Here is a 144,179-nt window from a genome sequence, read left to right as displayed (position 1 = left end):
TGTTACCATGATAAACCAAAGTACCCAGCCCCCAGTGGGTATGAATTGGCTTGAATTAGCACCCTACCAATATAGGGTCGGAACCAGAGGCGCCAGCTTGTGAGGGCGATTGGGGAGCCCCAGCGTCACACATGCGACATCAAGGTATCAGGAGGAGCCAGGAATGGAGCTGAACTTGGTGGCCACATGGCTTCAATGGCAGGCAGCGCCACCTCTGCCTCCTCTTGGTGCTGCCAGGCCCAGACAGAAGGGGGGCCATATGGGCCACTTGGCCCGGGCCCCCGATTCCAAAGGGGGCCTCGCTCAGCATATTCACAATTGCAGGGGATGCACTGGGGCGAACGCGGAGGCGCAAAGGCATAATTCAAGAATTTGCAGAAAAGAAAGCTAGGAAAGCATTTTTAAATGTAAATACTTAAAATAATCCTTTTCCCTATGTATTTTTTAAAAGCACTTCTATATATCTATATATTCCATTTTGTCTTTATATGCAGATATGGTTCAATCCGTGAAATAAAATTATTTGTCAGCATAACTTTTGTGAAAATTATTTATATGCTTACTTATTTATAAGACTTCAGTTATCCCCAGGGTAATAAAAAGAGGGGGAGGCACATTATCTACCTGGCCTGGGCCTCTGCCTGGCTCTGCAAGGCCCTGGGTGCTGCCACTGGCAGCTTTGACCCACCTTCGCCTCTGCTGCAGCAGCAAGAGGAGGAACCAGCACCACGGTCAGCTCCACACTTTGCCTTTGTGCTTTTTTTTAACATCCCCCCAGCCTCTACCCTCAAAATATAAGGTAAAGGGACCCCTGACCATTAGGTCCAGTCGTGACCGACTCTGGGGTTGCGGCGCTCATCTCGCTTTATTGGCCGAGGGAGCCGGCGTACAGCTTCCAGGTCATGTGGCCAGCATGACTAAGCCGCTTCTGGCAACCAGAGCAGCACACGGAAACGCCGTTTACCTTCCCGCTGGAGAGGTACCTATTTATCTACTTGCACTTTGACGTGCTTTTGAACTGCTAGGTTGGCAGGAGCAGGGACTGAGCAATGGGAGCTCACCCCTTCGCAGGGATTCGAACCGCCGACCTTCTGATCGGCAAGTCCTAGGCTCTGTGGTTTAACCCACAGTGCCACCCTCGAAATATGTTGTTGTTGTTGCTTAGTCATTTAGTTGTGTCTGACTCTTCGTGACCCCATGGACCAAAGCACAACAGGCACTCCTGTCTTCCACTGCCTCCCACAGCTTGGTCAAACTCATGTTAGTAGCTTCGAGAACACTACCCAACCATCTCGTCCTCTGTCATCCCCTTCTCCTTGTGCCCTCCATCTTTCCCAACATCAGGGTCTTTTCCAGGGAGTCTTCTCTTCTCATGAGGTGGCCAAAGTATTGGAGTCTCAGCTTCAGGATCGGTCCTTCCAGTGAGCACTCAGGGCTGATTTCCTTCAGAATGGATAGGTTTGATCTTCTTGCAGTCCATGGGACTCTCAAGAGTCTCCTCCAGCACCATAATTCAAAAGCATCAATTCTTCGGCGATCAGCCTTCTTTATGGTCCAGCTCTCACTTCCATACATCACTACTGGGAAAACCATGGCTTTAACTATACGGACCTTTGTTGGCAAGGTGATGTCCCCTCAAAAGGGCTTGGTCCCCAGGAGCTGGCAGCCCTGGTCTCAAGTAGTTTCTGTGCTCAGTTCTGTGCCCTCCCCCTGCTCCAAAACTACCTTTTAAATTCTAAGTCCACACCACAAGGTGATACAAAAAACCTGCTGGCTGCTCACACCCTCCAAGGAAGTCTCCAAGGAAACTTGGTCCACATTTGCATGGGTCCTGTTGAAAAGCTGCTCAGTCGTTCCATGCTGGCAACAGGAGACACATTATAACTTAACAGGATTTAATAGCTGTCGGTTTACAACATGGTTTTTGAGTGATCATTTTGCAAACAGTATGCACCAGATCCAGAACTCCCTGTTTCTCGCATCTTGCCACTTGTTGTTGTTTGAAAAAGAAAAAGAACCACTATTTCACAAGTACATCATACAAGCGCTGGAGGATAAAGAATTTCAGGCTGTGAAAAAGCAACTAGGACATGTTGCCAAGGAAGTGATGGATGTCCATCTCACTGCTTTTAAAGCATATGTTTTAGAGACAGTAAATAATCAGCATATTGGTGACATATGGGGCTGTAATACAAGGAATTTTTCATCTTCCCAGTACGACTATGGGATATATTTTAATTGCTTCCCTTTTGAAGACCAAGGCCAGAAAATCACCAAACATTTTTTTTAAAGGCATCAAGTGCAATATGAGTAACAACCCCACAAGAGACTGTAAGGCATAGAGGAGGCAGAACCTGTTTTACTACAGAAGGCAGATCATGGAATGTAGGATTTAGCTAAACTAGCCACAAATTGAAGAGAAAAAGTGTACATGACCCAGTGAAATAATTGGGCACATTGCTTGTTAGGCACAGGTCAATTCTGTTTCCAGGGCAGCTGCCTACCAGCTCCATTTGGTACGCAGCTGAGACCCTACCTGCCCACTGACTGTCTCGCCGGAGTGGTCCATGCTCTGGTTATCTCGCGCTTGGACTACTGCAATGCGCTCTACGTGGGGCTACCTTTGAAGGTGACTTGGAAACTACAACTAATCCAGAATTTGGCAGCTAGACTGGTGACTGGGAGTGGCCGCTAAGACCATATAACACCAGTCTTGAAAGACCTACATTGGCTCCCAGTATGTTTCCAAGCACAATTCAAGTGTTGGTGCTGACCTTTAAAGCCCTAAACGGCCTCGGCCCAGTATACCAGAAGGAGCATCTCCACCCACATTGTTCAGCCCAGACACTGTGGTCCGTGAATTTCAAAGGATTGTAGAGATTCAGTTCACATACAGTTTCAGAAAGTGCAGATTACCGTATTTTTCGCTCCATAGGACGCACTTTTTCCCCTCCAAAAATGAAGGGGAAATGTGTGTGCGTCCTATGGAGCGAATGCAGGCTTTCGCTGAAGCCTGGAGAGCGAGAGGCATCGGTGCGCACTGACCCCTCTCGCTCTCCAGGCTTCAGGAAGCTATCCGCAAGCCTTGCAAGCCCGGTGGGAGTTCCCGCGGGCTCACAAGGCTTGCAGGCAGCAGCCTGCAGCCCCGGCGAGTGTCCGCAAGCCTTGCGCGCCTGGCAGGAGGTCCCGCCGAGCGCGCGAGGCTTGGGGCAGCAGCCTGTCGCCCGAAGCACGGGGAGCCCTCCGGAGGGCTCCCCGTGCTTCGGGGGAGTGTCTGCAAGCCTTGCGCGCCCGGCAGGAGGTCCCGCCGAGCGCGCGAGGCTTGGGGCAGCAGCCTGTCGCCCGAAGCACGGGGAGCCCTCCGGAGGGCTCCCCGTGCTTCGAGCGAGTGTCTGCAAGCCTTGCGCGCCCGGCAGGAGGTCCCACCGAGCGCGCGAGGCTTTGGGCGGCAGCCTGTCGCCCGAAACACGGGGAGCCCTCCGGAGGGCTCCCCGTGCTTCGGGCAAGTGTCTGCAAGCCTTGCGCGCCCGGCAGGAGGTCCCGCCGAGCGCGCGAGGCTTGGGGCTGCAGCTTGTCGCCCGAAGCACGCGAGGCTTGGGGCGGCAGCCACGGCGGGTGGGGGGGTAATTTTTTTTATTCATTTCCCCCCCCCCCCCAAAAAACGAGGTGGGTCCTATGGGCCGGTGCGTCCTATAGAACGAAAAATACGGTAGATTACTTTGCATTGAACTGTGAACTAAAATAAATTTCTCCCCTACCCCTAACAACAACAGCAACAACAACAATTTATTACTTATACCCTGCCCATCTGGCTGGGCCTCCCCAGCCACTCTGGGTGCCTCCCAACAGAATATTAAAAAACACGATAAAACATGAAACATTAAAATACAGTAATGCCTCAAACATTAAAAGCTTCCCTAAACAGGGTTGCCTTCAGGTCAGTGGCGTAGCGTGGGGGGTGCAGGGGGGCCCGGCCGCACCGGGCGCAACATCTGGGGGGGGCGCGCTCGCACTTGCAGCTCTCTGCCCCTACCTGGCTCACTCACTCTCTCTCACTGCAGTGCTGGCTGTGCGAATCCGATCCGAGCCGCTGGGTCGCCGCCCACTGTGGAGGGGGTGGGTGCCAGGCGTGCGGTGCGGAGAGAGAGCGAGGGACTATCTGGGGGAGGGACAGTGCAGCGGCCGCCCAGCGCAGCACTGAGCACGGGAGAGAACCACACCAGACCAGCCCAGGCAGCAGCAAGAAGAAGCTGGCAGCGGCGGCAGGTTAGGGGTTAGGGGGTGCAAATTACTTGCCTTGCCCCGGGTTAGGGGGCGCAAATTACTTGCCTTGCCCCGGGTGCTGACAACCCACGCTACGCCGCTGCCACAGACTCTATCCCAATTCACTCCCACTCCAACCAACCACCCAACTCCCAACGAACTCCCCCTTCGCTCCTCCCAGAGCTGGTTTTATAGTCCCTCTGACTCCACCTCCCTGGGTTCTGATTGGGTAACCTGTTTAACTATTTCACCTCCAGCACTCTCAAATGTTAACGTCACATAACCCATGCATTCTAAACCCCTGGGTCAATTGCACCAGGCACTGGCCCCTCTCCCTTCTTTTTCCTTTCCTAAAATTTTAGCAAACAATATATTTCTTTATCAAATTGCTTGCAGCGTACCTGGGCACAGCGCAGAATGCCAGGGCTGCCCGAATCTGAAGCCTCCAACCATTGTAATTTGCCCAGAGGCCTTTATGCATATTAATTAGCATATGCAAATCCCATGCAGATCTGTGATATGCCCCTCTGCCTTGAGTTCTTCAAGTACCTTGCAAAATGACTCCACTTGGGAAGATGGTAAAAATCGCCACGGATAATGTGAGCAAATACGCTACACTAGATAGCTCCTTGGAGTTGAAAAAGTGGCAATAAGCAAACCATTATTTACAGTGGTACCTCGGGTTAAGTACTTAATTCGTTCTGGAGGTCCGTTCTTAACCTGAAACTGTTCTTAACCTGAAGCACCACTTTAGCTAATGGGGCCTCCCGCTGCTGCCGGAGCACGATTTCTGTTCTCATCCTGAAGCAAAGTTCTTAACCCGAGGTAATATTTCTGGGTTAGCAGAGTCTGTAACCAGAAGCGTATGTAACCTGAAGCGTATGTAACCCGAGGTACCACTGTATTTGCATGATTCTTTTTTTATGGGGTTTTTACCCCTATATCACCCTTCAACAAAGGTTTTTAGGGTAGCCTGCAAACATAGAATAACATTAAAACACAGATGCTGGTGATGATTACACCCCATCCCATCTGACTGGGTTGCCAGTCTCTCTCTCTCTCTCTCTCTCTCTCTCTCTCTCCCCACATACATTCATACACACTACACACACACACACACACTGATATTCAAGCAAGTCTGAACAATTTAGGGGTGTTCCTAACCCCAGCTGCTGAATGATGGGACTGAATAGAGTATCAGGGCCTCTCTCACAGCCCTCCTGGTCATGGCAGTTGGGGAAGAGGGGAATGAAGAGGTGCAGAATCAGGCCTGGATTAAGTCTGATACTGTCCCCTGACGGCAGCAGAGCCAGCTCAAGATTCAACAGATGCTGGAATGATTCAGTACCTCCCCACCCTAAGAATGTCCTGTTTCAAGGCTTTCCACTGCCTAATAATCGCAGGGATACCACAGACCAGGTTTGTGTGTGGCAGAAGTGGAAGTCTGCACCGAAGGACTGTTAGAGTTGTAGAAAACCTTGTGTAGAAATTAATGAGCCTTCCACCCCAAGAATGAGTTACATACCCCAAGAAAATGTTACAAACAAACAAAGCAACACATTGTACAGTGGTACCTCGCAAGACGAATGCCTCGCAAGACGAAAAACGCGCAAGACGAAAGAGTTTTCCGTTTTTTGAGTCGTTCTGCAAGACGAATTTCCCTATGGGCTTGCTTCGCAAGACGAAACGTCTTGCGAGTTCTTGCGAGTTTGTTTCCTTTTTCTTAAAGCCGCTAAGCCGTTAATAGCCGCTAAGCCGCTAAGCCGCTAATAGCCGCTAAGCCGCTAAGCCGCTAATAGCCGTGCTTCGCAAGACGAAGAAACCGCAAGACGAAGAGACTCGCGGAACGGATTAATTTCATCTTGCGAGGCACCACTGTACTCAAGTAGCAAGCAATGCAATTCAGTCCTTTATTACAGTTCAGGAACTTCTCTCTTTGATTCCAGACAGAGACTTCATCATGCTGGAAGCTTCTTCATCCAACACAGTGAGCTGATGGTCTGTTGGCTTCCCACCATAGAGTGAGATGCTGAGCTTCTTAGAGTTCAACTTCCTAATGACAAGGGATTTGCTTAGGTTCCCAGCAATGAGTCATCAAGTAGTCAAAACCCTCTGAAATGGAAAAACACCAGCCTTCCGCTTTCACCTAGAGTGAAACCTCTCACCTAATACACACTTCTCTGCTTTGGAAATGGAAACCTTGACTTAAGTTTAAATATAAATGCATACAAACATTACATTTTATGCATATTAAACTTACTACTTTAAGAAGGACTAGCACCGGGGTCATTCCGCAGGTGGAGGCTGCAGAGGCCAGCAGCACTGGGCAGAGATATACTGTCACTCAATACAGTCTGCCACCCCCCACCCATTCAAAGGCACAAAGTGTATTTGGATTGCTCCGTTAATACAGGTTTTTAAACTTGGAGGGGGCAGGTGGTTATAGTCTTTGCCCAGCACTCTAGAGACAACTTTATAGTCATCACAATTCATCCTCCTGAGATGCTGAAAGCAACCTGATTATGTAATGAGCACTTTTTTCAAGCTGATCGCTCTGCCATTTGGAAAGCTGCGGTTTTGCCGCTTTGTAACGGCCACTTGATGACCAGGTGGCCTAATACAATTTTGAGAGGTTAAATTGTATAGCAAAGGAACTGGAGCTGTTATTGGAAAATCTTTATATTTGTAGTTTGTGCATAAGAAAAAAAGTCAGCGTGAAAAATGGACCAAGTTTGGAAAGCCATTGCAACCGCTGTTTATTGTGGGCAAAAGGTGATTGGGAAAGTCTAGCATTCCCAGTGATGCATCCTTCAAAAACATTCTCCATCTGGCAGTGGAGCTATAGTGTTCTCTACTGTGAACCAGGGTTAAAAGGAGATTTAAAATAAAAAGCTCATTTGAAGCACCTTAAAGTTATATCTAAGCCACAAGCACACACTTTTTTTGGTTCTGTGTACATTTTGTGGCTGGGTCAAACTGGGGTCCCAGTTACATTTCCCCCTAGGTAGATTATGGACACCCATAATCTACACCTTATGTGGGTTCACCGAAGTAATTATTGAAACTAATGGGAAAGATGGGGGGATGGAACTGGTTCATTCCCTTGCAATTCAAGAGATGATAAAGACTCATATACAATGGTACCTCAGAAGTTGAACAGAATCCGTTCCGGAAGTCCATTGGACTTCCAAAATGTTCGGAAACCAAGGTACAGCTTCCGATTGGCTGCAGAAAGCTCCTGCAGCCAATCAAAAGCCGCGTTGGATGTTCGGGTTCCAAAGAACGTTCACAAACTGGAACACTCACTTCCTGGTGCTCGGGAGCCAAAACGTTCGACTCGCAAGGCGTTCGGGATTCAAGGTACCTCCCTCTTCCTCTCTTGGCTCAGGCGAGGTAACTATGAACTTGATTCCAAAATGCTAGGAAACTTAGTTTTGAAACATCAAAACTCTTCTGTCTGTCTGCTCAGCAACTTAGGGCTGCCATACGTCCGGGATTTCAAAGGTGGAATTAATGCCTAGGGGGAATTTCTGAAAGGTGGCACTTTTTCCTGGATCTTTTTTATTGGATCTTTTCTCCAGGATCTCAACAATTTTGGGGGTTTCCTTTAAAAAGCTCAACAACTTTCGGGGTGTCCTGGTTTCTACTTTTTGAAATATGGCAACCCTACACTAACTCAGCGCTCGGGGAGGGGCTCTACCCACTGACATCTGCCACAAAGCTCCCGCTTTCTTAATGACTAATCACCTTGCCTTTGTTAAGTCAACAACTCATTATCAGGATGGCAGAAGGTGCCCGGTTCAATCTCTAGGTAAGGATGGAAATGTTCCCTTTCTGAAGTCCAGGAGAGCAATGTCGACAGCCTTGGACAGAGATGGAATGATACCTTGGCTTGGTGTAAGGCGGCTTATTCCTTTAGAAGGTCCTTGCCACCCCCCAAGGAACATAGGAAGCTGCCTTAAACTGGTCCGTCCAGCTCAGTATTGTTTTTCTAGACTGGCAGTGACCCCAGGATTTCAGGCAGTGTTCTCTCCCATATCTACCTCTACCTCTCTTTCAAATCAGAACCAGTGAAAGCAGTGAAGGTCCTGTGTGAGTACCTGGAGGCGGTTGGAGGATGGATGGCGGCCAACAGATTGAGGTTGAATCCTGACAAGACAGAAGTACTGTTTTGGGGGGACAGGAGGCGGGCAGGTGTGGAGGACTCCCTGGTCCCGAATGGGGTAACTGTGCCCCTGAAGGACCAGGTGCGCAGCCTGGGAATCATTTTGGGCTCACAGATGTCCATGGAGGCACAGGTCAATTCTGTGTCCAGGGCAGCTGTTTATCAGCTCCATCTGGTACGCAGCTGAGACCCTATCTACCCGCGGACTGTCTTGCCAGAGTGGTGCATGCTCTGGTTATCTCCCGCTTGGACTACTCCAATGCGCTCTATGTGGGGCTACCTTTGAAGGTGACCCAGCAACTACAACTAATCCAGAATGCGGCAGTTAGACTGGTGACTGGGAGCGGCCACCGAGACCACATAACACCGGTCTTGAAGGACCTACATTGGCTCCCAGTACTTTTCCAAGCACAATTCAAAGTGTTGGTGCTGACCTTTAAAGCCCTAAACGGCCTCGGCCCAGTATACCTGAAGGAGCGTCTCCACCCCCATCGTTCTACCCAGACACTGAGGTCCAGCGCCGAGGGCCTTCTGGCGGTTCCCTCACTGCAAGAAGCCAAGTTACAGGGAACCAGGCAGAGGGCCTTCTTGGTAGTGGCGCCCTCCCTGTGGAATGCCCTCCCACCAGATGTCAAAGAGAACAACAACTACCAGACTTTTAGAAGACATCTGAAGGCAGCCCTGTTTAGGGAAGCTTTTAATGTTTGAGGCATTACTGTATTTTAATATTGTGTTGGAAGCCGCCGAGAGTGGCTGGGGAAACCCAGCCAGATGGGCGGGGTATAAATAAATTATTATTATTATTATTATTATTATTATCTACCAGGAGATACTGGAGACTGCACACGGGGCCTTCTGCATGCAAGGCAAATGCCCAGCCATTTCCGCTCTTTCCCTGTCACCTGGCTTCAGGTGGTGGTGGTGGGACCTGGAAAAGAATATTGGTTGATGCGTGTAGCATGTGGGCAGGTTAGTGTTGTGGAAGCTGGTCCCTTATTTCTCTCCCACTGCAGCTGGCGGGTGTTTATTTGTTTGTTTGCTTCTGTTTTTGCACATGGCAGAAGGGAGAGAACTCTCTGCTAAAGAGTTTCGCGATGTGAAAACCACACAGCCCGTAAATCTGTTCGGGAACTCGTCCGTGTGGGAAATGCCGCGACTTCAGACTAATCAAATGGTCCTGGCAGCAGTAGCTGCTCCCCAAGACCTTATAGCTCAGCCGAGGACGGCAAACTGCTAATCAGAGAATTGTTAAGAAGTGCGACACAGCCTGAACGCGCACAGCCGTGCTCCCAAAACTCTGAAGTAAAGACCCTCTCTGATTTAAATGCACTCTGTCTCTGTCACCTTGCCTGCTAAATGCTTTCTATCGATCTCTGGTGTGTGCTCACTTCCTCCTCCCCCCAGCTCTCCCCCCCCCACTCCTTTCATTCAAGCCATTTATTTTATAGGTGTAAAGTGTGGTTTAAAGCAAAAGGCTGCAGCGCAACCATTTACAAGACCAATTCCTCCCTACACCACATCCTTCTCTGTTGCCAAGCCCGAAAGGATCAGAGAGCGGAGAGGCCTTGTGTGGCAGAGTCTGAAATCTCGTACGTTCACAAGTATCCCACATTTCTGTGATCATGGGAATTGTTTTGGTGACGACTGGTGCCCTGCCTGAGAGCTCTCAGGGGAATGGAGCCATCTCCCAAGGGAGTAATTGTGGAAAAACAAAGGGGAAGGCCTGTTGTTGCAGGTTGTGTGGTGTGTCTGCATCTGCTACTGCTACCTCACCCAGACATTTGGAGGAAGAGAGCAGAACTAGCCCCGCTGTAAATCGGGGAGGGCTGTGTGGAGAGAGTCTCTTCCTTTAAATTCCTAGGAGTTTATCTCAGTCAAGACCTTACTTGGAAAATAAATAGAACCCAGGTGGTTAAGAAAGCCCAACAGAGACTCCATCTCCTCAGAGTATTGCGAAAGAATGATGTCAATCAACATTTGATGATCTCCTTCTACCGGTCCACAATAGAAAGTGTCCTTTCATACTGCATCATGGTGTGGTACGCTGGTTTGACATCAACTGATAGGAAGTGCCTACAGAGGGTGGTGAATACAGCACAAGATATTATGGGCTGTCCCGTGAATCCGCTGGATGAAATAGCGGAAGAACGTTGCCTCAGGAGAGTGAGGAAAATTCTCAGGGATGATTCACACCCTGGCCGGCACTTTCTTGATCTCCTGCCCTCAGGCAGAAGATATAGAAGCATAATTAGTCGCACCAACAGGGTAAAGAACAGCTTCTATCTGTGGGCTGTTAGGCTGCTGAATGAAAAGATAACAACAGGGCAACTGACTTTCGGGTTTGGTGGGTGTGCGTCAGTAAACGAGGGGAATTAAGACTAAGAGAGCTGAGTGGAGGGTGCTTGTGTAATCTCACTGTATGCAAGTTGTACAAGTGACAATAAAGTATTTCAATTTTATGATATCAGACAAGACCTAGAGCGAGTGGGCTGGGTAGCCAAAATGGTTCCCTCCAGATGTTGGAATACCCTCCTCTCATCCTATCAACCTCTGTGGTGTGGTGGTTAGAATGTCAGACTAGGATCTGGGAGACATGGGTTCAAATCCCGACTCAGCAATGAGGCTCCCTGGGTGACCTTGGGCCAGTCATTGCCCCTCAGCCTAACCTGCCTCAGAGGGCATTAAATGAGGAAGGGAAGAACCGCGTATGCCACCTTTTGCTCCTTGGAGAGAAGGATGAACTATAAATGCAAGAAATAAATAAGTAAATAATGTTGCATGGGGCTAAAGTCCTGTAGTATCTGGAAGGTACCCACATTCTTCTCCAAGACCAAAATCCACATCCATGAGGAAAGCAAGATCTTGATGCAGCCTAAAGACTACAAAACCCACAATGCAGTACAGTTCAGAGTACAATACATACATGCAAGGCATGAGACTAAAACCAACAAGCCAGCAAACCACACCATGATGCATTATGTCTGCGAGACAAAGGTGCTTGCAGGAAAAAATCTGCAGTCTTCATTTATATATATTTTAATTAATGTCAATAATGAGGGTCTATTCAGGAAATTCCACAACCTTGCAACCTTGTCGCCACCACAGAGAAGTCTCTCTGCCCCATGTCCCGGCCAACTGGACCTCCATCACTTTGGAGCAAGGCTTCTGAAAACAAATGTATTGGATATGGAAAGACCGTATGTGTGTGTGTGTGTGTGTGTGTGTGTGTGTGGTCTTTTAGAACCTGGTTTTAAAATTATTTAGAGTAAGATTTGTCAGGAAATATATCAGATATCCACGATATTTTCTGCTAAACGGGGATGACTGGAGCCATTGTTTATTACTTTCCAAACTTTGACCAAAACTTCAAATCCACCTTGCACAGCATATTAGCCCCTCTAGAGTTATATCCAGCCGCAAATTGGTTTGAATAATTGCTTTTGCTTCTCTTCTCTTTGGGCAGTGTGACCTTCACTCCTGTTTGCTGCGTTAAAACCCACCTTTATTGCATTAATTATCAGGGGCTGAGTTTGCTTCGCATTCCGAGGCAACCCTCAAAGCCACTTTCTTCCCAGAGACATTTGATGAGCAGGTTCAAGGGGCACTCAGTTATACAGGGCCATTTGAATTCTCCCTGACAGCTCCCAACTTGCTCGACATATTTATTGCTCCTGCTCTTTTTCTTCGCAGACCTCAGGTCTGGTATGGAGGGTTTTGTGTTTTGTTTTTTACTTAAATTCAACTCATTTTTTAAATTTTTATTTGCATACAGATACAGTGGTACCTCGAGTTTGGAACACCTCAGGTTACAAACGCTTCAGGTTACAAACTCCGCTAACCTGGAAGAGTTACCTCGAGTTGAGAACTTTGCCCCAGGATGAGAACGGAAATTGTGTGCCGGCGGCGCAGCGGCAGCAAGAGGCCCCATTAGCAAAAGCACGCCTCTAGTTAAGAACGGTTTCAGGTTAAGAACGGACCTCCGGAACGAATTAAGTTCGTAACTAGAGGTACCACTCTACTGCAAAAATGAATGCAAATCTGCAGACTCTTCTTCAACTACGCGATGTGGTCACCCTAGGCGTTTGGTTAAAAGGAGAGGTGCAAATTAGATGAGCTGGCCTTCAAATGCAAACTGAATTGATTTTTGGCCCCATCCCTGCTCTAGAGGCCCACGCAGTCCTGATTTTAGATATGTGCTTTCCCCATGCTCAGCATCTACTTGGGAACTGATCTGCAAGGGTAGATGATGGGTGAAAGTGCATTCCTAGCAACGGAGCAACATTTCTAGAAGGGGAGAATGGCCATCCACCTGTAAGGTAAAAAGGTAAAGAACCCCTGGATGGTCCAGTCAAAGGCAACTATGGGGTTGAGGCGCTCATCTCACTTTCAGGCCAAGGGAGCTGGCGTTTGTCCACAGACCGCTTTCTGGGTCATGTGGCCAGCAGGACTAAACCGCTTCTGGCTCAACAGGACACCGTGACGGAAACCAGAGTGCATGGAAATGTCATTTACCTTCCCGCCACACTGGTACCTATTTATCTACTTGCACTCGTATGCTTTCAAGCTGCTAGGTTGGCAGGAACTGGGACAGAGCAATGGGAGCTTACCCTGTCGTGGGGATTCGATCCGTGACTTTCTGATCGGCAAGCCCAAGAGGCTCAGTGGTTTAGACCACAGCGCCACCTGAATCCCCATCCACCTGTAACACACACCATTACTGTGCAAAATGTACAATATGCCGGGCAGTATTTTCCCTTTTCTGGTTTGATCATTAAAACATTGTCCTGCCAGGTAGTGCAAGGATCCAACCCTCTCTGCTAGTGTTCCAGGGGAGGAACTGAGATTGGAGGTGGGAAGGGCACAGAAGGGGCAAAATACAGTGCTAGAAAAGGGGAGCTTTGTCCCACCTTTTAATTTTCTGGAATAGTAATCATAATAATGGCATATCAACTTGGTAACAGCACTCGCATCTAAACATTAGCCATGTTGATTTTGATGGGGCTGGCTTTCGCATGCTAAGGACTGCGAGTTTTTTTAAGTTCCAATACAGAATACGGTGGCAAGTTGGGAGTTATTGGTTTGCGGAGGGTGGGGGGAGCTGTTCTTGTTTTTATTATGTATTTTGTGTTTTTATCTCATTTATTAATTTACCAGATACATTAGATTTGATATACTGCCCATCATCAAAAGATCTCACGGCGATTCTCAAGGTAAAAAGACGAGATAGAAGCACAAATAAATAAAAAACTAATTGCGTTTTTATGTTGTGAACCGCCCTGGGATCTGCGGGTGAAGGGTGATATACAAATTTAATAAATAATGAAATAATAATTCATTCAATCAAACAGCAATGGGGATGTTGACAGGTAGGGGGCTATAGTTGCCCCCCTCTGTCTGATGTCACCTGTGTCAGGTCTCCTGTAGCTCCGCCTGTATCTTTGGCCCCGCCCAGATTCCTTGAGACTCCACCTCCTCCACACACGGGTCCATTTAATTCAAACTTATGATCCAAAAGTCAGTATCTCTGCTTAAAATTTACCTTATTCTTTGATTCCCGTCGTCCTTTAACTCTGCGGTGTCTCATAGTCTCCCTCTTTAAGAGTTTAAGATGGTAATCCACTCTGCTGGAACACACCTGGAATTTCACGATTAAGCATCTTTAGATCCTGATGTTCCATGTGCGAAGCACCAGTGTCAATAAGTATAGCTTTTCACAGGGTTGCGCTAAAAACATTAATGGCTAGGAGCTTAAAAAGCTTTAAATTACCGGCCGTGGATCACCTCCATGAGGGCTCTTTATAAAATGTGATAATTGTGGAACATTCATTGATATGTTAAGTGCCAAGGAAAGGTAATTACTGTATATGGTACATTGCAATATGAAGTAAATATATGATTTTCTCCCCCCTTAGCCACCTAGCAAAGAGTGCAGTGCAATTACAGCGCTGAGTAGTCTGCGGGGATGCATAATTACTCTGCGGTGTGATTCATCTACAAATCCATGCTCAGCTTTCCTTTTTTGTGCTGCCGAGGAACTACAAGCTGTGAAAAATGCATCATTCATGGCTACGGTGGCCGAGCGGGGACATCAGGGCCAGTCTTTGGATTTGGGGGCCTGTAGACAGAATCTTAAAAAGCAGAGACATCACCTTGCCAACAAAGGTCCGTATAGTTAAAGCTATGGTTTTCCCAGCAGTGAGGTATGGAAGTGAGAGCTGGACCATAAAGAAGGCTGATTGTTGAAGAATTGATGCTTTTGAATTATGGTGCTGGAGGAGACTCTTGAGAGTCCCATGGACTGCAAGAAGATCAAACCTATCCATTCTGAAGGAAATCAGCCCTGAGTGCTCACTAGAAGGACAGATCGTGAAGCTGAGGCTCCAATACTTTGGCCACCTCATGAGAAGAGAAGACTCCCTGGAAAAGACCCTGATGTTGGGGAAGATGGAGGGCACAAGGAGAAGGAGACGACAGAGGACGAGATGGTTGGACAGTTTTCTCGAAGCTACCAGCATGAGTTTGACCAAACTGCGGGAGGCAGTGGAAGGCAGAAGTGCCTGGTATGCTCTGGTCCATGGGGTCACGAAGAGTCGGACACGACTAATCGACTAAACAACAACAAAGTAGAGATAAAGCCATTTTTATGGACGTGAGGCTGGTTTTTTCCCCTTCAGTCATACTTTGACAAGTTCGGGGAAGAAACTCGTTGCTGTGGATTGGGGCTCAGCCAATCAGGTACTTGGGTCTATGTGTCTCGGGGCTGGACCCAAACATTTTGTTGCCTGTGGTGAAGGACTTGATGGCAGCTCCGACCCCAATTCCATGTCCAGACTCCAAAGGGGTTGACGGTTGAACCTTACTGGAATGCTGGCAATGGGTCAACATCTTCTACCATACCCAAGGGCAGCGGACTACATTAGGAAGTGTAGAGCAATAACGTTTGTGGAAAAACCAGAACCCGGAGAATATTTAAGGATTATATAAGATCATATTGTACCAACCACACCATATTAGCAGAACTTGAGTGATACTTGTAAACACAACAAATACCATTTGTGGAGTAGACGGGAACAAAATAAAACTGTGCGGGGAAAACGACGACTATAAATAGTACAATGAGAATGATTGGAAGACTCATTTTGTCAGAAGTCTTTTTTATTTAAGTGTTTATTTAAGTATTAATTAGGCAGATTAAGGTTTTTTATGCACGCAAGTCTGCTTTTTCTTCTTTCTTTTTTCTGCATTTTCTTCAATTTTCTTTTTGTAGTGTGAGATTGTAAATTCTTTGTAAATTCTTTGTATATGTGTGTAATTTAAATTAATAAAGATTATTTAAAAAAAAACAAAAAACAAAAAAACCAGAAGCCTTTTTGTTAGGTATTCTAGGACAAGAAATGCCTATGAAAAATTGAACATTATTCATGTATGCTACTACGGCAGCAAGAATTTTAATAGCACAAAATTGGAAGACTGGAGAAATACCATCTGAAGAACAAGAAAAATGGATGAACTATGCATAACTGGCAAAATTAACGGATAAACTGCGTGAAAAGGACAATGGTGACTTTGGAAAAGAATGGGAACCCTTTACAGCATACTTGCAGAAACAACAACAAAAATGGGCTCGTTGGCAGGATTTAAATAAACATTTACAACTTCATTTACAGAGGACAAGAAATATAATTAGTGATAACAGAACATTATGTATAAACAGCAGAATGTAACATTTGGTGTAACAAACCAGAAATGAAAGTTGGGGGAAGTCAACAGGGAGGGGGGAAACTAGAAAATGGATGCTAAATGATGATATTGAATAATTGTTATGAGAAAAGAAAATCAATAAAAATTATTGGGGGGGGGGAAAGGAAGTGTAGAGCAAGCTAGCATAAGGGACTCAGGAGGGGTAGTGGTGGAAGGACTCTGTCACCCTTGCTGCCTAAGGTAGCTGCTTCACTCTGCCTAATGGTAGAGCCAACCGTGCATCTTGAGGTTGGTACAGAGGGAAGCAGGAGCGCATGACACTGGAGAGTTCACCTGTTCTCCAGTCCCACTGAAATGAAGGACCATTGAACATCAGCTTCACGTCCAAAAGGTCAAGGGTTCAATCCCCGGCATCTCCAGGCCGGACTGGGAGAGATCTTCGTCTGAAACCCTGGAGAGCTTCTGCCGTTCAGTGCAGAAGGCATTGCTAGGCTAGGCAGCCCAACGATTTGACGCAATATAAGGCAGCCTGCCATGTTCTCAGGTGGGGCTGGGCTGCGGCTGAGCCTGGTAGATTGTGGCTGGGGAGAAGAATGAGGAATGTGCGGATCAGTCACAGTGCTTTGCACTTCACGATCAATCAAAGGGGAACTCAATGTCCAGGCTGACCTTGTAAAAGTTGATATACCAAGTGGAATAAACATGTCACTTCACCTGAAAAATAGCACCGCGAAGACAGATTGAAAACCCAGCGCTTCCCCCCAGATTCCTATTTTACTGTGCAAAGTTAAGAGTGGGACACCTGATATTGCCACATGTAAAGGGAGACATTAAAAAAAAAAAAAATTAGTAAAAGATGTGCTAAATTAATAATGTGTCACATATATATTTGCTGCAGAGTTGCTGAAACTTCAATAATAATAATAATAATAATAATAATAATAATAATAATAATAAATTTATTATGTATACCCCACCCACCTGGCTGGGTTTCCCCAGCCACTCTGGATGGCTCCCAACAGAATATTAAAAACACAATAAAACAACAGACATTAAAAACTTCCCTAAACAGGGCCACCTTCAGAGGTCTTCTAAAAGTTATGTAATTATTTATTTCCTTGACATCTGAAGGGAGGGCGTTCCACAGGGCGGGAGCCACCACTGAGAAAGCCCTCCGCCTGGTTCCCTGTAACCTCACTTCTCGCAGGGAGGGAACCGCCAGAAGGCCCTCGGAGCTGGACCTCAGTGTCGGGGCTGAACGATGGGGGTGGAGACACTCCTTCAGGTATACATTATCACACCAGTCCTTACAAGGATCCTGCAAGGGAAACCAATCTTGGCATTGATCTGTTACATTCCTTTTAAACCCACCTTTCCTTCACAGCGTTCAAGGAACATGCCCCCAGTTTTCCCCTCACAGCAGTGCTGTGTTGTGGTTCAGCCGACAGATGGCACCTCGCGGAGATCACCCAGGAAGCTTCTACACTAAGATGAGGTCTGAACCTAGATCTTCCCAGTCCAAGTCCAATATACTCCCTAAACTCGCTGCTACATACCCTGAAAGTGTCCCGGAAAAATGGGACATCCCGTTTTCCCACGCAGGAGCACGGCGGCCATTTTGGGTGCCATGATCTCGTGCGATTTTGCACTGAGATCTCGCCCTGAAAAAAAGTGTGTCTTTGGGGTCTTCCATGAACTCACACAGGTCACGTGACTTGCATGGGCACAGAAACATTGGGAATTCAATAGGTTGGAGAGTATTCTGCTGTTGTCAACACCACCACCCCCGTAATGCACATGAGAGCTAGGAGATCAGAGGCAGTATGCCTGAGAGCAGCGGCTGTTTGAAATAATAAGCAGGAAAGTACTACTGAGCTCAAGTCTTGCCTGTGGGCTTTACATCAGGGCATCTACTTGGTCACTGTGATGCTGGACTAGATAGGCCTTAAAGTCTCCCCCAATAGGTCTCACCTCATGTTCTTTGATAGCAGCTTGCCTTATGAGTTCAGGACAGGAACAAAATATATATATATATATATATATATATATATATATATATATATATAAATAATTTTAAACATCTAAGTTCCAACAATCATTTAACATAACTTTTTATCTTATACAATATTTTAGTCTTCTGTCAACAACTTCTGAAGATTTTCCGTTCTTTACCACTTGTTCTGCATTTCTTAATTTCTCTAATACTTTTAATTGTCCCTCCTTAACTAATAATTCTTTTCAAAGTCTTCTTTGCAATATTTCAAACTTCTTGCAGACCTACTAGCTTTATCTGTTTATCACAACTGCTTTTCAAATGATTCAAATATTTGCTCCAGTCCTCTAAGAATCTCTGATCCCGCAGGTTTTGAATCCTTCCTGTTAATTTATCTAATTCTGCATAGTCCATTAATAGGAAAAGTATAATTTTTAGTGGTCTATGATCCATCTCTTATTTATCTGTTTGTTGCTTTTATCTCTTTTTTATCACTTTTTTCTCCAAGGAAAATCCCCCTCGTCATTTAATTCCCCACAATAACTCAGTGAGGTGGGCTAGGCTGAGGTAAAGTGACTGGTCCAAGGTCAAGTGAGCTTCATGGGTGAGCGGGGATTTGAACCCTGGTCTCCCAGATCTTGCAGTCCCGACACTCAAACCACTACACCACACTGTCTCCGGCTCAGCCTTCTCCGACCTGGGCCCCTTCAGATGCTTAGGACTGCCTCTCCTTCCGAAACATCTGGAGGGAGCCATGTTGAGCAAGGCTGTCTTAGCCAGCAAACTGCAGTGCTGCTTATATTGAGTTGATGGGAGCAAGAACTACAAAGCCTTGAAGTGATAGAATAAGCTATTCCCATAAAGCACGGCCGAGTTCCTTATAAAATCTTTATATGGGCATAAATTGATTATGAGTAAATGATCATTTTTTAGGCCGGCAGTTCTTCTTCTCAAAGTGACTTTCTCCACGCTCTGTTTCGTAGGCTGGGACGTGAGGTAGGCAGCCGCCATGCAGCCATGTCATGGCGCCACCAGCCATGAGCTGGGAAAGTCATTTCAGGGGACTGGCTGTACTGTAGCTTTAAAAGGCACCATGTTCTCCGACGCTCATACACCACTAAGGGCAAAGGGTCACAGAACCCAGTACTCCAGTGTTAGGTTCCTCTAGTAGAGCGAAGCCTTTTGCATGTCAAGGGGTTGTATTCCCTTTGGGGCCACCTGCTCAGTGTGAATGGGGCTGACGCCAAAATTGGGTGGGGCTTGAGCTGGCAGCAGTGTGAACTGAAGGAGCGTCTCCACCCCAATTGTTCTGCCCGGACACTGAGGTCCAGCTCCGAGGGCCTTCTGGTGGTTCCCTCACTGCGAGATTACAGGGAACCAGGCAGAGGGCCTTTTCGGTAGTGGCACCCGTCCTGTGGAAAGCCCTCCCATCATCAGATGTCAAGGAAACAAACAACTATTTGATTTTTAGAAGACATCTGTAGGCAGCCCTGTTTAAGGAAGTTTTTAATGCTCAATGTTTCTTCTTCTTCTTCTTCTTCTTCTTCTTCTTCTTCTTCTTCTTCTTCTTCTTCTTCTTCTTCTGTTACGAAGCCTAATGGAAGCCAAACGGTGGAAGGGCACCAGCAGCGGAAGGCCTCAGTAGGGAAAGCGCGCCTCGATTTAAGAATGCTTTGGTTTAAGAATGGACTTCCAGAACGAATTATTTTCGTAAACCGAGGTACCACTGTAATATCATCATCATCATCATCATCATCATCATTATTATTATTATTAAACTCTTTTCGTTGCAAGCAAAGACTACGGAAAACATGCTTCTCCTTTCTTATATATACAAGAACCATGGCAATCCTTTCACTTGTCTTTAAGCCACATTGGTATCTAATACTCTCGCAATCCCTCTGCAGCCCGTGGATAATACGTCTCCCTGCGAAACGCTGGTAGATTTAAAAAGAAGTTGAAAAAGAACAGCCACCATTTTCCGAGAAGAGGACCTATTAGGAAAACAAAATCCTCTTGAATGACAGAGCTGCATCTGGCTTTTGAGTGGGTACCAGTTTTCCAGTGGAGTTGATGCCTTTCAGGTTTAATCCATCTGTCAGGGCTGATGGGCGACTCTTAAAGGAAAACAGTGCGCCAAGCAGTGGGTGAAAAGAGAATGAAGGGTGTTAGCGTGATATGTTACCTGCGCGTTGACAGCTAATGTATCTTTCTTTGCATCGCTGCACCTTCGTCCTCTTTTGTTGCCTGATAAAAAACAGAATCATTATGGACATTCCCAGAGACAGCTTGGTAAACATAGACAATATATTAAGTTCTAAGCTCCATCTGACAGGACCTTAGCTCAGGAAAAATACAGTACAATCACCAGATCTGGCCCTGCAAGATACAGTCCACTCTTCCACCAAAACATGTACCTAAGAACACTGTCAAAAGAACAGATGGACTGCGTGTTCTGGATCTGAATAGGTAGTTGGAGAAACCCTACATTAAAAAAAAATAAAAAATAAAGATTGGCTCAGCCAAGGAGTCCCCCTGGATAATATTGAGAGTCTGCTCCTTCTAGTCCCATCAAAGCAAGTCTGAAGAAGTGTGTATCTGAAGAAGTGTGCATGCACACGAAAGCGCATACCAATGACTAACTTAGTTGATCTCTAAGGTGCTACTGGAAGGAGTTATTTATATTATTTTTTGTTTTGTTTTGTTTTGTTTTGACTACGGCAGACCAACACAGCTACCTTCCTGTAACCAAAGCAAGTCTGCCCACTTTGTGGTCCACTGGGCCCAAGGCAGACCATCCATCAGCAACGTATCATGAATTTTCAAGGCTTTGGCGACTCCTTGGTTGCAGCCCCAGAGAGAAAAATGGGAGGATTATTAAGCATTTGGAGGTGGGTCTCCATAAAATGTTGTTGACCGGTCAGAAATTGCACAGGCCTGGCTTATTGCGCTTCCCTTCGGGCCTATTTTATCACTTTGCTAGGATATTTAAAAAGACAACAGCAGCAGCAGCAGCAGCAGCAGCAGCAACAACAACAACACAGATCCCTCATTACCAATCTCCAAACATAAAACCTTGAGAAGAGCCTTGCTGTATCATTCTGCATGCAAAGAGAGTGTTGTGATGCTCATCACACTTGCGGGCTTCCCATAGCATCTGGTTGTCCCCTGTGAGAACAGAATGCTGGACTAGAGGAGACATTGGCCGGATCCAGCATGCTGTTCTTACGGTCTTCCTCCAAAGAACCATCCAGTCCAGCATTCTGCTTACCTCAATGACCCATGAGAAGCCCATGGGATGCCCACACACCCTATCTGCTCTTGGAGGTAACTGGAGGCACTGAACCTGGAGGTAATATATAGCTACAATGACTTTGGACACCCTTAGCCACCACAAATTTGCCTAATGTCCTTGGTCAACTGGTGTCCCAGTTATGCCCCTTCTTTGCCTTTGGGGCACTCTTTCTTTCACCAAAGAGGAGTTTAGGGAAGACCTGGGATGCAGAAGAATATTGATTGATTGGTTGATTGGTTGATTGGTTGATTGGTTGATTGGTTGATTGATTGATTGATTGATTGATTGATTGACTGACTGACTATTGATTTATTAAATTTATATCCCACCCTTACTCCCAAGTTCTTGGCTCATTATGTAACACTGTGAGTGGTCAGCAGTCTGAAGGTGTGAATGATTAAGATTTAGCATGGTGATTGTTGAATGAAAGATTTAATTGTTTTTTCTGTAATACTGAACGGATTCGCATTACGATGTATTTTGTTATAATAGCTGTATTTTGATGTTCTGTCTTGATGTATATGATTTAGTCTTGTGCCTCTTTGTTCTTTCGCTTGTGTAAAATGTCTAGAGATATTTATTGCTGTTGAATTGTTACCTACAATGTGGGATTATTATTATTGGCCTGTGTTTTAGGTTTTTTTTAAAAAAGCTTAATTTCGCTATAAACAGAATGGCCAACTATCTTGCAGAGAACATGTGAATTACTTGCTTGTTCTGGAAAAGCTCAGCTATTGCATTGTTTTGTATTTGATCAAAAGTTTTGTCTCTTGGAGATTCAATATTATTGGGTTTTGAATGAGAAATTCATGTTGTATTTCTTACACTGATTCCTGTGTTAAAAAAAGAGAGCTTCCTGTTGAAACATGAAATGATACATTAAATAAATACATAAAGCAACACTCTAGGCAACACTGCTTTCTTCTTTGTTGTTACTTGCTGTTGGGGCCCCTTGATAGATTACAAAACTTAGACCAGTGACCTGCTTTTATCTCCATAGCCATTTGCAATTAGAGTTTTGCGCATGGAAAATATGGAAAGAAGCAAAACAAAGGACGATTCTTCATTGATCAGCATAAACACAGCGTACTCAATATGCAAAATCCATATGAAATATAAATTGTAGCTGCAGGCACAAAGTTCAGCACAGCCTCAATAAAATGCAGACTTAACACAATATGGTTGGCGGTGGGAGGGGTGCAGGACTGCAATAGGAACCATTAAGTAGACATAGCAAGGTTGAGGCCATTTTGTCACTCCAATAGAATTAAACAAGGGAAGGCTGCAGTTCCTTGTTAGACCTTCGGCCACAAAGCAGATGTTTTCATTCCCCAAAGACTCTAACCTGAAACCTGGGGAGCCACTGCCAGGCAGCGTACATACCCTCCAACATTTATCCGATGAAAATTGGGATGTCCCATTCCATAATGATAAATTTACTACCCCAAACTTCTTACTCGGTTGCCCCAGCCACTCTGGACAGCTTCCAACATATATAAAACATAATAAAACATTAAGCATTAAGAAAACTTCTCTTTGCAGGATTGCTTTTCTGACGGCTCGGGGGTTGGATAACTCCATACCCCCCAACATTTCTCCACTGAAAATAGGGACATCCTAAGGAAAAGTGGGACATTCTAGGATCAGAAAAAGGGACAGGAAATCCAGGAGTGTCCCTGGAGAATAGGGGCTCTTGGGAGGGACTGAGTGTAGACAGTATTAAAGTAAATGTATCCTGGGTTTCCCGTGCGCCTATACAGTGGTACCTCAGGTTAAGTACTTAATTCGTTCTGGAGGTCCATTCTTAACCTGAAACTGTTCTTAACCTGAAGCACCACTTTAGTTAATGAAGCCTCCTGTTGCCACCGCGCCACCGGAGCACGATTTCTGTTCTCATCCTGAAGCAAAGTTCTTAACCTGAAGCACTATTTCTGGGTCAGTGGAGTCTGTAACCTGAAGCGTATGTGACCTGAAGTGTATGTAACCCGAGGTACCACTGTAAAGTGGTTTTCAACTCAAGAACTTTGGCTGAAGCTGGCTGTGGAACAGGCTAGTTCCATTTTGCACCAAGAGAGGTTGGGTGACTCAAGTCACACTCTCTGCACCAGGACCTTCATCTGCCATCAGAGATCCATGGAATTTTAGCTCTCCATTGATGTCCCAACAAGCAGGACTTGAGCATAAGAGCTCTTTCCTGTGGTTCCCAAAAACTGGTCTTCAGAAGCATCCCTGCCTCCAGCTATGGAGCCAGATCATAGCCTTATGGCTAGTAGTCGTTATGATGTGTGTATGTATGTATTTAGATTTTCTATCAGCTTCAACTCTGTATGTATGCAGGTAGCGAGTAAGGCCTTCCCATGCGCTTCTTGAGGGTGAATATTGATCAATATACTTTCCTTGCCCTTTTGCAGTAGTCTTCATCTGGGCTCAGCAAAATGGAAAAGATTAATCCATCACTCTTCTCTCCCCTCCTTTCCTCCCTTGTCCCCTATTCGCTCCTCTGTATCAGTTTGCTCTATTGATTTCTTCCCCTTCCCAGCTCCAGTGGTTGTGGACCAACAAAGCTACAAGCACATCAGGCACATCACAGTCAAATTTACCAAACCATACACACACAAACACACACACACACACACACACACACACACATCTCTTGGCAGATCTCATGGTGTTGACTGGAAAAATGACTTTAACAGGATATTACAGCGCTCTCGCAATATTTTCAGTGTGCAGCAACATTATAGTTGGTGTTAAACTTTATTACCAGGCCTGTGATAAAATTAGTTCAATATTGGTTGCTTTTATAATGTGCTTTTACAATTGCAACAGGGGATAATGTGATAGTAAAATAAAATAATAAAAAGGTCAGGACTTGGAGGCAGGAACAGAGAGCCGCGTGAAGGAAAGGTACGAGAGGAAGTAACCTTTTGCTCCCCCCCCCCCCGAAGGACTGCTGCAATGTTTCGACATGCTGGTGAAATCAAATTATTGAAAATAACCATGCAATCCTACACATGCAAATCTCATTGAGTTGCATGGAACCCGCGCCTCAGAAGATGCTGGTATGAAATTCAGCAACAGAGGACAAAATTCCTGTATGTACAGAAATATGCATGGAAGATTGTGATACAGAGCCAAAGAAAAGTTATCCCTGCCAGAATCCATCACTTCTTCTTTCCAATCTGCCACCTTAATTGAAAGACAATCTCATATTAATATCTCTACTGCAATTCATGACTTCAGATCAGGGATGGGGAATGAGATGTTGCTTGTCACCCATCAGCCCTAAGCAGCCCAGCCACTGGTCAGGGATTTTGGAAGACGGAGGCCAGCAACATCTAGAGCACTGGTTCCCAAACTTGGGTCTCCAGCTGCTTTGGACTACAGTTCCCATCATCCCTGACCACTGGTCCTGCTAGCAAGGCATGGTGGGAGTTATAGTCCAAAAAACAAATGGTGACCCAAGTTTGGGAAACATTGATCTAGAGGGTCACCAGCTCCCCATCCCTGCTTTACACCAGCCTCTTCTAACTTTGGGCCCCCAGGTGTTATTGGACTGCTATTCCTATCAGCCCCAGCCAGCATGGCCCACTGGTCAAGGATGATGGGAATCGTAATCCAACAACACCAAGGTTTGGAAAGGTGCTGTGGATGATGATAAAGCCATGTCTTCTATCATTCCCCTCCCCACCCTCCTCCAACGGTGCACTGGCCACTTAGCTTTGTCCATGAAGTACAGTCCCTCAAGGAGAAGGATACAAATGGAAGGAAGGAAGAAGACACTCCAAACAAGTCATGAGAAGAAGAACAGGGCAAAAGATGAGGACCAGAAGCTCCAGAAGGCAGATCTAGAGTGGGAAGAAAATCTAATTGTGTTCAGTAGAGCCCACAAAGCTATCTAGGCGTGTTTTGCAGCTAGGCATGTTTGTTCAGAAATAAGTCTTAGTGTAGCCAGTAGAACTTGGATTGCAGCCTTAGAGCAGTAGTGGGAAAGCTCTAGCTCTCCACATGAGGCTGGACTACAACTCCCATCATGCCTGACTATGCTAGCTGGGGCTGATGGGATCTGGAGTCCAACAAAAACATCTGACAGGTCACAAGTTTCCCATCGTTACCTTAAAGCATAAACCAGCCTGGATGGATGGATGGCGGTTGTGAAAGGTCCTACTGAACATAAAATGCTTAAGGATGTGCAGCGAGATCCTACACTCCTATAACTCAATGGTAGAGCCCTACTGAGTTCAATGGCACCTGCTCCCCAATTAAATGTGTGTATATGATTGCAGCACTCAGAGCTCAAAGCAGTCATTTGTGACTGATGGTCTTGAGCCATTGAAGCGTTTTCCTTTTGTGACTGGCATAACCATGATGTGTAGGAGGAGGTTTTGGCTGGGGGTGGTGTGTGCGCGACTGGAGGAAACAACAGGAAAACCACATTTAGTAGCTCAGCTGCTCTGTTGCAAGGACACAGGACAGCTCTGCTGTAGCTAGTTCTGTCCTGTCCTGCTGTGTTACATCACATCAGGTGGTCTTTGTCAGCCGCAGTAGCTGATCAAAGGACAAGTAATTGGCTCTAACCCTGTGGTTAACATTTAAAGGAGAAAGCACACATTTCCCCCCTTTTTCTAGAAGGCCTTTTGAGGCCACAGAGACTTGGGAGAGGGACAGGAAAAGCAGGAGGAGCCTGCAAGGAAGAAGAGCTGATCCATGCAAAAAGAATTACCTGTTTATTGTCAATAGTAACCAGGTTTTCCAACGTAAAATAAAAAAGTTGTTAATGCTGAAGATCAGGTTGTGTGTCTTCTGTGGTCAGGAAGGATACAGAAACAGGGAGCCCCTTGCACCACAAACTCACACATGATATACCACAAGATAGCTAGCATTTTGCAAGTATATCTGTTCTCGGTTGTCGCTCTTCTCGTTGCAGATCAGAGTCTGAGGCTGCATTCGGACAGAACTTTCTTCCGATTTTTCTTACCTGATAATTCCTGCATTTTGCGTGATCATTCGCACAACATAAAAGCCACCTCTGGAAATCTAGCAGAAGTTTAGTGCTCATTTCCATGTTAATTGTTTCCGGGGGGGAGGGGGGGAATGGTTTGCAACCCTGCTTACTCAGTAAATAGCGTGAGCTCTGCATTGTAATTTCATGTGACAAAATTTGAGGCAGAATCCCACTGCACCGCTCAGAGATTAGGATGACACACAACACTAGTAATGGTAATTTTCCTTCCACTTCTTCCGTCTTTGCACGCATGCACACAAACGCACGCACACAAATGGAGGGGCGTGCGCATGCACACAAACGCACGCACACAAATGGAGGGGCTGCTTACGGCTTCATCAACATTTCGTGATTAAGAAAGTGACAGAATTCTGCCTTGTTTAATAAGAATATTCCTCCAGTGATTCCTGTTGGCTTAGCCAATTTTGCCCATCTGTAACTGACTCCTCCTCTGCTCTCATAGAATATTCCTGGCAGGGATGAACCCCTTCGACTTTTGATTTTACAAAAGGATTTAAAACAAATAAAGGAAGGGAAACTCAGGGCTGATGCAATTAGAGGGCTCGGGAGGAGCAAGGCAAATGTCATCACACCGGAGCACAATCTGCTCCCCAAAAAAACAGCAGAAGACATCAAAGCTGCAAGAACGTCAGATCAAATAAATCCCCATTTGGAAGCTTCACTTGAAGGGTTGAAGATGCAATCAATTGTCACTCAAATCTCTCAGATTAATCAAAGGTGCACCCTCCTTATAAACACACTTCTGATTCTATATCATCTATCTATCTATCATCTATCTATCTATCTATCTATCTATCTATCTATCTATCTATCATCTATCTATCTATCTATCTATCTATCATCTATCATCATCTACTGTATCTATCGATCTAGTAGTACCACGGATAGCTCAGTTGGCTACAGTGTGGAACTGATAAAGCCAAGGCATAGCTGTCAACCTTCCCATTTTTTGCGGGAAATTCCGTTATTCCAGCGCCATTTCCCGCTGCTTCCCGCTGCTATCCCGGATCGTTAGATATCCCGTAGACTGTCCCCGGGACAGGTGAGGCTGCTGATCCCTTATTTTCAAATCTGAAAGTTGACAGCTATGAGCCAAGGCTGCAGGTCCAATCCCCGTATGGGGCAGCTGCATATTCCTGCATTGCAGGGAGTTGAACTAGATGATTCTCAAAGTCCCTTCCAAGTCTACAGTTATATGAGTCTATGATTCTATATCTGCAGAGAAAGGGGACGTACCAATTGCTGTATTCCGATCTTTTATTACTGTCTGTGGTCAACCTATACTCCTAATATGTGGGTCCCATGGGGCCCCATGAACAGAAGATCCAGCACCACAAACACACACTGTGTTAAAATTTGTTGTTGTTGTTTAGTTGTGTCCGACTCTTTGTGACCCCATGGACCAGACCACGCCAGGCACTCCTGTCTTCCACTGCCTCCCGCAGCTTGGTCAAACTCATGCTGGTAGCTTTGAGAACACTGTCCAATCATGTGTTAAAATACATTTCATTTATTCTTTCATTTAGAAAAAAATACTTAATCACAAAACTCTAAGCAGAGTGCACAGCGCAATTACTGGTAAAAGACAGCTAAAATCCACAAAACTCTTTAAAAAGCAAGTATATCATCATCATTAAAACACAGATAAAATCGATGGAACTTTTATCTATGCTTAATTAAATTATATATAAATGATAAAAATTGTGCTACCCACAAGATGGCGCGATGGCCACCTACTCGGCTGGCTTTAAAAGAGGATTAGACAAATTTATAGCAGAGAGGGCTATCAATGGCGACTAGCCAGAATGCCTTTGTTTGATCCCTACTTTTGAAGGTAGTATGCTTCTGAATGATGGGGGTCGCAAGTGGGGAGAAGGCTGCTGCACTCAGATCCTGCTTGTGAGCTTTCCTTGAGGGCATCTGGTTGGCCACAGTGAGGACAAGATGTGGGGCTAGGTGGGTCATTCGCCTGTTCCAGCAGGGTTCTTCTCATGTCCTCATGCTGAGTTTTCAGCAGGCGTCTAAACGCGGGTGGCACTGTGGGTTAAACCACAAAGCCTAGGACTTGCCGATCAGAAGGTCGGCGGTTCGAATCCCCGCGACGGGGTGGGCTCCCGTTGCTCGGTCCCTGCTCCTGCCAACCTAGCAGTTCGAAAGCACGTCAAAGTGCAAGTAGATAAATAGGTACCACTCCGGTGGGAAGGTAAACGGCATTTCCACGCACTGCTCTGGTTTGCCAGAAGCTGCTTAGTCATGCTGGCCACATGACCCGGAAGCTGTATGCCGGCTCCCTCGGCCAATAAAGAGAGATGAGCGCCGCAACCCCAGAGTCGGCCACGATTGGACCTAATGGTCAGGGGTCCCTTTACCTTTAAACCAATATAGTGAGGGCGGCTGCTTAATATCAATAGGCAGGGAGTTCCAAAGCACACCTGCTGCCACACTAAAATATCAGCTCCTTGCAATTGTTTCCTATTATATTCACCTCAAGGGGGAATTGATGTTTTGCAGGATGTGAGCCTGTGATGTTATGGGGTGGTAATCTGCTTAAAACATCCGCTCCATATCTCCACCTCCTCATCCTCTGTCCATTCATACACAATGAAGGATGTGATGTCGTCATGCCTTCTCCCTGCTTCACTTCATTGGCTGCTGCTTGAATTGCTGGCAAAATGATGCTCTGGGTCAGAATAAAGCCTGATTCACTTCTTCACAGTTCAGACATCCCTACCATCACAAAGGAATCAGATATTCTGAGCCACGCACAAAGGATTTCCAGGGGCACATGGGAATTCTCCGAGAGTTTTCTTTTTAAAGCACTGCCGGGTAATTTTATGCCTCTCCATCACTCTCGCTGCCAATAATCTATTTCCTCCCATAAAGGTTATATAAATCCAGCAGGCCCTTCATTTCGTGAGATACTCCTGTTTATGCAAGCTGTCTGGGAAACTCTCTCACATCGGCCCCAAATTGAACAAGTGCTTTGATAGCAAGAAATCTGCCCGGCTGAAAATAATCTGCCGCTTTTTGTTAATACAGACTCAATCTGCTGAATCATATCGTTGGTGTCAGCTGCTTCCGAATTGGCGAGACCTCCTGGGGTCACCCCAATTTGAATTTAGAACACTTTGGCATTGCTCTGCCTCTCAGGGCCAGGTCTACGAAAAGGTGCAGGGAGAGAGAATCCTTGAAGCCAGCTTTTCTGGGGGAAAGGTTCTTACGGGGTGAAATTCTGCATCCTGTGCAGCATGTATCATGTCACCCAAGGTCTAGGAGGGAAGCCTACAGTTTTGTGAAGGTTAAATGGGTTGTGCACACATAGTGACATTTTGCACAAAATGCAAAAAAGGTCAGAGCTCCTCCCGATGTCCTGTTTATTGCATCCAGCTTTGCTTGCACAAAGCTTACACAGAGGTTAGATTATGCCTGTTCTCTACAGATTTGCTTGTGTGTTGGTTATACATCTTTATAACCTTCTTCGTTCATCAAACACTTTTCAGCCGATTTCCTCATCATTTTCCCAACTGCAAAAAGTCCTTTTTTCAAAAGTGTGCTTCTTGTGCTTCAATCTACTTTAATTGTGCATACCTCGATTTACGGTATGTGCTTGGAATTCTCCTGCAAAAATCATGATGATCTGCAGGCAGGCTTAGACAATAGGAGAGAAACAGTCCTTCCAGGAGAAGACAAGGGGCAGGGGAGTCATTTTTTTAAACCAATGCCCAGCCTTGCAACTGTTGAATGTGAGCAGTGATCTTTTATCAAAGCTCGCTTGCTTAAAGGCCTTGACGACTGGTGGCAGCAAGCTGTTGAGTTGGGAAAGAGCTGAAATGAGTGAGCATGTATTTGGCCTGAAGAGAACAATGGCATGCAGCTGGAAAAGGATAAGGAAGCTTGAGTTTCTGTGGTTTCCTGGGAAGGAGGAGCTGTAGCAAGTGGGAATGTTGGCTGCTGGGTGTCATGGTCCGTGCGGAGGCAGAGGAGTTTGGGGAGGCACCAGCCAGGGAAGCCCCTAAGAACCCCCAGGGGAAGAAGGCTCAGGGCCAGGGGATTGGTGGTGGGATGACGATGAGTGGGCAGAGAGAGAAGGAGCAGACTGAGAGGAGGAGGTGTCAGCAGAAGAGGAGATGGGGTTTAGTGAACAGGAAGAGGCTGCGGCAGAGAGCAGTTCAGAGTCTTGAGTCTGAAGCAGAGGCTGGAAGGGAGAGTGGCCAAAATGCAAAGTAGAAACTGGCTGCTGAAGAATCCAGGGAGTCTCTCCATCCTGCTGTGACCAGCTCCTCTTCCTACCTGGTCTCCTAGAACACGCAGAGAAATGAAACGGGGATTACAGAGGGTGGTTGTGCGTAGACACAGCCTGAGACCGTGTGGGAAAGACCCTGAAAAGGAGGAGTCCTAGTGAGCCCTGGGAAGGTGGAGATCTTCAGTCCTGACAACTGCTTCATCAGGGCAAGACTTCCTAGCAAGAGTTGCTGACACCACCAGGCCTGAGCTGTGGTTGTTTCCTTGCATAAAGAGTTAACTTCACTGGCCTTGGGTGAGTTATTGCTTTGTTGATGACCTATGCCTGGCTCCAGCCCTGACAGTGGGGGAAGGAGCTGCATCAACTGATAAGGCCAACACTGCCTGCCTGGATGCTGGCCTGCTCCCCTGAAGTTCAGGTCATGTATTTGTACATAAGCAGATATGGAAGCATCCTAAGTTTGCAGCTGTTTCTTTTGCAAGGACACTGTGTTATGAGATTCAATGCCAGGCTGCATCAACTGAAGTGTCCAGCTCAAGAGAAGGAAAAATACCGCTCTATTTTGCCTTGGTCAGACCACACCTGGAATACTGTGTCCAGTTCTGGGCACCACAATTTAAGAATGATATTGACAAGCTGGAGCTTCCACAGAGGAAGGCGACCAAAATAATCAAGGGTCTGGAAACCAAGCTTTGCCATGAATGAGTTAGGTATGTGTAGCCTAGAGAAGAGAAGACCAAGAGGTGATATGATAGTCCTCTTCAAATATCTGAAGGGCTGTTATGTGGAACATGGAGCAAGCTTGTTTTCTTCTGCTCCAGAGAGTAGGACCAGAACCAGTGGAGTGATGCTTCAAGAAGGGAGTTTCCAAGTTAGAGCCATTTGACTTGGAATGGACTCCCTCAGAAGCTGGTGGACTCTCCGCTATTGGAGATTTTAAAGCAGAGGTTGGATGGACACCTGCCAGGGATTCTTTATTTAAAATTCCTGCATTGCAGGGAATTTGACTTAATGGCCCTCAGTCACCTACAATTCTGTGGTTCTATGGTGCCAGAAGAACACAAAACATGCTAATAATAATAATAATAATACCCCACCCATCTGGCTGGGTTTCCCCAGCCACTCTGGGCGGCTTCCAACCGAATATTAAAAAACATTACAGTGTCAGACATTAAAAACTTCCCTAAACAGGGCCACCTTCAGTTGTCTTTTAAAAGTAAAATATTTGTTTATTGTCTTGACATCTGCTGGGAGGGCGTTCCACAGGGCAGGCGCCACTACCGAGAAGGCCCTCTACCTGGTTACCTGTAACCTCACTTCTCGCAGCGAGAGAACCGCCAGAAGGCCCTCGGCGCTGGACCTCAGTGTCCGGGCTGGATGATGGGGGTGGAGACGCTCCTTCAGATACACAGGACCGAGGCCGTTTAGGGCTTTAAAGGTCACCACCAACACTTTGAATTGTGCTCAGAAACGTACTGGGAGCCAATGAAGATCTTTCAGGACTGATGTTATATGGTGTTGGCGGCCACTCCCAGTCACCAATCTAGCTGCTGCATTCTGGATTAGTTGTAGTTGCTGAGTCACCTTCAAAGGTAGCCCCACGTAGAGCGCATTGCAGTAGTACAAGCGGGAGATAACTAGAGCATGCACCACTACATTAAAGGGTTGCCGACAGCTTACAGAGTCGATCTCCAGCTCGTAACATTAAGTTCCCAATTTCCTAGCACCTGGAATCTGGTGTGAATTTTGGGCTGGCATGAAATCATCCTCTCCCAGAGTCTTTCAACATCCACCCTCCTTTTTGTCAATAGGACGCTCAAGGATGTTGCCCGGTTAAACAGCTATAAAGACGTGGCTCTGAAGAGCCTTGTGTATCATGTCACCCCGCCTAGAGCGGCTTCTCCTTCTGCCTGCTTGGAGCCCTGTGCCCCGTAATGAAGGATGATACAGTAAAGCTACAAAACAGGTAGTAAAAGATCATCATTATGGCTCTGAGAGGGACCATCATAAGGCTTAAGCACTAAAATAATTAGTATTGATCTGCTCCAATAAATTAGAGCTGAGAGGGTTCAACGGACTGAGCTTGCCTAGAGGGCCCTGTGCTCAAAATAGCTGCTTGCTGTTTCCATTTCAGCTACTAAGGACCGTTTGCAATCAGCAAAGAGTGCTCCAAGAAAAGGGAGAGGCTGGAGAGGCCTCCTTTCCCACCAGTGACTTGGAGAATGATCAATTTACTAGGTACTTTCCGATAATCCCCAGAGAGAACAGGTCACTTTGCCTCTCTGTTATGTACTGAGTTGAATAGGATCCAAACTGCAGCAGTCTGATTGGTCCTAGAACAATAGGATCCAAAATGCAGCAGTCTGATTGGTCCTAGAACAATAGGATTCAGAATGCAGCAGTCTGATTGGTCCTAGAACAATGCAGCAGTATGATTGGTCGGCAGGAGCCACCCAATCCAGCTCCAGATAGAAGTGAATCCACAACCTGATTGGCCTACAGGAGAATTCCGGAATTAGCCAATCACGTGCAGCCCATTGTGTAAATAATGTATATAAAGCAGATACTTTGAGGGGACTTTCATTCCCTCCTCACCACTATGAGCTGAATAAAGAGCATGAAATCCACTCTCGATTCTGAGTATATTTCACTCTCCCTCTGTGAATACACACTTGTGGAACCACAGATAAAATCGGATAGAGAACTGTAAGGGAGTTTGCAGGCCCCAGGAATAATAGTTTTTGAACTTTTCAAATTTTCACAAGCAAGTTTCTGGGCCTCATGTTTGAGGAAATAACAGCAGACAGTTTATGTCTGAATTCTGGAGTGAAAGGCTAGGGTGGGGTTTTTTTTATGAAATCCAGAAGTCTTAACCTCGACTCCATCCAACTGGAGACATCCCCATGCTTTAAAAAGAAAAAGAAAAAAGCTAAGGGAGCCATTACAAAAGGTAAGGTGAACATATAAATCGGATCATTTCATAGAGTCATAAAATACAATATTGTATCTGCAATGTAGAGTTGGAAGGCACACGAGGGTCATTTAGTCCAGCCCCCTGCAATGCAGGAATCTTTTGCCCAACGGTGAAAAATAATGTGATGTTTCTCTCTCTGTAGACTTCATAGAGTCTATGTGACTGGTTCTGAGATATATTTCCCACGAAAGATAACAAGAATACTAATGTGGTGGGCTGGGTATCCCTTGGGATGATCTAGCCCTACCATTATATAGTTGTGAGACTGGGGTCTAGAAAAGAGGAGGACAGCTGAAATGGTCAAACCAGTTTCTTTAGTTATGTAAACAGCAGATCTGTCATATCCCCTTTGTTATGTAAGCTAAGGGCAATATGTTGCTATGGAAACTAAATACCTGCAGACTCATCTGGAAGTGAGAGGCAGAATGGCAAAAGAAAGCCATATCTTTCTTTCCCCTTCCTTGGCTGTAGGCAATACCATTCAGGTGTCTTCTGTGTGAGAAACGGAGCAATTGACTGGCAGGCTTGGCTTGACTGATGGCTCATCCATACTGTCATTTAATGTGGATAGGAAGCTTCCTGCACCACCACTGATTCTCCTTTGTCAATGCAAAATTCTGGCATCCAGGAGCTTCCCCAGGGTTCATGTTTCCTTTGGGAAATGAGGGACAGCAGAGACTGTGGTGTCTTTATGCTGTATGGTTTATTTACACAGGTATACAGCCCTCGGGGGACGTGGGTGGTGCTGTGGATTAAACCACAGAGCCTAGGACTTGCCGATCAGAAGGTTGGCAGTTCGAATCCCTGCGACGGAGTGAGCTCCCGTTGTTCGGGCCCTGCTCCTGCCAACCTAGCAGTTTGAAAGCACAGCAAAGTGCAAGTAGATAAATAGGTGGATAAATCTGGTGGGAAGGTAAACGGTGTTTCCGTGCGCTGCTCTGGTGCGCCAGAAGTGGCTTAGTCATGCTGGCCACATGACCCAGAAGCTGTATGCTGGCTCCTTCGGCCAATAAAGCGAGATGAGCGCCGCAACCCCAGAGTCGGCCACGACTGGACCTAATGGTCAGGGGTCCCTTTACCTTTATACAACCTGAGACTACCATGGAGGGGCTTCCAGCATTAAACCCCAAGAGGGTTCGTCTCCTTCCTGGGTGGCCACCAAGTCAAACTGTCAGCCCCCATTGTGCTCTGTCCTTCCTTATTCTCCAGTTTGTCACTGATTACCAACAGAAACATCAGGGGAAACTGTAATCCTAAAACTTCTACTACTGCTGGCCTTTGTTTCTGTTAACTAACAAAGAGCTCAGGCTTCACCCATCTGGCAGCCGGAAATGTGGGTTTTTTTGCCTTGCTGATGAGCCTTGTTCTGTGTTAATGATCTGCCTCTCTGGTGTTTCCCTGAGCAGGGGAAAATGGGCTTGGCCTGTATTTTAGCACTTTGCTAAATCCAGCGTCTGTCAGCCCATCTCAGTACTCCAAGCACTGATGAAATTCTAACATTTACTAAATCCAGGAATTATGGGTGTCTTGCACCCATAATCTCTGGCACCCAAACTCATAATAGTATGTTCTCCTCTAATCTAAACCACTGCTTTCCAGCACTTTATCGTCTCTCATACTGAGGATACTCTGAAAAGGAAGAGGGTGTGAATAAATCTGGACTGAGGGAAGGGAAAATGTTGGGAAGCCAGTGAATGTCATATGACCAACAGAGAATTAATGGAGCTGCAAGAAGCTTACTATTGGCGTTAAACAACAGTATGGACAAGCCCAGAGAGAGAGAGAAAGAGAGAGAGAGAGAGGTTGAGCTTTAGAGTCTGGAAGCTAGCAACATTTTTAAAAAAATCATTTTTATTGATTTTCCAATAAAAAACATCCAATCAACATATCCAATCATAAGCCAATTAAAACAAAAAACTAAAATAAAAAAGACCAAATTATAATCCAAATTGTAATTGTTGATTTTTCGGGGCTCCCCACAGTCTGGACCTCTGAAGCATATCACCAAATCTCAGTCCTGACTCTCCTCATTGTTTCCATATTTTCCACACCCCGATTTTAACGCTTTGAAGTTCTCCGTCCCTGGCTCTACGATTCTCAATCATGTAAGAAATCAAATATCCTTTCGTCTGTCGAATACAGCTTTATTTGTGTATGTATATTTTTCCAACTGTCTATTTGCCAGCTCAGCTTCCCCCGACTCCATTCCAATCCGGGTTGTTGTCCAAATCTGTTGTCTGAAGTTTAATGGCGCAGCAACTCCCAAGCCGTTAATCCTTCCCATCTGGGCTGGAAGCTAGCAACATTTTGAGGACCAGCTATAGCTATGACACCCGAGAAATCTGATGGACGCACAATTTGCATAGCGTTGTGTTGGAAAGGAAAATCCACATGGATTTTACAGGAAGGATCCATGACAAATGGCAAATGACTTCAAAGGGCTTTCCTTCAAAATCAGAATCACGGATTTGTCCCTTTGAGTAACGCTTTCCATGTGGATTATCCTACACAGGAATAATTCCTGCAACATTCTTGTGAAGGGGAAATTTAATTGGATGATTGGCATCACTTTGTAAAGATTGCCATACCCAGAGATCGAGTGGGCTACCTTTTTAGAATCACAGAATTGTAGAGACGGAAGGGACCCCAAGGCTCAGGAATCTCAACTAAAGCATCCATAACAGATGGCCATCCAACCGCTGCTTAGAAACCTCCAAGGAAGGGGAGTCCACAACCTCCCGAGGGAGACGGTTCCATTGTCAAACTGAAACTGCAGTCCTATACAGTGGTACCTCGGGTTAAGAACTTAATTCGTTCTGGAGGTCTGTTCTTAACCTGAAACTGTTCTTAACCTGAAGCACCACTTTAGCTAATGGGGCCTCCTGCTGCTGCCGCGCCGCCGGAGCACGATTTCTGTTCTCAACCTGAAGCAAAGTTCTTAACCCGAGGTACTATTTCTGGGTTAGCGGAGTCTGTAACCTGAAGCCTATGTAACCTGAAGCGTATGTAACCCGAGGTACCACTGTACATGTTCAGGGTATAGGATTGCAGCCTTGGGGCTTCTTTTTTCTTCTCTGTTTGCACAACTCATAATCTCAGGCCATTCCCTATAATACAAACTCCTAACTTTTGTTCTCCATAGGAAAAGAACTTTAATGTAGGGTTGGGAGGAGTGAAAGAGAGAAGGAAGAGCGTGAGTTTGGATTGAAACTCCAGTCGCCTTGTCAACCCCCCCTCTTCTTCCTTCCCCAAGAAATATCAGAATGTAATTTCTCACACATGTTTCCAGACCAGAGATGAAGGTTTTCTTGAAGGTGAGCGGAAAATTGGATCCTAATGTTGTATCAATCAAGCATCTTCAAGGATCGTTACAGCATTTGTTATTTTCCTTAAGTTGTTTTCTGCAGCCTAAATCCATTACAAATGTCCCCAAACACGGAAATGGAATGACACATTGTAGCACAAATGCAGAGTAATAGCCACCCCAGTGTAATAATGAGATAGCACTTAAAATTTGCAAAGGGCTTTGGCATATATAACCACTATGCAGTCTTCTTTACTGTGTTTGCTTCAACAACTGCCTTGTGTTTGCAGGGGAGATCATAATTATTCCCATTTCACAGATGGGGAACTGAGGGTGAAAAGGAGAGGGTGCCATGAAGAAAACCTATAAAAGGAAATGTAATTTTCTTGGGAAGCTATTATCCCAGACTTATTTAATTAAAGCTGCAATCCTATATTCTGGTAGTAAGCACCATTTAACTCGGTGGGACTTACTCCTGAGTAGACATATATAGGATTGCACTGTAATTTAGTTTTTAAAATGTACAGTCTGCTTCCTTGCCAGTATGCAGGGTTCTTAAAGTGGCACACATAAAGTTAAGATACATAATAAAACCTATATAAAAGCAACTTAAAACCAAACTACCATCAGAAGTTTCCAGCTCACAAACTCCCTGCAACAAAAGGGTGCAACGCCTCGTCCTCCCAAGGTCCTGATTAAGCGGAATAGTTTTACTCAGCCTCAAGAAAACGAAAAGCCTTGTTAGTGCATAAATTCAAAAGAGTGTTATCTATCTGGGGCAAGTCGAGGATGTACAGATAAGTTGTGCTTCCAGGTGGCTGGAGGAGCATATTTTTAAAAATGGCTGTGTGGCGAACATGTGCAAGCTGATTCTTTCGACATCTGCAGCATATCAATCTTCCTAATGTACGTCAAAGATGGCATTTAGAGTCCAAGAAGGTAAAAATCCCGAGAGAATCGCTCCTGGGCCTCAAGAGTAAATTAGTTCTGGGGTTTGTGGTGATCACACACAGGGCCCCCAGACGTTTGACGGTCTATTGACCCTGTGCCACCACCCCGCTTCTCACGGGGACACACAGAGTCCAGTCAGTTGTTAACATAAACAAATAACCAAGTTTATTTTTAAATGCAGGAACAAGCTTATGGTTTCAGTTATTTTTTCTCTTGTCAGTTTCTTTCTTAGTTCCTAACAACTCCAAACTGATTATTCCAACTATCTATCTGATTCCACCTAACAATTCCTCTCAGTCTCTCACAATACAACTCTACCAACCCACACCTAAACCTCCCTCTTCCTTCTTCAACTCCCAAACCTCACTCCAACTCAGTTGGACTTTCAAAACCTCCCACTCTAACATTTATTCCCCCCTTGCATTCTCACTGGCCAATCACACCACACCCATTTTAACCCTTTCCTTATGACCCATCCTAGGAGGCAAACACCACAGGGTTGTACTACTGTCTCCCCTGACCCAGAGTGATCTTAAGAGAACGAAATCAAAGGAGAAAGTCCTGTAGTAATGGGTGACTTTGAGTATCCTGAACTGTGCAACACTTGGAATGGCAGAGTTGGGCTTCATCTTCAATGGTGCCCACGGTGAATGGTGTTGAACTGACTGGCAACAGTGGCCATAAATCCCACCTTATTTTATTTTTGTTATAAGTGCTTTTAATAGAACCATAGAACTGTAAAGTTGCAAGGGGCCATAAGGATCATGTAGTCGAACCCTCTGCAATGCAGGAATCTTCTGCCCAAAATGGGGCTCAAACCCACAACCCTGAGATTAAGAGTCTCGTGCTCTACTGACTGAGCTATACTGTACAGTCATACCTTGGAAGTCGAACGGAATCCGTTCCGAAAGTCGGTTCGACTTCCAAAACATTCAGAAACCAAAGCGCAGCTTCTGATTGGCTACAGGAAGCTCCTGCAGCCAATCGGAAGCCACGGAAGCCACGTTGGACGTTCGGCTTCCAAAAATAGTTCGCAAACTGGAACTACTTCTGGGTTTGTGGTATTCGGGAGCCAAAACGTTCAGGAACTAAGCTGTTCAAAAACCAAGGTACGACTCTATTACATTTTTAATGCTTCGACCCACCCTGGAACCTTACAGTGAATGGCAGGAAATAATAAATTAATAAAATTCAATCGTTTTACAAACCGTCTGCAGTCTGGTTGATTCCTCCCTTCCCCTCTGCTCACATATTCCTCTCTCGTTCTCTTTCACACTCACACTTTCTCTCCTCACTCACACAGGCATTACTTGAGAACTTTGTGAAGGCCTTGGGGGTAACTCCTTGGCCCCACGGTGTGTGTGTGTGTGTGTGTGTATGTCATGGCCTACAGTCTGGGAACCACTGTGATGGCGGAAATGCTTTGAAGAGGCTGAAACACCGCACAAATGCTGCTGTTATTGATTTTATGTATTTTTACCCAAAAAATTATTCCTGAGCAGCAATATGAATCGAGAGCGGAAGCAACATGAGAGAGGGTGTTCTCGATACAGGCACCTGGCTTGACTAACTCTCCCCCCATCAGCCCCCAATACAGTTGGCACCACGTCTTATAAGCTTACGGCACTAGTTGAAACCAGCTTATTCACCCAGACTTTGGACTGACACTGTGTAGCTGCTGCCCTCTATAAACAGCTGTTTGACTGTGTATGTCTGTTTTCTTTACTCTTTTGTTGTTTACTAGTTGATTTTATAGTGTTTAACTGGTATTGCACTCTGCTTTGGGGTTATTCTATAAAAAAGGACGATCACCCTGCAGTTCCAAAGGCACTTATATACAAAATCTCCTTCCTTGGAGGTTTTTAAGCAGAGGTTGGGTGGCCATCTGTCATGGATGCTTCAATTGAGATTCCTGCATTGCAGGGGGTTGGAATGGATGACTTTCGGTGTCTCTTCCAACTCTACAATTCTATGATTCTGTAAGTCAAACCGTTGATCCATCTAGCTTGGTATTACCAACACTGACTGGTTTCAGACTGGGGACTTTCCAAACCCTACCAGGAGATGCTAAGGACTGCTCTGCCATTCAACTACAGCCCTTCCCAGCTTCAGAAAAAAATTAGGCTGGCACATACTTGGACTACTGCAATGCGCTCTATGTGGGGCTACCTTTGAAGGTGACCCGGAAACTACAACTAATCCAGAATGCGGCAGCTAGACTGGTGACAGGGGGCGGCCGCCAAGCCACATAACACCGGTCTTGAAAGATCTATATTGGCTCCCAGTACGTTTCCGAGCACAATTCAAAGTGTTGGTGTTGACCTTTAAAGCCCTAAACGGCCTCGGTCCAGTATACCTGAAGGAGCATCTCCACCCCCATCGTTCTGCCCGGACACTGAGATCCAGCGCCGAGGGCCTTCTGACGGTTCCCTCATTGTGGGAAGCAAAGCTACAGGGAACTAGGCAGAGGGCCTTTCCAGTAGTGGCGCCCACCCTGTGAAACGCCCTCCCATCAGATGTCAAAGAGATAAACAACTACCTGACCTTTAGAAGACATCTGAAGGCAGCCCTGTTCAGGGAAGTTTTTAATGTGTGACATTTTAATGTATTTTTTAATCTTTGTTGAAAGCCACCCAGCCAGATGGGCAGAGTACAAATAATAAATTATTATTATTATTATTATTATTATTATTATTATTACTACTACTACTACTAGAGAGAACAGTGGGATCTCAGTTGTTGGATTTCCTTCCATCGAGCTTCCTGATCACATTCTGGTTTTAGATGGGCACTAGACCTGGAGGCACCAGGTGGCATGGTTGGACATCTGCTTGCAGCCACGCAATGACACCTGACAGCTGATCCTCCACTTCCCTAGCTGTGCTGCTGGTTCTGCTGGTTCTGACTGTGTCCCCGTTGCTGCTTCCACCTTCTATTCTCCTTCCCACCCTGGTAAGCACCTAAGAGCATAAGAAGAGGCTGCTGGATCAGACCAATGACCCATCTACTCATACATCCTGTTCTCATATGCCTATGTTCAGCCTGCAAGCAGGGTCCAAGCACCAGAGCCCTCTCCTCTTCTGCAGTTTCCAGTGACTGGTATTCACCAAGGTATCTCCAACAATCTGCCTGTTACAGGATAGAGGAATAGGGAAGACAGGAGACAGGAGCCAAGACTGCCTACTGCGGTCTGCTGTAAGGTGTAGGGAGAGACATCTCCCACACACAAATGGGCATTGAAAACTTTTTTAAAAAAATCCCAGGTGACGTTTTATTATTTATGTTCACTGTTTCAGATTGTCCTCTTCTGGTTCTGCACTCTTGTTTGTGTCGTTCCACTTTGTTCTTTCCGTTTTGAATTGTGTTCTATTGCTCTTGCATTCTGGGTTGCTTCGAGCGTGCATTCTTTGGAAAAGCAGGGTATAAATAATATTTTTTTAAAAAAAACACACACACAAGAGATTCCCTACTTTCTCCAGAGAGGACCCTGTGGCTTTGTGACAGCTCCCTTCGACCATTGAAACCCAAGCAATCCATCAGTGCAAGATACCAGCCCTGCTGGTCAGGAGAGAGCGGGGGAGGACAAAGGCAGGCTTGCCCCTCCCTGCAACCTTTGTCCATATCAGATTTGCGTAATTGACACAGTCGTCAACAAGGTTTATATTCTGACAACATCCCCTGTTCTTGACATGTTTGCGCCACGGATGTTGGAGATGGAGAACGCAAACAATTTCGGCGGTGACGACTTCTTAAAATAGCCCTCGAGTGTGAATTTCTGTCACTAGCCGGGAACCCCGCTGACAGCAGCCTGCGTCGCCTGGCATGCATTATTCAGAAGCCCAAGGAGCCCATTGTTCCCCATGTTTGGGAATTAATCAGTATGAAAATTGCCTGTCACCCAAATAACATGTTTGCTCAGTCCGTCAAAACAGGCGGCGTGGAAAAGGCAGTTGGGCGTCGTTCTCCCTCCACCTCGCCTTTTGCAGAGTTTTTTTTAAAACAAAAACAAACAACGCTCTTCTCGGCAAAGCCTTACAGGGACCTTTCTTGCCTTAAGTAGAATAAAGAAACACGGTCTTAATCATCATCATCATCATCATCTCCAAGTGGAATTTTGCAATTTGCTAGAGGGAGAGGTGTTTTGGAGGGAGGCGGGGTTGCAAACCCAGTGCCTGGGGTTAGGAATCAATCACCCTGAAACATATAGTATTATCGTGACAGACTTAAATAGATCTGTTGAAGACCTAAGCACTTCCCCAGTGAGAGCAGAAGGTCCTTGACTTCATAATTTTGTTTCCAGGCAAGTCCAGCCCTGCCCCACCATTTTGTTTTCTCAGCCTTGGGCCTAAAGCGCCGTCCTTAAGCTATGCCTGTTGCTTAGGCAGCTTTTCTTTCCCTTCTGCCCTTTGCCCTTCTGACCTCCCCGGCATGCTTGAGCTCCCTGTTGCCAAGGTGAAAGTATTTGAACATCTGTCCTTGCCTCTTCTTTTTTTCCCTCCCCTCTCCACTCTGCTGTATTAGATTAAGGAGGCCCCTTGCGCTACCAAGGCCTGCCTCGAAAGGCCGCCCTCGCTGATAAGCTGATTGCATTAAGTCCGGAGCGAAAAGCCGGGCCCAGCAAGAGAGAGAAGCAGCGGCAAAAAAAGAAAGAAATGAAAAGCATTATTTGCAAAGAGGAAGGGGCTTCCAACGTTCTGGTTCACTTCAGTCAATGTATACAGAGAACTAGCCGGGATAAATAAGTCCTCTCTTTCTTTCTTTCTCTCTCACCCTCCCACAAAGGGAGAATTAAAGATACACGTTGTTGTCATTGCAGTTACATCCGCACCAGGCCTTTAAAGCAGCTTTATGCCACTTTAACAGTCTCAGAGAATTCTGGGAACTGTAGCTTGTTCAGCGTACTGGGAACTGTAGGGCTGTGAGGACAGCACCCTGGGGGAAGCAATAAAGTGGTACCAGAGTCCTCACCCCTCCCAAGCATTCTGGGAACTGTAGTTTGTTAAGGGTGCCGATAGGTGTTAGCATACTCCTAATTCTCGTAGAGTGCCAAAGTTCGCTGGAAAAGATGGACTGTTAAGCTGTTCTGGAAATTGTAGCTCTGTGAGGAGAGCAGGCATCCCAGCATCCTTTACAGTTCCCCAGGTGCTTTAGGGGAAGCCACGACTGTCAATGGTGGCATAATAGTGTTGTTGTTTTTTAATGTATTTTTATTAAAGATTTTCTTAGTTTACAAAAGTATGTGCAATGTCTCTCTCTCTCTTTAGCCTAATAGTGTTTTCAGTGTAAGGTGTGTATGTGGCTGGTTCTCAAGGCTTTCAAAGGCCCTTTGTGGGTCAAAATTATGCTTGGAAACAAATCTCTGATTTGTGCTTTGAAATAAATGGACGGCCCATGCAATTGGTACAAAAGGGGTATCATGAGCCCTATTATATCCCACCCCCTGTAAGAAGCTTGGCTGCAGCCTTTTGAACCGATTGCAGCTTCCAAGCAGTCTTCGAAGGCAGCTCCAAGCAGAGCGTCTTCTGGGAAACAATGCCATGTATCGCTTTTTAGATAGCGTTATGTGTTACTTCACTTGCTTCAAAATGTGGCAAGCCTTCTCTGCTGCTTTTGGCGGGGGGGGGGGCGGATCTGCTGACTGGGGCCATAGACGTCTGCCTGCCTCAAAGTCCTACCTTGACAACACCTGCATTTCCTTGGGGGGGGGGTGTAGTATATTAAGTGGCTACTTTATCACTGAGTAAAACAGGTCCCTGGATCAGTAGCAGGATTTGGGCTTTAAAATTCCAGCGGCACCCTGTGCAACGCCAAAATTCAGCACCTGCACCTACCTATCACCTTCCGTTGTTTATCATTGTTGTGGCGCCCATTGAGGCAATCCACCAGTGCCTGGATCTTTTCCCCAGCAGGGAGGAAAGCCTCTTGAGATACCGTAGGTGCTTTTGAGAAGAAAAATGGCCTGCAGGGAGAAGTTACCGTATTTTTCGCTCCATAGGATGCACTTTTCCCCTCCAAAAATTAAAGGGAAATGTGTGTGCATCCTATGGAGCGAATGCAGGCTCCTTGGCTTCAGCGATAGCAACACGAAGCCTCCGAAGCGCAAAGGGAGCACTCCCTCCACACTCCAGAGGCTTCGCTTTGCTTTCGCTGAAGCCTGGAGAGTGAGAGGGGTCGCACCGACCCCTCTCGCTCTCCAGGCTTCAGGGATAGCCGCCTGAGTCTTGCTCTCCTGGCTTCAGCAAAAGGAACCCAAAGCCTGTGTAGTGCAGTGGGAACTCACGCTGCGCTCCGAAGGCAGCAGGTCGGGGAGCAGCAGGAAGGCTGCACGCAGCCTTCGTGCAGCCTTCGCGCTGCTCCCCGGGTCTGGTGGTGAGAGAAGCTCGGCTTTCCCTACCGCCAGCCCCACAAGCGAAAGGAACCCGAGGCTATATGCAGAGCGAGAGGGGTCGGTGCGCACTGACCCCTCTCGCTCTCCAGATCGCCGCCTGAAGCCTCCGGAGCACGGGAGCTCCCGCTGCTCTCTGGAGGCTTTGGGTTCCTTTTGCTGAAGGGTAGGTGCCCCTTCAGCTAAGGCACAGCACCCCTTCAGCTAAGCGGGAGGAGAAATGAAAGGGGCTCCGTTTCTCCTGCCGCTTCGCTGAAGGGGCGCTGAGCAGAGAGGGGGAGGATTTTTTTTTCTTGTTCTCTCCCTCTAAAACAAGGTGCGTCCTATGGTCCAGTGCATCCTATAGAGCAAAAAATAAGGTAAATATCCCTCCCCAGCCCTGTGCACCTGCCATGCCAGAATGAAGCCTTCGGTACACACTTTTCAAATGAATACAGAATGCCACTGTGGGAAATTTGCAGGGGACTCCACATACCACACAATGCAATCCGGCCTTAAGGACCCCCTGAAATCAGGGGTACTTAAGTATGTGCAACAGGACTGGATTGGTTAGTTTGTTGTTTGTTATGTAAATTCCTATGCCTCTTTTCCATACACATATGCTCTGAGTGGCTCACAACAGAGAAACAAAAAAAAATTGCGAATCAATACATCCTTACAGTAACGGATCAAATGCAAGGAAATCATTTCGGAGCGCAACAAGCCATCCAGCAAACAATTAAGCTGGATTATATGACCGTTATGACACTTAAAGCCATCCATCCATCAAAGCAATCAAACAATCAGTCAAACCATATCAATTAATAATACAAGTGCAATCACTTATCAAGAGTAGCTGGTGTTTCCTGAGAGGCAGAGGGGAGGGGCAAGGCATTTGATGGTGGAGCCAAGCCAATGCAGCACTGCAACACACTGCGCAAGGTCAAGCTCTCCATACCCTCTGCAGCCTTAGGGCAAAGATGTAGAATTTGTGGTAGCTTTCCATGGTGTCCTACATTAGGCCAGGCTAGTCAGAAAGTGAGGAGGAATCAAAGAACCTTTTAATGAGAGTGAAAGAGGAGAGCACAAAATATGGTCTGAAGCTCAACATCAAAAAAACAAAGATCATGGCCACTGGTCCCATCACCTCCTGGCAAATAGAAGGGGAAGAAATGGAGGCAGTGAGAGATTTTACTTTCGTAGGCTCCATGATCACTGCAGATGGTGACAGCAGCCACAAAATTAAAAGATGCCTGCTTCTTGGGAGAAAATAATAATAATAATAATAATAATAATAATAATAATAATAATTTATTATTTATACCCCGCCCATCTGGCTGGGCCTCCCCAGCCACTCTGGGCGGCTTCCATAGAAACCAAAAATACACTAAAATATCACACGTTAAAAACTTCCCTGAACAGGGCTGCCTTAAGATGTCTTCTGAATGTCAGGTAGTTGTTTATCGCTTTGACACCTGCTGGAAGGGCGTTCCACAGGGAGGGCGCCACTGCCGAGAAGGCCCTTTGCCTGGTTCCCTGTAGCTTTGCTTCTCGCAGTGAGGGAACCGCCAGAAGGCCCTCGGCGCTGGACCTCAGCGTCCGGGCAGAACGATGGGGGTGGAGACGCTCCTTCAGGTATACTGGACCGAGGCCATTTAGGGCTTTAAAGGTCAACACCAGCACTTTGAATTGTGCTCGGAAACGTACTGGGAGCCAATGTAGGTCTTTCAAGACCAGTGTTATATGGTCTCGGCGGCCACCCCCAGTCACCAGTCTAGCTGCCGCATTCTGGATTAGTTGTAGTTTCCGGGTCGCCTTCAAAGGTAGCCCCACGTAGAGCGCATTGCAGTAGTCCAAGCGGGAGATAACCAGAGCATGCACCACTCTTGCAAGACAGTCTGCAGGCAGGTAGGGTCTCAGCCTGCGTACCAGATGGAGCTGGTAGACAGCTGCCCTGGACACAGAATTGACCTGTGCCTCCATGGACAGCTGTGAGTCCAAAATGACTCCCAGGCTGCGCACCTGGTCCTTCAGGGGCACAGTTACTCCATTCAGGACCAGGGAATCCTCCACACCTGCCCGCCTCCTGTCCCCCAAAAACAGTACTTCTCTCTTGTCAGGATTCAACCTCAATTTGTTAGCCGCCATCCATCCTCCAACCGCCTCCAGGCACTCACACAGGACCTTCACCGCCTTCACTGGTTCTGAGTTAAAAGAGAGGTAGAGCTGGGTATCATCCGCATACTGATGAACGCCCAGCCCAAACCTCCTGATGATCTCTCCCAGCGGCTGCATGTAAATGTTGAAAAGCATGGGGGAGAGGACAGAACCCTGAGGCACCGCACAAGTGAGAGCCCAGGGGTCTGAACACTCATCCCCCACCACCACTTTCTGAACACGGCCCAGGAGGAAGGAGCGGAACCACTGTATGACAGTGCTCCCAGCTCCCAGCCCCTCAAGACGGTCCAGAAGGATGTTATGGTCGATGGTATCAAACACCGCTGAGAGATCCAGCAGAACTAGGAAACAGCTCTCACCTTTGTCCCTAGCCCGCCGGAGATCATCAACCAGTGCGACCAAGGCAGTTTCAGTCCCATGATGAGGCCTGAATCCCGACTGGAAGGGATCCAAATGGTCCGCTTCTTCCAGGCGTGCCTGGAGTTGTTCAGCAACCACTCGCTCAATCACCTTGCCCAATAATGGAAGATTTGAGACTGGGCGATAGTTGGCCATCGTAGCCACATCTAAAGATGGTTTTTTAAGAAGCGGTTTAATAACCGCCTCTTTCAGCGGGTCTGGGAAGGCTCCCTCACGGAGGGAAGCATTCACCACCCCACGAAGCCCATTGCCCAGTCCTTCCCGGCTAGTTTTTATAAGCCAGGATGGGCAAGGATCCAGGAGACAGGTGGTTGGTTTCACTCATCCAAGCAGCCTGTCCACATCCTCGGAGGTAACAGATTGGAATTGATCCCACTCAACTTGACTAGACAAAACTCTAGCACTCTCCCGCCCCGGCCCTGCTCCCACGGTGGAATCTACTTCTTCCCGAATCTGAGCGATTTTATCTGCAAAAAGCTTTGCAAAATCATTGCAGGAGAACATGTGGCCCGTACTGGGCCCCGATGTTGCAGGTGGTTCCGCTAAATTGTGAACCACCTGAAAAAGTCTCCTGCTGCTGTTTTCTGCAGATGCAATAGAGGCGGTGAAGAAATTCTTCTTCGCCGTCGCTATCGCCACTTGGTAGGCTCGACGTTGCGCTCTAACCTGTGTCCGGTCAGATTCGGAATGTGTTATCCGCCACCGGCGCTCTAGCCGTCTCAACGATTGTTTCATTGCCCTCAGATCCATGGAAAACCACGGGGCTGTCCGGGCTCCATGCAATCGGAGAGGGCGCTTCGGAGCCAAACAGTCAATAGCCCTGGTTAACTCCACATTCCAGCGGGCCACCAGCTGAAAGGCCATCAACATGGGATAAAGCATCCCCTACCACTCTCTGGAAACCATTTGGATCCATTAAGTGGCGGGGGCGGACCATCCGAATTGGTCCCACCTCCCTGCAGAGGGGATGGGTCGCAGAGAAGTCCAGTTGCACCAGGAAGTGATCTGACCATGGCACTTCTTTCGTTTCGCTTTTACTTAGTGTCAGATCACCAACATCCATAGAGGTAAACACCAGGTCCAAGGCATGTCCGCGGCTATGGGTTGGGCCAGACATATTCAGGGACAGCCCCATGGAGGCCATGCTTTCCACGAAGTCCCGAGCGGCCCCTTGTAAGGTCGTGTCGGCATGGATGTTAAAATCCCCTAGGACGACCAAACTAGGTGTCTCCAGGAGAACATCCGCCACGACCTGAAGCAGCTCAGGCAGGGAATCCTTGGTGCAGCGGGGAGGTCGGTATACCAAAAGGAATCCTGTACTGCCCCTATTGCCCAACTTCCAGAACATGCACTCGGAAAACTGGGTCTTCCCAATAGGACACCTGGTGCAAACTAATGACTTCCTGAAAATAACTGCAACCCCCCTCCCCGCCCACATGACCTGGGTTGCTGTGCATAAGAGAAACCTGGTGGACAAGCAGCGGCAAGGACAGGCCCATCTGCTTCATCCAACCAAGTCTCTGTTACACATGCCAGGTCAAGTCCTCCATCCATGATCAAGTCATGGATGGCAGTGGTCTTATGAATCATTGACCTGGCATTGCACAGCAGAACCTTCAGGTCATGTGGGTATCCCTTGCTGATTCTAGTATCCATCCGGTCAGGACCAGACCTGGAGGCAATGACAAACCTAGACAGCATCTTAAAAATCAGAGACATCACCTTGCCAACAAAGGTCCGTATAGTTAAAGCTATGGTTTTCCCAGTAGTGATGTATGGAAGTGAAAGCTGGACCATAAAGAAGGCTGATCACCAAAGAATTGATGCTTTTGAATTATGGTGCTGGAGGAGACTCTTGAGAATCCCATGGACTGCAAGAAGATCAAACCAATCCATTCTGAAGGAAATCAGCCCTGAGTGCTCACTGGAAGGACAGATCCTGAAGCTGAGGCTCCAATATTCTGGCCACCTCATGAGAAGAGAAGACTTCCTGGAAAAGACCCTGATGTTGGGAAAGATGGAGGACACAAGGAGAAGGGGACGACAGAGGACGAGATGGCTGGATAGTGTTCGCGAAGCTACCAGCATGAGTTTGACCAAACTGCGGGAGGCAGTGGAAGACGGGAGTGCCTGGCGTGCTCTGGTCCATGGGGTCACGAAGAGTCAGACATGACTAAACAACAACAACAACAGTCATGTGACTGCCAACTACTGCCATCCTGGTGTGAAGAACTAAGCATGCAAATCTTATGTGATATGAACATACAGGTGTGAGTTGGGGTACCTCTAACTCTCAAGTTTTGATATTTGGGTTACTGTATCTCCCCAGCTAATTCTGAATCAGTTTGTCACTTGCAAAGTTCACAGCCTATGTTCCCTTTGGGTTCCTGTGCCTGTCTTTAATTAGCCAGTGTAACTTCAGAAGCAATTAACCGGAATAGTAAAAGAAATTTCTCCTTATGCATGTACAGCTGCTGGTTTTCTTGGCTTCCTCGCTACTGCTAGTAATAATTAATAAAGCAGCCTTAGCAATACCTCTCAAGTACTTCACACCTTCAGAAGGCTAAGCAAACTCGGACTCATTAATTGTTTCTGCAGGGCACTGGGAACTGATTGTTTTCAAAGGGAAGCTGGATGGATAAGGGACAGAATAAATGTTTAAGTTACTTTCCCCATTGTCCAAAGGGCATCCCCCGTGCCAAGCGGAACCTGTGGGAATGCACTTGGGGAGGGGGGGAAATATTACACTGTGACCCCATGGGATAAGCCATCAACCGAGGAAAGAATGTTAGTTGATTAACCACAAACCTTTCAATTAGTTAATCATTATTCAATGAAAATAAATTTATGTATTACAGAAGCGACCTGCTAGGTTCCGAGCCCCATGCAGCTGATCAGGCTGCCTAATAAAACTGGTGCCCAGGTAGTCATCATGGAGCCCATATGCTCAATCAGGTATTTCAAGTTTAAATAATATGGACGTTAACACATTATGCACAGATTTCCATGCGAAATCCAACAAAGAGATTTGATATTATGTGAAGAATATCTTATACAGTGGTGCCCCGCAAGACGAATGCCTCGCAAGACGGAAAACCCGCTAGACGAAAGGGTTTTCCGTTTTTGAGTTGCTTCGCAGGACGAATTTCCCTATGGGCTTGCTTCGCAAGACGAAAATGTCTTGCGAGTCTTGAGATTTTTTTTCGCTCCCCCCCCTTTTTCTAAGCCGCTAAGCCGCTAATAGCCTTTTAGCAGCTAAGCCGCTAAGCCGCTAAGCCTTTACGAGTGGCTAAACCGCTAATAGCGCTAATCCGCTAAGCCGCTAATAGGGTTGCTTCGCAAGACGAAAAAACCGCTAGACGAAGACACTCGCGGAACGGATTAATTTCGTCTTGCGAGGCACCACTGTATCTTGAAACTGGTAGCATATCTTGATTCAGGATGGTTGGGTCACCACTAGGTGCCAGATAAGTTTTTCTTTGGCTGGATTCAACACATGGGCTGCCAGTTGAAAACCCTCACCCCCAAATGCCAATCAACCAAACATATTAAAGCAGGGATCGGAACCAGTGTCCCTCCAGATCTCATTGGACTACAACTCCCATCATCCCTTACCATTGACCATACTGGCTGGGGCTGATGGTAGTTGGAGTCCAACAACATTCGAAAGGCCACAATTTCCCCCTCTCCCTGTGTACTAAAGCTTACAACCCTCAGGATCCCCCCCTCCCTTTCTTATTTTAATGTTGAGGGGAAAGGATAGGGTAGTAATTCTAATTCAGTTCATGTTTAAAGACGAATCTACCAAATCTTCATTTTCAGAAATAGTGTCATCTGAAGCACAGCTCTCCTTCAAAACTCACACTTATCCAAATATTGCAATGTAGTTCTCCAATCAAAGTTTTTCAAAAACTCATATTTTAGGGTGTAGCTAGGTGATCTTGTGTCCCTGACAGAACTGTCCAGATGGCGCCTCCTAGCGACAGACAAATTAGCTATTCTTTCTGCCCCTCCTCTGACCCCCCCCATTCAATTCACCCTCTATTAAAAACCTTTATTAAAAGACGTAGTTATGGACATATTTTTAGCATATTTTGCACCCCTCCTGCCTGCACCCCGGCGAAGGCCCACCTCGCCGCCCGCTAGCTACAACCCTGTTTTAGGGGGAAGTGTGCAGAAAAAAGAATGCGAATGGTGAAAATTATCATACAAAAATTCGTTTTACATGGACCTTTATCAGAAGAGATTCACGCTAGAACACCAATGAAGTTTCAGAATGATTTCTTTTTAATCCCAAATTGCTGTAGCAATGTTGAGCACGGAATTTTGGATTGGAAAAATGAGAGATTGAGAGGCCAGAAATGGGAAGACCTAGCTGCACGCCATCTCAAAACATCTAAAGGGTGGAGATAAATAAACAACTGCACAAGAAATACCTAGGGGTTCACTTGACATCTAAAAATTTGAACTTGTATAAAGACAATTATGAAAAGTGTTGGTCAGAAATTAAAAAAGATCTAGAAATATGGTCAAATTTGAAATTGTCAATGTTAGGCCGAATTGCAGTTATTAAGATGAATGTATTGCCTAGAATGTTATTTTTGTTTCAAACTTTGCAGATTCTTGACAAGATGGACTGTTTCAAGAGGTGGCAGAAAGACATTGCGAAATTTGTCTGGCAGGGCAAAAAGCCCAGAATAAAATTTAAAGTACTTATAGATGCAAAAGAAAGAGGGGGATTTGCCCTGCCGGACTTAAAACTGTATTATGAAGCAGCAGCGTTTTGCTGGCTGAAAGAGTGGATGCTCCTCGAGAACACAGATATCTTGGATTTAGAAGGTTTCAATAATACATGTGGTTGGCATGCATATCTATGGTATGATAAAATTAAAGTGCATAGGGCCTTTAAAAATCACATTGTCAGAAAAGCGTTATTTAATGTTTGGATAAGATATAAAGACTTGTTGGAAAACAAAACCCCTAGATGGTTGTCACCCTTGGAGGCTAAGGCATTGAAGAAACTCAATATGGAGGCCGAATGGCCAAAGTATTGGGAAATCTTGGAACAAGATGGAGACAAATTGAAATTACAGAGTCATGAGAAATTGAAACCTAAAGTACGAGACTGGCTCCATTATTATCAAATAATGGAGGTCTACAAACAAGATAGGAAAATTGGCTTCCAGGTGGAGAAATCAAAATTAGAAACTGAATTGTTAGAACCCAATACCAAGAATTTATCAAGAATGTATAATTTGCTGCTGAAATGGAATACACAAGATGAAACAGTTAAATCGGCTATGATTAAGTGGGCACAGGACATTGGTCATAACATTATGTTTGCTGACTGGGAATGGTTGTGGAACACCGGTATAAAATTTACGGCATGTAATGCCTTAAAGGAAAATATTATGAAAATGATCTATAGGTGGTACATGACCCCAGTCAAGCTAGCAAAAATTTATCATTTGCCTGATAATAAGTGTTGGAAGTGTAAAGAAACTGAAGGTACTTTCTATCACCTTTGGTGGACGTGCCCGAAGATTAAGGCTTTCTGGGAAATGATATATAATGAAATGAAAAAGGTACTTAAATGTACATTCCCGAAGAAACCAGAAGCCTTTCTCTTGGGCATTGTCGGCCAATTGGTGTCAAAGAAAGATAGAATTTTTTTTATGTATGCTACGACAGCAGCAAGAATACTCATCGCAAAGTATTGGAAGACACAAGACCTACCCACTCTGGAAGAATGGCAGATGAAAGTGATGGACTATATGACACTGGCTGAGATGACTGGCAGAATCCGCGACCAGGGGAAGGAGACGGCGGAAGAAGAATGGAAGAAATTTAAAATCTATCTTAAGGACTATTATAAACTTGATGAATGTTAGAATGTCGAGGTTTTGAGAAAGAAAGGGTTACAGCGATATAAGATTAGACTGAAGGAAAGATTAAGAAGACATATGTTTGACAGAACTATTTAGAAGTTGCTGGAAAATTTTGGACATTGGGATGCAGAAAGGGGAGGTATGGGGGAGTCCGAGAAAGAAGGTTTATGAAAAAAAAAGGTCATGAAACTATACGTGTTTGTATGTCTTTTTATATGTTTGTATTGTTTTAAAAATTTTTGTTAAACCAATAAAAATTTATATATATATAAAAAATAAAATAAAATAAACAACTGCACAAAGTACAGACGAGCAAAGATGAGTTGCTCTGGCACTTGGCCGTGCATTTGTTCCAAGAAAATTGGGGTAGTTTTAGGAACAAAGGAAGCTGCCTTAAACTGAGTCAGAAGTAATAATAATAATAATAATTTATTATTTATACCCCGCCCATCTGGCTGAGTCTCCCCAGCCACTCTAGGGGCTTCCAATCAAGTGTTAAAAACAATACAGCATTAAACATTAAAAACTTCCCTAAACAGGGCTGCCTTCAGATGTCTTTTAAAGAGAAGATAGCTGCTTATTTCCTTCACATCTGAAGGGAGGGCATTCCACAGGGCGGGCGCCACTACTGAGAAGGCCCTCTGCCCGGTTCCCTGTAACTTGGCTTCTCGCAGTGAGGGAACCGCCAGAAGGCCCTCGGCGCTGGAGCTCAGTGTCCGGGCTGAACGATGGGGGTGGAGACGCTCCTTCAGGTATACTGGACCAAAGCCATTTAGGGCTTTAAAGGTCAGCACCAACATTTTGAATTGTGCTCGGAAACGTACTGGGAGCCAATGCAGATCTCTCAGGACCGGTGTTATGTGGTCCCGGCGGCCACTCCCAGTCACCAGTCTAGCTGCTACATTCTGGATTAATTCCAGTTTCCGGGTCACCTTCAAAGGTAGCCCCACGTAGAGCGCATTGCAGTAGTCCAAGCGGGAGATAACCAGAGCATGCACCACTCTGGCGAGACAGTCTGCAGGCAGGTAGGGTCTTAGCCTGCGTACCAGATGGAGCTGGTAGACAGCCGCCCTGGACACAGAATTAACCTGCGCCTCCATGGACAGCTGTGAGTCCAAAATGACTCCTAGGCTGCGCACCTGGTCCTTCAGGGGCACAGTTACCCCATTCAGGACCAGGGAGTCCCCCACACCCGCCCGCCCCCTGTCCCCCCAAAATGGCCCTCGTAGTTCAATACTGTTTGCACAAACTGGCAGAGGCTATTTGGGGTTTCAGGCAGAAGGTTTTCCACACCCCCACCTGGAAATGTCGAGGATCGAACCCAGAACCTTCTGCATGCAAAGCAGCAGCTCTGTCCCCGAGCCACAGCCCTTTCCTCCCGCTGTCCAGTAGAGAGGCAGCCAGACCCGTGGCCATGCTCAAATCCTCCTGGGCTCTGACAGCTTCATTGGCGACGGCAAGCCAGTGTCGGCTCAGTTCAGGGCTTCACAATAATAACCGTTTCACTTCAGTTTATGAGATGTGGCTATCACTCTGGCTGAGGTCACCCCGAGAAAAATGAGTTTGGTCACTACTGCTCAGAAAAGCCCAACACAAATCATTTATCTTTTGCTTTAAGAGAGGTCTCCCGGGTCCCCATGTTACAGCCCAAATCACCCTGCGGAACGTGGCGGGGGCTTCGCTTCATAAAACGACCCCCCCCCTTCGCCAGCTACCCCTGTACTAAAAGTCAGCGACTTCCCGGGACCGCGAGGGCAACTGACAAACTAGCACTCTGGTTTATTAATACCTGTGGCCTTGGCTGTAAAGAAAGGCAGCTGAGTTCTGATCTGATCGCTCCCAGAAATCGTACAAAGGGCAAAACCCAATATTACAAGATATGCTTTCAAAAGAGCTTATTATCCTTGAATGAGGAGTAGGAGGGGAAATGAATTCTAAGCTCTTTATCCCCGCGTTGCTAGATTATGTGCTTCTGGCTGTGGTCCCAACGTAGCTCGTAGGCATCAGAATGACTCCTGAGGCCATGCGCTATCTGAGAGATGGTGGGCGGGGGGGGGGAAGGCCATTTGACACTTAATAGATTTGGTGAAATTTCCCTCGAGGATAATTTTTGTGTTTATTTTGGCCACATCAAGCAGCACCATCAACATACCCACCAACGTCTCTCAGATGAAAATAGGGACATTTTTCATCCCCTAACTGACCCTCCTCAACCCCCCGTTTTTGTCCCCACCCCCTGCAGAACATTTCTTATCAGAAGAAGGGCAAGTGCCACCCCCACACCAAGGGGACACAGAACGCACACCCTCCATTGTCCTGAGAAAACCCTTTAATCCCGATTATTTTATTTTATTTCATTCTTTGGTAGGTCTACAGAAAGAAAAACAGACAGCAATAAATAAATATTAGAAAGGGGTAAGATTAGATGAGGATGCACAAAACATTTAATAATAATAATAATAATAATAATAATAATAATAATAATAATAATAATATAAACAACAACAACTCCTTGATCCCGCTCCCCATTTCTTCCTGCCCAGGGCAGCCCTGCCCTCTGCCTGCCCCTCAAAAAAACGCACAGAAAAGCTCAAAATACACGTTGATCTACCCACACATAGTTGTTATCTCTGAGAAACGTAGAAAATAACAGGATATATTTATCCAAAAGTCTTCAAACTTACACAACCCTTTAAAAATTAGTTGATGAAGGTGAATACATTGAAACAGAGCCCTGTCCTAGTTTCTGATCCATAATTGACTTCTGACTTCTGCTAAATGATTGAAACAAATTATTGTGTTATACATATCTTTATGAGTCTGAGTTTGTAATCTCTGTTAGAGTTTGTAATCTCTATTTCAGTTTGTAATCTTTATCAGAATACATACTTTTGAATGAATCAGTTTTTGTTAAAATTGACTATTGATTTGTGAGTAGGGACCACTCCCACTATTGAAACTTACATTGGCCTGAGTTCTTGGTGTGCTTTTTTCTTCGTATATTTAATAACAAGAACTCCAATTTATTCAATGCCCCTCAGAGCCGACACGGCACAAGGGGCTGGGCCTTGGCGGTGGCATCTCCTTGCCCGCTTTCCAGCAGCTGCTACAGGCGGCCCAAGGTAGGAGGCCAGCAGCAGTGGCCATTGAAAGGCCATGGGGAAGCAAGGAGAAGCTCTCATGCAGCAGCCGCCGCTTGGGACAAGCACTGGCCCATCCTCCCCCCCCCCCGGGTGGAGTGGCGATGCCCATCAACTTGGCAGGGGCCCGGCTCCCTCAATATTTTATTGGGGTGACCGAAGGGACTTCAGCCCCTGAGAATCAGCTTGTGTGCTCCTCCCTGAGCTTGGCAGCGGTGGCCCTGGCAGGGGAAATGGGGACATTCTGGGGTCAAAGCAGAATCTAGGATGACTTTTGCAATTCTGGGGCTGTGTTATAAGAATTTTAAGGTCTTAGATATTAATAAATGTTCATAAATCTACCAAGCAAACACGTACAGAAATATATAAATCACATGTCTGAAACCCCACAGAAAAAAGTCCTGAACAAATTGACCTCAAATATTTCTCTGCAAGGTCAAAGTGGGAAACCTCCCCATTGTCTCTCACAAATCCTGTCTTAAGGGCACATTTAAGATACGAATAGGGTGTGAGCCTGTGACCTGGCTCAGGAACTAAGTATTTATCATTACAAAAGACTGGTCAGGCTCCCCAGGGTATCCAATCAAGTAAGCATTAACAGATAACCTGGCAGATAGGAGGTAAACAACACACTCAGATTTGTGCTGTAGACCGCCCTTTCTGTGATGTAGGTATGATGTTTCTGGGGGTGGTCTTGGACTCCAAGGCGGGCAATTTAAAATGTCTATATGAGGGCGAACACACCTTTGCTCTGGGTTCCTCCTCCTTTCCTGCGTGTGAGTGGGGACCCTGTTGCAACAGATCGATAAAGATCAGGCTTACTAGCTGCTTTGCTTCTCAATATTCTCTGGTTGGCCTCTGTTATTTTCTCTTACCGATAGGTAACCTACATAAGGACTCTATATGGGCTCTTGGGTACCCCATAAGAAAGAAAAGGGCGGATTTTTGTTTACAACAGGCTGTCCCTGGAAAATTGGGGTGCTTGGAGGGTATGCATCAAGTAAACTCTCTGCCTTGCTCCATTATTTTGCTTGACTGTAGTCTACTCTGAATGGGTGGCGCTGTGGGTTAAACCACAGAGCCTAGGACTTGCTGATCAGAAGGTCGACGGTTCGAATCCCCATGACGGGGTGAGCTCCCATTGCTCAGTCCCAGCTCCTGCCAACCTAGCAGTTCGAAAGCACGTCAAAGTGCAAGTAGATAAATAGGGACCGCTCCGGCGGGAAGGTAAACGGTGTTTCTATGCGCTGCTCTAGTTCACCAGAAGCGGCTTAGTCATGCTGGCCACATGACCCGGAAACTGTACGCCGGCTCCCTCGGCCAATAAAGCGAGATGAGCGCCGCAACCCCAGAGTCGGTCACGACTGGATCTAATGGTCAGGGGTCCCTTTACCTTTAGTCTACTCTGAAGGCAGCTTTAGCTACTGCAGCCCAGTGCCATGGCTGGGAAAACTGTGACCTACTCAGGCTGCTCTCCAGATGCTAACTGGGCAACTCCAAGGCTCCTGCATGCCTCCTATCTTAGCATTCTTCATCTTTCACGGAATCATAGAGATGCCGCATTGGAAGGGACCACAACATGGGGTCATGTAGCTCAATGCCCCGCAATTCAATAATCCTTTTGCTCAAACAAATGGGGCTCGAACCCACAGCCCAGAGATTAAGAGTCACATTCTTGGATCCCTTCCAATCAGGGTTCAGGCCTCATCATGGGACTGAAACTGCCTTGGTCGCACTGGTTGATGATCTCCGGCGGGCTAGGGACAAAGGTGAGAGTTGTTTCCTAGTTCTGCTGGATCTCTCAGCGGCCTTTGATACCATCGACCATAACATCCTTCTGGACCGTCTAGAGGGGCTGGGAGCTGGGGGCACTGTTATACAGTGGTTTCGCTCCTTCCTCCTGGGCCATGTTCAGAAAGTGGTGGTGGGGGATGAGTGTTCAGACCCCTGGGCCCTCACTTGTGGGGTGCCTCAGGGTTCCGTCCTCTCCCCCATGCTTTTTAACATCTATATGAAGCCGCTGGGAGAGATCATCAGGAGGTTTGGGCTGGGCTTTCATCAGTATGCGGATGATACCCAGCTCTACCTCTCTTTCAAATCAGAACCAGTGAAGGCGGTGAAGGTCCTGTGTGAGTGCCTGGAGGCGGTTGGAGGATGGATGGCGGCTAATGGATTGAAGTTGAATCCTGACAAGACAGAAGTACTGTTTTGGGGGGACAGGCGGCGGGCGGGTGTGGAGGACTCCCTGGTCCTGAATAGGGTAACTGTGCCCCTGAAGGACCAGGTGCGTAGCCTGGGAGTCATTTTGGACTCACAGCTGTCCATGGAGGCGCAGGTTAATTCTGTGTCCAGGGCGGCTGTCTACCAACTCCACCTGGTACGCAGGCTGAGACCCTACCTGCCCGCGGACTGTCTCGCCAGAGTGGTGCATGCTCTAGTTATCTCCCGCTTGGACTACTGCAATGGGCTCTACGTGGGGCTACCTTTGAAGGTGACTCGGAAACTACAGCTAATCCAGAATGCGTCAGCTAGACTGGTGCCTGGGGGCGGCCGCTGAGACCACATAACACCTGTCTTGAAAGACCTACATTGGCTCCCAGTACGTTTCCGAGCACAATTCAAAGTGCTGGTGTTGACCTTTAAAGCCCTAAACGGCCTCGGCCCAGTATACCTGAAGGAGCGTCTCCACCCCCATCGTTCTGCCCGGACGCTGAGGTCCAGTGCCGAGGGCCTTCTGGCGGTTCCCTCATTGCGAGAAGCCAAGTTACAGGGAACCAGGCAGAGGGCCTTCTCGGTAGTGGCGCCCGCCCTGTGGAACGCCCTCCCATCAGATGTCAAAACGATAAACAACTACCTGACATTCAGAAGACATCTGAAGGCAGCCCTGTTCAGGGAAGTTTTTAATGTATGATATTTTAGTGTTTTTTGGTTTCTATGGAAGCCGCCCAGAGTGGCTGGGGAAACCCAGCCAGATGGGCGGGGTACAAATAATAAATTATTATTATTATTATTATTATTATTCTTTACCGACTGAGCTATCTCATCAGTTTAAATCGTACAAACAATCCCCCAATGGTCCTTCCTGTTTATTCAATTATTCCATGCCCCACACCCCTGCTGCCCTTTCTCCCAAAGGAACCCAGGGTGGCAGACACATCAACAATAATAATTTTAAAAATTAAAAGCATCCTAGAAGTAGTTAAGGATGTTCTCTCAACCAGTCACCTCAGGGTTTCCAGGAACAGTGTATTTCAGCTGAGTATTGTTGCTAAAGGAAAGGCCAATATATTGATGATACTCGGGGGGGGAGGTGAGGAAACTCTGTCCCTCCAAATGTTGCAGCCCTACAACATCCACCATCCCTTAAGTAACAGTTGAGGTGAGTGGGTTTCTCATTCCCGCCCTCAGTGAAGCTTCTTGCCTGCTTTTTGCTGGTAGAGTCAACTCGAAAACTCTTTCCCATCGTGGAGAATTCATTTGAGAATGTGCGGAAGATATCTGGTGAATTATTGTATTTTAGTGTTTTGTTGGAAGCTGCCCAGAGTGGCTGGGGAAACCCAGCCAGATGGGCGGGTATAAATAATAAATTATTATTATTATTATTATTATTTCCAGACTTCTGATCCAGTATGTGTATGCCAGGACCCTGGCAGAGACACATGCCCGACCGGCATGTTCTCTCCCTCCTGATCGATCATTTGGGAGCTTCATAAGCTTTCTTCTGCCCAAACATCACAGCGACTGATGCCAACCGACACCAGCACACCTAGGGATCTGCAGAGTTTGCGCATCATGCTCAACAGACCTCAGCAACTCAGCATTTTGGCTAATCTACTTTATTTACATATAAACACACACAGAGCACTTCAACATGACTCCCTCTCTCTCTAGCATCAGACAGCAAAGAGCGAAAGAACAAAGGACAATAGTCCCACTTCACGGAACACAGTAACACAAACATTCTATCTCTATCACTTCTCACTTTGTGGAGTCAAAACATATACCGTCATGTGATAGACAAAAATCCCATGACTGCAATCACGGAGCAGGAATTCTAACAGTATGACCCTAAGGGGAAATCGGGAAGCCCTACTGGTCTCCAGATCATTCTGCGGCACCTGAGAGCATAATTTTGCTCTGACTGTGGCGTGTGTGGAATCGTAGGAAGTAAATCCTTTCTCCTCCCCCTCCCTGCCATCCTTATTCCTCTTATTCATGCCTTTATAAATAATGCTTCTGATGTTGATATCCACCTCACACAACCAAACACAATAAAACAATTGTTTAGATTGCTCCTGAAATGAAGGAATTCAGACACATCCTTGAATAGGCACTTTGATCACACGTCACCTCCAGTAAACGTGAAGTGGGGGCGGGGGAGAGCTAAATAATTAAAACCCTTTATTTCAATGCCGATCTCTTCTCAGGATCTCGGCAGCAGCAGGGCCATCAGCTCCCCTGCGGATACGTGACTGATGGGTGGAGGGCTAAGGAAGGAGCTTCATCTCTATTTGCATACAGCTAATTAACCAGGCAATCTCCACTCAAGACATGATACCTTTTTAGCCCCGATGGATCCTTGCTGGTGGTGAAAATCACACCGGCTGTCTGCAACAGGCCGATGGATCGGTTCAGCATATTGGAAGCAACACGATTTGGGCCCGATTCAGGCAAAGGTAGCAATGTTAACGCCCATTGCATTTAGCACCTGTGCTAGATGGAGAGAGAGATTGCTAGAGCTCTGATGGCAGGAAAGGGTTCTTCTATCAAGGCCTCAATCTGGACTGCTGTCCCCCATCAGTGGCAGAGCGTCGGGGTGGCCATAGGGGAGGCTGCCCCAGGTGCAAAATTTTTCGGGTCACAAAACTGCAACACCCGGTGCTGCCTCAATGCAGCTGTGTACTTTCATTGCTGGGCTCCCTTGAAAATGACTTCTCATTGTGAACCAGGAAGTGACCTCTCCAGACAATGGAACAACTCTTCTTTTCTTATCTCTGTGGCTGCAATCTGCTGGGTGACGCGGATGTAGGGTTGCCATATTTCAAAGAGTACCCCAAAACTATTGAGCTTTTTTTTGGAAAACCCACAAGTAGTTCAACTTTTCTTAGACAAACACCAAACATCTTAGATTTTTCAATTGACTTGCTTAAGATCCAGGACAAAGTGCCACCTTTCAGGAAGTCCTCCCAAATGTCAATTCCACCTTTGAAATCCCCGTAATGTCTGGACGTATGGCAGCCCTATTCAGATGCCATTAGGCAGTTGAATGAGCATGCATGTTGTTGTTGTTTAGTCGTTTAGTCGTGTCCGACTCTTCGTGACCCCATGGACCAGAGCACGCCAGGCACTTCTGTCTTCCACTGCCTCCCGCAGTTTGGTCAAACTCATGCTGGTAGCTTCGCGAACACTGTCCAACCATCTCATCCTCTGTCGTCTCCTCCTTGTGCCCTCCATCTTTCCCAACATCAGGGTCTATTCCAGGGAGTCTTCTCTTGTCATGAGGTGGCCAAAGTATTGGAGCCTCAGCTTCAGGATCTATCCTTCCAGTGAGCACTCAGGGCTGATTTCCTTCAGAATGGAGGGGTTTGATCTTCTTGCAGTCCATGGGACTCTCAAGAGTCTCCTCCAGCACCATAATTAAAAAGCATCAATTCGTCAGCAATCAGCCTTCTTTATGGTCCAGCTCTCACTTCCATGAGAAGTGAGTCCGGCATGCATACTCTGTTCATTTCCCTCCCACCCACCATCCGGCTGCTGGCATCCCATGCTACGCCACTGTCCCCCATCACTATTAGTTGCTAATGATACAAATATCACTATATACATATTCGATCAGGACCATGCCAGAGGCAAAAGCTAAAGCCCTCTGCCCTTTGCGACGGCTTTGCATTTGAAAAGAATTCATGCAATTGTAAAATGCACAAATAATGTTACTTCTAGTTTTGACCTAAACTTTTCCCTGCTTCTGCTTCCATCTGTGAGATGCGCTTCAGATCCTCCTGGGGTTCTGGACTGTGGGCTCATGTCTACAAATCTCCCTCCTGAAGATTTCATGGCATCCCTTACTCAAGGGTCCAGATTTTTCCTTTCCCCCGGATTTTGAAATATACTTATTTATTCTGCCAGCTCGTGACAACCAACAAGTAATGATGTCCAGAGGGCATTAACCTAGCACTTTGCATGTTTGTTTATTATATTTTATGGTTGTGTCAAGTCGGGGGAGGAACACACACTTATTTCTTCAGTTTGCTTTTCAGCACCGTCTGATTAAGCACAGTTGTGAGATGACAAATCACAGCAGGAGAAGAGATGTCACACTTCCCTCTAATGGCAACGAGACTAAAAATAATTGCTCTTAAGGTAAGCAGCTTCCACAACCTGCACAATGGCATCATTTGCCCAGTCCCAAAAAATGCTTCTCTCTCATCCCCCATTCTGATTTTTAGCAGGGTAAAATGGAGAAGCAAATAAATGGAGCCGGTTGGTCATGACGCCCAACCATGACACTTTATTTTCATGGAGAGCAGAAGTGGACACCCTTATGTTCAGGGGCTGGATGTGGCCCTCCAGACCTCTATCCGGCCCTTGGAATTTTCTTTAGGACACACATTCTTGCAAGGTCTGGTGGGCAGTTGGTGGTAGGTGAAAGCTTCATGCAATGTCTGCGACTCTTTAAACATTTTTTTCATAATCAAGGTGACCTAGCTGGTGAGGCAGGGCAGGAAGGAGTGCCCTGGGGTTCTTAAACTTATCAGCTGGGGGGGTGGGGACCAGGACCCGTGGGTCGTGGGCCAGTCTTGACCTGCCAGGAGGTCCAAGTTGGCCTGCGAGGCTGTTTTCCCTAAACCATGCCCAATTGTCCATCAGCTGATACCACGGACTGAAAAAACACCACGGGGCTCTTTGCACAAGCACTTTCAAACAGCCCCATGCTGCGCTTTGAAGTCCTGACAGTCAGGGCTTCAAAGCACAACATCACCTGATTTCCCCATGACATCAGGGGATTGGCAGGTGAGTTCAGCTGGTGGGGTTTGTAGTCTAAAAACATCCAGAGGGTACCAGGTTGGTCAAGGCTGTTATGGAAGAAGGTCACTGATTTTATTTTATTTATTTATTTTTAAAAAAAACACACCTTGAGAATGTTTCTCCTTGCATTTTGGCATCAGGGTGTGTGTGTGTGTGTCTGTGTGTGAGCGAATTAAAAATACCAGAGGAAACTGCCACATCCAATTTGAAGTAAAAGAACTCTTTGGGGTGCGTAATGTAATTTTGCTGGGATCAAATTCAATCTCGTCATTTCTGATGCAGTAATGGATCAGCAAATAGGACTCAAAAGAGCCCAGCCATGGCCAAGTAATGTCTGTAGATGACTGCATGTGCCGCTGTCAGATGCTTATAAACAGGGGGCAGAGGAAATTGGTTTCTGAATATTTCAAAAGAGGTCACACGGGCTGGAGCTTCCAGACCTTCAAACGTTGTGCCTGCTTTTTGTTTTGTTTTGTTTTTTGCCTTCCTCATTATCCAATCCACAATCAGCTCATGATCCAGCCAAAGTTAAGCACTTGTAAGCTTCATTCATTTCAGTGAGGGACTTAAGTCACAGTTTAAGAAAACGCCTCCCATTCAATTCCAATGTGGTCTGAAAGATCTTTGAATTTGTGGCTCCTTTTGTTGTTGTTTTAAAACAAGTAAGCATAATCCAGAAAGAGTTGCACACCCGCCACATTTCAGATGGATTGGACAAAAGTCCTAGTCTTAGAGGCACTTAAAATGGCACCACATCCTTGTCAACTTCTCATTGCTTTCCTCGGAGACACGTTTGCACTTCTTCTGCCTGTAACTTCTCTGTTTTCCTGCAGAAATGTTTCAGCAGCCAACACTGCCTCCAAAAAGACCAGACTTGTCACATTTCGGAAAGGTCAAAAGGTTTTGTTTCATGGGCAGTTTTAGAAGGTGCATAGACACAGCCTGACTGCTATTCAAAACTTAACAGAATTACAGAGTGGCACAGCAGACACAAAAGCAACTGGGGTGCCAGTGTTGTGCAGCAGAACTGAGAAGAAGATTTGGCTGCCAGCCAGCCAGAGTTAAGCAGCAGCAGCAGCAGCAGCAGAGAAACTGATCTGGTTTTGCACACAATAAGACAGCAAAGGGGGCCTGCAGGAAAGGAGAATACTTGCAGAGAATCCCTCCCCGTGTTCACCATTGAAATTGAAATACTTTATTGTCACTTGTACAACTTGTATACAGTGAGATTACACGAGCACCCCCCACTCAGCTCTCTTAGTCTTAATTCCCCTCGTTTACTGACGCACACCCACCAAACCTGAAAGTCAGTTGCCCTGTTGTTATCTTTTCATTCAGCAGCCTAACAGCCCACGGAAAGAAGCTGTTCTTTACCCTGTTGGTGCGACTAATCAGGCTTCTATATCTTCTGCCTGAGGGCAGGAGATCAAGAAAGTGCTGGCCAGGGTGTGAATCATCCCTGAGAATTTTCCTCACTCTCCTGAGGCAACGTTCTTCCGCTATTTCATCCAGCAGATTCACGGGAAGGCCCATAATATCTTGTGCTGTATTCACCACCCTCTGTAGGCACTTCCTTTCAGTTGATGTCAAACCAGCGTACCACACCGTGATGCAGTATGAAAGGACACTTTCTATTGTGGACTGGTGGAAGGAGATCATCAAATATTGATTGACATAGTTCCTTTGCAATACTCTGAGGAGATGGAGTCTCTGTTGGGCTTTCTTAACCACCTGGCTTCTATTTATTTTCCAAGTAAGGTCTTCACTGAGATAAACTCCTAGGAATTTAAAGGAAGAGACTTTGGTCAGCTGAAGACCTACTGGATCATCAGACCTTGCTGATGTTTCGCTGCAGAAGGAACAATCAATCCAATCTGTAAATCCCTGGGCATCCTTGTAACTTTTTTATGATCTGTACAAGTTGTTCCAGGGCTTCGATTCTAGCAAGCAAGTTCCAGAGTTTCAAATTTGAAGTACCGTACATTTGTAATTCATTGGTTTGGATCCCCACTTGTTTGTACAGGTAACACTAATGAAGCGAATGGGCTTGATTTTGCTCCACTGGTTTGCTCTTTTAAAATAATGAAGATTCACCACCATCACCCCAAGATATTGCCCGCTATTTTTCTCCCATCCAACACTAGTAGCCAATATTGTCAATTTTATCTTGTGCCGATGTTCCTACATAGGGTACACAGGCAGAGGCCAAAACCTTCACTAGCATAAATTGCTTGTGTCAGTGCGGCCCTTAATTTACATCAGGTAAGGATCTTCCTCCATAGTCGTCTTCTTTAAAAAGAAGAGCTGATAGATAGCATACGAACAAACTCCTTGCTGGATAAGAGGTGCTTCTGTGGGAATTAGTTGAAGCTGAGATGGCCTCTCTGTGTGTTAGCATAGCATCTACATGGTGATATTTATGATATTTGAACAGGGAAATTTCTCGCCTCTGAAATACTTGGCAGCCCAATTTACATGCTTTATTGCCCAAAAGGGCCATTTATTAAGACTGAAACAGCACCTATACATTTTAAAAAGGGACTCAAAATGGAGAAAGATTGTCAGATTGCAAATCAGAAAGGCGTTTTTCATCTTTCCCTCTCCCCCAATATCCCACCCTCCCTTGCACTTCTCTGCCGTTTGGGAGGCTGGGGGGGGGGGATTAATTTGCATCGCAAACTTCAAATATCATTTATACTACATCGCTTCCTAGTTTCTCTTCCCGGGTTCTATGACCCTGGTTCATCATATTGCCATCACTTCCTTATTTACGGGATGGAAATGACAAGAGTTGTCAAAAGTAAAGATGATGATAAATTCTCTGCGGTGCTCCTCAGGCTCTGTGGGGGTTATTGTGATGGGAACCAGAGAACCGCAGAGGAATGAGTGCCGAGTCGCAGGTATGGTGGGATGCTGCCGGCCTGGTGTTGCTGCCGGCCTCTGAAACCAGGAGAGCTGCCTGGTATCTGGCAGGCTGCAATACCTGGCTGGAGGCTGTGTTTGGATTGATGGATCCAATGTTAGGGACTAGGAATATGCCTTACACTGCAATCAATATGAAAAGGGGACTTTTTTTAACCACTACATACTCAAATGCTCAGCATTTAGAAAAATGGTGTGCACGGGTCCTGGAGGTTCTGCTGAATATGATTAGAAGGGACCGGTTGGTTAAAGGCATACAGGTCGGAGCCAAACAGTTCAAACTGAGAGCATTTGCAGATGACTTAGTATTGACGTTACAGGAGCCAGAATCTAGTACTAAAAGGGTTTTAGAATTAATTCAAGAATTTGGTCAAGTGGCAGGATTTAAACTGAACAAGCTAAAAACTAAGGTTTTAGAGAAAAATTTAACACCGATTGAAAGAAAGAGGTTTCAGAATGAGACAGGCCTGACTGTGGTTAAGAAAGTGAAATACCTGGGGATTAATATGACAGCCAAAAATGGGAACTTATTTAAAGATAATTATGAAAAATGTTGGACGGAAGTGAAAAAAGATTTAGAAATCTGGTCAAATTTGAAGCTTTCACTGTTGGGTCGTATTGCTGTGATAAAAATGAATGTATTGCCTAGAATGTTGTTTTTGTTTCAGACATTGCAAATTGTGGACAAGATGGACTGTTTCAAGAAGTGGCAGAGAGATATTTCTAGATTTGTCTGGCAGGGCAAGAAGCCCAGAATAAAATTTAAGATATTAATTGATGCAAAGGAAAGAGGTGGATTTGCCCTGCCAGACTTTAAACTTTATTATGAATCAGCAGCTTTTTGCTGGTTGAAAGAATGGCTACTTCTTGAAAATACAGACATTTTGGATTTAGAAGGTTTTAACAATGTATTTGGATGGCATGCATATTTGTGGTATGATAAGGTCAAAGCACATAAAGCATTTAAAAATCATATTGTCAGGAAAGCACTGGTTAATGTTTGGATAAGATACAAGGATTTATTGGAAAATAAAACCCCAAGGTGGTTGTCACCGATGGAAGCGAAAGCTCTGAAAAGGCTCAATATGGAGGCCAAATGGCCGAAATATTGGGAAATTTTGGAACAAGAAGGAGACAAATTGAAATTGCAGAGTTTCGAGAAACTAAAAAACAAAGTGAGAGATTGGCTTCAGTATTATCAGATAATGGAGGCATATAATTTGGATAAGAAAATTGGCTTTCAGGTGGAAAAATCAAAACTAGAAACAGAATTGTTAGAACCCAAAACTAAGAATTTGTCAAGAATGTATAACTTGCTGCTGAAATGGAATACTCAGGATGAAACGGTGAAATCTGCTATGATTAAATGGGCACAAGATGTTGGACATAATATTATGTTTGCTGACTGGGAACAGTTATGGACCACAGGTATGAAGTTTACGGCATGTAATGCCCTAAGAGAGAATATTATGAAAATGATATACAGGTGGTACATGACCCCAGTCAAGCTTGCAAAAATCTATCATTTGCCCGATAATAAATGCTGGAAATGTAAAGAAACTGAAGGTACATTCTTTCACCTTTGGTGGACGTGCCCAAGGATTAAGGCTTTCTGGGAAATGATATATAATGAACTGAAAAAGGTATTTAAATATACCTTCTTGAAGAAACCAGAGGCCTTTCTTCTGGGCATTGTCGGCCAATTGGTGCCAAAGAAGGACAGAACTTTTTTTATGTATGCTACAACAGCAGCAAGAATACTCATTGCAAAGTATTGGAAGACACAAGATCTACCCACTTTGGAAGAATGGCAGATGAAGGTGATGGACTATATGGAATTGGCAGAAATGACTGGCAGAATCCGAGACCAGGGAGAAGAGTCGGTGGAAGAAGATTGGAAGAAATTTAAAGACTATTTACAGAAATATTGTAAAATTAATGAATGATAGAATGATGTTGGATAGTAATTAAGCGGTTTCTAGCTGTAATGCTCTAAGAGAATATGAAAAAAAGGGTTATAAATGGGTTAAAATCTAATGGTAAGGATTTGCTGAACCAATAAATTGAAGTGGAATACAAAAAAGGGAGGTACGAGGAGGTCCGGGAAACAAGCTAAAGGAAAATAAGTAATAGAAAATATGTGTGTTTTTAACTGTTTTTATTTTGTATTTTTCTCTTTTCTTTTTTATTTTTATTGTAATATTTCAAAAAACCTTAATAAATATCTTATAAAAAAAGAAAAATGGTGTGCACGTTCTGTGGCATGTAAATGGAATGTCACGGAAAACACAACTAAAGTAATTCCAAAAGAAGGTATTGGAGCACTCCAAATCATTTGCCTGTATATGTGCATGGAAAATAGTACAGTGGTACCTCGGGGACGGATTTCGTTCACATCCCAAACGGAATGCAAGACGCGACGGCGCGTCTGCGCATGCGCGGGTTGCATTTCGCCGCTTCCGCGCATGTGCGTGACATCATTTTGAGCATCCGCGCATGCGCGAGCAGCAAAACCCAGAAGTAACGTGCTCCATTACTTCCGGGTTGCCATGGAGCACAACTCAAACGCGCTCAACCCAAAGCACATTCAACTCGAGCTATGACTGTATATCCCACTGAAAAGCAACATACAGAGACCTGCAATGATCTCAAATTATAATTATTGTATAATTGATTGTTGGCATCTGTCTGTCTCGAGAGACAATGGAGTGCGCCTCTGGGGGTAAAGTCAACCTCCTGAGTTAGCAGCATCGAAGTGACCGCCCCGAGGTGCAAACCTGGGCAGTGTGTATGGAGGTCCTGGGCTGCACAGAAAACAAGCCCCGCCCCCCCCCCCGGCTTCACTGATGTGGTCCAAAGAAAAACAGAGCAAGACGTTTGGCCCCAGCTTGGCTGCAGGAGTGCCAGAAGGAGGTGTGCAAGATGCCATCCAACCATCTTAGGGACTCCATTCCGGATTTGTGTGGGATTTACTTCTTAGCCCTTTCTTTCCCGGAATATATCTCGCAAGGCGGCAGAGGTTTAGGAGTTTTCCTTCTAGATGGACTAGCTTCCCAGGTGGATGAGCCCCATCTGCCCCACACTTCCTTCTTGAGCATGTGCAGAAACCGCCTTCTTGACTGTTGGACCCACTCTTGGTCTTGTGCCCTCAATCCTCCGGGGCCTGTCTTCGCATGCAGGGGAAGTCCCTAACTCACTGAGGGTTTTTGAGACCCATCAGCTGCCCTTCCCTAATTTAGCCAGCCAGTGGAAACTGTTCCCAGAGTGTGGTTGCTGTCACATACTGGCAACTTCAAGGAGCCACAGGTGAGAGCTGAGTGCAGGGTGGGGACCAAACTGGGATGCGTGTCTTCCCGGACACGTTCCTGGCAAATCACGTGACCCACACTTTTGGGGGGCGAGAGCACAGCACGAGATCATGGCATCCAAAATGGCCACCGAGATCTTGTGCCAGAAAACAGGATGTCCTGTTTTTTCCAGGGCACTTGGCAGGTATGGTATTATGTGGAGAATATACAGTCATACTTCATGTTACGTTTGCTTCATGATACGTTTTTTCAGGTTGCGTCCAGCGGTGACCCAGAAGTACCAGAAAGGGTTACTTCCGGGTTTTGCTGCTTGCGCATGGACAGAAGCGCCAAATCTCGCCGTGTACCTGCGCGAATACAGCGCTTCAGGTTGTGGGCTTTTCATGTTGTGAACAGGCCTCTGGAACGGATCCCGTTCGCAACCAGAGGTACCACTGTACTCTAAACTGTGGTAAACTGTTCCTCCTACTCATTCTATGGAGTGGGGCCCAGAACTACTGCCCCAAAGTCTCGAGTCTCGACCTGGCAATGCCACTGCTTCCACAAAATGGCTGATGAAATGCAAAGGCACTGCGGTCATAATATATATATATATATATATATATATATATACACACACACACACACACACACACACACACACACACACCCCACATACACACACACAGTGGTACTTCGGATTACAGACGCTTCAGGTTACAGACTCTGCTAACCCAGAAACAGTACCTCGGGTTAAGAACTTTGCTTCAGGGTGAGAACAGAAATTGTGCTCTGGCAGCACAGCGGCAGCAGGAGGCCCCATTAGCTAAAGTGGTGCTTCAGGTTAAGAACAGTTTCAGGTTAAGAACGGACCTCCAGAACGAATTAAGTTCTTAACCCGAGGTACCACTGTATAAAGCACTTAACAACTTGGGACTAGCCTTCCTGCAAGGTCATAGACTCACAGAATCATAGAACTGTAGAGTTGGAAGGGATCTTGAAGGTCATCTAGTCCAACCCCTTGCCATCCCTGGCTGGGCTTGAACATCTCACCCCACATACTGTATGTCTGCACAACCGCTTCACTCTGTGAAACGGGCACTGTTACAGGTGCCACATAGCACTCGTTCCGCATTGGTAAGAAGTCAAACTTTCAGTGTGGCAGCATCCGCACTTTGGAACTCCCTGCCAATTGACACCAGGCAGGTGCCTTCGCTGTACTTTTTTCAGTACCTGCTGAAAGCATTTCTGTTTAGACAAACCTATCCAGGCATGAAAAATGTTGCCATGTGCTTTAATCTGTTTTTAGCTTACTGCTGATTTTAATGAATTTCTGCATGTTTTAAAACAGCTGTTTTTTATCCTTTTTTGTGGATAATTTTATTGCTTTATTCTTTTTGTAAACCTGTTTGAGGGTTTCATTTTCAAGCAGGATATAAATCTTACGAAATAAATAAATAAGCACTTTGCCTGCTTTGTGTTTATTTTATTTTTATTTTGTTTGTTTGTTTGTTTAAGGAGCATAAATGTTGCAAACCAAGAGCTCCCCAAACCCATTACCAGTCTCTAGTGCCAGTCAGCTAGCAGGTGCCTTCACTAAATGAACTGAAGGTGCATCATTTTGTACAGGGTGAGTCTTTTAAAAGAGGCTCCGTGGAACATGTATACTCTGTATCCACGGAGCCTCTTTTAAAGAACTCACCTTGTACTTCCTGATGGTGTACAGCTTAGCCTCTGTTTTACAGCCAAATGGACCAGGACTCATCACCAAGGTCATGTGGCTTTTGCCAAAATCGCAGTGACAAACCTGACATCCCGTTAATACTACATGCATAAAATAATAATGGTAACAGTATTTTTTTAATATAAAAACAGAGGCAGGAAATTGAGGTTTCATGAGCAAAACTGCATCCTTATTGCCGAATTACAGACCTTTAGACATTAAGCTTTATAACTGAACTGCAGTGGGAAACCAAAGCCACGAAGCAGCAGAAACCTAAGCAGGAACACATTACTTATTCCATTAATGTTTGTATCCTTAATAGAAACAGGTTCATTACATGGCAAGGAGCAAAGTTTGCATTAAATAGAAACATCATTTGGTGTTTTATTGATTAAAAGGAGATTAGATTTCCACCATGTTCGTTACCAAATAGGATGCCCCGGAGGAAATGTATATTTAGATCGCAAGGTGGAAGGTTTTTCTTATGGTATAATGGAAAGAAAATGTATCTCATAATGATGGTTTATATCACACAAGGGAGCCAATAAGTAAAAGCTTTGCTCTTATTCTGACCACCAAAATAAAAATGCAAAAGTCGTCGCCTGTATTAATGGACCGGCAGAAGCAAATCTTTCCTGCTTACAGAGCCCATGTTGAAAACAGGCTGCATCAAAGCTTTCCTTTTGACCTAGAAAGACCATTCAAAAATTGTCCCCGTGGATGAACCTGCTAAGCTGGATGGAGGCGGGAAAGAGACTTGTACAGGCAAATGTTTATATGTAGGAGAGAGTATGAGAGCATTCTATGATTGCACTCAACAACATTTCCTGAGCAACTTAGCTTTCTTTTCTTTTAAAAAAAAAAACACCCTCTAAAGTTTCTAGTCCTTAAGACAGTATGGATGAGACAACAGAGGTACTGTGGCTTGGGCTCAGATCTGGAGCACTGCGGAATAGGTTCAGCACAGGTGCCCATGCCAAAAGTGACAAGGAAATAGGGGGAGCTGGTCTGGCAACAAGTTTGGGGGGCTTTGAGGAAATGCCCTGTGCCATTGCCCATTCCCAGTGGGTTTATCGGGCAGCAGCTTGGAAGAAGAAGCACTCCAGTGAGCAACAGGCAGCATGCAGTGGGAATCTTGGAGCAAACATTTCAACTGCAAAACCGAAACACCATCTTCCCGTTTTTTCTCGTGAGAGGACGGTGGCCATTTTGAGCTGCTATTTCCCCCGAAAAAGTGCTTTTTTGGGGGGCACTGCACTCAAAAGTGTGTATTTGGGGGCAACACATGAAAAAGCACTATTTTCCGGGGTGGGGTGGGGGAATTAAAGCGCAAAATCACGGCAACCAAAATGGCCGCCATCCTCTCACAAGAAAAAGGAAGGATGCCCCATTTTTTCTGGGACACTCACAGGACATGCACACATTGGGTGGTAGTCTACTAAGTGTTACTCAGAGTAAGTCTATTGAAATGAATGATCATGGCTAAGTCAGGTCTGTTCATTATTATGAGTGAGTAAAGCTTGAGTAATGCCAATTGCCCTCAACATAGTTTTGCTCTGGAGTGTTGTGAGGCAACCGGAGAATTGCATTCTGCCTCCAGGTTTGAGGTTCCGTATCTTCCTCTTGGAACATGCATGTGCTTTCCAGATGTTTCTGGAGTCTCCAGCCAGCATGACCAATGCATAGCTATCAACTTACAGATTTGAAAATAAGGGACCAGCAGCCTTGAAAATAAGGGACCAGCAGCCAAAATAAAGGACCTGCAGCCTCACCTGTTCCAGGCACTCCAGTCTTCCTGTCCTCCTGCAGTCTGGTCAAACTCATGCTGGTAGCTTCGAGAACACTGTCCAGCCAACTTTGTAACCAGAGGTTCAACTGAATAGTATCTGAATCACATGCACCACAAGGCCTATGCAGCCTCAACTTAAGATGGCTCCCCGGCCTGGCTTTGCACTGCAAAGTTTGCAGCAGCACGTGCAACAAAATGGCGTCCAGCATTCAAAACCCTCCTCAGCTTGCATTAACTAGCCACACACAAGGCATGCAAGCTCCACCCCCCAGTCATTCTTAGACTTCTTATTGGGTGAGCAACACAGGCAAGCAACACAGTTGGAGCCTCCCTCCTTCCTGGCCGGCAGGGAGGGAACGAGAGGAGCTGCTTCCTTTGAAATTTAAGGGACATCATTTAAGGGACATTTAAGGGACATCCATCAATAAGGGACAGCAGCGGGACATGGCGCTGGAATAAGGGACTGTCCCTTCAAATAAGGGACACTTGACAGCTATGGACCAATGGTCAGGTATAATGGAGGTCATAATCCAACAATATCTGAAGGCGCCATACCAGCTATTTCTGTCCTTTCTACCCTGCCTGACAACCATATTCGCCTCCTTGTAAATATGGCACAGACCAGCAGGAGGAGATGAACCTTCTCCTGCCTCTCTGGAGACATTTGATTTTTAAAGTTCTCATTCAGACAACTGTGCCCACGCACAAACACAGAACCCCCTAACCTATTTGCAGCCAGAGCTATACAGCTCACTCAGAGCCTCGTTGCTCTCCCCCACTGCCTGCAACTTTCTGTTAAAACCCCTCCGGCCGGCGTTTGGAAGAAGGAAAACCCATCTAATGATAGCAGTTATTCCAGCAATGTTAATGATTTTTAGAAAGATGAATTAAGCAGCGGAGGGGGGAAAAAAGTGGTGCTAGTCTATTATCGCCTCGTGCCTCACTCTATTAAAAAGAGCTGAGCTGTTCATCCATTTATGAGCCCTTGACAGCAAGGCATATATTTCCAAAGGGTGGGGGCAGGGGCTGATTTTGTTCAAAAAATGTTTAGGCCAAGCTTTTTCAGAAGGAAGGCCCTGGACTTGACTGAAGTTCTGAGCTGAGGGATTTCAGGGCTTCCTTCCCTCCAAGCGAGAGGTTGCATAGCAGATGTTCGGCCAGTTTGAAGGCAGGCTCTAAGGGTCACTTAGCACATTGTGCTTTTTTAAGGATGTGTGTCTACAAATGTTACTGGCAAAAGTATCATATAGGGCTAGGTTTTTCTGAAAATCTCAATGATGTGATTTGCCAGGAGTCGTGTGTTGTTGTTTTTTAATTCCTCTTTAATCTTGAGAGAAGCGAGTTACCCTTTTTCTTTTTTTAACCAATCCTGCTATAAATACAAACAATTCTCACTTGCCACATGGAACATTAGACACATCATTACATGTATGACATGCATACACGATGCACGTTTCCTTTGAACCAGCATGCAAGCAGATGCATGCTGTTGTTGTTGTTGTTTAGTCATGTCCGACTCTCCGTGATCCCATGGACCAGAGCATGCCAGGCACTCCTGTCTTCCACTGCCTCCCGCAGTTTGGTCAAACTCATGCTGGTAGCTTCGAGAACACTGTCCAACCATCTCGTCCTCTGTTGTCCCCTTCTCCTTGTGCCCTCCATCTTTCCCATCATCAGGGTCTTTTCCAGGGAGTCTTCTCACAAGGTGGCCAAAGTATTGGAGTCTCAGCTTCAGGATCTGTCCTTCCAGTGAGCACTCAGGGCTGATTTCCTTCAGAATGGATAGATTTGATCTTCTTGCAGTCCATGGGACTCTCAAGAGTCTCCTCCAGCACCATAATTCAAAAGCATCAATTCTTCGTCGATCAGCCTTATTTATGGTCCAGCTCTCACTTCCATACATCACTACTAGGAAAACCATAGCTTTAACTATACAGACCTTTGTTGGCAAGGTGATGTCTCTGCTTTTTAAGATGCTGTCTAGGTTTGTCGCTACTCTGGTACATAAAAAGTATGCATTTATATTAAACAATGCAAGAGAAATACAGTACCTCAAGTGACTCGACACTTTATTCATACACCGCCCATCTGACTGGGTTGGCCCAGCCACCTTGAGCAGCTTCCAGCAAGCTATAAAACCACAGTAAAACATCAGACATTAAAAGCTTCCCTAAACAGGGCTGCCTTCAGATGTCTTCTAAAAGTCAGGTAGTTGTTTATTTCCTTGACATCTGATGGGAGGGCGTTCCACAGGGACAGCCACCACCAAGAAGGCCCTCTGCCTGGTTCCCTGTAACCTCACTTCTTGCAATGAGGGAACCACCAGAAGGCCCTCGGAGCTGGACCTCAGTGTCCAGGCTGGACAATGGGGATGGAGATGCTCCTTCAGGTACATAGGACCAAAGCTGTTTAAGGCTTTAAAGGTCAGCACCAATGCTTTGAATTATGCTCGGAAACATACTGGGAGCCAATGTAGATCCTTTAGGACCAACGTTATGTGGTCCTGGTGTCTGCTCCCAGTCACCAGTCTAGCTGCCACATTCTGGATTAGTTGTAGTTTCTGAGTCACCTTCAAAGGTAGCCCCACATAGAGCACATTGCAGTAATCCAAGCGGGAGATAACCAGAGCATGTACCACTCTGGCAAGACAGTGTGCAAGCAGCTGGGTCTCAGCCGGTGTACCAGATGGAGCTGGTAGACAGCTGCCCTGGACATAGAATTGACCTGCACCTACATGGGCAGCTGTGAATAATAATAATAATAATAATAATAATAATAATAATAATTTATTATTTATACCCCGCCCATCTGACTGGGTTTCCCCAGCCACTCTGGGCAGCTTCCAACAAAATATTAAAATACAGTGGTCTGTTAAACCTTAAAAGCTTCCCTAAACAGGGCTGCCTTCAGATGTCTTCTAAATGTCAGGTAGTTGTTTATCTCTTTGACATCTGGTGGGAGGGCATTTCACAGGGCGGGTGCCACTACCGAGAAGGCCCTCTGCCTGGTTCCCTGCACCTTTGCTTCTTGCAGTGAGGGAAGTGCCAGAAGGCTCTTAGAGCTGGACCTCAGTGTCAAGGCTGAACGATGGGGGTGGAGACGCTTCTTCTGGTATACTGGGCCAAGGCTGCACACTTGGTCCTTTAGGGGCACAGTTACCCCTATATAGCACCTCATGGGGCTCGACTCTTCTATGTGCTGTTATATGCATAATATATGTATTTTTTTCATATAATTTTGCACAGCATTAGCTAAGTAAACCCTGCGATGCATGAGCAGCCTGAATATAAGTGGCGCTTGATAAAAGAGGTGGCCCAATGGTGGATTGCCTCCTTTGCTGGTGGGTCTTTAGGATGCTAAGAAATACATTTTATTTTCAGAAAGCCCTGTGAGTTTGTTTTAATGTTATTAAGGGTTTTTGTTTTTGTTTTAGTGGTTTGATTTGGTTTTAATGGTGTGGCTTCTCGACGCTTGCAAGCATTAGTCACCTCCGGACTCTGCTGGGCAGAAAGAGAGGGATGATAATAAATGGAAATAAGTTCATAAATAAGTAAAATGGACGTCCTGTGAGCAGCTGCCACCTGGGTGACATTGTCATTGTTACAAGCCATGTCGCCGTGATGTATGCCATAACAGCCTGGGCAATAATGGCAAGGCGCAAAGAGCAGCGTGTGTTTGTGATTTTGGCTGCTTACACACCACACATTTAAAGGGCATTTAAAGCGCACGGGGCTCCCCTCAAAGAATATTGGGAACTGCAGTTTGTTTGGGAACTGTAGCTCTGGGAAGGGCAAACCACAGTCCACAGGATCCTTAGGCGAATTCAATGTGCTTTAAGTGCACACTCAGCCTTTGTGCGTGTCGCAAGCTGTAAATAAATGGCTTTTTGCGCCTCCTTCTCTGAGTGGATCTCTCAGGTTCATTTCCCCCCTCTTTCTTTTCTTTCTATCTTTCTTTTTTTTTATATAAAAAAGGGAACAATCAGAAGGCAACTAGCCAGAAAATAACCAGACCTTTAAGTGTCTCAGTGCCCAATTTACCATGCACTCCTCTTACAATCTCCCTCTCATTTGTGACATTGTCTCAGCATGACCGCCTCCCTGAAAGCCGTCCATCTTATTCAAATATTGCTGTTTTCATCTCTCCCGGCTCCGCCTGGCTAGTCTTCCCTGGCTACCTCTGAAGCACCTGTCGTAGCACTCTGTACGATCCCAGCAATCACGGCGCCATTGGAAAGCGTTGGACGGCTGCATCCGTGTTTGCTTACACTGCATTCCAAATGGGCACATTTCAGTCAGGTTCCAACATGGGTGTAATGTGTATGGGTTGCTCGTGTGTAAGTTGCCGCCTCTCCAGGCTTTGTTGCCTTGCTAAACCTTTCAGTCTGGGCAGCCCTTCACTTCGTGGCTGCCTCAGTCGCTAGCAGCATCCGTCAGTGGGCGTTTCTTAAATCTTTTCCAACATAAAAGTTGTTTGACACCCAGTCTCCTCCTACTCTCTCTGCGCGGAAGTCTTCTGCGCAGGGTGGGCGTGGGTAGCGGGGGACCCGTGCTCTCCCCGCTGGTGTCCGGTGAAGAGTCCTGGAGCCCTCTCACCGATTCCCCCATCAGCCCCTCTTTATCCCTGGTGTTGCGCTGATTTGCTTCCCCATCTGCGGAGCTGCCTCTCTCCCTGCTGGGCCCTTCTCCAGCATCATTTGAGAGCCTTCCCTCCGCTTCTAGCTCCGATGTCAGTTCCCTGACAACGGGCTATAGAGATATTGAATATGCAAACCCCCCCCCCTCTCTCTCTGTGTGTGTGGTGCCTGCCATATCCCCGGGATAATTTGTATCCACAAAGAACTTCTCACCGTGGTGAGAACTAGTCTCTCAAAAAAAATTGCACTCACCCTGCTCAGTGTTAGAAAACGGATTGCCTTTTTTGCAGAGAGGGAATGCTTCCCCCATCTCCCACCCCCAGCTATGCCTGCCTAGGTCAGTAATGGGGCGTGACAAGAGATTAGAACAGGGATGGCCAACGCGGTGCCCCTCCAAATGGTGTGGGATATTTACAATGCAGTCAAACCAACGCTGCATGTTTGCTAGATAGGCACGAGATAGGAGCTGAAGCTCACGGTTTTTTCCTGTAAGTTTGCTAGAGAGAACTCTGTGAAAGACACTGCCACTGTGCCCTGACAGGGGGAGGGCATATCTATAGCTATAGCTATAGCTATAGCTATAGCTATAGCTATAGCTATAGCTATAGCTATAGCTATAGCCAGTGCTTTTTTTCTAAAACAATGTTTAGGGGTACTCTCATTTTCCTACTCATATTGAAATATTGCCCCTCAATGAGGCCAAACTTAGATTCACAAAATGTTTAGGGGTATGTGTACCCCTGCGTCCCCCCCAGAAAAAAAGCACTATTTATATCTAGGGGGACGTGGGTGGCGCTGTGGGTTAAACCACACAGCTTAGGACTTGCTGATCAGAAGGTCGGCAGTTTGAATCCCTGCGACGGGGTGAGCTCCCGTTGCTCGGTCCCTGCTCCTGCCAACCTAGCAGTTTGAAAGCACGTCAAAGTGCAAGTAGATAAATAGGTACCACTCTGGCGGGAAGGTAAACAGCATTTCCGTGCGCTGCTCTGGTTCGCCAGAAGCGGCTTAGTCATGCTGGCTACATGACCCGGAAGCTGTATGCCGGCTCCCTCGGCCAATAAAGCGAGATGAGCGCCGCAACCCCAAAGTCGGCCACGACTGGACCTAATGGTCAGGGGTCCCTTTACCTTTATATCTATATCTATATCTATATCTATATCTATATCTATATCATCTATATCTATATCTATATCTATATCTATATCTATATCTATGTCATCTATATCTATATCTATATATCTATATTTATATATACAGTCATACCTCGGAAGTCGAACGGAATCCGTTCCGGAAGTCCATTTGCCTTCCAAAACGTTCAGAAACCAAAGCGCGGCTTCTGATTGGCTTCAGGAAGCTCCTGCAACCAAATGGATTTTGTCAGAATCTCCTTTCTTGCCATGTGAATCCACTGGTTCTGGTCCTAAACTCTGGAGTTTGGTCCATCTTCCATGGGACAGCCCTTCAGATAGTTGAAGATGGCCATCATCTCACCACATCTCAGCCACCTCTTCTCCAGGCTATCTACATAGCAGTGTGAATATTTAAAATTGAGCCAGGTTTGTGTGTAGATCAAAGAGAATACTGGTTCCACAAATAAAACCAGTAGCGGGAAGCGACTTATGTCCAAGTATCAAATGGATCATCAGCAGGAGCATTGCTGCTCATTCTCCGAGTTGGAAAGACTCATTTGACAACAAGAAACAGAGTCTTTGGTACCATTGGCCCAGTATTGTAGAAGAGAATGTGCATATAGAGATCCAGTAAGAGCTGGCATAAAAAAGGATGAACAGGTTAAATCTGTAATGATACACTGGGCAAGGGATTTGGGGCACAATATTCAACTTTCAGACTGGGAAAGGTTATGGAAAACTGATGTGAAATTCTCGGCATGTTGTACGCTGAAAGAAAATTATATGAAAATGATGTACCAGTGGTATTTGACTCCTAGTAAGTTAGCAAAAATGCATAAGACAAGCACAAATATCTGTTGGAAATGTAAAGAAAAAGAAGGCACTTTTTACCATATGTGGTGGATGTGTAAGGTAACAAAAGCATTCTGGGAAATGATATATAATGAATTAGAAAAAAAGTTTAAAATAGCTTTTATAAAAAAATAAGAAGAAAAAGCTTTTTTATTAGGAATTGTAGGTACCGAGATCCCCAAGGAACAACAAAGACTTTTCATGTACACAAAGGCAGCTGAATGGATGCTACTAGCCCAGAGATGGAAAGAAGACAAATTCCTACCAGAGAAGAATGGCAAAATAAGCTGATGGACTATGCTGAAATGGCAAAACTGACCGGGAAGCTCAGGAACCAAGAAGACCAAAACTTCAATAATGAATGGGGGGAAATTATGATTTACTTGAGAGACCACTGTAAGCAGATGAAAACATTAGCAGGACTGCAATAACACTTGTAATGTAGAAGATAAAAAGGAGAGGCATAAAATTTGGATAATGAAATAATATGCAATTGAAAAGGTTTATAATAGGTTTATAATGGAGGTGAAGGTGGGAAGTCAAGAGATTCAGAGAAATCTCTAAATATGAAAGTGTATTTTGTAACCCTATACTTGTAAAATCAAATCAAAATTATTTTAAAAAGAGAGAGAAAGAGATCCAGTAAGTGCCTTCTGTTCCAACTTTTAAACAGCAGCAGAAAATGTTTTTATTCTGTCAGGCCCATGCAGGCAGTTAAGGATACATCTTTCCACAATGCTTAGCTGATTTCTAACTTTATAATATGGTTTTTATCATATGGCTGCACATACTATTGTGAACCACTCTGATATTTTTAAATGAGAATATATAGAATATATATATAGCCTGATAAATATGCCTGCAAACTCCAGACTCTTCTAGCCAGTACATTGTTAAAAAAACCAAGCAGAGAACTGCTTTAAAAACAATCTTAATGTTTCAGTTCTTTCTTTTTTTTTAACTATACAGAAAAAGTTGAGTCTGATTGAACTCACCAGTAGCGATATGCTTAATAATGTGCTTAACGTCCTATTGATTTTGATGGGATTTAAGTGCACTTCATTTTCTCTAGAATCATCCCTCCCTAGCTCATATGTAGGGAATAATTCCAAAAAAGTAAGAAAGAAACCAACCTACAGGAAATGGTTTCAGAATTTTTGTTGGAACCATGAATGTTTATTGTCAACTTCTGGAAGTGTGAAAAAGCGCCTCCAGCTTAGGATCAGACATTAAAAGTATGGGAGATTGTTAAACTGCCTGAGTTAATTAGTTTTTTTTATATTAAAAAAAATAGTAAGACTGATGAATAATAAGCTAGAGAATTTGAAGAGAAATGGAAAAGATTTATTGAATCTCGGGGATGACAAGAAATTAAAACAAGCTTTATTGGGTTATGTCTTGATTTGCGTTGACATGTTGAATACACACACACACACACACAGAGACTTAAAATGATTCTTTAAAACAAATTAATTCTGCCTTTGCTGGAAAGCCCATTGGAAAATTAAAACTATATTTTTGCTGGCTAGAGGGTATGGGATTCTGGGAAAGAATTGCAGAGAAAAATGAGGTTAATAAAACTGTTGAATGATATGCGATCGTATGAAGAGCCAAAAGCAGGGCTTCTGGCTCCAAAGACATTTCAGCACCTGAGACCGACCCCAAAATGGCACCTCCCTTTCCTCCAGGGAAGAAAGGATGAGAGAAGATCAGTAACTAGAGGGGAAGAAAGATTGACGTTGGGACCTGCTATCCCTGTCGCCTGAGGCAGTCACCTCACCTTGCCTCATGAGTGAGCTGGCCCTGAGTAAAAATAGACATTGGAAACTGCTGCTGCTGCTGCTCTGGATTCCGCTGCCTGAGGCAGTAGCCTCACCTTGCCTCATGGGTGGGCCGGTCCTTGCCATAAGGACATAAGAAGATCAGGCCAATGGGCCATCTCACCTAGCATCCTGTTTTCACCACGGCCAACCAGATGCCTGCAGGTAGCTTGCATCTAAAACCTGAGGACAACAGCACCCTACCCTCCAGCTGTTTCCATCACCTATACCTCCAGCTGTTTTTGGACTACAATGCCCATCATCCCTGACCACTGGGGCTGCTAGCTAGGGATGATGGGTGTTGTAGTCCAAAAGCAGCTGGAGATCCAAATTTGGGAAACCCTGACTTAACATAGATAGTAGGCAGAAACTAGCCAGGACAAAACATGTTTGGGAGACTGTGGCGATCACACAGGGTCCCCAGACGTTTGATGGTCTATTGACCCTGTGCCACCACTGTGATTGCTTTCTTCGCTGCCACCAACCCGTTTCTCACGGGTACACGCGGAGTCCAGACAGTTGTTAACATTAACAAATAATCAAGTTTATTTATAGGCATGAACAAGCTTATGGTTTCAGTTAATTTTCCTTGGCAGTTTCTTAATCTTAGTTCCTTAACTGTCCTATACGTTCCTAACAACTTCAAACTGATTATTCCAACTATCTATCTGACTCCACCTAACAATTCTTCTCACTCCCTCACCACACAACTCGACCAACTCACAGACTATTCTCACTCTTCCTTCTCCAACTCCCAACTCTCAACTAACTTCCACACAGCTCCGACTCTCACTCTAACTCCTCCTATCAGTTTCTCTCTGGCCAATCACATCACACTCATTTAACCCTTTCCTTATGACCCACCTAGGAGGCAAACGCCACAGAGACCTTAACCTCCCGCATGTATTACTCAGTTGAAATGAGTCCATGCATTAAAAGAGGCAGTGAATCTCTACCCCACAATGTCATGTGGTGTCTCTGCCTCTGATGTTCACACATTAGATAAGGATTTTGGAGCCAAGGGAAACCTATGTTTGTGTAGCAGGGATGGAGAACCTATGGCCTTCTACATGTGGATGGACTCCAACTCCCATCACCCCTGGATGGGGCTGATGGGAGTTGGAGTCCAAGACAACATACCTGATACATAGGCTTCCTTGGCTCATATTTCCACACTTAGCATGTGGATGCTAGGGGTGGAGCTAGGGAAGCCAAATGACATCAGGTCAGGGCTGGCCTTGTGGTTCTCCTCCCCCTTTCCATGCATGGAACCCCTTCGTACAAATCACATGTGTGCATTCATGTGGCCTGTTTGGCCAGGAAGCAACACACTTTGAACCTTTTTGAAATCATACCGTAAGTGGGCAACAGTCTACATTATGTATGAAATATCTGGTCCCCTAAACAGTGTTATGAGCTTGCAAGGCATGTGTGGGAGTATGCTGTAAGCAAGATCCTTCTAACCCCTGGATCCAGCAAGTGTTAAAAAATGAGCCAGGCTAGCTTCCTCTGTTGAGATGATCATCTGAGTGATGGGCCATTAAGAGAACAAAGGAGATGTAGCTCTGTGCTAGATGACAAATGGGTGGGGCCCCTCCCTCAACTCAGAGATAGTTAGAAGGACAAAGCCTGGGTTTAGAGTTGAGAGTGCAGTGGTGTGACCTAGAAGCAAAATAAGCAGAGAGAGCTAGAGCTATTCCAGATCTCTGCTTGAATCCAAGGCTGTTGCTATGGGAGAAAGAAAACCCTTGTGGGGTGTTAATGCTATGAACCCTTCCATCACAGACTTAGGTTGTATATATGTGTAAATAAACCATATATCATAAAGACACTACAGTCTCCACCATGCCTCATTTTGAAAAGGAAGCACAAACTCTGGGTAAAACCCTTGGAATTTTGCACTGTTTAGAGATTGGAGTGGCGTGCGACAATACATTATCTATATTAAGCCACTGAAAGCTGATTACAGCTCTAGCAGCATTTCTAATAGCAGTGGTTTGTTTGCTCTGAAAGGTAAAGGTAAAGGTAAAGGGACCCCTGACCATTAGATCCAGTCGTGACTGACTCTGGGGTTGCGGCGCTCATCTCGCTTTATTGGCTGAGGGAGCCGGCATACAGCTTCCGGGTCATGTGGCCAGCATGACTAAGCCGCTTCTGGCGAACCAGAGCAGCGTACGGAAACGCCGTTTACCTTCCCACCAGAGCGGTACCTATTTATCTACTTGCACTTTGACGTGCTTTCGAACTGCTAGGTTGGCAGGAGCAGAGACCGAGCAACGGGAGCTCACCCTGTCATGGGGATTCGAGCAGCCGACCTTCTGATTGGCAAGTCCTAGGCTCTGTGGTTTAACCCACAGCGCCACCCGCGTACAGGCATATTAATCCAGTACTCCAGCACTCACCTCTCCAGATTTTTTAAAGACAAAAACAACACCATTCTAATGCTAGCTTGCAGTATGCAGAGAGCTCATTAGGACAAGGCAAGTCTTGGAAGCAAATGGTAAACACAACTGCTTTCCAGGAAATGCCACTGTTATGCAAGGGTTTCCTAAGGATACATCTTAACTCCAGGAGATTCCTTGTATTTTCAGCATGGCAGAAGCCAGAATAGCATTAACACACACACAGGTGTTGGTTCGATAATTCAGCTGTCGCCCTGCGGGGTGTATTTGGAACATGAATTTAGTGCTGCTGCCGGATCAATTAGTTGACAGGAGCGCAGTGTCATCTGCTGAAACACGTGGGAGTAGATACTGACAGGGGAAGAAGAAAAGCTTGGGACGTGCTTGTTTTGTTAGGAAACACGGAGGCTTGTTATAATTTCGCCTCTTAAAGTACCCAGCCTAGAATCGAAAGCTCCAAACTTCTATGTGCATATCGTGTTGTAAACAAAATCTGCCCTTCTTCCCTTATGGGGTATCCAAGAGCCCATATAGAGTCCTTAAGTGGGTTCCCTATTGGTAGGAGAAAATAACAGAGGCCAACCAGAGAATATTGAGAAGCAAAGCAGCTAGTAAGCCTGATCTTTATTAAAGCTGCTGCAACAGGGTGCTCCCCTCACACGCAGAAAAGGAGGAGGACCCAAAACAAAGGTGTGCCTGCCCTTACATATACATTTTAAATTCCCTGCCCTGGAGCTCAAGACCACCCCCCACAAACATCATACCTACATCACAGAAAAGGCGGTCTACAACAGAAATTTGAAGGTTGTTTTTTTCCCTGTCTGCCAGGTTATCTAATAATGCCTTATCTGATTGCCTTTCCTGGTAGTCTGCCCATTCCTTTGAGATGGTGATTACCCAATTCCTGAGACAATGGGAAGGTTCCCTCACCCCTCCCTCCTTGCAGAGAAAACATTTGGTCAATTTGGGAGTCAAAATGGTTTCAGGTCAGTCTTTCTGTGCGAATCGTGACCCACGCAGGAGCAGGCGCACGGACGCAGGTTGCATTAGCTTCAGGATGCGAACAGGGCTCCGGAACAGATCCCAATCGCATCCAGAGGTACCACTGTACTCACACTGGCTCTTGGAGAGATGCCGTTCAAGAAATATTTTGTGCTGGTTTCGCCTCACGAAACAGTCTGAAAAGGGGAGACTGCCAGCCCAATAGTCAGCCGACTGGGGAACTGTGATAGGTTTCATCATTTCCCTGCTTCTCCTGAAGCCCAACACCCCCTGAAATGCCAATGGGGTGAGGTGGTTTCGCTCTCTCGCTTGTCTCTGGGCACCATTCAAATTCAGACTGAACTGTTGAAGTTATGGGAGGTTATGCTTGCCCGACACATAACACCTAACTTGGCCCTGGGCCTCCGCTGGAGGGTGCCAACAAATGAGTTTACGCTGGAGAAAGAAACAAGCAAAAAGAAAAAGAAAAAAAGCCAAATTGCTGACTTTGACAGTGATAGCAACACAACACACAACACCAGCTTTCACTTCCAAAGTCATATTTTCCCTTTCGTCTCTATTGATCAGTACAGGAAAGAGTGACAGAAAACCGTGGAGTAAGATTGTTTTATTAGATATTAAATCAGGCTCCTCATGAGCTTGATTGTAAGTTCAGCACCTGTGACAGACTCCTCTTTCGAAGGATGTCAAAGGGTTTTTATTGCATTACAGCACAGCTATCAGCACAATCGTATGGTGTTATCCTGCTCATGTGAGGTTAGCAGAGTGTCTCCCCTGAGCTCAGGAGCAGGAAGGACTCTTACCAAGAATGCAACAGTAGACGATACCTCTCTCTCTCTCAAGGATACCAGTATTTTACATTATTTTAATTACTGGTAATGTTTATTGATTATATATTTTTCCTGCTGTTTTATTGCACCTGTTTTACAGATTACTCTATGGCTTTTATTGCAGCGTCTTGTTCTCATTTTTTATTATATGTTATGCTTCACGTGCTTAAAATAAATCATCCAGAGACTCCTTATCTAACAAGGTACTAATCAATTGAATTATTCCTACTATTATTACCACCACTACTATTTTAGGTGTCAGATGAGGTTGCTGCTCTCTCAAAGACTGTGCGGACTCAACTCCTGAGATCTCCTCCCTAACTTGGCTTTTCTGATGTGATTCCTGCTGCTCCGATTTGGACAAAACCTCAACTCTTCCATTATCTGCTGCATACATTCAGTTTTCAAATGGATCAAAGCCACACTCTGCGCAAGGAGCGCCCTAACAGCGGGAGCAGTGCAGTGACTCTGCGAAATTAAGACCCAGGCTCCTGGCCAGGTCTCCTACCATCCAACAATCCACAATCACTTTAGATGGGGAAGAGGAAATATCCCAGCCACTTCCCTCTGCAAAGACACCCCTTTCCTTTTATATAAGCAAATAATATGGCAAAGATCCAGCCTTCTGGGGTTTTTTTTCTCCTCCTTGATTTTCAAGAATCCTCTAGCCTTCAATCAAATAGATAATGCAACTCAGGGCTTTGAACACTAAGTCGTTGTTGCATTGTTACTGCTGTTATTGTTCTACCACTTACAGCCAAAATAGGCTTCTAAGAGTTTTACAAGTTTTTTTTTTAAAAAAATCCACACGAATTAAAATATAAACATCCATAATTAAAATACAGAATAAAGCAGTCTCATTAAAACCTTTTGTTGTTGTTGTTGTTTAGTCATTTAGTCATGTCCGACTCTTTGTGACCCCACGGACCAGAGCATTCCAGGCACTCCTGTCTTCCACTGCCTCCCGCAGCTTGGTCAAACTCATTCTGGTAGCTTCGAGAACACTGTCCAACCATCTCGTCCTCTGTCGTCCCCTTCTCCTTGTGCCCTCCATCTTTCCCTGCATCAGGGTCTTTGCCAGGGAATCTTCTCTTCTCATGAGGTGGCCAAAGTACTGGAGTCTCAGCTTCAGGATCTGTCCTTCCAGTGAGCACTCAGGGCTGATTTCCTTCAGAATGGGTAGGTTTGATCTTCTATAATTAAAATATACAGTGGTACCTTGGGTTAAGAACTTAATTCGTTCTGGAGGTCCGTTCTTAACCTGAAACTGTTCTTAACCTGAGGTACCACTTTAGCTAATGGGGCCTCCCGCTGCCGCCGCACCACAGGAGCACGATTTCTGTTCTCATCCTGAAGCAAAGTTCTTATCCAAGGTACTATTTCTGGGTTAGCGGAGTCTGTAACCTGAAGTGTCTGTAACCCGAGGTACCACTGTACAATAAAACAATCCCATTAAAATGCAGAAATTAAAACATTTGGCTCAGGTTGAGAGATCAAGGGAATGCCTGTGGCAACAGGGGCATCTTCAGAAGCCATTGTTTTGCAGAAGATAAGGCTGGAGAAGAAGAAAATGTCTCATCTTCCAATTTGGTGGTGAATATGAATGAACTCTATAGACTTCTCCAGCTTGCAGCTAAGGATGTAAGAGAATTCTAGTGGAGAAGGAAGCAGAAATTGCTGCCTGTGTTCATCTGTAGTCAGGAACAGAAATCTTTTTATGCTGTTGCTGTTACAAGAATCTGTATTTTATTATGTGTTCCGTATTATAATGGTAATTATATACTTGTTTTGATTTCTGTTGTATAGCTATTATGTTATATGGTACATTTGTGTTGTATGTTGTAAACTGCCCTGACTTCTGATGGAAAGCAATATATCAAAAACCAAAATTGGTATTCATTCAAATTGTCCTTTGAAAAAAATAAAAGGACACAAACTAAATGTAATTAGTGATAGGGGGTTAGATTATTTTGACATTTCTGAAATCATAGAATTGTAGAATTGGAAGAGACCTATCTATTCCCACCCCCTACAATGCAGGAATTCAACTACATTTTCATACAAATGAAATGAAAACAAGTAATGTAAGTTATATATGTAGCTACATAAGCTACATGTAAAAGGTAAAGGTAAAGGTCCCCTGACCGTTAGGTCCAGTCACGGACGACTCTGGGGTTGCGGTGCTCATCTTGCTTTACTGGCCAAGGGAGCTGGCATACAGCTTCTGGGTCATGTGGCCAGCATGACTAAGCCGCTTCTGGCGAACTAGAACAGCGCACAGAAACTCCATTTACCTTCCCGCCGGAGCAGTACCTATTTATCTACTTGCACTTGACGTGCTTTTGAACTGCTAGGTTGGCAGGAGCTGGGACCGAATAACCGGGAGCTCACCCCGTCACGGGGATTCAAACTGCTGACCTTCTGATCGGCAAGCCCTAGGCTCTGTGGTTTAGACAACAGCACCACCCATGTCCCTTAAGCTACATATACTATATTCAACAGCAGACAGCCAGATGAATAACATAGTATTTGGTGGAAACTGAACTGCAGTGGAACGGAAACAAGGCTGATCGTGATGAATACAGGTCGGAACAGAAATTGCTTCTTATATCCCTGCTTGCAACCTGGCAACCCTTCCTGATGCCCACCCACGGCAAGGAGAGAAGCGAGGCTCCTGCAAGGATTATAAGCAGCCAATGCAATTATCACACACACAGGCTTCAGCTACCGCTGCCAGCTGCCTCATGCCCTTCCTTAACGACAGAGTCAACGAAGTGCTGAGGCTCTGATCATAGCCCTGGCATCTTGCCACCCCTCCCTCCACAGATAGCACAAGGTTTTCCATTGAGAAAAACTGAGCACAGGTGCAACGCTTTCTCAGACTGGTGTGTTCCTTGCGAGAGAAGTAGGACATGCAAGTTGCTCATCGCTTCCAGTAATAAAAACCTACTGTTCAAACACTACTGCAAGTTCACCATTTGTGGCTCATTAGACGCATATCCAAAAGGATTCTTTATAGACCTTCCCTCTCACCTGCTATAGGTTTGTACTCGAAAGCTGGGACCCACAGCAAGAACTACTGGACCAATTAATTGTGTTTTTCTTTCCCCTTTTCTTATTCTGGTCCTCTCTCCACACTTTCCTCCCCAAAGCCAACTTGCCTAGAAATGTAAGTAAGAATTCAATTAACTTTCCTCAGCTAGATGTTCTGTTAAGGGAGCATTAATCTGTGTACATCGTGGTATTGCTGGTTCGAGAACTCCTAAGAGTCCTGAATAAAAGTGCCTGGCAGAACATTATGAGGGTTCTGTCAAAACAGGTAGCCTACTTTGGTCCAGGGTTCACCAGGGCTTCTTGGGGTGGGGAATTAAAATCATTTCAGGGCCTAGGTACCACTAGGTTCTCATCCATCTCTTGCATTGCATTGGTAAATTCCCCCTTTTTCCCAAGAGAGCCCAGATCGATGTAAATATAGAATAAAACAACAAAACATCCCATAAATCAGAGGATGCCAACTTGGTGTGAACCTTGGATGAAACCTCTGAGCTCACCATCATCACTTACTGCCCCTCCGTGGTGAGGATGATCACCTTTTCTCCTCACTTGAAAAGTACATAAAGGTGAAGGAAGAAGTTGAAAGAGTAACAGTCTTAGTCACTTCATCTTTTAGCTCTATGTGCTTTTAATGGCTAAGATGAATTCTGCTGGATTCAACTTTTACCCATATCACTTGGAAAAGTGAAGTGTGTTATCTGTCTCTGTCTGTTTGGGGGCAATCTGGGGAACTGTGGAGCGAAGTGACCAAGGAACATCCAGAGAACACTCAAAACCTCAAGTGTACCAATAATCCTAAAAACGTTGGTGGTCCCAGGCATAAATAAAACAATGGATTACCAAAATATAGCTCTAAAATATTATTTCTTTATCAGTTTCCAGCAAGTCTCAAGGCAATGCGCAACATGCAATAAAAACAACTTAAAGACAATATGGAAAACAGCAATTTTTTAAAAATAACACCCCACCCCAACACACACAAAATCAGAGCCCTTAAAACACAAAAAGCTACCTGCAGCTGCTAGGTATTAAAACAGCCTAACTCAATTTGTAAAAGACTGTGTAAATGGAAATATATTCAGCTGAAATCTAAATATAAAAAGAGGGGAAATTCTAAAGTCATGGTGCCACCACAGAGAAGGCCCGGTTGCATGCTGCCACACTATGAATTCTCATGAGGACCGCAAGCAGATTCCTTTCTCCCTGTATTTTAAGGATTTGATTCACTGGTAGTGACAGACCAACTCTGCGTTACAAAGATGCCTGCAGACGGGATGTGAAGGCTGACAGCATTAACTGTGTCGTGTGGGAATCCCTTACAGACGACTGCAGCACCTGGGGACAGACGGTCAGGTTGTGCATCCACAGCAGTGACCAGAGAAGGACTGACCACTGGGAGGAATGCAGAAGAAATGTCATGGTGCATCTGCAGCAGCACAACAACTGGATGCCTTCGTCTGCCCCGACTGCCCCATATTGGTCTGTACAGCCACAGCGGGTGCTGTAATTCTCCAATGGTTTGAATTCACCCTGGAAGCACACTCTTCCATTGTCTCCTGGGACAGATGGATATCAACAGCGATACCTTTAACAGAACCCAGTCACCACAGCCAGAAGCCATTGGTAGTTTTATCCTCCAAATTCCCTTGAAAGCCATCCAAGTTGATGGCCGTCACTAATTCTTATTGAAATTATTATTATTATTATTATTATTATTATTATTATTATTTATACCCCGCCCATCTGGCTGGGTTTCCCCAGCCACTCTGGGCGGCTTCCAACAAAATACAGTGGTACCTCAGGTTAAGTACTTAATTCGTTCCGGAGGTCTGCTCTTAACCTGAAACTGTTCTTAACCTGAAGCACCACTTTAGCTAATGGGGACTCCTGCTACCACTGCGCCGCCAGAGCACGATTTCTGTTCTCATCCTGTTCTCATCCTGAAGCAAAGTTCTTAACCCGAGGTAATATTTCTGGGTTAGCGGAGTCTGTAACCTGAAGCGTATGTAACCCGAGGTACCACTATATTAAAATACAGTGGTCTCTTAAACATTAAAAGCTTCCCTAAACAGGGCTGCCTTCAGATGTCTTCTAAAAGTCTGGTGGTTGTTCTTCTCTTTGACATCTGGTGGGAGGGCGTTCCACAGGGCAGGTGCCACTACCGAGAAGGCCCTCTGCCTGGTTCCCTGTAACTTGGCTTCTCGCAGTGAGGGAACCGCCAGAAGGCCCTTGGTGCTGGACCTCAGTGTCTGGGCAGAATGATGGGGGTGGAGACGCTCCTTCAGGTATACTGGGCCGAGGCCGTTTAGGGCTTTAAAGGTCAGCACCAACACTTGGAATTGTGCTCAGAAACGTACTGGGAGCCAATACAGATCTTTCAAGACCGTGTTATGTGGTCTTGGTGGCAGGTCAGTGGTAGATCGTGTCATTTGCATGCAGAAAGGACCAAAGTCTTTCCCTCACATGGTCTGGCTCAAGATAAGACTCAAAATAAGGCCATGACTCTTGATATGTTTGATCTTGTCCCTTGCTCAGCCGCCCCATGGGCTCAGCCCTGAAACCTTCTTGATTTCTTAAGGAGAATGAAAGGATTCGTTCATTTTGCAAACCAACCCCCATCTTCGGATATTTACATACAACAAAGCAATGACAGAGTATTTTGATGTGAATGATTAAAATCCTGGGCTTGACTAGACACTAATTGCTATTGATTGCATAATGATATTGTGGGATGGTAGCGCTGGCTTTATATTGACAGTCAAAAGCAATTGACTGAAAACTCATTATACCATTTCTAGCTTTTTACCAGTTAAAGCCCTCGAATTCAGAAGGGAGGGGGAGAGGAGAATCACCCTCTGCAACAGTAATTATTTCGGCAAAATGCCATTATACGTAACGGTGTTTATTCCTGCTTCACACAAATGCTGCAAATTGCCTACTCCACCTCTCATCTTGGCACTCTCAGGTTCTGGCAAGTGGGGCACCGTCATGTTGATATTGTCTTAGTCTTGGCGCTAAAAGATTGCCTCACCCCTCATATGACTCCCTTGTTACAACAGCGCCACTGGCTCCCAGTCTGGGCAAAATTCAAGGTGCTGGTTATGACCTATCAAGCCCTATACTGCTTTGGGCTCAGGCTTTATTCTCCCATACAAACCCACCCGGGGCTCTTCTGGGTAGCCCTTCACCTGGTTCCACCATTCTCACAGGCACGCTTCACGGATATGCAGGAGAGGGGCTTCTCGGTGGCTGCCGCTAGACTTTGGAACGGGGAGTGGCTCCCTCCCAGTTGCCCTTATGCCGGCAGGTGAAGACTGTTTTATTCGGCACTTGAAAACGTTGGCAGCATTAAGACAATTTCAATAGTGTAAAGAAGTTTTGATGAATGTAATAATAAACTGAATGGTTTAGTTTATGTAAAATATGCAGGGATTTATGTTATGCAAAATGAACCATGGAATGAGAAGAAGGGAAGTCTTTGCTATTTTAAGGTAGTTTAAATGAATATTCTAAATGGTAAAACAGTGTATATATATATATATATATATATATATATATATATATATGTCAGGGAACTGCCATCGGAAGGAAGGGAAGTGAAAGGGCTCACACAGGTTGGGAGAGACTCAGCAGCTGAAGAGGGAACCAGTAGGGGGAGAGGAGCTGAGCTGAGGGAAAGGGAGCTGGAGGGATGGCTCAGAGACACTTCCAGCGAAAACAGTGGGGAGGTTTCAGGACCTCCTGTAGGGACACCCACTCCTCGCCGGAAACTGTCACGCAGAGAGTCCAGAAGACGTGTTTCCGTTAAGGAGCTTTTATGTTGGAAGCGATTCCGAAAGCAACCACTGTCGGAATCTGCCAGCGACTGACGGAGCCATGTTTAAGGGGCTCCGTTACAGACAGAGGTTTGCAAACTTAACCAAACTCTGAGGGACTAGGATTTTACACACAAGCAGCTCATCGTCCCATCACAGCATTCCGACAGTCTCCGTGAGCAGCTTGTGCAGGAGAAGGCATCATGAGCAACCCAGCCGGAACCGGAGAAGCAGGAGCTGGAGCGGGTCCAAGCCTGGAAGAAAGGTACCGGGTGTTGGAGGTCCAGCTAGCGCTGCAGACGGCGAGGCTTGAGGAGAGGAGGGCTCAGGATGCAGACAAAAAGGGGAAAGACACCCAGCTCGTCAGAAAGGTACCAGGATTGGTGCAGAAGTTTGGGGGGGAGCCCAAAGACTATCATGGCTTTCGGACAGAGATGCAATATGCCCTCAATCTGCAGTTTGATGAATTCCCTGACGAGGAATCACGAGTGGCTTTCGTGATTGGGCATCTTGAAAAGGGGGCGAGAGACTGGGTTAGACCCCTGATGGCAGCGAATAGTGACGTCCTAAAGGACACGATGAAGTTCTTTCGCGCCATGGATCTGATGTTTTCCAGCGATATTGAACAGGGAGTGGTCCGCAGACAGTTAATGGCTTGCAAACAGGGGAGCCGATCTGTCCGTGAGTACTGGACTGAGTTCACCATGTTGATCCATAAATTGGGGTGGGATCTATCGGCGGAACCCATTCAAATGCTCTTTGAAGAAGGGCTTTCTTCGGCTGTGAAAGACGAACTTTCCCGGGCGCCCAGGGCGGAGTCTATGGACCAGCTGACCAAATCAGCGCTGACCATAGGAGCGCGCCAGGAGGCGAGAGCATTGGAGAGGCGGGAAGGGAAGGGGAAACGTTGGAAGGAGTTCCGCATTCCAGACATTCCAGAGCCAACTTTCCCGCCGGCAGAGCCGATGGAAATCAGAACAGCGCGCGCGCGCGCAGTTTCAAAGCCCAGTGAAGGGGGAAAGAAGGAGGGAAAAGGCGCCCGGAAATGCTATCTCTGCCAACAGCCAGGTCACTTTGCCAGAGTCTGCCCCCAGAGGAAGGAATGGCAAGGGATGGTAGGAGCTGTGGAGGGAAGAGAGGAAGAAATACCGAAGCAAGTAAAAGCCAACGCCTGGCTGCCACCGTCGGGGCACAGCAGCCAGGCCAAAGAGCAGTGAAAGTGCCCACGCCAGAACCTCCTAAACCCGCCCTAGTGATAGAAGTGGCGCTAGAGCTGCCAAACGGACACCCTCTAAAGATAAAGGCGCTGTTGGACTCAGGCAGCTCCTGCAATTTCATGAGCAAAGAGTTTGCAGCTGAACACCAGATACAGACGATCCCTTTAAGCAACCCCCTGCAGGTGACCACGATCGATGGCAGGGAGCTGTTGGGAGGAGAAGTCAGCTTGCAGACCGTCCCAATGATAATGAAGGTGGCAAGGCACACCGAACTGATAGCGTTTAATGTGGCCACCTTGGGAGGAGCTCCCATTATATTGGGGATGAGCTGGCTAGCGTTACATGATCCGCTGGTGGGCTGGCATCAGAGAGTGGTTTCTTTTGGTTCAGCACATTGCTTAGAACACTGCAAAGAGGGAAAGGGTTTGGCAGGGGCCCAAGCCACCCTAGCAGGGACTGAAGTAACGGAGAACGTGAAGGTACCACGACAATACGCAGATCTCCGCGACGTCTTCAGCGAAAGGGAAGCTGACCAACTACCCCCGCATAGACCCTTTGACTGTCAAATCAATTTACTCCCTGGGGCACAGCTCCCTGTAGGCAAGCTGTACGCCATGTCAGACAGAGAGATGCAGGAGCTAAGAGAGTTCATTGACAAGAACCTGAAGAGAGGGTTCATCAGAGAGTCCAGGGCGGTGGGGGGCAGCCCAGTGTTTTTTGTGGATAAAAAAAACACGAACAAGCCGAGGCTTGTGTGTGACTTCAGGGCCTTAAATGCAGTGTCAGAACCAGTGGCTTTCCCTATGCCCAGGATTGACGACATTTTGACAAGGGTCAGGAAGGGAAAGATTTTTACTAAACTGGACCTTAGGGGGGCGTACAACCTGATACGAATAAGGAAGGGGGATGAATGGAAAACCACCATGTTCACCCCTTTGGGGGCATTTGAATATTTAGTTATGCCCTTCGGCCTACAAGGAGGCTCCGCGTGCTTTCAATCGTTTATGAACCACGTCCTGGGGCCTTTGCTTTACAAGAATTGTGTGGCCTTCTTAGACGACGTGTTGGTGTATTCTGAGAATGAGGAGCAGCATGTGAGAGACGTCAGAGAAGTGTTGAGCAGGCTGCAAGCCAACCAGCTGTGGGTGAAACTGGAGAAGTGTCAGTTTCATACCAAGGAGGTGGAATTCCTGGGGTATCGCCTGTCAGACAAGGGATTGGCCATGGATCCCGGCAAGGTCCAGGCGGTGCTGGAATGGAAAACACCCAAAACAAGGAAGGATGTGCAGAGGTTCCTAGGATTTGGGAACTTCTATCGTAAGTTCATCCGGAACTTTGCCCACCTGACGGCGCCCATTACGGACTGTCTCAGCAGTAAGAAGAAGTTCGTTTGGACTGAGGAGGCGGAGCGAGCATTTGAGGAACTAAAAAGGGCCTTCGCCTCGGAACAACAACTCCTGCATGTGGATTTACAAAAACCGATGAGAGTGGAAACTGACGCATCAGACAGAGCGATTGGGGCGGTGCTTCTGCAGCCAGGGAAGGAGGAGTCAGAGTGGAGACCGTGTGCCTTTTTTTCGCGAAAGCTGAACAAATCCGAGAGGAACTACACGGTGTATGACCGAGAACTACTAGCCATTCATGAGGCGTTCCGGAGATGGAGGCACCTGCTAATTGGCGCACAACATAAGGTGCAAGTGTGCACTGACCACAAGAACCTAGAGTATTGGAGGACGGCACGAGTGCTCAACCAACGGCAAGTGAGATGGGCCCAGGAGTTCTCCAAATTTAACTTTGAGATTTGTTACGTGCCAGGCCCAGAGAACATTAGGGCGGACGCTCTCTCACGCAAACCTGAATATTTGGAGGGGGAGGGAGCACCCGAAGAGAGACATGTCATTCCCGAGGACCGCTGGGTGTGTGGGGCGGCATTGGTGGGACAAAGAGAACTGGTAGAGGAAACAGAGAATGATGAATACGCCCAGAATAAGCTCAGAGGTCTTAGGGGTGAGGGAGAGGAACCAGGGGGTTTCGAGGAAAGAAATGGAGCTTTGTATTACAAAGGGGCACTGTATATCCCTGAAGGAGACTTAAGGGGGAGGGTACTCAAGCAGTTGCACGACAGCCCCACGGCGGGGCATTTTGGACAACACAAAACCATGTGGTTGGTCACCAGGGAATTTTGGTGGCCTAAGGTGAGGGAAGATGTACGGGAGTATGTAAGAGGGTGTGAGCAATGCCAGCGAGCCAAAGGGGAGAGGCGGGCACCGGCGGGGCTATTAGAACCCTTACCAACCCCAGAACGACCTTGGGAGGCAGTGTCGATAGATTTTATGACTGATCTGCCGAAGTCCAAGGGGAAAACAGCCATCATGGTGGTGGTAGACCTACTAACAAAGATGTGCCACTTTGTAGCCTGCTCGCATGCAGTCACGGCGGAAGAGACAGCGAAGTTATTTGTAGAACACATTTTTAGGTTGCACGGGGTGCCATTGAGGGTGGTCTCAGACCGAGGAAAACAATTTACTTCCAGGTTCTGGAGGAAGCTCATGAGCTTACTGCAGGTGGAGGTCAACTTTTCGACTGCCCGGCACCCTGAAACCAACGGGCAGGCGGAAAGAGCAAACGGGGTCCTCCAGCAATACCTGAGGTGTTATGTCAATGACAGAGAGAATGACTGGGTAGAAAAGTTGGCGCTGGCGGAATTTGCCTACAACAATGCCGAGAATGTGTCCACAGGGATGAGCCCCTTCTTGGCTAATTATGGGTGTCATCCCAGGGCTTTCCCAGGGGGAGAAGGGGAGAGATGGGGTGTCCCGGCAGCCGAGCATTTTGTAGAAGAAATGGAAGCAATCCATCGTCAGCTCCAACTCAACTTAGAAAGGGCGAAGGAAGAATACAAGAGGCAGGCAGACAAGAACCGAAGGGAAGGTGAAACCATAAGGGTGGGAGATAGGGTGTGGCTGTCAACCCAAGGGTTGCCGTTCAAAGGAGGTTGTAAGAAATTAAGACCCAGGAGATTGGGTCCCTTTGAGGTCATTCAACAGGTCAACCCAGTGGCTTTCAGGCTCCGGTTACCCAACCACATGAAACTGCACCCAGTATTTCACAGGTCGTTACTGTCACCGTATGAGGGGGGACGAGAAGGGATGGCCACTCGGGGACCGGTCATAGAAGAAAGGGAATGCAGCAGCCATGTGGCAGAAATCCTCGACGCCAGGTGGAAGGGGGATCAGGTGGAGTATTTGGTAGCGTGGGAAGGAGAACCGGAGTCAGAAAACACTTGGGTAATGGCAGAAGATATCAATGACGAGGTATTGATAGAAACGTTCCATCAAAGGTTCCCAAGGAAACCTCAGCCTGTGGAGAGGTTCCGGAGGGAATACTTTGGGACCACCGATGAGGAGGAGGAGTTGGAAGGATTCTCGGAATCGGAAGGGGAAGGGGAGATGGACTCTGAGGAGGAGGAGTACTTCGAGACCAGGAACCGCAACAGGTGGAGAGAAGTGTTCGGGACATCGGAAGATGAAGGAAGTTCATTCCGGGGTTTTGCCTCCTCACCGCCCGTAGAGGAGGGGGCGAGAGGGGATGAAGGGGGCCCTGGAGGGGAGGTGGATGTCAGGGAACTGCCATCGGAAGGAAGGGAAGTGAAAGGGCTCACACAGGTTGGGAGAGACTCAGCAGCTGAAGAGGGAACCAGTAGGGGGAGAGGAGCTGAGCTGAGGGAAAGGGAGCTGGAGGGATGGCTCAGAGACACTTCCAGCGAAAACAGTGGGGAGGTTTCAGGACCTCCTGTAGGGACACCCACTCCTCGCCGGAAACTGTCACGCAGAGAGTCCAGAAGACGTGTTTCCGTTAAGGAGCTTTTATGTTGGAAGCGATTCCGAAAGCAACCACTGTCGGAATCTGCCAGCGACTGACGGAGCCATGTTTAAGGGGCTCCGTTACAGACAGAGGTTTGCAAACTTAACCAAACTCTGAGGGACTAGGATTTTACACACAAGCAGCTCATCGTCCCATCACAATATATATATATATATATGGACTGTTTTATTTGGACAGGCTTTGGAGGACTGTTTTTTAAGGAAAGGGTTTGAAAGAGTGCTGTGCTGTTTTTATTATTTATATTGTAGTTGAATCATAGATAACAGATCTGTTTTCATATTGTTTTAATTCTATGACAGTTTAATTATTCTTTAACTATTATCTTTTATATGTTTTTAGCCTTCTGCGTATTATCTGTGTTGTTTTAAATTGTGTAAGCCGCCTTGAGTCCTGGTCTGGAAAAGGAAGGGATAGGGATAGAGATAGGGACAGAGAGGAGGAGAAGAAGAAGAAGAAGAAGAAGAAGAAGAAGAAGAAGAAGAAGAAGAAGAAGAAGAATTCCACTTGTGCTCTTCAGGAAAAGAGTCCTTCTGCAGATACCATCTCAACAGGAGGCCCTGGTGTAGGAATGAGGCCTTCCATGTGGTGGCACCTACACTTTGGAACTTCTGTTACACACCAGACTGGTGCTGTCTCCATTGTTCTTTGCAGCCCCTTTTGAAGACCTACCTTTTGATGGAGGGTGATCAGGCACATCTAGATGGAAGCACCTGATCAAAATAGCTCAGGAGAAGCATGAACAAGTCCGTTGCTAGTCAGCAAATCTCTTGACAGATTTTATCTGCCACTAAACTGGGCATGTGGGAGGGTGAACCTGTGAGGAACACACAGTGTTGGCCAAAGCTTAGATGCTGTTTTGCAGTGGTAAAAAATGGCTTAAGCCATGCGCCACCAACCTACTGCCACTGAAACAGCAAACCATAATATCTAGAGCGCCACTAGAAGGTCCTTAAGGTTATTATGACGCACTGTGTGCATAGAGCTAAGCTTGACTGATATGTCTTCCAGTCGTATTTCAGCCACAACCCTATTTCATAAAAATCAGTAGGACTTTGCTGCTGCTTTCAGTGTGTCGTCACTTGTACCCAACCAGAACCTCACTAATTGAGTACTTCAGTCTAGACACACAAACACATTTTATTATAATCTCACCATATAACCTTCTGTGCCCACAGAGAAATTAACAAGCCAAGCCAGACCTGGAAACTTTTTCTTTGCTGGAGAATCCAAACACAATATTTTTAAAAGTAGATTTTCACAGACTGTTTTCTCACTGTTGTAGATCTGAGCTATGCCATGTCTTTCAGATTTTCATATCCGTTTAGTACGTTTCCCTCTGTTTTCATTGTTAAATTCTTGTGGATAGTAAGCAATGTCTGAAGCCCTTTGGCAGGACCTTTGCGTGAAAAAGGGGCTAACCTCTCATCCTATTAGATGTTACAACTGCTTCTCTTTTGATGTGTTGAAAATCCTTCCCTTTTATCTCTTGGCGGCTTTAAATATTCATTTGAATTGGCGTGATGGTGCTTGCAACTGCTGCAGCCTAGTGGTGCTACCTGAATGGAATGGGGGGGGGGCTGTACCAGAACAGCTCCCACCATGAGCCATTACAAAATAATTAGCGAAAGCTCTGAGGTTCATAAATCCTGATTCAGAATACAAACCTGTAATCCCAAGCGAAAATCATCTCCCAGGATTCCACCCAGTTTTGACCGTAATCCCAGAAGCCTGTTAGTTAACAGGGTGCCTAACGATCACACACATTTTGTAACAAAATGCAAGGACGGTAGATGCTCTTACTATAATAGGGAGGGTGATTTGGATTGTGCGTGGGATTTATTGCTCTAGATGCAGAGACGGTTTCTTATGTCGCTCTGCCTTGTGTGAAGCAAAAAAATAGGCACTTCACCTGTTATGTATTCAGTGGTCTGTGTTTGCCTGAGCTTTGAGTCTGGATTAAGGATTCTGAGCTCCTGTGTTCTGATTCGATACATGTTATCCAATCACAGAACATTTCAAGATTTGGGCCTCTGCCATTGGCCCTTGAACTCTGAGTCATGATTTGCAGCTTGTAAGTTTAGACAGCCAATCATGTGGGGAGTGGGAGTGGCCCAGGCCTTCAGAAATGTATATAAGCAGTTGCATTGCCCCTGTTGTCCAGTTCTGTTAGTTCAATAAAGGTTCTTGCTGTTATCACTGTGTTTTGCCTCGTGAGACCCCACCTACACTTCATCACCCATCTTCCCTACTGGATAGCTCAGTCAGAGCGTGGTGCTGATCACATCAAGGTTGCAGGTTCAATCCCTGTATGGGTCAGTTGCATATTCCTGCATTTCAGGGGGTTGGACTATATAGCCTTCAGGGTTACCTTCCAGTTCTACAAATCTATGATTCTATGTCCACCCATCTCCTTGGATCCATGCATTTCCCTACAAACGCTCTCCCGGGGTGGGAATTTGCTTTGCTTGTGAATTCTAGCAGGCTCTTTTGAAATGCTTCCATTGGACCGGACAACAGTTGATTTAGCACGGAGCTGCAGTCTTTCCATGTACAGTATACAAAACCTAACAAGCTATGCATCTATCTCTGTCCAGGGACACATACAAACTAAACCCACTGGAGACAGGGCGAGCTAATTCAGCACTCTTTTGCTGAGCTCCAGTAATCCACATTTTTCAGCAGGGTGTGTGTGTGTGTGTGACCAGAGGCGTCTCAAGGTGGGTGCGGTCTGCCCCGGGTGTCACCTTCGAGGGGGGTGACAAAATGCTGTGCAGCAGTCAACGTCTGTGAGAGACGCTGTGGCTTTGGCGCACACAGGCTTCCCGCTTTCGCCTCAGCTGTTGGGCGGGTGGAAGACTCCTTGTCCAAGGCACGCAAGATCCCTAAAAACTCTGGCTCTGCAAAAATAATAATAATAAAGTCAAACCATTTTTGCAGGCAAAAAAATAAATAAATGTGGGAGGGTAACAAGAACTTCTTCGCACTGGGTACCACCTGACCTTGCTATGCCACTGTGTGTGACCTCACCTGTTTCCCAGGCAGAGCAGGGTCACATCTTGGTGACGTGGGAGTGTTTCTGTTTCCACATGCAGTTGCTGCTGCCATGGACCTCTTCAAAGAGGCACTCGTCATACTTGACAGTGTCTGGAGAGACATAGAGCAAGGAACATTGTTGCTGCCCAACATGTTTCGTTCATAGATCAATGGCTACTAGCAGGGCCGTCTTACCCATAGGCGCTAGGGGTGCAGGACACCCGGGTGCCGGGCTCTCAGGGGCGCCAGGCCAAGAGTCCGGGACCCAAGAATTGAGTCCGGGGAAGAGCCCACCCGTCGGTTGCAGCGCTGTGATGGGCTCTTCTGCTGCAGGCGGCTCTGCACCGTGAGTTTGGGGGTGACCGAGCCAGCAAGACACTGAGGCAGCCAGGCGGATCTTTGCACCCCAGCGCCGCATATGCTTAAGACAGCCCTGACTACTAGCCAAGACAACTATGTGGGGAGGAGAGTGGGGAGGAGAAGCACTACTTTGAGCTCCTTGGAGGTGGTGGTGATAATGATGATGATCAGGAGATGAAGAGGATAGCTAAAGCTGCTCATCACCCATTGCAATGGGCGGGGGGGACCCACACAACTAAAGGCATAGAGGATCTTACCCAGAATGAGCACAAACCTACAGCAAGCCCTGACCCCAGCCTCCCTTCAATCTCCTAAACAATATGAGCAGGGACTATTGTTATTATTATTAAACATGCTGTGCCCATGTTTAGGAATCTGTGCTTCAACCCTCTACTTGAGCACCAAGCAAATGAATTTCCTCAGCCTTTATCCCCCTCCCTGCAGGACTTTTCTCTCAGGCTGCCAACTTCTGCCTTTTTGTCATTTTGTATAGCTTCCTTTATAGGCGACGGATGACTCATCTGCTGACGTCATTCCACGTGCGCACAAAGCCTGCTCCCGCCTTGCCATCGCTCACCTCGCTTTCCCTTCGCTCCCTTGCAGGGTCTCTCCGGGGCCGATACTGTGGGAAACTCAGCGACCTCTGTCAACAACCAGCTCCAAGGTTTTGAGTCGGCACTTTGCTGAGATCCACGTTCTCTGCCCGGCGGAATCCCAGTGTGTGGATTTTGGCACCAGCCTTGCCGCATGGCAAGAGCACAATGAATTTCTCAGCAAAATGCTTCGGTGACAGGATATCATTTATCCCCACCCATGAATGGGCATTAATTCCGCGGAGATAATAGATTGCAGTTAGTCATTGTGAGGGGCTTCCTTTGTTGGTGCTTTGAACTCTGCCGCCCATTCACTGGCCTTTCTCCTTTGTGTCCCTGAGAGCTCTGGGCTTGCAAACTCTGGAGACTCCAGCCAGCCGTCCCCAGGCTGGGGCCTTCCAGGTATTTTGAACAACAGCTCCCATCATCCCTCACCGTCAGCCAAATGCGGGAGAAGGGATGGAGAGCAATCATAAAATGGATCGAGTAAGGTGCAGTGAGAGAAAGGCGAAACCAATAAAATAGTTTTTCGCTTTTTTTGCCTTTCCATCAGGACCTGCCCACTTTGCCCCCCCCCCGAAGGTTGGCCTGATGTGAATCCTGCCACCCAGCTGAAAAAGGTTCTCCACCTCAGCATGTGCCAGATAGCCCAGTTGGTAGAGCAAAAAGCCCTTAATATCAGGGTTGTGGGTTCAAGCCCCATGTTGGGTGAAAGATTCCTGCATTGCAGGGGGTTGGACTAGATGACCCACATTGTGGTGTTTGCCCTCCTATGTGTGTGACATCATACTGGGTTCATACGGAAAGGGTTAACTAATTGTAAAATGACTAACCAATGGGAACCCAGGGGCAGAGTTAACTGTGTACAGTGGTACCTCAGGTTACATACGTTTCAGGTTACAGACTCCGCTAACCCAGAAATAATGCTTCAGGTTAAGAGCTTTGCTTCAGGATGAGAACAGAAATTGTGCTCCGGCGGCACGGCAGCAGCAGGAAGCCCCATTAGCTAAAGTGGTGCATCAGGTTAAGAACAGTTTCAGGTTAAGAACGGACCTCCGGAACGAATTACTTAACCTGAAGTACCACTGTATAAGGTTTAAGCACAGAGGTTTTTTAGAGAGAGTTGTTGAGAAGACAGTCCGGAGTTAGGAGAGACAGAGAAGATAAGTCTGTGGGTTGGGCTAGTCTGGTGCAAGAGAGTGAGAGAATTTGTTAAGAGGAGTCAGTCAAACAGTTGAGATAATCAGTCAGAAGGTATTAGGAAGGTATAGGCTGGTAAAGAAACTAAAGTTAAGATACTGACAGGAATATTATCTGAGAAACCATAAACTTGTTAATGTTTGTAAAATAAACTTGGTTTTTTTGGTTCACTTTTAACAACTGTCTGGACTTGGTGTTTTACCAGAGAGTAACGGGTCGGTGGAAGCAGAGAAGCGAGCACAGTGGTGGCACAGGGATCAAGATCAACAGACCGTTAAACGTCGGGGGACCCTGTGTGATCGCCACACTTGTGGTCCCTTCCAATGCTACAATTCCATGATTAACAGCTTGGTGAAGCAGGTATTCTTCACGCAGGCCACAAGCCAGGCCAAGCATTCACTCACTTCTCACCTGGGGCTCCTAGAGGATGTCAGAATGTGACAGCAGCCACACCCCAGGAACAGCTTATGATTGGCCAGCTAAACCAGGGGAGGGTAGCCGATGGGACTCAAACCCTCTGTGAGTTAGGGACTTCCCCTCTATGCGAAGACAGGCTTCAGCGGATTGAGCGGACAAGACCAATAGTGGGTCCAACGGTCAAGAAGGCAGTTACTGGGTGTATTGTAGAGGGAAGCGAGAGGCAGATGAGGCAGGTAAAGGTAAAGGTAGCCCATATAGGGATAAGAAAACTCTGGTCCTAAATCTTCTGGAGAAAAAAAGGCTACACAAATCCAAAGCATTGTCCCTAAGACAGTTGGATGGCACCTTGTTCTCCTCCTTCCAGCAGTTCCTGCAGCCAAGCTGGTACCAAATGTCTTGCTCTGCTTTCCTTTGGACTACATCAGAGAGGCTGAGAGAGGGGTCTTGTCGTCTGGGCAGCCCAGGACCTCCATACACACTGCCCAGGTTTGCACCCCATGGAGATCACGTCGGTGCTGCTGACGCAGCGGTTTGACTTCATCCCTGGAGGCACACTCCATTGTCTCTTGAGACAGGTGGACATCAACAACTGTTTCTATACAGTGGTACCTCAGGTTACATATGCTTCAGGTTACACACTCCACTAACCCAGAAATAGTGCTTCAGGTTAAGAATTTGCTTCAGGATAAGAACAGAAATCGGGCTCCAGCAGCGCAGCAGCAGCAGGAGGCCCCATTAGCTAAAGTGGTGCTTCAGGTTAAGAACAGTTTCAGGTTAAGAACGGACCTCCAGAACGAATTAAGTACTTAACCCGAGGTACCACTGTATGTTGCTGAACTAGAACATCCATTATTTCTAACCTCTGGCCAGGCCAGCTGTGACCGATGGGAGAGGGAGGTCAGCAAAATCTAAAGGACAATTGTGAGGTCTAATCCTTTTTCAAAGGCACCAGGATACCTTGTGGCAATGAACTGTGTCCTTTGTAGTGTGCTATGTGAACATTGTCCTCATGATCGATGGATGTTGTAGGAAGACAAGATGAAACTTGGGTACATTCCCAAAGCAAGCACCAGTCTTGAATGAATGAACTTAGGTTGACTTCTTCAGCCACCCTGTTGCCCTTATTGATGTGCCAGAAGAGTAAATTGGTGTGTGAGAGAGAGAAGGAAGAGGGTGTCTTCACAGCTGCTGAGAGCAGGCTATACCCTCTTCCTGATCTTAAGGAGCAATTGAAATATGAAAGGTAGTGGAACATGATTTAGTTCATGCTGTACTCTTGACTCACTTATTTTAATTCAAACATTGTCCTTTTTTATCTGCCGGGATGCTGGGCAGTTTTTGCCTCTGCACATGAGTCTGAGAATGTTCTGAACAGTTCCCATTGAGTTCATGAAACAGTGTACCTTGACCTGTTCTTAATGCATTGTTGACCACATCTACGGACTGCGATTGTTATGTTCTTTCAAGTCATGCAATATCAATCATTAGTACCATGTGTTCCCTTTCCCAACCCTTATGATTAATGCCCTTGCATTGTATTCATGTTAACCAATCAGCAACAAGCACATATGTGGAAAGGTTGTCATATTCAATAAAAGAGACTCCTCGGGGGCTTGCTCGAGAGATGCCTCTCACATGACACCTGCTACTCGTCTGTCGTTATTTCATTCCAGCATCTTCCAACATCTCGGTATATCTTTGTTGATAAAATATCTCTTAGGAATTACAGAGGGGAGCATAGATGTCTCAGTTCATAGGTAAGATGCAATAAAATTAACGGGGAAAGGGAGAAAGCATTCGTCAAGAAAGCCTCGCTTATACAATTATTCTTTCCAATGTGGGGGGCCACTCTCTTTAAAAAAGGAAAAAGAAATTAAATTAACATAAAGTGTTGTTGACTGAGCAAAGTGAGGCTTCTGGTTTCACATTGTTGCCAAATGGCCGTTTGGCAATCTCTACTTGTTTGCAACCTGATCTCTCTCTTGATCGTGGGCAAATTTTTTTTGCAAACATCTAGGGCGTAATGCCCCATTGCAAGTTCAACCCTCATGTCAGCTACCACCCCCACTTTCAAGGGAAAAAGGGAAATGTATGATGTATTGAGTCACCTGTCCTGAAAACTTCACACAGGCTACCAGTTCATTGCCAGGTCCAGTTCAGGGTGCTAGTTGTGGCTGTTTAGTCGTTTAGTCGAGTCCGACTCGTCATGACCCCCTGGACCAGAGCACGCCAGGCACTCCTGTCTTCCACTGCCTCCCGTAGTTTGAGAAGAGGAGGTTAAGGGGTGATATGATAGCCATGTTCAAATATATAAAAGGATGTCACATAGAGGAGGGAGAAAGGTTGTTTTCTGCTGCTCCAGAGAAGCGGACACGGAGCAATGGATCCAAACTACAAGAAAGAAGATTCCACCTAAACATTAGGAAGAACTTCCTGACAGTAAGAGCTGTTCGACAGTGGAATTTGTTGCCAAGGAGTGTGGTGGAGTCTCCTTCTTTGGAGGTCTTTAAGCAGAGGCTTGACAACCATATGTCAGGAGTGCTCTGATGGTGTTTCCTGCTTGGCAGGGGGTTGGACTCGATGGCCCTTGTGGTCTCTTCCAACTCTATGATTCTATGATTCTATGATTCAATGGTCAGACTCATGTTTGTAGCTTCAAGAACACTGTCCAACCATCTCGTCCTCTGTCGTCCCCTTCTCCTTGTGCCCTCCATCTTTCCCATCATCAGGGTCTTTTCCAGGGAGTCTTCTCTTCTCATGAGGTGGCCAAAGTATTGGAGCCTCAGCTTCAGGATCTGTCCTTCCAGTGAGCACTCAGGGCTGATTTCCTTAAGATGGATAGGTTTGATCTTCTTGCAGTCCATGGGACTCTCAAGAGTCTCCTCCAGACCATAATTCAAAAGCATCAATTCTTTGGCGATCAGCCTTCTTTATGGTCCAGCTCTCACTTCCATACATCACTACTGGGAAAACCATAACTTTAACTATACGGACCTTTGTTGGCAAGGTGATGTCTCTGCTTTTTAAGATGCTGTCTAGGTTTGTCATTGCTTTTCTCCCAAGAAGCAGGCGTCTTTTAATTTCGTGACTGCTAGTGCCAGTGTACAAAGCCCTAGATGGCTTGGACCCCAAGTACCTAAAATAACACCTGTCAGAATGGCTCGTCGGGGGAGGTGAAGATCTGACCCATAGGCTGGAAAAAGGCTCTCCATCCTTGTACTAGGGCTTCTGTCACAGTGAGTGAAGAAGCCCTTGCAATGACAGAGGAGCTCCATATTCAAAACCCTGCAAAGAGAACATATAGCCGAAAGCGATAAGGAGTGATTATATACAGTAACCTTTAGGTGCTATTATTTTGTATTATTTGTTTCCTTCTTTCCTGACACAACAAATGATGACACAAACTGGCGGGAGTCCAGAAATTAAACTGAAGGTTGAAAGTACTTGCATTGCTCACTTTAATTTATTTTTTTCTCCCTTCCTCCTTGCAAGGAACAGCATGCTCCTCGTAATTTTGATGCATGCTACGCCGTCGTTGCATTATGAACATTTTAACTCTCTAAATTTTTTGCCTCTCTTTAAGAACACACACTCACAAACACTAAATAAACCATAAAAAAATGTAAAATCTTAGTGGAAACCTATAAAAAGTTAATTGCTTCCCCAAAGCAATTGTTGGATCTTCCATGCTATCATGTAAACAAACGCTGAAAAGTTTTCTCCTAGTCTGCTTGAGGCAGGGAAAGAGCAGAGAGCTGGAACGTACAGGTTTTTACATAAGTCTTTCAGGATGTGCCTTCCTCTTTCTTCTCAGCACCCTCAGCAGAACGCCATATTTCATAGAAGGGACCCCGGGAACATCTAGTCCAACCCCCTGCAATGCAGGAATCTTTCGCCAAACTTGGGGCTCGAACCCACGACCCTAAGATTAAGGGTCTCATGCTCTGCTAGCTGAGCTATCCCTTGTTCAGCTTCAAGCATGTGTTCCTAGTCCTCAATTTTATAGCAGCAGGCTCCATCTTCAGAGAGCTGTTCCTTCCTTTTGTGTGATAGAAGAAGAAATGCAATAAAATGTCTTGTTGATGTTGGTATGCTTGCTTATACCTCTAATTTTCTTTTTTAATAAATGTTTATTGGAAATTTTATTTACAACATAACGTAAATCCCCCAACCCCCCCAATACGGACATCCACCCTTATTAAACGTGAACATAACATATGATAAGCATAACATACAACAATACAAACAACCAAATAAAAGACTTCCTTTACCCTGTATCTGGCCTCCTTATTTACTTCTTATAAGCTGTTTCCTTTATGAGTAATTATTAAGATTTATCTAAATATAACTTAAATACAGTGGTACCTCGGGTTACATACGCTTCAGGTTACATACGCTTCAGGTTACAGACTCTGCTAACCCAGAAATAGTGCTTCAGGTTAAGAACTTTGCTTCAGGATGAGAACAGAAATCATGCTCTGGCGGCGCGGCGGCAGCAGGAGGCCCCATTAGCTAAAGTGGTGCTTCAGGTTAAGAACAGTTTCAGGTTAAGAACAGACCTCCGGAACGAATTAAGTACTTAACCCGAGGTACCACTGTATCCACAAAGTCTCCTGCAGACATTAATCAAAACAAGTCCAGGTATGTATTTTAGGGCACTGTTTTGTGACATATTCTCTGCATTTTCCCCATGCTTTTTGAATCTCTTATCTGGTGTGATCTCTAATTGCCTCTGTTAATCTAGCCAATTCAATATACTCTAACCGTTTGTCTTTTTTTTTTTTTTTTTTTTTAAATAATATTTATTAAGATTTTCAAAAAAAAAGAAAATACAGAAAGCAAGAATTAAAATACGTTCATAGCCTTATTTTCATATATCCACTTTCTGGGACTCCCCCCTTCCCCCACCCCTACCATATTCCTTTTTCATATTGTTGGCTCCACAAGCTCTCAGTTCTAATTAAAAACTTAATTTGTTTAAACCATTATTCGAATTTAAAATTTCTACACTCCACATCAATACCCTAAATAAAACACAAAAAATTTCTTTCCCAGGGCCCACCCCATTTTCATTCCACAATTTCCCTTTTTTTAATAATAAAAACACCCCACATAATAAAAGTATCAGAAATAAGAAATAAAGAGTATAATAGATGAGACAAAGCCAGTTCACAAAAAGAAGTTAACAAGCCTTTGGATTTTAGTTCTCCCCCCCTGTCCCCGGTTTAATTTCCCCCTGACCACCAAACCATGTTATCCGCCTGGGATTCTTACAATCCATAAATCACCTATTTCCCCCAACTCCTTGCTGGTTTTTTCTTTTTTTTTTTTTTCCCTTTCATAATCATTTTTAGAACACTTAACTTCAGATCTTTAATAAAGCTCCCCCCATTGTTCTTTCCAAATTGTAGTCCAGTTTCCTCTTGTTCCGCTGCTGAAACGTTCTAATTCAGAAGCTTAGTAAGTCTGCAGGGTTTATTATTATTCAGGAACAAAAACTTGCGTTCAGTCCCTTCCTTTCTTCAATAGAAAATTCTATTGTCTCCTTTAGCTGAACACCCTGTAGACAAAATATTATTTCCGTTTCGCAGCTTTCCCAGAAGATAACCAGTCCTGTAAAATTCCAATGGTGTTTTTTTCACTTACGACCATCTTTGTAATGTCCCGAAGCTCCTCTAGGGGGATTGTTGTAACTTTGTCTTCTCTAGTCCAAAAGTCCGATTGTTATCCATGTTTTCGCCATTTTGTATCCAAGTTTTAACAAGTTGTAGCAAATTGTAACAAATTTAGCCAGCAAAGTTCTCATAATAAAATCCTCTCTGCTTTCCGACTTTGACAGCTACTTTGACAGCTGTCAAAATCTCCGACTCTTTTCACCAGGCTCTCTCTTCAATCACCCCGGTTCCCAGGGGGGGGGGGTTACGTTTCTTCTCCCTCAGTTCATCCTCCAGCACAGTTCTTATAATTCCCCATCGTGGAATTCTTAATTTTTATCAGCAATACAAATCTTTTTGGACCTTGGTTGCCCCGTCCTTGTCTTGAAAGGTTTACAATAGGGGGGGGACTGACTCCCTTTTTGGATCCCCCCCCGCTCGTATCCAATTCAAAAAGAAATTCTTTTTTTCCTCCTTTTAAACCCAGTTTCCAAATTACTCACGGGTTGTTGTCTAAAAGTCCGAATTTTCAATAGAAGAAGTCAGCGCTCTCCGCCGGATGGCATGCGGCTGCGCTCGGCAGGGATAGCAGAGGACTCAAAGCACCACGCTTCTCCCCGGCACCCGATCCTTAGCCTTTAAAAAGGCTCCTTCACGAGTCGGGAGGGCGCTAGCGGTGCCAGCCGAGTCTCCATGTCCACGACCCTCGTGGCCGTGGTTTTTAAGGGTCCCCGCATCGCCGGTGCGGTAGGACCCAGCCCCTGCCGAGCAGGCTCCCTCCGGAGCTCGGAGGGAGTCCGCCATTCGGCGATGGCGCCAACCCGGAAGTACTCTAACCGTTTGTCTTGCCATTCCTTTTTTGTTGGCACACCTCTAATTTTCAAGCGTATGAACATATGCTTAGTGCAGGTCATATGCACAGCCTCCATATTTACTGGTAGAATTTCAGGTACTCTGTGTGTGTGTGTGTGTGAGAGAGAGAGAGAGAGAGAGAGAGAGAGAGAACCCTTTCATTTTAAAAGATTTGCTTAAAAGGCTTCTCATATCATGATTCGCTAGATGGGCCTCTCCTACTGATTGCATGAAATCCTTTCGCTTTTTGATTTTCTAATCACTCCCTTTTCCAGTTTCCTAGAGTAAGTCCATATTTCGTTTTTATGCATAGCTTGTTTCTCCACCATCATGCCACACACACACACTGTTTAATCATGTCCAGGTCCGATGTCTCCACTTGGGGCTCGAATTCAACCCTCTGTCTTGCTCATAGTGAAAATGGGGGGAGCAAAACAAAACTGGAGCTTTTGTGTGTGTGCTTACACACATTTCACGTATCGACTTGCATTATGAAATTATTCATTTTTCTGTCGAGTTGATTGAGTTGGCCACATTGGGCATCACCTAAAACTGCCCTCGGTATTGGCAGGCTGGGACGCGCTGAGCTCCTGGTGTCAATACTCATTCTTCTCAAAGCGGGCTCCTCTGTTCGCCTCCCAAACCCTCGCGGCTTAAGAGGTCGGATGAATATGCTAATGCACCATCACCTGTAGGTCAAATCAATTAGGCAGGAAAGGCCAAACAGCATTTTGTGTGTTGGGTGTGTGTGTGAGGGTACATTTTATTAATACCCTCAGAAGTATTGAAAGAAGAGACACCATGATGGATGGAAATAATTGGAAGGGGGGGAGGATACACACAGAGAGATATCCTTCAAGTATCTTGGCACTATAAGAGACAAAGTTATTGGCAAAAGAAAAGGTGGGGGTTGGCATTGTTAGCGTCAATTTGAAAGAAGAGACAGAGTCATTTTACAGCTCTGTGTAGTACGTTGTGGCACAGTAATTTAAAGGCACTGCTGCCCTTCCACTTGGATTCCTGCAAAGGCGGTGCCAAATTAGCACTGGAATGAAACCCCCCCCCAAAAAAAATGGGGGTAGCAGGAATGGAAGTTTTCTGGGTGTCAGGGACCGTACTAAGGAGGGCTGCACTGAGGAGGAATGGTGGGAGACTCCCCCTGCTCCTGATCGGGATCCTGAATCTTCCCAAAACAGGGAAGTAGTATAGATTTGGAACAGCGGTTTGCAGAGGGACGTAGTTCAGAAGGCAGAAGCTGGGAAGTACTGGATGGGGAACAGCTAGGAGGAGGAGAATTGGGAGAGAGAGAGTTAAGAGAGATCTGCATTGGCTCACAGTAAGTTTCCGAGCACAATTCAAAGTGTTGGTGCTGACCTTTAAAGCCCTAAATGGCCTCGGTGCTGTATACCTGAAGGAGCGTCTCCACCCCCATCATTCAGCCCGGACACTGAGGTCCAGCGCTGAGGGCCTTCTGGCGGTTCCCTCATTGCAAGAAGTGTGGTTACAGGGAACAAAGCAGAGGGCCTTCTCTGTAGTGGCGCCTGCCCTGTGGAATGCCCTCCCTTCAGATGTGAAGGAAATAAGCCGCTATCCTATCTTTAAAAGACATCTGAAGGCAGCCCTGTTTAGGGAAGTTTTTAATATTTAATGCTATATTGTTTTTAACACTCGATTGGGAGCCACCCAGAGTGGCTGGGGAAACTCAGCCAGATGGGCGGGGTATAAATAATAAATTATTATTATTATTATAGACTCATTGTCACTGGAAAGCACCAACTGCTCAGCCCAAGGTCAAGAAGAGCATGTAAGGTGGCAGTGCAGAAAGCAGAGCGGCTGCGAGATCAGGTTGCAAGAGGTAGAAGTGATGTGGGTGACAAGGGGGAAAGTGGGTGGTACCCTTAATTGGGAGCACCTTCATTCCTATGAATGGATTCTTTGTTCTCTCACTGTGATCATTAAAGTTTCTAACTGGTAAGAAGGCTCCTTTCTCTTTGTTCTGATTATCTACTGCCAAAGCGGGGGAGGAAGTTGATTCCCTGAAGCCTGGCACTGGGGTGTGAAATCCCCTCTAAGCCCCTCCCACCTTCAAATTAGTTTATGTTGCAGTTGTTCACAGTCAAAATGGTCCGCAGTGGAACAGCCAGGTTTTAAAAGGCCCCAAGTGAGATAATAGAATTGCAGGTTTGGAAGTCCAACTTCTTGCAATGCAGGAATCTCTACTAGATGCTTTCTGGAGGGGCAGTGCCACCACATTGGACCTGCCCACCCCCGCTTTCTTGGGTGTTGTTCTTTGCCTTGGGTTGGTCAGTGTCATTTTGATGGAAGATTGGGTAGAGAGGACAACTACGCATTGCCTCCAAAGAGCTTTTGAATCACCCCCAAAAAGTGGGCACCAATTTGCATGTGGTAACTTATGTGCACAGATGCAAATTCAGAAATAATTTCAACACAGTACTCCTTACCATGGTGGGGAAGGTAGCTGTTGAAGCAGATGTCAAAGAGAACAACAACTACCAGACTTTTAGAAGACATCTGAAGGCAGCCCTGTTTAGGGAAGCTTTTAATGTTTGATGTATCATAGTATTTTAATATTCTTTTGGAAGCCGCCCAGAGTGGCTGGGGAAACCCAGCCAGATGGGCGGGGTATAAATAATAAATTATTATTATTATTATTATTATTATATGCTCTCCTCATTTTATAGTTCCTTACCCTCTTGGGTCCCGTCTGCACAATACATTTAAAGCACTCTTATACTATGGTGAGCCATCATGGCTCCCGCCTCCAACCAAAGAATCCTGGGAACTGTAGTTTGTTAAATATGCTGAGAATTGTTAGGCGACCCCTATTCCCCCTACAGAAGAGCTACAATTCCCAGAGTTCCCTGGGAAGACGGCTTGATTGTTAAACCATTATGAGAACTGTAGTTCTGGGAGGGGATGCAGGTCCTGCAATATACCCTATATCGTGAGCCGCACAACAATGGGGGTGTCATACCCAGCGCATAGGCAAAACGGCAACCGACCTACGCACACAATTTAGAAACCACAAATCTGCAAATCTGACCAGACTTATCAATAATTGCTTATAGAGATGCCAACATCTCCAACAATGTCAGCAAAGAGGAATACCTTATGCACATACACATGCTGGACACATCAGCGCAGCATGAGCTCAGGATAGTACCAGCATCCCTTAATCTCCAGTAAATGAAGTCCTTCTGAGCAGTCCATCCTCAAAGCTCTTCGCCTCCCACCTTGGAAACAACGTCATTTCATTTTTATCAGAGCAGCTGATGAAGACGGAATCAGAAACGCTTTGCCACATAAACAAATACTCTGTTAACCATCGTGGCGTATACATTATTTTAGTGTTTAACTGAATCATGCAAGGGATCCAGAATGGGCCTACATGAAGGGCTGTTTGATGCTTTTATAAGAAGATGTTTGATCAAAATTCAGTAGGCAATAGAAACGCATCGTCGTTTATCATTATATGGTTTCATCATCTGTTAGGCACAACCCAGTGATTCATTGTGAAGGATCCACACACAATGGCCCACTAACTCAACCACTTCAGATGCCTACACTCTAGAGGAGACCCAATCTATGAGCCCATTGAACATAGCTTACTAGAGCATCATGGGACTGAGCCAGGCCGTATTGACTGCATAAGCAATGTCTGAAATGATCCTAAGGCAGGGCAAGACCAGCATATGCCATATTTACTTGCATCTAATGCTCACTGCAGATGGTGACAGCAGCCACGAAATTAAAGGACGCCTGCTTCTTGGGAGAAAAGCAATGACAAACCTAGACAGCATCTTAAAAAGTAGAGACATCACCTTGCCAACAAAGGTCCGTATAGTAAAAGCTATGGTTTTCCCAGTAGTGATGTATGGAAGTGAGAGCTGGACCATAAAGAAGGCTGATCGCCAAAGAATTGATGCTTTTGAATTATGGTCTGGAGGAGACTCTTGAGAGTCCCATGGACTGCAAGAAGATCAAACCTATCCATTCTGAAGGAAATCAGCCCTGAGTACTCACTGGAAGGACAGATCCTGAAGCTGAGGCTCCAATACTTTGGCCACCTCATGAGAAGAGAAGACTCCCTGGAAAAGACCCTGTGTGGTGTAGTGGTTAAGAGCGGTAGTCTCGTAATCTGGGGAACCAGGTTCGCGTCTCCGCTCCTCCACATGCAGCTGCTGGGTGACCTTGGGCCAGTCATACTTCTTTGAAGTCTCTCAGCCCCACTCACCTCACAGAGTGTTTGTTGTGGGGGAGGAAGGGAAAGGAGAATGTTAGCCGCTTTGAGACTCCTTAAAGGGAGTGAAAGGCGGGATATCAAATCCAAACTCTTCTTCTTCTTCTGATGTTGGGAAAGATGGAGGGCACAAGGAGAAGGGGACGAGAGAGGATGAGATGGTTGGACAGTGTTCTTGAAGCTACCAGCATGTGTTTGACCAAACTGCGGGAGGCAGTGGAAGACAGGAGTGCCTGGCGTGCTCTGGTCCATGGGGTCATGAAGAGTCGGACAGGACTAAACGACTAAACAACAACAATGCTCACCTTTTTGGCCAAATTATGTTGCGAAAACTAAGGTGCGCATTGGATTCGATGGCATATTAGACTCGAGTAAAGATGGCAGTCACTACTCTACAGTGCCTAGCATTCTGGGGGCACTACATAAACATTAAAGATTCATTATTAATCATTAGCATCCTTATTCTCATTGTTCGCGGTGCTGGTAGTAGCGAGTCCATAGAATCGGTTACTTGGTGTCATGCTACTCCTCACTCCCACCCCTCCTTTAATCAAAATAAAGAGGGGAGAAACCCATCAAGTGTGAAATGCAGAAGTACATTTCGGAGACGGCCTCCCAGTGCCAAAATCAAATGAAGCAAGGTCATTTAGAGTCTTCCGAAACCGGCGAGATTATTTATGAAAAAATCCAGGCACTACACTCACCGCACCTCCTGCTCTCAATGGAGCCCATCATTCAGAGCTGTTGAGCAGTTGGGAACAATTACAGAGGATAAACCGAATGAAATATGTTACGCCGTGAATGTGTCAAGATTCTGACCGGTGGAATTTACATACATGAATAAATATTGAATGCTGCTTAGAATAGAGGCTGGGGGCAGAGCCTGGGCGGTGGGCAAGCAGCAATGCAAAAATAATTGCTGCCTTTATTACCCGTTACTGGCTTTAATAGCATGAAAGAGAAGGGGGGAGAGAGAGGTTGGAATAGTCAAGCCTGGGAGGCAAATTAGAGGATGCATCTCTCTGTTACCTGATCCAAATATTAACAGCTTTCCCCTTAGCATTCTGCTGAATGGAGAGGACAAAGAAGGTACGGTACATCCAAGGGAATCTAAAGCATTTCCACACCAGTCAAATTCTATATGGTTTTTGGGAAGGTGGTCAGTGGTCGGGGCAGATCTACGATGAAACTAACAAAGCTCAAGCTTCAGAGACCCTAATCCCAGAGTGGCCCCATAAGTGACTTTATTCCACATTGCTTTAAATAAAACGAGTCTAGTAGGCAATGCTATTTGTTATGTACTGAGTTGAATAGGACCCAAAATGCAGCAGTCTGATTGGTCCTAGAACAATAGGATTCAGAATGCAGCAGTCTGATTGGTCCACAGGAGCCACCCAATCCAGCTTCAGGTGGAAGTGAATCCGCAACCTGATTGGCCTTCAGGAGAATCCCGGAATTAGCCAATCACATGGGGCCCATTGTGTAAATAATGTATATAAAACAGACATTCTGGGGGAACTTCCATTCCTCCTCACCACTATGAGCTGAATAAAGAGCATGAAATCCACTCTCGACTCCGAGTATATTTCACTATTTTTCTAGAAACAGAGGTTCCAGAACTCACCATGAATGCTTCCCTTGTTTTCTTTCACTGGCAATGACGCCCACCTGAGAGGTGCTGGAACTGAGTTCCGGCGAGTTCCAGCTGAAAAACAGCCCTGCTTGTAGACTCAATTTGAGTCACATGGCTCCAGTTGATTATTTTTGTTGTTGTACAATAATAACTTGGTTGTCTAACTTAATCTGTTCCGGGACTCCATTTGACTCCCGGAACCATTCAAAATCAAAGGCGTGGCTTCCAATTGGCTGCAGGAGCTTCCTGCACTCAACTGGAAGCTGCACTGGGCGTTTGGCTTCCAAAGAATGTTCAAAAACCGGAACACTCACTTCTGGGTTTTCGGTGTTCAGGAGCCAAAACGTACCAAGGCATTCAAGAACCAAGGTACAACTGTATATGTTTCAGCAATCCTAAACTTTGAGAGTCAGTAGCACAGATGTTGTAAAGGTGGAGTGTCGCAGCAAGTTAGCTGTTATGCTGAAGAGCACTTAAATTCTTTATGAATAGTGTCTCTAGAAAGTGACATTGCAAAGAAGCTCTCATATGATGAAACCGTAAATGAATATGATGCTAGGGGGGGAAAGGGAGGGGTTTTTTTTTTGTAAAACATGCTTCATGTAACATGAGATAATCCAGTACAGAAATTTTAATCAAAATCTGAGATGTTGTAGTTAATTTTTTTTTAATTGTGCTGATCTGTCATGGAACATTTAAATGTGCTGATCCGTCATGGCACAACCCCATTGAAGAAGTTAACAGTGGTTATCCAAACCTTGTTGCTTGTTGCAAAGCAGCCCCCTTAACAGTTCATGCTTCAGGGTCCCCAAAAGGCAGGTCCGCCACTGCCAAGGGGAGGGGGAGCCAGAGCCGTTGACAAGCCGAGTGAGAGCCACGTCCTTCAACTTTTGTCCCCCTAGCCTCTTCCCCGCTGAGTTCTTCGAAGGCAACAGTGCGACTCCGGAGTGAATGCAAGCTGAGAGTGAATGCAAACTTGTGAAATGCAGGTAAGGAGCAGAGGAAGCTGCCTGTAAGATTCAGGGAATCTGACCCCCTTCTATCACCGCTGGCTGCCAGTAATGGGGAAAAACAAGAAGCTGTTACCAAGGTATTTTATTCAATATTCACAGAGAGGGAGATGTAGGATGTCGCCTCTTGGATAATGGTGTTGTTCCGAGTAAAGTCCCACCCCCTCCGTCTCTCCTATTATACGTCACCCCTGTGTCCGCTGATGTGAGTTTTCTGCCTCTGAGCTTTCTGTTTTCCTACTCTCAATGCCTGCCAGGTCCTGGGAGGGAGGGGTCAGGAATGCTGTCTAAAGACACTGAGTCTGAAATTTCAGATAACAGACTTGGACAACATCCCGGATTGGAATGGAGTCAAAGGAAGCTGCGCTGATAAAAAGGCAGTTGGAAAAATATATACAGTTGTACCTCAGGTTACATACGCTTCAGGTTACAGACTCCACTAACCCAGAAATAGTGCTTCAGGTTAAGAACTTTGCTTCAGGATGAGAACAGAAATCGGGCTCCAGCGGCGCGGCAGCAGCAGGAGGCCCCATTAGCTAAAGTGGTGCTTCAGGTTAAGAACAGTTTCAGGTTAAGAACGCACCTCCGGAACGAATTAACTACTTAACCCGAGGTACCACTATACTAATAAAGCTGTATTCGATGGATGAAAGTATATTATGTTTGACATGACTGAGAATCGTGGACTCAGGGATGGAGAATTATAAAGCGTCAAAATCGAGATGTGGAAAATATGGAAACAACGAGGAGAAGCAGTTCTGAGACGTGGAGATATGCTTCAGAGATCCAGACTGTGGGGAGCTCCGAAAAATTAGTAATTATAATTTGAATTATTCTTTTTTTATTTTAGTTTTTTATTTTAATTGGAGTATTATGATTGGATATATTAACTGGATGTTTTTTATTGGAAAATCAATAAAAATGATTTTAAAAAATAAAAATAAAGACACTGAGTGCCAGCTGTCTCTCCCCTGGTGCTTCTTCTTCCTCCTGCTCCTCTCCCAATATTTCCCAGCTTCTCCCCTCTGCAGCCTCTGAACTATGCCCTTCTGCAAACCGCTATTCTAAATCTATACTCTCCTCCTCTTCCTGGGAAGGTTCAGGAGGGGGGGGTCTCCACCATTCCTCATCAGCCCAGTCCTTGACACTGCCCTATCCTGAGTCAGACCATTGATCCATATAGCTCAGTATTATCAACACAGATTGGCAGCAGCTCTCCAGGGGCTCAGGCAGGGGCTGTTTCCCAGCCCTACCTGGAGATGTCAGGGATTGGGACCTTCTGCACACAAAGGAGATGCTCTACCACTGGAGCTGCATGCTGGGGAGGGTAACCGAGGTGAGCAGGACAGCTCCCCCTTTGCTTCAACGGACCCTCCCCACAGTCCAAGCCCCCCGCCCCAGATGACTAACAAGAAAGTGGCCAATGATTCAGACAGGAGCAAGCAAGTTTCATCACCTTGCTTTCATTTCTTCTTATTCTAGCAAACATTGCTTCGTTGGGGACCAGACCAGCAGCTGCGGTCACAGATGCTCGTTTTATTATTTCACCCTTTGCTACAACAAAATGGTGCTTATTCCCCCAGAAATGTGTTCAGCACCAGGACAGCAGAAGCAAATTCCGTGTTATTCCTGTCGCCGGGAATGCCCTACGGTTTATGTGGGTTTAAAATGCAAACCTGCACATGCACAGAGCATTTTCTTACTTTCCTTTGTATCAGGAAATGCAGAAGCCGTTGTAAAGCACGGGATGACATAGAGGACGAGGGATCAGGAGAAAATGTGATTGCATCCTTCACAACTATAGTTATATGCCTGCAGATCTGCGGGGGGGGGGGGGTTACAGGTCTGTAAGACCGCTAATTATAAAGTCTAAAAGCACCTAACTGCACTACTGCCTGATATGACTGGGCGATATCTTGTTTTCAACATCATGATATATCACCTGCTAAACATCATGATATATTGATATATCACAATGTCTGAAATAAGAGGCATTAACTGGCATCAGTGTATCGATGCACTGTCAAAAATCTGTTTGAAGTCCACATGGTGGTAATAGTTTCGTAATATTCAACATGGCAATATATAATGAATCACGATGTGTGTGTGTGCTATGTAAAAAATCGTGATATGGGAAAAACTGTGAAGCCTGTCATCACTTCTCTCTTCCCTTGTTGCGCTGTACTATAAAATAACAGCTGTAACAATATGTTAAGGGTAAGTAAGAATGTATCCATTTTAGACCCCTAAGTAGTAGCAGTTTTGAGGACATTGCCCCATTCACCTCTACATAAAGGTAAAGGTAAAGGGACTCCTGACCATTAGGTCCAGTTGCGGACGACTCTGGAGTTGCGATGCTCATCTCGCTTTATTGGCCAAGGGAGCCGGCGTACAGCTTCCGGGTCATGTAGCCAGCATGACTAAGCCACTTCTGGCGAACCAGAGCAGGACATGGAAACGCTGTTTACCTTTCCGCTGGAGCAGTACCTATTTATCTACTTGCGCTTCGTGCTTTAGAACTGCTAGGTTGGCAGGAGCAGGGACCGAGCAACAGGAGCTGACCCCGTCACAGGGATTCGAACCGCCGACCTTCTGGTCGGCAAGCCCTAGGCTCAGTGGTTTAACCCACAGCGCCACCCACGTCCTTATTTCATCCTTATACATCCTTGTTTCAGACATCATGTTATATCGGTATATCACAATGTTGAAAGCCAGACACCACTCAGCCCTAACACACATCATGAGTTGTGATATATTGCCAGGTCAAAATTATGAAACTTATATCAGGATATGGACATAGCTGTCAACTTACAGATTTGAAAATAACGGACCAGCAGCCTTGAAAATAACGGACCAGCAGCCTTGAAAATAAGGGACCAGAAGCCAAAATAAGGGACCTGCAGCCTCACCTGTTCCAGGCACTCCAGTCTTCCTGTCCTCCTGCAGTCTGGTCAAACTCATGCTGGTAGCTTCGAGAACACTGTCCAGCCAACTTTGTAACCAGAGGTTCAACTTAATAGAATCTGAATCACATGCACCACAAGGCCTATGCAGCCTCAACTTAAGATGGCTCCCCTGCCTGGCTTTGCACTGCAAAGTTTGCAGCAGCATGTGCAACAAAATGGCATCCAGCATTCAAAAAACCCCTCAGCTTGCATTAACTAGCCACACACAAGGCATGCAAGCTCTACCCCCCAGTCGTTCTTAGACTTCTTATTGGGTGAGCAACACAGCCAAGCAACACAGTTGGAGCCTCCCTCCTCCCTGGCCGGCAGGGAGGGAGGGAGAGGAGCTGCTTCCTTTGAAATTTAAGGGACATCATTTAAGGGACATTTAAGGGACATCTATCAATAAGGGACAGCAGCGGGACATGGCGCTGGAATAAGGGACTGTCCCTTCAAATAAGGGACACTTGACAGCTATGGTTTCGGATGATATATCGATATATCACCCAGCCCTACTGCCTGAGATGCAGTGAGCATCAGACATTGTGTGTGAAGTGCACAGGGAAAAGAAAAGATTGTGCCTCGACTCCTTTACAAGCTTCCTATAATGAGCAAAAGCCCTGCTAAATAATATAACAGGGCATGTCTCATAAGAGAGAGAGAAATGCTTGGACTTCTCTTCCCCTGGACCTTTGCCTAAAGGAAGAATAAAAAACACTAGCAAATCTGCAAGTTGTTCAAGAGCCCCTTGGAAAAGTCTGGATCTCAGTAAATTATTTAGTTTAACTTTGAAGTAGTTCTGTTTCCCCACTTTTAAAGGTTTCGCAGTAAAAGCCTGCGCCTCTCGAACCTCAAGCCCATGCTTAGGTTTGAAATGATGTGTGCTTCCCTTTCTTCCTCTTAGTTTCAAGACATGAATGGAACTCACTTAGATGTAGAGTAGCTGTTTGAAATAGCTATAACCTGTGCAGATAGATAGATAGATAGATAGATATAACAACAATGTAAGTATGTCATCACATAGTCCCCACTGGAAGAAGAAGAAGAAGAGTTTGGATTTGATATCCCGCCTTTCACTCCCCTTCAGGAGTCTCAAAGCGGCTAACATTCTCCTTTCCCTTCCTCCCCCACAACAAACACTCTGTGAGGTGAGTGGGGCTGAGAGACTTCACAGAAGTGTGACTGGCCCAAGGTCACCCAGCAGCTGCATGTGGAGGAGCGGAGACGCGAACCCGGTTTCCCAGATTACGTGACTACCGCTCTTAACCACTACACCACACTGGCTCTCTGGAGAGAGAATCTGTGGTGCTACATCACAATCCATAAAGTCAGGGAGGGGTAAAGGAGCAAGAGTAAAAGGCTGGTTGCACAACAGTTGTGGTTGTGGCATGGTAGTGAGAGGAGGGGGACTCCTGTGGGGGGAGCAGTGGTGGTTTAAAACAATGGCAGAAGTTTGAGTAAAGCAGGAATGGCAGGAAGTGAGAGGGAAACGGTCGTCTTAAGCAACCGCAGTGGTTGGAGTAAAGTAGGCACTGTACTATGAAGAAGCTGGGAAGAAGGTGGGGGCAAAACTCAAACTCGCTGGCTGTGTCCGTCATTAGCTCTTGCGCCACCTAGTGTTGGCCTCCCTGCCTTGCAGTGGGCACCAGACTATGGGTAAACAGTCTTCTGTTTAGCCCTGTGCAAATAACTAAAAAACCAGAGAGAAACAGGGTCATTCTTGCTGGTCCCGCATACAACCTTTGCATGTCAATTATCTCAGCTTTTTAGTCATCTGCACAGATTGTGGGAACATTTTGGATCTTTTTAAAAAATTTTCCAATTTATTTCCCCTTTTTCTCCTGCCGTAAAAGAATTTCCCGACACTTCACACTATTGTGGCGTAGAGCTCTTGATTATGCCCATTGAATGGATGTAAATGTAAACAGTGACTGTGCCATGTTACTCTTGGAGAAAACTTATTATGTAACACAGCTAAAAAGCTGATGAGTGTCCCCACATGTTTCAATTGTATATTCTGCTCTGGTGAAGCAAGACCTTGCTTCCCTCCTTCCTCACCCAGTAGAATAAAAATTAAAAAATCAGGCCCAATACAATTATTTATAGAATTCGGCTGATGCAATGGGATGTTTTCATTCTCTCCCCTCCCCTTTTCTTTTGGCAGAAAAAAATATTGATTTGTAAGGATAGCTTTGATATCAATTAGTCTCAAAACAAGAGACAGGCAGTCACTTTGCATGGGGTGATTTAATTAAAAAATGCCGTATTTGGTCAGAAGAGTGTTCTAAGCATAAAATTGCTTTTCCCCTTTTGGGTCAGTTTCCTCGCATGCTTGTGTAATGGAACTAAACGAGAAGTCGCCTTGAAGAATATTTAAGTTTGGCTTTAAAATGTCCATTATAAACAAGCCGCTGCAGATGCCAAACTACAAGGACAAAATGAAACAAGACAGGAGAGATCTGTGACCAGATTACTTCATTTTTAGTCTTACCTTACTAAAGGGAAAGGGACACGGGTGGTGGTGTGGGTTAAATCACAGAGCCTAGGACTTGCCGATCAGAAGGTCAGCGGTTCGAATCCCCACAACGGGGTGAGCTCCCGTTCCCCGGTCCCAGCTCTTGCCAACCTAGCAGTTCGAAAGCACATCAAAGTGCAAGTAGATAAATAGGTACCGCTCCGGCGGGAAGGTAAACAGCATTTCCGTGCGCTGCTCTGGTTCGCCAGAAGCGGCTTAGTCATGCTGACCACATGACCAGGAAGCTGTACGTCGGCTCCCTCGGCCAATAAAGCGAGATGAGCGTCGCAACCCCAGAGTTGGTCATGACTGGACCTAATGGTCACGGGTCCCTTTACCTTTACCTACTAAAGGGAACCATGGGCTATCCTTTGCAAAATGCCGTTCATTGCTGCTGCTACTTGTGATGAGTAAGAATCACCTCAGATCAGGCAAGGGAGCTTTTGTAAGATGGAAGAAAGCTGGTCCACATGCATTTTCAGACGATAACTGTGTCACAAATATTGTGGACTAGAAACCTTGGAGGACATAACTGCAGGCCTGGTAAACCTACATGGTGCACCCAAATCTTCAGTGCTTGCCCTAAACTGATTTTGAAGTGCAGGTATACAAAGATAGAAGAATACGTGGCAAATCCTTCAAACCCTTTTCTTGAATTTATATTTTCTTGAGTTTATATCTTATAGCTGCTGTGCTTTTGATGGGCAGGTGTGTCCCCGCCCCCCAGCAGCTGACAGCTATGAATATGTTTGCAGCATTGCACAAGCTCTTTCCCCCTGCTAAATTCCAGAAACACCTGTGAGCCTCCAGAACAAAGGACAGCTCTTTTTAACTTAGCACAAGTGAGAACTTTGTGGAAATTGGGTCTGCGGGCGTCATTACTGCGCATTTAGCAACTCCCTGCGATAGCAAATAAAACACAAGGCAGACAGTAGCAGCCTGTGTGTGAGGAGGAATCAATGTAAATACTGGCATGGACATGCCAGGGTTGGGTCAGGAATATATGCAACAGGAGAAGGTTTTGAGAGTCTATCAACCCTCTGTACTCTTTCTTCTTCCAACAGTGTGTGAAGTGGTAAGGATTTTCATTGATTATCAGTGGTTCAGCTCTTCCTACTTTGCTAGGGAGAGTGATACAGACCTCCCTCATCCTTATTATCTTTGCCCCTCTCTCCCTTCCAGCCACTGTTTCTCCTCTTCCTGCTCCCACCCCACCCACGTCCAAAACGTACATTGTAAGCTCCTTGGGGTGCAGGCCGGTGCTTTGGGGACATTGCACCATAAATCCCCATTTGCACAGACGATGCTACAGAAAGAATATATAATAGCAGTATACTTAGGGGAGGGACTAGAGCATGTGGCTTGCATGCAAAAGTCTCCAGGTTCAATCTTCAGCATCTTCAGCTAAACAAGGAACTCAGATGGACAAGGAAGGTTTCTGCCGAAGACCTTAAGAGGTTCTTGCAAGTCAGAGTAGGCTATACTGGCCTGACTTGCTGTAAGGCACCTTCCCCAACAAGTGAGACAAGATCAACATACTATGTGACCATTAGGTCCAGTCGCAGACGACTCTGGGGTTGCGGCGCTCATCTCGCTTTATTGGCTGAGGGAGCCGGTGTACAGCTTCCGGGTCATGTGGCCAGCATGACTAAGCCGCTTCTGGCGAACCAGAGCAGCGCACGGAAACGCCGTTTCCCTTCCCGCTGGAGTGGTACCTATTTATCTACTTGCACTTTGATGTGCTTTCAAACTGCTAGGTTGGCAGGAGCAGGGACCGAGCAACGGGAGCTCACCCTATCGCAGGGATTCAAACCGCCGACCTTCTGATCAGCAAGCCCTAATCTCAGTGGTTTAGACCACAGCGCCACGCGTGTCCTTAATATACTATGTGCTTCGTGTCTATTCTGCATCATCTGGTTAAAATCATGATGCGTTTATTTTTATTTTAAAGCACAGGTGTTTATGTGTTTCTTTTAAAATGGAATCCAACTATCTGTAAGCTGTAGGCTGGGGGGGGGGATAGGTTGCAATTTATTTATTTATTGCTCATTGTCCATGAATACTTTATTGATTCCAAACTTAGAAAAGAGTTTGACAACGCTGATTCCCTAATACATGCATCTGGGCTTTGTGTCAAAGTCAGCTTTGGAGTGTATAATTTATTCCAGGTCTTCCTATGATCAGAGAGAGATGAAGGAGGTATCAAATTAAAACACAGAACATGCAGATAGTGGGTGTTCTGGGTTTTTTGCTTTGTTGCCGATTTACCTCTGAAATCAGACAAATTCAACAAAAGGTGGTGGAGGAGATTCCCAGACCCTGATGTGAACAAAAGCTGAAGTCTTTGAAACTTCCATAGTTACTTAATTGTAAAATGGCTGACTTCACTTGGCTAGAATGGCCATTGTCTCAGGTGCTGAGGTGTCATGGAATGCTTACGAACACCCCAACTTCTTCCAGGGATTTGTCAAAAACACAATCAGGACACGCTAGGGATAGGCAGGGTTGTACTCTGTGAAAATGGGTTCAATAAAGAAGCAGGCATTGTTGAAGGGGTTGGTCAATTCTCTCTCATTGCGTGGACTGTGTATGAGTAAAATGTGCTTTGTTTCAGCATCATGGATGGAGGGAAGTGTTAAAGTGAGGAGGGGATGGAGACACAGAAAGCCATATGTGAATTTATGTGGTTCTCGGTTGGTTGGTTGGTTGGTTGGTTGGTTGGGTGGGTGGCTGGGTGGGTATATTCACATATACTAAAACAATTTAATCCAGCTAAGCCTCAAGATTCATTTGTATGTTTACAAGATACTCCTGAGCTCCTGATATCACCATTATATTCATTATATTAAAATGCAGCATGCAAAAGGCACCTAACAGAACAGACAATGAGTAGTTGATAGTTAATTATGGGGAAATTGTAGGGGCTCGGCTCAGCTGACTTTTAAATTCTTTTTCGCTGCTAGATCCAGAGGCTTGTTTTATGGATTCCAATAAATCTGCCATTGGGGAGGAACATAAAAAGAACATTGCCATCCAAGCTGATCTTCAGGGTTATTCTTTAAATATATATATATAAAGAAGAAAAACGTTTAAGCATAAAAGATCTCTCTCTTTTAAAAATTGTTAGTAAGTAGGCTGATCTGTTTATATGGTTTTCAATACAACTAAACAGCTTGCCATTTAAACAAGTTCAATCAGCTGTGGAAATTGACATTTTTCACCGTAAAAATCAGACTTCATCCTAGCATGATATTAAATATTAAGGATTCGGTTAAAAGGACAGTATACATTTCAGAAAACCGCCTGCAGAGAGAGGGGAGGGAAGGAGGGAGGGAGCTGGATGCCACGTCTCTCCCATTCACAACTTTCTGTGGGGAAGGTGGTTGCTGAGCCCCTCTAGCACTACAGAAACTACACTCCGTATTTATTTCCAGACAGTGAACTATAGTCGGGCCCCCCAAGCAAGTGCGCAGGCTTTGCAATAGCCTAGGAAGCCATACAGCAATTTGTACAGGGTTGCCAGCTCTCCAACTGGCCCCTGCAGCTGTGCCTTTAAGTGATATTTATCTCTGTGGTGTGCAAGTTCTTCCTGTTTCTGTGCAACAGCCGGTGCCTAAAAGCACAGGAACAGGGTTTTCAAGGCTAGTTGGCAACCCTGCCTTCTGCCTGGGATGCACGAACCTGACAATTTCAGTTTCTTTCCCTTTCTAATTGTTCCAATCTTAGAATTGTAGTTTTGGAAGGCATGACCCAAGGCAGGAATCTCGGCTAAAGCATCCCTGACAGATGACCATCCGACCTCTGCTGAAAAACCTCCAAGGAAGGAGAGTCCACAACCTCCCAAGGGAGACGGTTCCACTGTTGGACTTGTCTCAGCAGGAGAGGGAGAAACCTGTGACTCCTCATCAGTTTAACTCATCTCTGCCTCTTGGCCTCCCTCCTCCTCCGCCTCAGCTTCTGCCTCTGATTCTGGACTTCTCTCTGCCATAGACTCTCCTCGCTCACTAAGCCCTGGCACCCCTTCTTCAGCTTCCAACACCTCCTATCCCCAGTTTTCTTCCTCTGCCCCCCTCATTGTTGTTCCACCACCCCTCCTCAAGCTTTGAGCCTCCATTGATTGGTGGTTCCTCCAACCACTCCGCTGCGTCCAACCAGTCCCTGACACCTGTGATAGAGTGGGCTGGAGCTCAGCTCTGATATCATTTTTTCACAGCAGAAACACTGACATCACCTCCAGGAGTAGTATTGCCACTGTAATAAACTGGGCAGGGTGTTGAAGGGACAGGATACCCAAATCCTGTCTGAAATCACCCCAGGCTTCAATAATCACCCCAGGCCTCAAAACTGTCCAGAATTCCTTTTGTCTTCTAAAAATCCAAAACAGCTTTTCTCTGCTCTCCTCTGCTCTATCACAAGATGCTGTTCCAAAGGCAAAATGTTACTTTTAAAGGCTAATGAATAGGCTCTGTTCATAGCAGGCCTGAGAAACGAATCTTATCTCATTCGGTTGCAACATCTTGGACATGCTGAACCACCAGGGCTCCTCGACCCACCCCCTCGGCTTCTCATTCCCCCTTTCCTGGGAAGAGTCCAATAGTCCCAAGACAGCTTTCTGTTCATGCTCAGAGGAACTTCTGAGGGAGGAGAAAGGGGGAGGGAACTGGAAAGGGGTATATATGCTTGTGCACATGATTGTGAACTCGTGCGTGCTTTTTGTGACTTATCACACTTGCTCCTTCTACCAGTTCATGGATGGTAGAAATAAAAGCCTTTTCTCCGACACTATTCCTTGAGTGTCTGTTGACTCCCACTTCCCTTTCCCAGGCGCAATATTTTTCCCACCCGAGGGCAAAGCCTTATAAGGCTACAGTGTGTGTGTGTGTGTGTGTGTGTGTGTGTGTTGTGTACCTGGCAAGACCTGTGTCAAGCTACACGGGAATTTTGGTCTACGACTCATATCAGCAAATGGAGCCCCTTCTAATCAGTTTGATTCGCTGCAACTAATGGAAGGTTCCAACTTCCTGCAGGATAATAGTGTTGGGAATTCCATTCCACCCTTTGCTGCAGACATGGGATTGTTGCGTGTCACATGTCTGTTTACATTCCAGCACAGATTGCTGGCGTGAGCGGAACTTCCGCTCTGTATTGCTTTTGTTTGTAGTCTCTCTACGAGAAGACGGCAAGGAGAGATGCCATGTTTTCTTTGTCCTGATTTATGTATAATAAATGCGTAGTTTAGTATGTGTCTACAGCCTTAAGCCTCTTCTGTTGCGCAGTTTACACTGCTGAGTAAAGTGTGCTCAAGTCTGCAAGCTTGAGTCACTACTGGCCTTCCGATCATCCTCCCCCTCCCCCCCCCTGATTCTCACAAATAGGTCCCTCCCAGTAGCCACTAAATCTACCTGTTATCAGTAAGGAGCCCAGCCTGTTGCTTTGCATAGCAGGAGTGGTTATTCCTTTCATATGCTGATTTTTGTGGGAACAAAGGCTGGGCACTCAAAAAAGCACAACTTCAGGAAATGGAGCAAAAAGGAAAGGCAGCTTCTTCTCCCCTCCTCCTGGAAAAGAACTGCCTCGGATGAGGAACCTGTAACTTTCCAAAACGTTGCAGGACTACAACTCCCATCACCCCTGACCTGGCTGTGGGGCTGATTGGAGTCTAACAACAGCTGGAGGGTCATAAGTTTCCCCCACCCCGACCTTGTGCAAATGCCCCCTAAGGTTAAAACAAAAATCATATCAGTGCCCTGGCTGCCGTTGAGGGCTGTTTCCCATCATGCAGTCTTGATGCGATGTCAGCACCTCAGGGTGCTGATCGATTATGAACAAGATAGTTAATTGGTTAAAAAGAAAATGGAAGGGGAATCTTATCCTTTGCCATCTTCCCTTTCCTCCTCCTGCACACACCTTAAAGACACATGATAATAATACTAGTTGGTTGATTTTCCCTGCCTGCCTTATCCCTGAAATCATCCTGTGAAGCATGACACAATTTGGTTCCTGCTGTTGGAAAAAAAAGTTCTTCCTTATATACCACAGACCAAAAAAAAAAAAAAGGCCTGTTTTCTTCACGGATCAACACCCATGACATGTTCCCTGAGCCAACGTGGCCCCATTGTGTGAAAATATTTTCTTATGAATAGGGCCTGGCAAAGCCCTGGGCCGGAGGCTGACTGGGTTGCTTAGGAGAGACAATGGAGCAGCACAAAGGCGAGGCACAGGCCGAGGGAACTGGTCCGCCTTCTTGGAGTGGGGAGGCGGGGGGGAAATGACGGCTCTTCAAAACCCAAGCCCTGGAAAGCTGCCGTCCATGGCCTGGTCAAACCATACAGGGCAGATAAAAAGACAGCAGTTCTTCACGTTAAACTTTGGAACTCACTGCCACAGGAGTCAGGGACGGCCACTGACTTGAATGGCTTTAAAAGAGGGGTAGACAAATTTGTGGAGGAGACGGATATCGATAGCCACTGAGAGAACAGGGTACTGGACTCCTTGGACCATTGACCTGACCCTGCAGGCTCGTCTCATGTCCTTATGGGAGAGACAGGGCTGTCTCCGGGTCTGAGGGGGCTGCAAGTCCTCGACAGGCCCAGGTCACATTTTAATTTCCCAGAATGCCCCTGACATCAGGCCACATGGACACAATGCATTCATACCACTTCAATAGTCATGCCTTTCCACCCCCCAAGAGTCCTGGGAGATCGAGTTTGCTAAGGGAGCTGAGAGTTTTTTTAGGAGACCCTCCTCTCAGAATTACAATCCCTGGGGAGGAGATTCATGGTTCAACCATTCTGGGAATTGCGCTCTCAGCATTCTTAACAAACGACAATTCCCAGGATTCTTTGGGAAGAGTGTTGAAGTGGTATAAGAACACTTTGAATGTACAGTGGACGCTCGGGTTGCGAATGTGATCCATGTGGGATGCACGTTCACAACCTGCATCATTCACAACCCGCGTCGGTGCGTCTGCGCTCATGCGGGTTGCGATTCGGTGCTTCTGCACATGCGCAAAGCACAATTTAGCACTTCTGTGCATGTGCAACTGCCGAAACCTGGAAGTAACCCGTTCCGGTACTTCCGCAACCTGAAGTGGCTGTAACCCGAGGTATGACTGTATGTTGTTCATGTGGCTTGATAGTACAGTGGTGCCTCGCAAGACAAAATTAATCCGTTCCGCGAGTATCTTCGTCTAGCGGTTTTTTCGTCTTGCGAAGCAACCCTATTAGCGGTTTAGCGGATTAGCACTATTAGCGGTTTAGCGGCTATTAAAGGCTTAGCTGCTTAGCAGATTAGCTGCTAAAAGGCTATTAAAGGCTTAGCGGCTTAGAAAAGGGGGGGGGGCGGAAAAAAAATCTCAAGACTCGCAAGACATTTTCGTCTTGCGAAGCAAGCCCATAGGGAAATTCGTCCTGCGAAGCACATTGAAAACGGAAAACCCTTTCGTCTAGCGGGTTTTCCGTCTTGCGAGGCATTCGTCTTGCGGGGCACCACTGTATATCGGGAGATTCTGAGTAATTAAAATGGCACTTTCCATAACCACACTGTGGAGGTGTGGTGGTGGTGGAAACCATTTAAATCCCCCACAATGCACCAGGATGGTGTTGCATTGTGGGCATTGTGGGGAATCAAGACAAAGGCTTCCAAGCCCAGGCACCCAGGACAAGCTACAACATCAGGCCCTGACTGGGGGCCACCACCTGAGGAACTATGCCAGGCTGATGGGTAGAGTCCTAAGCAGGCCTGGTCTGTCTTAGGCCTCAGCCTAGGAAAAGAACTATGGGGACACACACAAAGAGAACCAACCATTGTGTATTCTCCAAATGTCTACATAAATATTCACCAGATACAAAACTGTCCTTCCAACGGACCCCCGTAGACCCAGGTGGGCCTCTCACAGTACCATAGAAGCAGGTGCAAAAAAACAGCTTTTTGGGAATGCATAATATATATTTTTCAACACATCTCCACAAAGGGAATACCATGCATGAATTCCCTGGAGGCGCTATTCATTATTTCCTCTCTTTTTTCAAACCTAGGCAGCATTTATTTTTCCTATTTTTTTACAGAGATGTCAAAATGAACAGGCTGTATCCTTTGGATCCTTGTAAAATCTGTTAACACATAAAGACATTTATGGTTTCATTTCAAAAAAAGGTGGCCTAATAGAGGTGGCATTTTATATTCTAATAATTCGAGCTTGCAATACAGCTTGGAAGGAAACCAATATTGAGGTAAAGTCGCATCTGAATTCTAACTAGGCCAGGTAGCTTGCAGACTTCAGAGAGAGAGAGAGATTCTGGTCTGTCACAGCAAGTATACTTAAAATGTGCTTAAGGATTTAAAAACAAATGTTTTCAGATGTCCTTAACGTTTTAAATATGTTTCGATCGCATATGTTGTTGCTTCGTTGTTTGCCACCCGTTCGTTGTTTTCCTTCCTTTGGGAGGAAAAGTGTGATAGAAAATTAATTAACAACAACAACAACAACATGGGAAAGTTCATTGTTCCCTTTTCGGGTCTTCACATCCTAACCTGGATGCCCAAGAAGTAAGATATGAGGGTCCTAGGAGAGGGGGCAGAGGTCAGCTCAGTTTTTGTATGCTGAAAGCCACCTTGAGAGGGCTGCATTATTATTATTATTATTATTATTATTATTATTATTATTATTATTATTATGGTTTTCTTCATGCAAAGCAGATGCTCTCTCACTGAGCCGCAGCCCTTCCCCTTCCCACCCCAGAGCCTGAAGAGATTTTTAAGGCTTTTAAAAAAAATTATGGGTTCCAAAATGGTACAAGAGAGCCGCCACGGTGCTACTCTGCTCAACAGCTGTTGGACGAAAAGCCGTATTGCACGACACGCTGTTCCCTGCCCTTTCTGGCGATCTGGAGGCAAAGGTACAGTATGGGCTGCTTTTTGTTGTGTAGGGTTCCGAAGAGCTTTGAACTTTTTTGTTATAAAATAAGAGGCAATCACCCTGGTCCCCTGCTCTGACGAGACTCCCCACTAAATGCGCATTTCACTTACACACGTGGGGGCCTGGGGCATAGCCCCCACATAAGTGGGGAGTCACCTGTACATTTGAAGCCCGTTCTTCCCCTCAAAGAATTCTGGGCACTGTAGTTGCAACACACAGTTACAATTCCCAGCGACACTTAAAAAAACCACAGTGCCCACAATTCTTAGAATGTGTGTCAAATGTCCTTTAAAGGTATAATGTGTGGACACAGCTTGTGTCTGCGGAGGAGGGATAATCTAAGGCGACATGGATAAGGGTGGTTTCATTTGCAGTTTTGCTCTACCTCTGCAGTTCCTCCAAGCCTGTTGTTACCTCCCTTAGAGTCATAGACTTCTGGAAGAAGAAAAGTTTGGATTTGATATCCCGCTTTATCACTACCCTAAGGAGTCTCATAATGTTCTCCTTTCCCTTCCTCCCCCACAACAAGCACTCTGTGAGGTGAGTGAGACTGGGAGACTTCAGAGAAGTGTGACTAGCCCAAGCTCACCCAGCAGCTGCATGTGGAGAAGCGGGGAAGCGAACCCGGTTCACCAGATTACGAGTCCACCACTCTTAACCACTACACCACACTGGAGTTGGAAGGGACGTCGAGGGTCATCTAGTTCAACCCTCTGCGATGCAGGAATCCTGCCGCAGCCATCTCTGGGTGGGCTCGAACCACCAACCTTCTGGTTAACAGCCAGACGCACTGACCCACTGTGCCACAGGAGGGCAGGTTCTGTGAGTGGATTATGCCATTTTGTCTTCAAAAGGATAGGCTCTTAGAGGATGAGTTTGTGATTAGCGCGTAGGATGAGGAAGAAAATATTTAATAGCGGCCTTTTCTTCTGAGTATTCACTTTATAAGCCTTTTGGTAATAAGCACATTTATTCAAATGTAATTGATGAATAAATAGGCAGAAGGTTAATCAAGGGGATATGTTTACAACCGACTGGGAGCTACAGGGCTTTTTTAAATTTTCTTTTAAATCAACTCCCTTTCCACAGTGCTGTTTTATAACGGACTCTGACTTGTGAGAACCTTCTGCAGCCCACATGGAATCATTTGTGTAGCATTACATCTCCTGTCAAACTGCTGTATTCCTGGTCCTTTGATGGGCTTTCATCTTCCTCCAGCGAGGGAGTGTAAACAGTGCAAAATACTGCAGTTTGCAATAGGAGCCTTGGAAGGGCTGACCATTGAGAAAGCAAGGGACTCCCGTCTGTTATTTAAAGTCTCCTGCAGCTCCCTGGATACAAAAAGCAACACCACAGTGATGGCCATTTGGCTCTTCCATTTGGCACTGCGATCTTGTCGTAAAACGTATTGAAAAACTCTGGCACGCCTGGCTTTTCCCCTGTTTCCCTGTCTAGACTGGATAAACACACACACACACACACACACACAGAGAGAGAGAGAGAGAGAGAGAGAGAGAGATCTGTCTTATTCTACAGTGGACCACTACTCCATCTAACACCATGTCATCCAGACCAAATGTAAAATTGACCCTTGTAAGACTAAACAAGCTTCTATGCACATTCACGGGGACGTGAGTGGCGCTGTGGGTTAAACCACAGAGCCTAGGACTTGCCGATCAGAAGGTCAGCGGTTCGAATCCCCGTGACGGGGTGAGCTCCCGTTGCTCGGTCCCTGCTCCTGCCCACCTAGTAATTCGAAAGCACGTCAAAGTGCAAGTAGATAAATAGGTACTGCTCTGGCGGGAAGGTAAACGGCGTTTCCGTACGCTGCTCTGGTTCGCCAGAAGCGGCTTAGTCATGCTGGCCACATGACCTGGAAGCTGTACACTGGCTCCCGCGGCCAATAAAGCGAGATGAGCGCCGCAACCCTAGAATCGGCCACGACTGGACCCAATGGTCAGGGGTCCCTTTACCTTTTATGCACATTCACACACCCCTCTCTATTCTCCATCCAGCAAACAAGAGGCGTTATTGTAGTTCGAGGACACCTTCTAACCAGTCAACTCACCTGTGGTGTGAAGCAAAGGGCGGTGAGGGGTGTGGCTTAGGGGAGTCCTTGGGGCCAGATAAAGTGGCTGTGAGGGCCTGAGGTCCTCCACCCTTGATCTGGACCACAGATGGGCAACACCCAGCTTCCACATCCTTCTATCCTATCCGAGTCCCTCCTTTTGGGCTAATTTCCACCTTATTTCTTTTGGGTTCTTTCTTCTCCCTCCTTTCTACATCGTTTTGGAACAAACAGGAAGGGGCAGCATTTGCGGGGGTGAATTAAAAAATAAATTGATGCTTGCAATTCTGGATTTGATGTGTTCTGGTGAGTCTTTATTCTGGATTAATCTAGAACATTTGAATCTGGCGGCTTATCCGCACTGACCTTTCCTCCCCTCTTTCCAGGCATGGTCCTACGCTTTAAAACGCCATCGTAATGAGATCCTGCACTACAAAATTAGCCACTACCTCGCTGCTGCTATGCATGGCTGTTATTTCATTCGCCAAGTCAGGTTGACACAGCAGTAAAGGAATTTGCTGTGAACTGGTTTTTTAGATGAAGTCTATATTTTCCTGTAGTTACTCTATCCTTCATATGCAATTGCATACTTTGAAAGGTGTAGCGGCACTCTCTTTCAATCCATTTAACCCCCCCTCCCCCACCACCATTCCTTTCCAGGGTGATAATCAGCTCTATAATGACCTGGGAAGTTTGCTATACCAAGACTGTAATTGTGAAGAAATACAAATCGATGCAGGTCTAATCTAAGTTAAACTGAGTTTTAGAGATTAATCAAATCTTAATTACAGACCAGTTCACACATCCATAGTTATCACGAAATTCATTGATTGCTCTTTCATGCCGGCCCAATAAACTGGGCATCGCATTTTAGTATTAATATCATTAAACACTGCATGCTTGTAATCTTTCGAGTGACAAGTTTATTGCAGTTAGAGAGCACGGCGCAATAACATTAATTAGAGCAAATGTTGGGATTCTGATACCGTCACCTACAACTGCACAATTATCTTATCTCACAAATATTCTGGGAGTAGCCTGTTTCACACTGGCTGATAGCACCCTCACACAGTGTTTGTCCCCTGCAAAAGCACCCCCCCATCCACCCACCAGTTCCAGTCTCCTAGACTTTCGCAGAAAACTACCACAAATCTATACTTGCTAAAGACCTGTGGCTAAAGATCTGGCTGTATTTTCACTCTGTAAAATTCACCCACTGACCACCTTCCTTGTTTTCAGACACCCAAACAGCCACAAAGTCTCTCTACGCCCCCGGTGCTCCATTCCATCACAACCATCACACTGTGCAAGGCAAGCATTTATATGGCACCCACAGTGTATGCAGTGTTTTAAAATGGACAAGAGTCTCTGCCCCAAGCAGCTTGCAATTTAAGCTCAGCACAGGTGGTCATCCATCTCAATCTCTGTTTTAATGTGACTGTCCCCTCCCCACCTTTAAAGAATAAGACGCTTGGGGGTTCATCCTTGTATTTCTGCCATCAGCTATGTATTATTGTTGGGGTTGCGTAACTACACACCAATTTGTAGGTTCCCCCAAGCAGAGGTGGTTTTAGGATGGTGTGGCCGGTGGCTCTGGGAGCCATGCTGCAGGGGATGCCAAAACAATGCTGTAGAACAGAGTGAGAGGTGCCTGTGTGTGTGTGTGTCAAATTTTAGAATTGCACAGGGCGCTTCTGAAATTTGAGAGCCCAAAGTTCGCCACTGACCCAAGCTGTCAAAAGCCTGAAGATGAATGTTTGTGTGCAGCTCAAGAAATCTTGCTGTAGTATTGCAAACATCGGAAACTGGTGCATGCTGATTTCTCCTCTGTTTCATGAGCAGTCTGTCCGTCCCTATTTCACACTCACATGGTGAAATAAATTGTGTGAACTGGTGGCACATGGATTCAGCTGGCAGCAATTCCCGTCCTTGCAGGGCCTGGAATAAGTGTTGTCACACTCGTGGAAATTGCGGCCGGCTGAACTGGTGTGCCACCATCTTACATAATCTCTCTTTACAAAGGGAAGAATGAGCAGGGCCAGATGAAGATGATGATGATGATGATGATGATGATGAATTAAATTTCTACACTGCCCTTCACCCAAGGATCACAGGGCTGTTTGCAGTATAAAACCACAACATAATAACATAACATAATAACGAACAAAACAATGCACACATACACACATACCCCGATTAAAACCTTCAGGGGCCCTTAACATGGGAAAGATTATGTGCCCCCCCCCCCCAATATGTAATTCAAAATAAAACCAATACTAAACTGTAAAGTAAAGTTTTCCTGGTTACTTTTCATCCTGCCTCTTACCTTGGTTATCTGAAGTTTTAAAAACCAATTGCACAGCATACACTATATATCTATATTTGAAAGGAAAACGAATCAAGTACATATAACTCAGAAGAATATATCATTAATAACAAGTAGATTTGTTGCAACACAGGCCAGAATCTGATTTTCTCGCATTTTTAAAAATCTAGTAGTAGGATACTCCCTTCTTTGCTTTTTAAAAAAATATCAAATTCTTTTTTTTATCACTGTGTGTGTTTTGCTGGTGCCCTAGGCACATGCGTGGGATGTGGGTGGCACTGTGGTCTAAACCACTGAACCTAGGGCTTGCCAATCGGAAGGTTGGCAGTTTGAATCCCCATGACGGGGTGAGCTCCCGTTGCTCGGTCCCTGCTCCTGCCAACCTAGCAGTTCGAAAGCACATCAAAGGTCAAAGTGCAAGTAGATAAATAGGTATCGCTGCAGCAGGAAGGTAAATGGTGTTTCCGTGCGCTGCTCTGATTTTGCCAGAAGCGGCTTAGTCGTGCTGGCCACATGACCTGGAAAAACTGTCTGTGGACAAACGTCAGCTCCCTCAGCCAGTAAAGCGAGATGAGCGCCGCAACCCAAGGCTGGACTTAACTGTCAGGGGTCCTTTACCATTACCTTTACCTAGGCACATGCGTAGTCTGCCTATATAGCTGACCCCTGATTATTCAAAGAACGACAACAAAGAAAAACACCAGCATTTTCTCCCTTCTTTTGGCAATTTCCCAGCACTTATTGTGACAGCTTATTCATACACATTGCCATCACTTGCCATCAGTTAGCACAACTGTGATGTTTTGTTGTTCTCATTGTTGTGAGACACTCGAACACCCCTTTTTGCGGGAAGGGGGACACAGCATGAAGTGAAGATAATGCCTGCGATCTCGCTACATGTTCAAGTGGATTACAGAGCAATGTAAGCACAGCAAACTGCATACATGCGCAGTCACCATACGTGACAATCGACATGCAGGTTACGTGCTAATTCGTACGAGGCGCTGCTGGTACGAAAATGGCCCTCGCTTGCTTTCATGTTGCTCACTCTGCAAGTTTGTTAATGATAAGCGTGATGAATTTTGCAAAAGGTCAGGTACAAGTTAATTGATATCAGAACTGACAAAACAGAGCTTTGAAACATCAAAGCTCTCCTTCTTAACACCCAGCTCCTGGGATGTGATCTGAAGGGGTGCAAAAATGTTGCAATATTATATCTAGCTTTTCTTTTTTTAAGCTTTAAGCTGCTATGTGGCTCAGAGTTGAGCCACTTGCCTCAGTCAAGCTCTTGCCATGTACAATTAGTCATGCACAACAGGTAGTGAGACCAGGATGGATTTGGATATCTCCACTGCATTCAAAAGATGCATCCTGCTACTTCAGCGAACCCCAAATCAGCAGAATAGTTCCTGAAGGAGCGTCTCCACCCCCCCCCCCCCCATCGTTCAGCCTGGACACTGAGGTCCAGGTCCGAGGGCCTTCTGGCAGTTCTGTCACTGTGAGAAGTGAGGTTACACAGAACCAGGCAGAAGGCCTTCTCAGGAGTGGCACCTACCCTGTGGAACGCCCTCCCACCAACTGTTAAGGAAATACTGTACGTAAACAACTATCTGACTTTTAGAAGACATCTGAGGGCAACCCTGTTTAGGGAAGTTTTTAATGTTTGATCGGGTTTTTAATATTCTGTTGGGAGCTGCCCAGAGTGGCTGGGGAAACCCAGCCAGATGGACAGGGTATAAATTTATTAATTATTATTATTATTGTTATTACTTCAGAAGTGGATTAATACTGGAGAGACCTGGGTTTTGTTTTCTTATAGCCATTTCAACCCCACCCATCAAATTCTCAGAGTGGCTTACAAAAAGCACATAAACAACTACAGTGGTACCTCGGGTTACAAACGCTTTGGGTTACAAACACTTCAGGTTACAAACTCTGCTAACCCAGAAGTAGTACCTCAGGTTGCGAACTTTGCCCCAGGATGAGAATGGAAATCGTGCGCCGGCAGCGCAGTGGCAGTGGGAGGCCCCATTAGCTAAAGTGGTACCTCAGGTTAAGAACGGTTTCAGGTTAAGAACGGACCTCCAGAACGAATTAAGTTCGTAACCCGAGGCACCACTGTATAAGGAGCATCTGGAAAGTTTTGGGCATCACATGGCAAGACGGGAGTCTCAGACAAAGAGGTGCTCTCCAAGTCCACATTCCCAGCACATTTGCACTCCTGTCTCAGCGACATTTACGCTGCCTTGGTCATGTCCACGGAATGGAAGATGGCAGAATCCCCAAGGATGTGTTCCACGGGGAGCTGTCTTCAGGCACCAGGACCGTTAGCAGACCATCTCTGTGGGGCACAAAGATTTCTGCAAACAGGACATGAAAGCCCCGCCATGTGGGAATCCCTTGCAGACGACCGCAGCACCTGTCGGCAGACATTCAGGCTGCGCGTTCATAGCAGCGACCAGAGGAGGAATGACCACTGGGAGGAGCGCAGACAGGAGAAATGCCATGGCGCATCTGCAGCATCAGCACCAGACGCCTTCATCTGTGGAGGGTGCAGAAAGCAGGCATGGTTGCTTGGGAATCTATCATCAAGGTTGGCAACCTGGCAAACACCCCCCCCCCCCCCACACACATTGCTGGATGGGTACTCTCTCATCCTCAGTTTCCCGTTTGTAATATGGAAATAGCAGCAGTAACACAAGGGTGAAGTGACTAAAGCTTGTAAAGGATGCAATATTCATTAGAACCGTAGAAGTGCTCCTCCCCGGGTCCCTAAACTGGGAGTTAAATTAAAGTAGGAAGCTGACTATAGAAACAAATAGCAATAACAGATATGATTTATTGGGCTGGTGCCTGTTCACCTGCCAGTTGGATCTCGGGCTCTGCATTCAAAACAACAATAGCAACAACAATACAGATGTATGGTTATGTTCATGATTATGTGCAGATTTATGTTTCAGGGCGCTGCGTCGACAATATCTCCCTTAATGCATATAAATGTCATACTGACGGTTGTTCAAAATCAATTCCATATGTCCAGTTGATGTTTACTTAATTGTTTGGCGGCAAGGTTATCTTCCTGCTGGCCACAATCCAGAGAACCTCTCGACTTAGTCTGCGCAGAGCTGATTGGTGTGAGCACAGGGAGCCCGATTCAATCAAATTCCCCCGGGAGCATCTGATGGGGTTCTCTTCAACGTGGCTATTCAGCAGATTTCCGAACACAACATAAGCTGCCTCTTGCCTTGTCAGACTACTTGCCCATCCAGTCAAGGGGCCCCCAAATCCTCTTCAGCCCGAGGGCCACACTCCTTTCTGCACAGCCTTCCGAGGGCCACATGCTAGTAGCTGGGGGGGCCAGAGTGGGGTGTAAAGCAGGGTCATTGTGCAGTGTGGTGTGTGTTTGGGGGAGAGTTCAGAGGGCCAGGTAGGGTAGACTGGAGAGCTGCGTGAGGCTCTTAATCTCAGGCCTGTGGGTTCGAGTGCCACGCTGGGCAAAAGATTCCTGTATTGCAGGGGGTTGGACGAGATGACCCTCGTGGTCCCTTCCAACTCTATATACAGTTCTTTGATTTGGCCACTGGGCATGAGGTGCTGTACCCTTGATCTAGTTCAATAGTTGTGCTGGTCCCGGGGGCTAACCGAGAGGCGAGGTCCGAGCGCAGTCCGAGGTCAATGGTGCGGTATGAAGGTTGTCCGTCAAGGCTGTAGCTGGGTCCAAGGCAGGGAGTTGGGTGGGATCAGGAGCTCTGGCAGAAGAGCAGGTCAGGGTGCAGGCAGGAACAGGCTAGCAACAACGTTGCTCCCACAACCTGGGACTGGGGCTGACTGGCTTTTATCTGCCCCAAGGCATAGGGCGGCCCCGGTCCACAGGTGGCTCGCCTCTCCTGGCCTGGAGGCGAGCACTCCTCCTGCAGGAACTTAGTTCCCTCCGCCTCTCTGCCCTGAGCCTCTGCAGCTCAGAAGAGGCTGGAGGGTTACCGGACCCAGAGGCATCCACCTCTTCTCCTGACAGGGCTGAGAGTGGAGCACCTGCAGGCAATGGGTCCTCCATCACTTGAGGGGCCAGAGCAGACTCAGCTGATGCCTGCACCTGAGGATCCAGCACAGGTGAGGACCCTTCAGTCTCAAGCCCCAGCCCCGGCTCAGCTGGTTCTGGTGGCGGGGAATCCTGTGCAGGCTGGGATTCCTCAGGTTTAGCCTCTGAGTCTGAATCCCAGGCCATCACAGTAGTTCCCTGTGGAACGCCCTCCCATCAGATGTCAAGGAGATAAATCACTATACAACTTTTAGAAGGCATCTAAAGGCAGCCCTGTATAGGGAGGTTTTGAATGTCTGATGTTTTATTATGTTTTTATATTTGTTGGAAACCCAGTCAGATGGGTGGGATACAAACAACAACAAAATTTACTCCAGCATCTCAGACAGAGGGTATTTCTTACCACTGGGGTCCTTTTTTTCTTAATCTGGAAAGTGCGAGATAATCAAATACAGTCATACCTCGGGTTAAAGTTGCTTCAGGTTGAGCATTTTCGGGTTGCGCTCCATGGCGACCCGGAAGGAACGGAACGCCTTACTTCCAGGTTTCGCCGCTCGTGCATGCGCAGACGCTCAAAATGACATCACGCACATGCGCAGAAGTGGCGACTCACTGCACGTGCAGACGCGGGTTGCGTTCTCTTCAGGATGCGAATGGAGCTCCAGAATGGATTCCATTCGCATCCAGAGGTACCGCTGTAATAAACAAGGAAGTCTGTAGACACCCTGAGAGGAAATAAGGGCAAATGCTCCTTGTTCTGTGCATCCTGCAAACAAGTCAAAATAAAGTCGGGACATCCCATCCGCACTGCAAATTTAAAGCACCATCATAAGACTTTAAAAAGAGTCATGGCTTCCCCCAAGGACTTTTGGGAACTGGAGTTTGTCAGGGTGCCACAATTGTCAGAGTGGTTAAACAACCAATCCTTCTTCCCAATGAACTCATTTACAGTTCTTTGCACGAATTTCCCCTCTCTCCCTGCCTGGATAAAATATACACCACTCCTTTTTTAGTTCTTCACTCTGGGAACTCTGGGAAGTGTAGGTAGTTCTCTAAGGGGAATAAAGGTGTCCTAATGCCCTTAACAAATGACAGTCCTCAGAAATAGCGACATGCTACTGATGTAGACAGGGATGCGGGTCGCGCTGTGGTCTAAACCACAGAGCCTAGGGCTTGCCGATCAGAAGGTTGGCGGTTCGAATCCCCGCAACGGGTGAGTTCCCGTTGCTCAGTCCCTGTTCCTGCCAACCTAGCAGTTCGAAAGCACATCAAAGTCAAGCAGATAAATAGGTACCGCTCTGGCGGGAAGGTAAACGCCATTTCCGTGCGCTGCTCTGGTTCGCCAGAAGCGGCTTAGTCATGCTGGCCACATGACCCGGAAGTTGTACGCCGGCTCCCTCGGCCTGTAAAGCGAGATGAGCGCCACAACCCCAGAGTCGTCCACGACTGGACCTAATGGTCAGGGGTCCCTTTACCTTTTTTACTGGTGTAGACTAAAATGCCCCTATTTTCTGAGGAATATTGGAGCGTATGTTCTTTAGTAGGAAACGATGGTTGTTTAACATGGCATGATACTGCTTTAAATGTATCATGCAAATGAGGCCATAGTCTAACCACTATGGAAGCTTTGTGGAAGCAAATAAGGATGAATCAGCAAGTCATTAGAAAAGCTTCTTACCTGTTGCTGAGTGTCCAATCCACTTTGAAGTTTGAACATCCCAGGATAGTGCCTCTCTCCAAAACGGTTGTCTTCATTTTCATATACTGCAGTGTCCCTACGGTGTCCAGTGAACGATTCCTTTCCTTCAGCTAGGAAAAGCAGCTTTCCTCTGCGAAGAGCGAAATGAAGCCCAACACATGACATTTATTATGTATTAAGCCAAAGCCCTGTGATTATTAAAAGCATATTTATTTGAAGATTAACTACAAGTTGGAGTAGTTTTACCCCGGCGAGAAAACAGTACTAATGATCAGAAGACTAATTAGCCACATTTATATTACAAGCGATGATCTAATTTTTGAAAACAACATCTTAAAAAAGAGAGTTCATCAAAACAAATGCGAATGTTGGTTCCCAAGTTTCCAGTTTTAGTTTCCTACGCAGTGAGGTTGCCGCAAAGGAGCAATTTATTCGCCATTACAGTAAAGCAAAAAATGGATGTCCCAGAGAATTGCTTTGGGCACAATTAAGCAGGCACAACAAATGGAAAAGAGGCAAGAACATGACTGCTGGGCAAGAAGGCTTCACTATTAACTTTTGCAGAGATTCCCATCCATCCAATGCAGTTCTCTTGGAAGAAATGCCTGGTGCATTATGCCACATAATGATATTTCATTGTATTTATTGATTAAGTTTATAGTGTTATAGGACTGGGGCTGGATGTCCTTTGGGGGTGCCTCCCAACCCTGCTGTGTAAGATTTGAGTCTGGAGAAGAGGAGAGAGAGAGAGAGAGAGAGAGAGAGAGAGAGAGTATGTATATGTGTGTCAAACCAGTTCCTTTTCTGAAGTAGATACCCTGAGATTCTCTTTGCATAACTAAAGAGTTGGGGGAGTACAGGTGATTTGTTGCCATGGGAGCTAGTAGCTGGAGAACCTTCTGGAAGGTGAGCTACCTCCAGTCTGCCAGTATTTTGCAGGAGAGATTCAAGCTCATACTAGCACATTATATTCCTTCATATTTTTTTTATTAAAGATTTTCTTGTTTTACAGAAGTTTGTGTAATGTCTCTCGTATTTTTTCCATGTAACGTTTTTACAAATCAGTTTCATTTGTTGAAACATTAGTGGGGGGTGGTGGGATTAGATTCCTTCAATTAAAACAGATTATAGCGCTACATCATCCTAGCACAACCACTTTAAAAAGAATCAGACTTTTTGCAGTTTGGAAAGTGATGGGGGAATGTATTAAAAAGTGGGGGGCGGACAAATGACTAATGGGAAGACATGTAAACACCCCACAAATGTATCAGGATGAATTCATGCATGCAAAATGCTGTGGCTAGACTGTTGATGTGGACAGACTATTGCCAGCACGCAACTCCAGTGCTCAAAAGTCTCCTGGGCACTTTCTAGACCTCTGTACAATAGAGCAGGTCCTCCCTATTGGAAAGGGTTCAGTGGCTGTTGTGTGACAACAATGCCTTAAAAAGTAAAGGTAAAGGGCCCCTGACAGTTAAGTCCAGTCACAGACGACTCTGGGGTTGCGGTGCTCATCTCACTTTACAGGCTGAGGGAGCTGGCGTTTGTCCACAGACAGTTTTCCGGGTCATGTGGCCAGCATGACTAAGCCGCTTCTGGCGCAACGGAACACTGAAACCAGAGCAGCGCACGGAAACGCCGTTTACCTTCCCGCCGGAGCGGTACCTATTTATCTACTTGGACTTTCTGGCATGCTTTTGAACTGCTAGGTTGGCAGGAGCAGGAACAGAGCAACGGGACCTCACCCTGTCACGGGGATTCGAACCGCCAACCTTCTGATCGGCAAGCCCAAGAGGCTCAAGTGGTTTAGACCACAGCGCCACCCGCATCCCTTAACAATGTCTTAGCGACACACAAAGTGGCCCTTTTTGCTCTGGCAGGGAAAAAGATTAGGGAGAAGGAATGGGATAAAATTGCCGAAAACTGTAAAGGAGATTTGGAGGCTAAAACTGAAACTCAGGCAGTGTAGCTGTGTTGATCACCTTGTTATCTGTTATCTCACAATATGTGGTCAATGTTTTAATTTGCAGCTGTCTGAGTTGTATTTTAAACTGTGTGGTTTTGTCATGGCTTTTGGCTAGTACAGTGGTAACTCTGTAATTCATTCCGGATGTCTGTTCTTTACCTGAAACTGTTCTTAACCTGAAGCACCACTTTAGCTAATGGGGCCTCCTGCTGCTGCTGCGCAGCTGCTGCGCAATTTCTGTTCTCATCCTGAAGCAAAGTTCTTAACCTGAGGTACTATTTCTGAGTTAGCGGAGTCTGTAACCTGAAGCGTATGTAACATGAAGCGTATGTAACCCGAGGTACCACTGTACAATAAATTTATTGATGAGGAGCAGCCTCCTGAAAAATACACTGTCCCTCAAAGCAGCTTCCATCCATTTTAAAATGCAAGCTGCACTTCAGCTGACATGTGCGCACTTCAGGCATCAATTGCACATGCACAGATGACAGCGCATGAGCAGATTATGACTTTATTCAATAGGAGCTTGCGGGTATTCCGGTGTGGGAAAACCTACCAGGTAATGTGAGGGGGGAAATAATTAGGTAATGGTGTGGATAAGCAAATAAAACACAGCACGGCAAAGGAAAACAACTTTCCTGTATTTTAAGAAGCAAATGTGTACATGCTTGTATCCCTTACCCACACAGTCTTTCTGATCAGGATGTGCTCAGGGTAATTTCCAACTTTATTTATTTTTTAAAAATCCCCGGTGGAATTAAATTGGCAAGCGATTGCAAGAGCTTCGATAGATTGTAATGGATTATAGATTGGTATCGTGGAATGTAATGTGGACACTTTATTTCCATCACTCTGCTTTAAACATTGGTATTTGAAAGCGGGCGCTCACTCAAATGCCAAAGTATGCTCATGCTTCCTTGATATCATAGATCATTTGCAAACGCCAGAGCCTCTTTGATCTCTCTGAATGCCCAGCTAGAACTTAAAAAGGAAATTAAATGCAGAGCTCAATTTTTCATTAAGTTGTCGCCCACTGTTTTACTGTTATGACTCTTCAGATCAGCCTCTTCTAACAGGTGGACAAACAGAATGTTAATACGCCGTTATCCGTGGAATTATAAAAGCTGCACAGAAAACAAAATTGTTCGACTCTTGTGGCACCCTTTTTAATTAGCTGCCGTAACCCTGCAACCCATAAACAATTTCAGCCATGAGATTTAATAATGGGGACTACTCTGGATCTTCTACACAAACGTGAGAGAATGTGTGGATGGTTTCTACCATGCTCACTTACCTGTAAATATCCCCAGTCCGGCCAGCTTCCAGATTTTGGGCAAAGGGAAAGATACATGTCATATCATGTTATCTTTATACAGTGGTTACCTCTGGTTAC

Source organism: Podarcis pityusensis (genome assembly GCF_964106645.2).
Source record: "Podarcis pityusensis genome assembly, chromosome: 12".
In the NCBI taxonomy this organism is placed as follows: domain Eukaryota; kingdom Metazoa; phylum Chordata; class Lepidosauria; order Squamata; family Lacertidae; genus Podarcis; species Podarcis pityusensis.
The sequence above is the reverse complement of the archived record's forward strand: the minus strand, read 5'-3'. Positions refer to the sequence as shown.